Raw genomic sequence first — 117986 nt, 5'->3', positions numbered from 1 at the left:
ACCTTTCCAAGGAATTTTTGCTTTTCCTCCTGCTGGCGATTTCTGGCACCTGGGCAGTGCTCAGCAAATCTGTTGAGTGACAGAATGAAATATCTGTTCAGCCAGGTGACGGATGCAGAAAAAACAGTTCAGCCATTTCTTTCTTTTTTTTTATTATTTTTAATTGTTCTTACTTTCAGGGATCAAACCCAAGGCCTTGTGCATGCTGGGCAAGTGCTCTACCACTGAGCTCCACCCCAGCCCCCACCATCATAATCACTGATTACACACCTGCCAGATTGGACCACATGGAGCGCCACTTTAGAGGTCAAAATAGTCCAACAGAGAAGATTTCATATGGTTCCACCTAATATTTGACATTCATTATCTCCTAATTTGCGAGACAAAGCTGTGAAGTTATTGACCAATTTTATAGACACGGACAATGGGACTCAGGGAAGGGGGTCGAACAGCCCAAAATAATGGAACCAGGATTGACGCTTAGGGTCTGGGCCCAGAGCCCAGTGCCTGAGCCCTACCCACGTCTAACAAGTGGGCTTTGTTCCATTCACAAAGGTCACCCCCACACCAGCCCTTTCTTAGCATGCTGGGTGTCCTGTTGGAATCTCACCAACAAGAAAACCCCGTTACCTGTAAGCAAAATGTCGGAGACTGTAGGATTCCTCTACCTGGCCTAGCAGTGCTGTCTCTGGCCTTCCACTCAGAGCAAGATGTCCTCTCTGCTGAGTGCGGTGGCGCATACCTGTAATCCCAGTGGCTCAGGAGGCTGAGGCAGGAGGATCGTGAGTTCAAAGCCAGCCTCAGCAAGAGCAGGCACCCAGCAACTCAGTGAGACCCTGTCTCTAAATAACATACAGAATAGGGCTGGGGATGGGGCTCCATGGCTGAGCACCCCTGAGTTCAATCCCTAGTACCCCCTCCAAAATGGCATCTCTGGGTCATGAAAAGCAGACGACCCATATCCACCCACCCAACCATTTCTTTTAACATCTGCTAAGCAGCTATTAGGTGTAAAACTAGAGCAATCCTCTAATTTTTCACCTAAACCAGGACATTTCTGAGAGCAAAAGGAGCCCCACAAATAATTCCACCAGGACAACAGTTGAAATCGGAACTGTGCTGGGCACACAGGATGGGAAACCCCACAGAGGGGGTGACGTCTCACCCTCAAGGAGCTGATGGCCTGGTCAGCTAGACAGACAGGACAGCAGACAGGCTGACGGAGGAGGGGCCCCGATACACTTTCGCTGAATGGAAAAATGAATGTGGCACAGAAAGCTGTGGAATCACACATGCACGAGCGCGCGCACACACACACACACACACACACACAATTCCTTCTTCCTGCTGGGAGAGTGACCAAGGGTGTTCCTTCCAACTGGGATCAGAGTCAGTTGAATCAATGGGAGAATGAATGGTTGGGCAGAGGGAGGGGCCGTCCCCGCTGCAAAGAAAGGACTGTGAGCTTGTGACACAACGGGAAATGGTGACCACACAGAGTGGCTAAGATCTTGTCGGGGCTCAGAGAACAATATCCCCAAACAAGGCATACCTTGGCATGCTGAGCAGTGTGATCAGAAGGAACTAAGGGATTTTAGAGCAGGCTCAGAATCCAGGTCCCCTAGGCCTGTCTAAGAAGAAGCAGTGACTTCCGGCCCCCTCCCTGGGCTTTGTGGGAAGACTGAAGTCGGCCAACACACTGGACAGACTTTTGGTCCACACCACCATCCTCTATTTCATAGAGAATCTTTACAAACCACTCTATCCTGGGGGCCCAATGGACTTTGTCCCGAGTCATTTTTGAGTGTTCTCCAAACCCACTGAATCCCCCTAAAAATTACCTGCACTCCCTATTCCCCACTTCCCCTATGGAAAAGGGGTGTATGAACTTCCAAATCCTGTTGGGCTGGTGGGTGATGACACCCGGTGATTGCCTCTTTGCACGTAATAAATGTGTGCCTTTTCTCCAGTCTGTCTGTCAGTGTATTTCAGAGGACAGCGGGGAACTCTCCCTTTGCACTTACAATACATCGTATGTCATGCTGGGAGCATTAGGGCTTGAGCACTGGGAGTCCCCTGGAGGTTGGGGTAGCTGCAGTTGCATGATCCATGCTGCATTTTAGAAAGCAAGCAGTGACCTATGTTTCTTTCTTTCTGTTTTTCCCCCCTTTTGGTGGTGCTGGGGTTTGAACCCGTGCATGCAAGGCAAGCACTCTACCAACTGAGCTATATCCTCAGCCTGAGTGACCTAGGTTTCTTTATCACAATTAAACTTATAGGAAAAATCCTTTTTAAGAGACTGCCCGAGGAATGATCAAACCACAGCACCTTCTTACATTTAAATATTTTACAGCACAAAAAATGAAATAGGTCCGTGGGCACTGACATCAGAAGACCTCCATGACATCGCACTGGATGGAGAGGTGACAGGTTGCCTCGTGTAATGGGGAGGAAGAGCAGCACTCAAAGCCACGGATTCCTGCAGAAACGCACGGACCTGCAACAGAAAGATCTGGAAGCAGGGCCACAAAACTGACACTAGCAGTCACCTCCGGGAAGGAAGGCTGACAGAGGGGACTTAAACTTTATATTGCTTGAGTGTTTTACATAGTGAGAATTTAATTACATATGTATTTTTAAACAAATTTTAAGCTGCCTGAAATCCTTGACGTCTTATATAGGCTGGAGTCTTTCCACCCTGATTAATATACTCTGTTCCCCCAAAGATGCACAATGCACGGTTCTCTTTGACCTCCTTCCTTCCCGCCCGCTGGGTTTCCCATCACCAGTTTCAGATTGATAGCCCCTGACAGCTACTCACTCATTTAATCCTCCTCCCCACGCACGAGGTGACTGACTCCCCCACCCCATATAGTCTCCAGTAGGAAACTAATGCAGAGAGAGGTTAAGTAACTTAAACAAGGTCACGGAGTAACTGGCAGATTTAACAGAGTTTGAACCCCAAAGACCTGCACACTTAACCATTCTACCTCTCTGTCTCCCTAAAAGGTGGAGTCGCCTTTAATATTCTGCATCTCTGTTTTTCTCAGTCAGCTGACATCTGGCCACTACAAATGAATATTCATCACCTCAATTCTTTCTTGTATGGTTCTATCTCATTTTTTTTTAAGGATGGTCAAATTACAGATTCAGTTGGAAAGGGAGTTTCATTGTGGGTGATACACTGTGTCTACAATCTGCATACCACACAAGCCCACAGAACCAAAATTAACTGCTAATTTGAGAGTATGCAGTGCTGTGTGCTGCAGCAGGTGGGTATGAGGCAGAGGTTGGCAGGCAGTGACCTCTGAATGCGTGCGTGTGTGTGTGTGTGTGTGTGTGTGTGTGTGTGTACGCAGTGCTTCAGGGCTCAGCGGCAGAACGGTCCCCAGAAGACTCTGGGCCACCTGCTAAGTCCCAGCAGCTGAGATGACTTCAGCTGTGTGAAATGCAGTCCCAGCTGGAGTGGGGGTGGCTGGTGACTTTTCCCTCCGGGAGTTCCATAGAGACTGCTCATGAAATCCGAGAAGATGTAGCATATGATTGCCTCTATCCCACTCAAAGAGAATATTTTGAGAACTCTAATTATATGGTGAGGTTTGCATGGGATGAAGAAAGAGGGTTTGGATAAGCCCTTCCTGAGAGCAGGTTGGCAAGGGTCGCTAGGGAGCCCTGGGCAGTGCTGTGGGGCAGGGGCACCCCCTGCAGGTGAACCAGAGTGGCTGCAACACTGCGTTCCCTCCACCGGGTGCTTGCCCACTGCCCAACCCTCGACCTAGAGAAGATGTTGACCTACTGGCTGTGTGACCTGGGGTGAGTTGTCAACCCTCTCAGAGGCTCAGTTGCCCCTATTATAAATGAAGGGCCCTAATCCCTACCTCCTGGGCTGTTGTAATGATTAGAGACACCAAAGATACGCAAAGGATTCTGTTAGGCTCTGATACACAGTAAGCCCTCCAAATTTGGCTGCCATCAGTAGCTGCAGCTGCAGCCCCATTGTCTCCAATGCCAGCATCATGAACAGCACTGAAGATATCACCCCAAGACCTAGCAGAAGGGGACTTCTCTGAGAACGAGGCCAGGCAGGGTCGGGGTGGGGAGAGAAGAGATCTGAACCAGGTGGCCAGTTGACATTACATTTGCCAACTCAGTCTATTCCAATTCTGGGAGACGGGGGTTTTTGTTTGTTTGTTTGTTTGTTTTAATATGTTTTAGTTGTAGATGGACACGATACCTACCTACCTTTCTTTCTTTCTTTCTTTCTTTGCTGCTGAGAATCAATCCCAAGACCTCACATGTGCTAGGCAAGTGCTCTACCACTGAGCCATAACCCCAGCCCTGGGAGGGGGTTTTCACCTCCTCTCTAGAGCCCCCACAGTGTCTAACCACACTGCAACCTAGAAGAAAAATATCCCAGAGAGCTGGGATGGACTTGGAAGAGCCTAGATGTTTGCAAATCTCACTGTAGTGCCAGCCCTGCCTGCAATGACCCACAGAAGGGACTCACTCTGCAGCTAAGGGAGGAGAAGGAAGCTCTGCTATCACACCCTCCGTGGGGTCTCCAGCTTGCCCTGCCTGCAGGTCAGAGGACCAGGCCTGGTGGAGGCCTGGGCTGGGGGAAGAGTCGATCGATCCACCCATCCCCGGCTTTCTCCTCCATCCCTGTCCACCAGGCTTCCTCCTCCCTTCTTCTCTGGTCCCTGAAAATGCACCCAACCCCCTTGAGGTACCCAGAAAGCACTTTAGTACTGATGCCTTCGAGAAAACAAACAGGGGTTCAAAAAACAGTCAAAGTAAGAGTCGTCTGTGGTCGGCACCAGTGAAAAGGAACTCCCAGTCTCCGTGCTGGCTAAGTCCTCTTGCTTTGCTTGGAGAATACTGGTTGTTCTTTGCAGTATTGGAGATTGGACCCACGGGCGCTTTAGCACTGATCTACAGCCCCAGCCCCTTTGACCTTTATTTATTTATTTATTTGTTTGTTTGTTTGTTTGTTTAGTTGTCAATGGACCTTTATTTTATTTATTTTTATATGTGGTGCTGAGAATCAAACCCAGTGCTCACACATGCTACCACTCAGCCACAACCCCAGACCCGACCTTTTTATTTTGAGACAGGGTTTTGCTAAGTTACTGAGTTAACCTTGAACTTGCAATCCTTCTGCCTCTGCCTCCTGAATCCTGAATCCCTGAAATTACAGGTGTGTACTAGCATGCCCAGCCAGGAACACCATCTTTACTTAAAATGTTGCTATTGTAGTCTTCATGAGTTTTTTTGCATTTTGTTTTTTAAAATATTGTATTAAGGGCTGAGGATATAGCTCACATGCACAGGGCCCTGGGTTCAATCCCCAGCACAATAAATAAATAAATAGATGTTGTGTTGAAATATTATCTGTCTCGATTACCAAGTTTGGGGGGGCCTCTTAAATTTGATGCCGCTGGTGAATGCCTCCCTCAATTCACCCAAGTCCTGACCCTGAGCACTGGAGCTGCCTGAGTCTTCACTTCTCTGCTAACCTGTCCCCAGTCTCTCCTTTCACCTCCTACAAGAAACAGGGTCGGCTCATCTTCTGTGTTACTCCTTCATTCAACCAACCAACATCGACTGCATACCTACTCTGTGCCAGGTCCCAAGTCAGGCATTTTAGAAACAAAAATGAATTGTTCATGTATTAAGTATTTATTGGCCACCTACTGTGTGCCAATCACTGAGTCAGGCTCCAGGACACTCCAGTCAGGCTTGATTCTCAGCACCACATATAAATAAATGCATAAAATAAAGGTTCAATATACATGTATATAAATTCAGAACAAGCCGGGCACAGTGGCACAAGGCCTGTGATCCCAGTGGTTCATGAGGCTGAAGCAGGAGGATCATGAGTTCAAAGCCAGCCTCAGCAACAGTGAGGCACTAAGCAATTCAGTGAGACCCTGTCTCTAAATAAAATACAAAATAGGGCTGGGGATGTGTCTCAGTGGTTGAGTGCCCTGAGTTCTGAGTTCAATCCCTGGTACCCCCCCCCCAAAAAAAATTTCAAAACAGCCCGCACAGTGGCGCACACCTGTAATTCCAGGTACGTGGGAGGCTGAGGCAGGAGGATTGAACGTTCAAGACCAGCCTGAGCAACTCAGCAAAACCTTGCCTCAAAATAAAAATAAAAAGAGTTTAGGAACATAACTCAGTGGTGCAAGGCCCTGGATTCAATCCCCAGCACCAGAAGAAAAAAAAAATTCAGCAAGAAGTGGTGATGCGGGGTAAAAATGGGAGTTCATAACCCACTTGAATCAAAGTGTGAGATATGATATATCAAGAACTATGTAATGTTTTGAACAACCAACAATAAAAAATTTAAAAAAATAAGTAAATAAAAAAAAAAGAAGTGGTGATGCACACCTGTGACCCCAGCAACTCCAGAGACTGAGGCAGAAGAATCCAAAGTTCAAAGCCAGCCTGAGCAACTTAACCAGGCCCTAAGCAACTTAGTGAGACCCTGTCTGGATAAAAACAAAACAGGGGGGCTGGGGTTGTGGCTCCGCGGTGGAACGCTGGCCTAGCATGTGCAAGGCACTGGGTTCAATCCTCAGCACCACGTAAAAGTAAATAAATAAAATAAAGGTCTTGTGTCCAACTACACAAGTTCAATTCCCCTGTACAAAAAAAAAAAAAAAAAAATTCAAACAGACTTACAGATAGCCATAAATTCAAAGAAAATAAAGTAGTGGGGATGGGCCAAGCCCTCAAACTGCCCCCCGGAGGGGAGAAAGACACGTGGGAAGGGGAGTTGTTCAACAGTACAAGCTACGCTGATGGCTGCTGCAGAGCTATTTTGTTAGGGCTAGCCCAGGAGTGATCTTCTAAGGGAGGAGAAAATTGGAGCTGAATCTTCAAAGATGACAATCCACCAAGTGAAGGGGGACAGGAGACTCCTGATGCCAGACCCCGGGGTGTACAGGGCACAGAGGTGAGGAGCGAGGAGGGGGTGCCTGGGGGCCTTGGAGCACACAGTGGCAGTTGGTGGTGGGTGGATGTGGAGAGAGAGAGGAATCCAGATGACGCTGGGCTTCTAGCTTGGAGAGTGGGCGGGTGACAGTACTGAGAAGAGCAGAAGTGTGAACCCTGCAGGTGGTCCGTACACTGGGGACAGGTTGAGTGTGAAGGGCCATGGGACACCCAGCTAGAGATGCCCCGGGGACAGCCGAGTCAAAGGAGAGGATCAGCCCGAGAGACGGAAGAGGGCAGTGGCTGGGGTACTCAAGGCAAACGACATCCTACATTATGGATGAGAAGGCTCCACAGTCCCACCACAAGGAGTAAGTATGGATTTGGAGTGAAGCAGGTTTGTCTCAGAGGCAAATAAATCTTCCAGATAATAAAATCATCTGATATTTCCCCCTAAATTTAACTCTCCTTAGCCCTCCAGCTGGAGAAAAATCCTTTAGGTTGCCGTAAATTACAAGAAACTAGAATAGGTTGATGATACAAAAGACAATTGATACAACATGATACTTTTCGGTTTTGATTTTTAATTCTGAACTTGATTCCCAGCCCTGAGGGAAGAAAGAACTCCTAAAGCATAATTCTCACCCAAAATTGCTCAGCTTTCCTCCTATAAGAGAGTCTGTAAGCTGGGCACAATGGTGAATGCCTGTAATCCCAGCAGCTAGGGAGGCTGAGACAGGAGGTTCAGAAGTTCAAAGCCAGCCTCAACAACTGGCAAGGCCCAAAGCAACTCAGTAAGACCCCATTTCTAGATAAAATATAAAAAAGGGCCAGGGATGTGGCCCAGTGGTTAAGAACCCCTGGGTTCAATCCCCAGTGCCAAAAATAAAAAAGTGTAAAATGAAGACACTTATTCCAACCCGATAGTTGCTGTGAGGACCAGATGAGACAGCCCATGTCAACATATTTGTAAGAAATGAGGTTCAGTATAACATAAAGCATCTGGCATGGTGTCTAGTGAAATGCAGTCAGTCAGTCTCAGGATGAATGGAAACAAAAAATCTGGGGTCATATCCCAAGGACACCCTGGGAAGATAGTCAGGGGCAGACCATGAAAACCTCTAAGTCCTTCAGCAGCTGGACCTTTATGGAATCCCAAAGTTCAGGCGGAGGTGCAGCCACCCAGGAATTTATTATCTAACTTTAAGCTTCCCAAATCCCCATGAAGCTCAGGAATGATGTGACCGCAGGGTGCTCGGGCCCATTGGCACGAAGTGCCCCTCCATAAATCAAGGTCTCACTTCTGCTGGCCCAGAATGTTTTGCCAAGGTGACCTGCACAAAGCAAAAGAGTAGTTTATCTAGGGGGTGGCCTCTGCCTTCAGATGAAAAAGCCCTGATCCTGCCTCGAGGATGAAATCTCTAGAAATATATCCCACGCACATTCTTCCTTCACCTCGCAAGGAGCAGAGGGAGGTGACAGTCTTCCAGGATTTCAGCCAATCTGGGCGCCCATTGCAGCCCCATGGAGCAAACTGGAGAAGCCTGTTCCACTGCTGGGCCCGTCCTTCAGAAAGGTCAGGATGACCTCTACCTCATCACCAGTTACCCCCAAAGCAGCCATTCATCACAGAATCTTAAATCACTTGGCCAACACCCTAATGATTCAGGTAAGGAAAGATGGGGAGGGACTTGTCCAAGGTCACAAAGCCTTGAGGGGAAGACTCAGGGTGAGCTGGGGGTCCATGTCTCACTGCACCCCCCCCCCTTTAATAAAGTCACATGGGCAGAATAGCCTGGTTCCAGTCCGGGACTCCAAAAACTTAACCCCATGCCAACAATTCTTCTGGCCATCTTAATTTCTCCAGTGGAGAAATGAGCTGTGAGCATGGAAGCCAAAGACTCTAAGATGGTGCCTTGTCTTTAGCAAATAACGTGGATAAAGAGGGAAAGACACCACCCCTGGGAAACACCAGGACCTAGAAAGGCATCAACCCACACAGATGCTTGGGACGACACCAAGTGACGCCCACCCCAGCACCGAGGCCACGCCCACTCCAGCTAATCAAGTCCCCAAATCAGACTCTGAGAAGATGCAGGAAGGGCGCTGGAAGAAGCAGCTCCCTTGACTAAATGGCAACTTAAAAAACGAAACAAACAAACAAAAAAAAACTCAGTTATAGGATTGTTGTGGGGATTGAGAGGATGGATCATGTTTGTTTTTTTAATATTTATTTTTTTAGGTGTAGATGGACACAACACAATGCCTTTATTTGTATGTGGTGCTGAGGATCGAACCCGGTCCCGCCCGTGCTAGGCGGGTGCTCTACCGCTGAGCCACAATCCCAGCCCCAATGGATCATGTTTGCCGCATGATTGAAATCATTCTGGCGCGCCAAGGACAGGGCGCCCTGCCCTGAGCGCACCCCTACTTTAGAGAGCAGAGCGCAGTGTACTCTGTCCCGTCACTTGTCCATCTCCGCCAGTGGAGAGGGAATTTAGTAAGTGGCTTGCTCACTCGCTGTAGCATCCCAGAGCGCCTGGCGCAGGCCACATAGCAGGGGCTTCATGCATACTTATGAATGAACGAACGGCACCTTTGCCAGTCGTCTTTGTAATCATTCATTAACTGTCCCAATTTGCCAGGGACCGAGGGGTTCTCTAGTCTCAGTACTAAAATCTGAACAGTCAGAGATGAGTGGCAATTTTAACAAATTCTCAGGAAGAAAGGAGTTTAATCAAGGCCAGAATTCAAATTGGATGGCTCCGCCCCTTCTGGGCCTAAGCCCCACCCCCTTTGTGCCGCCCTCCCTCTGACTCCTCCCCCTCCCTCCGGGAAGGTCACCTTAGGAGCCGGAGGCCAAATGAGCATGCGCCTTGCTGGCCGCTACTGAGCACGCTTGCTTTGCCTTGCTCCGCCTTCCCTCCTCCCGCCGGGATCCGAAACCGCCTCCGACTCGGTGGCTCCCGCGCGGCTAGCGGGTCCACGGGGGACGCCGGCTCAGCGCCGCGGTGTTCGACGGGACGTCGGCAGAGAGCGACCTCGGGGTTAAGGGGTGGGGCTGACGTCAGGAGCCAAGATGGCGGCGGTGGTCGCGGTCTCCTTGAGGCGCCGGTTCCCGGCCACCGCGCTCGGTGGAGCGTGCCTGCAGGTGAGCCTGGGTCCCGCGGGAGTGGAGAGGCGGGAGAGTTGCCGAGGATGCCCGGAGTTGAGGGGGCCGCGGGGAGGTGGAGGCGGCCAGGGCAGGACCTCCGCCCACCTGCGCGGGTTTTGATTTCGGCTGGGCGCGTCGCTGCCCGCTACGCTGCGCCTCCCGACAGCTGGTGTCAGGGCGGAGTTGACTTTTTAGAGCTATGGAAGGAAAAAAGTTCAAAGAAGGGACTTGAATTGCTCAAGGTCACATGGCAGGCGAGCAACCGTTGGAACCAGAATTTAATTCAAATATTTGGACTCCAAACCCTTTTACTGCTACCAAACTACAGCCTCCGTGGGAAAGATCGACCTGCGGAGAGTCGGGGGTGGGAACTGGGAAGCCGCTCAGGGTAGAAGGTGCTTGACGACGTGTGAAGAGAGACCAGACCGGGATTGTGGGGAGAGGTCGGGTGGACGGTGGAGGGAAATGCACCGCCAGCCGGGGGACGGAAACCGGGGCTCCCTCCCCTTTATTGAACTGAGTTCCTTAAAGCAGTGGCACCCAGGTGTTTATTTGCCTGCCCCGCAGGATTGGCATGAGATAACGGCGGTGAAGAGCTTAGTGGTGTTCTCGTTTATGTGTGCAGCGATAGGTTTTCCCACACCCCTGTATCGTCATGGAACTGCACACTTCTGATCTGCATTCCGAATGGGAGAAGGGGAAGGGAAATCGCCCCTAGGTATTACATAAGGAGCTAAGGGTTTACAGATCACAAGTCTGCATCCTCTTCTGGGCTCCTCAACACCTCAGTACTGCAGGTGTGGTGGCACATCTGTACTCCTAGCAACTCAGGAGGCTGAGGCTAGACGACCGAAGTTTCCAGGCCAGCCTGGGCAGCTTAGTGAGACCCTGTCTCAAAATAAAAATAAAAAGGACAGGGAATGTGGCTCAGTGGTTAAGCACCCCTGGGTTCAATCCCTAGTACAACAACCACGACAAAAAAGTTATGCAACAAGATCTATTAACTCCTTTTTAAAGACTAGAAAACTTTTTAAAGATTTGAGGGCTGAGGCTGTGGCTCAGTGATCTGAGGCTGTGGTTCAGTTGTAGAGTGCTTGCCTAACATGCATGAAGCACTGGGTTCCATCCTCAACACCACATAAAAGTAAAATAAAGATATTGTGTCCACCCAAAACTAAAAAATAAATATTAAAAGAAAATATTTGAGAGCCCAGTTTGTTTGTGTGTTTTGTTTTGGGTGGTGTTGGGGATTGAACCCAGGGCCTTGTACATGCAAGGCAAGCAAGCACTCTACCAACTGAGCTGTATCCCCAGCCTGAGGCTCCAGTTTTATTTGCCAAAAATATGACTGCCAAGAACTTGTAAATCCAGGCCAGTTGGTTAACATAATACCTGAAAAACTCCTTAGCATAGATCATGGCTCATAGTGTACAAGAAATGATAGTTTTTTTCCCCCTCTTGCATTTGTGTGACAATCTCTCTCAAGTGCCTGCGGTGGCTGCGTAGGTAGTACATGTTGCCTGTGTTCTATGTGAACTTGGGCAAGTCATTCACTCTTCACATCTTCTTTCTGAAAAGGAGGGTTAGGGAAAAAGGATGCCTACCAGAGCCTCGGGCCTATGTCTTCTGAGCCTTTAATTGATGATTCAGAATGATCTTGTTTACTATGTTCCTTTTATAGTTGCTGAGGAAGCAATTAAGTTTTGAGAGCCCTGCCAATGAGAGTGAGTTCAAAAGCTCAGGCTCTTCTTCCGCCCAGGGACTGTAGAAAAGGCTGGTTTCATAGGTCAGTGTTGTGATTCAGGTGACACCTTTGCACTGCCCCCTCAACAGAAATAGAATAGGTCTCTCCCCTTGTAGAAGTGCACATTTATACTTACAAAAGCCACCTCAGAAGAATCCAGTAATGAGCTTGATATGTTTCTGTGGGTCACAGGTTTAGGTCTGAATCTCATTTATGCGTAGTATGTACCACTGAACCACAACTCTGCCTGTGTTGAACTGTAATATATTAACTGTTGTTAGTGTTGCCTTATTTCTTCATCTAGACTATGAACTCCTGTAGGGCAGGAACCACCTGTGCATCTCATTGTTCCTAGAACTGGCAGGGCTTAGGATACTTATCTGCCAGTCAGAATAATGCAAAGTCTGAAAATGTTGTCAATATTGAATAGCAGAAATTATTTTCTAGGCTGTGCTAGGAGCTTGACCCCCCCCACACACTTATTTTATGTGGATATTAATACTACCCTCCTCTTTATAGAGGAGGAGCTAGAATCAGAGAAGTTAATTTGCTGGAAAACACAAAGCTAGCAGGTGGTAAAGCTTGGATTTGATCCAGTGCCACTCACATTTCAGAAATAAGCCTGCACCTTGTGTACCTTATCTACATTCAGACCTCCTTGCCTTCCTCCTCTCCATTTCCCAGCCGCCTTCTTCTGCTTCCACATCATTATCTGTTCTGCCCACATCTCCAGGCCTGCTCCCTGAGGAAGCTTTCCTAGAGGAACAGCAACCAGCCTTCAGTGTGATCCAGAATTCATCCTCCTCCACAGTCCGTTTCAGTCCAGTTGTTGATTACCTTGCTTAAATTGTAAACTATGAAGTTAATCTCACCCAAGATTCTCTAGAAATGTACTCTCTGCCTTAAATAGTCACTGGTCTTTCAGGTGAAGGTAGAAATGGTTTCGGTCTTCTCCCATTGTGGGTTTGTAGTAGAAATTGCTGGGAAGGTAACCTCACACTCTGGCCCACTTCCCTGCCTCTGCCCACATATGCCCTTTCCTCCTCTCACCGTGGCAGAACTAGCAGCACTCCTCTGGCCAGCCCCTCACACCTTCCTAGACCCTGTCCTTTCTCATTTATTAAGAGGTGCCCCTCTAGTAATTCTCCCCTTTCCTGCATGATCAGTTTGTCCTCTGTCAGAACATTAGCCGTGTGTGTGTGTGTGTGTGTGTGTGTGTGTGTGTGTGTCTCTACCTACCAGCCTGGAGTAACTGTTGGGACCAGAATTCAAATTCAAATATTTTTGGATTCCAAGCTTTTTTTTTTTTTTTTTTAATATTTTTTAGTTGTGACACAACTACAACTTTATTTTATTTGTTTATTTTTAATGTGATCCTGAGGATCGAACCCAGGTCCTTGCACATGCTAAATGAGTGTTCTGCCACTGAGCCACAAGCCCTTTTTCTGCGACCAAACTGTAACCTCTGTGGAAAAGAGAGCTCTGCAGAGAATTTCTCAAAAGAGATGTTTAAACTCACTGTCCAAGATTCATCTCCTCCCATTTTTTTTTCAAACCAATAGTAGTCATGACTTCACTGAAATTATCTGCATTTAGTTCACATAACCTCCCCGTGTTAAATCCTGTCATTAGATCTTAGTTCTCATATTTTATCTAAAGCATTTGTCACTGTCATTCCCACCTCCTCAAAACACTTTTGCAGACTGGGGTTGTGACTGAGTGGTAGAGCGCTTGCCTAGAGTGTGTGAGGCCCTGGGTTCGATTCTCAACACCACATATAAATAAATAAATAAATAAACAAGTAAAGGTCCTTTGACAACTAAAAACAAATTTAAAAAAACAAAACACTTTTGCACCTGGCTCCCGGTCTCTGGGTTTTGTTTGTTGTGTGTTTGCATTCTTTCTTCTTTCCTTCTTGTGGTATTGGGGATGGAACTCAGGGCCACTGAGAAAACCCTCCACTACCCCGCCCCCTTTTTTTTTTTTTTTGATACTGAGTCTCACTAAATTGCTGAGGCTGGCCTCAAGCTTGTGATCCTCATATCTTCGCCTACTAAGTAGCTGGGATTACAGGTTGCACCACCTCGCCCAGTTTGGCTGTCTTTCTGTCCCCTTTTGCTGATTTCCCGTCATCACCCAACCTCTGACCATAGAGCTCACCCTTTAGGCCTCTTCTCTATAGATCCTTTCTTGGGCTTTATAGATACAACCTGCCTATATTTGGCAATAACTCCCAAATTTATGTCTCCAGCCCTGACCTGGGCCCAGATCTCCAATTGCAGGTGGCCACTGGGTTATGTTCTTGAACCTCCACATGTACATCTAATAGTACATCTGGAACTTCCTCTCCCAGTCTTGCTCTCTTCCTACCACACACATCTGCCTGCTCCTCGAATCTCAGCTGGTATGCAGCTCAGTTCTTCTGCTTAAACCCATAACTATTCCTCACCCCCAGTCTGTGAACAAATTCAAGTCAGCTCTGTCCTAAACTGATCACTTCTCAAACACCCTACAGCTGCTGGCCTGGTTTTTGCCACCATGGTCTCTTGGCTGAATTTTACATCTTCTCCCTATCTTACTTCCATCTTTGCTCCTCTATGGTTAATTTTCAAAATAGTAGCCAAAATGATCTTTCCAAAATTTAGGTCTGATAGTGTCATCTCTCTGCTCAGAACTTTCTAATAGCTTCTTATCTTACTCATGATAGAAGCCAGCATCCCTACAGGCCCCCCATTAACTGCCTGATCTTGTCTGTATTTGTCCCTGTCACTCACCCCGTTTGCCCTACTGTCGAGTTCCCAGTGACTTAAACACTCAAACCTGCCCACCCAGGGACGCCACCTGCCGTGTTGCACAGGACTAAAACACTCAGGGGTCACTTCAGGGGAACTGGGCTGCGCTAAATAACAAAAGACAGAAATACCTTTTTCTTTGGGGAGGCTGTGACGGCTCCTCTGACTTTAAGGGTCCACAGAAAGAGAGAAAGAGTGCACGCACGCGCGCGCGCGCACACACACAAACACACACACACACACACACACACACGCTGACCCCTTTTATTAAGGAGAAGCCATTCAAATGAGGCCAGAGGTCAGTTTTCAAGGGGCTGAGTCTAGTCTCATGACATCTGCTGTCAGCAGGTTGACTGACATCTAGGGAGGCCACACCCAAGGGCAGAGTATTAGAAGGGGACACACAAAGGGCGTTTCCATGGAACATTCTATCCCAAACAGGGCAAGGGGTTAATATCACAAAGGAACAGGCGAGCATAGCTCAACCCATGGGGCTGCAGGAAGGCATATCTGGTTGCATGATTTCTACCCTCAAGATCGGGGCTACCGTCTTTTCGGCTACTTAAGAGTAGCCAGATCATGGGGTGGTGGTGGGGGGGGATGACCGACAGCACCTCAACCAATCAGGAAAGGAAAAACACTGGTTACATGACATGGCGGCCTCCCACACCCTACACTAGCCTGTTGCTCCTCCAACCTGTTTCTACCTTGGACTTTGTACTCAATGTCCCCTGTGCCTGATTTGCTCATCCCCTAGATGTGTCTTTGTTTAGCCTCTTCACCTTCAGGTTTAAATTGTCACCTTTTTTTTTTTTTTTTAACTGCCACCTTTTAAGATACATCTTTTAGGTGAAGTCTTTCCTGGCCACCTTATTTAGAATTGTAGCCTCACAGCCAGGACCCCGTACCCCTTCCTGTTTTCCTCCTCTGTGCTCTTGTCGCTGCCTGATGTACTGTAGATTTTGTGGATCCCTCCCCTAGTCACTGTGTAAACTCTGTGAAGTTGGAATGTGCGTCTGTTTTGTACTTCATTCCCAACAACCAGAATAGTCCCTGGAACATAGTAGATACTTAATAATTACATCATGAACAAATAAATGAATAAAAGTGTGGGGCTGGGGCTGTCACTACAGTGGTAGAGCACTTGCCTAGATGTGTGAGGCACTGGGTTTGATCCTCACACCACATATGAATAAATAAATAAATAGACAAACAAATAAAATAAAGGTATTGTGTCCATCTACAAGTAAAAAGTATATTTTTAAAAAATGGCTGGGCACAGTGACACACATCTGTAATTCCAGCAGCTTGGAAGGCTGAGGCAGGAGGATCGGGAGTTCAAAGCAAGCCTCAACAAAAGCAAGGCACCAAGCAACTCAGTGAGACCCTGTCTCTTAATAAATACAAAATAGGGCTGGGGATGTGCCTCAGTGGTCAAGCGTCCCTGAGATCAATCCCTGGTATCAAAAAAAGAATGAAAGTGCCTGAGCCAGGTACTGCTTAGCATCTTACTGACTGGGTGATGGCAGCACGTGAAAGGCCCTGGGTTTAATCTCTATGGGGGTTTCATGGTACTGAGGATCAACTCAGGACCTCCCACATGCTAGGCAGGTGCTCTTCTGAGCCATATCCCAGTGCTTTTATATATATATATATATATATATATATATATATATATTGTTTATTGTTATCAAGGATTGAATCCAGGGATGCTTAACCACTGAGCCACATTCCCAGCCCTTTTTATTTTTTATTTTGAGACAGGGTCTCCCTAAGTTACCTAGGGCCTCGCTAAGTTGCTGAAGCTTTGAACATGCAGTCCTCCTGCCTCAGCCTCCTGCGTCACTGGGTTTACAGGTGTGCACCACTGTGCTCTACAATTTGGTAGTTATATTACTTTGTCAAAACCCATCAAATTGTACACTCAAAATTGGTAAATTTTATAAGAATGAATTATGCCTTAGTAAATCTAACCAAAGCAAAAGGCTAAGGGCAATTAAGCAAGCAGAGTTGGCTTGGGGGGCTGGGATACAGCCAGTGGAAGCGCCTTGCCTAGCATATGTAAGGCCCTGGTTCAATCCCCGTACCACAGGGAAAGAAAATAAGGTTGGCTGGAGCTATTCTTTTCCGTTCTTTCCTCTTTTTACTTCCTGTTAAATACCACAAGGTGGCATCAGTCAAATACTCATGTCTTATTAAATGGGATTCCTAGTGAAAAATGTACCTTTCTTTCTGTTTTTTTTTTTTTTAATTGTTGGTTGTTCAAAACATTACATAGTTCTTGATAAAAAAAAAAATGTACCTTTCTAGACACAACTTTCCTTTTGTTAGTGAATTAACCAGTTTTGTGATAAGGTAAAACCTAGCTTTCATTTTCACTTTTTCTTCATACTTTTTCTTCTTTCATACTGAAAGCTGAAATTCATGTTTTCAAATTAACTTTAGTTAATTGGAGGCTTTACCAGCAAATAGCAAATATCTTTTTTATTTTTTGTAATAAGTCAACCTTTGGAATTTCTACTTTTTTTTTTTTTTTTTGACAGTTTATGAAAGAATTAGCTGGCCTGAAGTATAATCTGCATTTTTTAAAAAACAAATTGAGGATTCAATTTATAATTGATAGTGGGACTGACAAGATCCTCCCCTCCCCTCCCTATCCCTGTAGCATAAACTCAGCAAAACTTAATGTGGCCTCTGCTTAAATGGGAGAGTTTCAAGCACTGCAGATTGGGGACAGCTTAGCTACTGAGTTTTAAAACTCCAGCATCTTGTCTTGATAACTGCAGTAGCTTTCTCACTAGCTTCTCCAGGTCTAACCGGACAAATTCTACTTTCAGAATTTTGTGATATCTTTAAAAAAAAAAAGAAAAAAAGTTGATTATGTCACTGCCTTGATTAAAAAGTTTTGCTGGCTTCTCATTGCTCTTAGGATAAAATGAAAATTCAGCTTAAGGCTGGGCATAGTGGCCCATGCCTGTAATCCCAGCAGCTGGGGAGGCTGAGGCAGGAGGATCATAAGTTCAAGGCCAACCTCAGCAACTTTGCGAGACCCTATCTCAAAAAGGGCTGGAGATGTGGCTCAATGATTTAGTGCCATTGGATTCAGTCTCTGGTATTTACAAGAAAAAATTTTATTTCCTCACATCTGCCACTCCCCATCCTTCCCCAGGCCACCGGCCTTCTGCTCCTCATACTGCACCATACTCCCCACTGCAGGCCTTTAGGTGTGCCATTCCCTCAGCCAGAGCACCCCTTTCTCCTAATCCCATCTGTGCTTAAACATCATTTGATGAGGCTTTTCTGATCTGTTACACTGGTTTAAGTCCCTCCTGTATCCCCAGGGCTCCCAGTAGGATCACACTTTACACTTTCCTGTGAATATTTCATTTCACACTTGTTCACTACAAAGCCAAAGTTGAATGAAGATGAAGGTGTTTGGGTTTTGTTTGTTTGGGGTTTTTTTTTTTTGGAAGTACTAGCGGTTGAACCCAGGAGCATTCTGCCTCAGAGTGATGTCCTCAGCCCTTATGTTAAAAATTTTATTTTAAGACAGGGTCTCACTCTCAAGTTGCTCCTGCCTCTGTCTCCCAAGTAGATGGGATCGCAGGTGTGCATCACTACGCCCAGTAGCTTTCTCTGTTTTAACAAGTGCTCTGTCCCCAGCCCCTAGTACCATGCCTGGTATATCATAGGTGCTTGGGATGTTGGATAACTGTGCCTTTCTAAAGAAGGCTGTGTATGAGTGATATGTGGATTTAGATTCAGTGCTGTAGTTTATTGTGACAGCTAAATTGAATTATCTTGCTTTTTCTTTCCCGCTTCCTGTGAACATTTTAAATTTGAGGCCTGCCGAGGGGCCCAGACAGCTGCAGCCACAGTTCCTCGAATTAAGAAATTTGCCATCTATCGATGGGACCCTGATAAGACCGGAGATAAACCTCACATGCAGACTTATGAAATTGATCTGAACAAGTGAGTATCTCTATGCTTGCTAGGTATTTGATGGAGGAAAGGGATTGGTTTTGTTTTTGTTTTTAGTAGGGCTGGATACTAAACCCAGGAGCTCATGTGTGCTAAGTACACACTTCTGATCTGTACCATCAGCCCAAAAGAGAGCTCTTGATTTGGTTCAGGAACATGTTTTTCACACCTTGAGGACTTAAAATTTTGATATCAGACACCTCCAAAATCTGTCATCTATTTGTAAAACAAGAATTGAGGAGGCAGCATGTTATGGCGCAGTGGTAGAGCACTTGCCCGCATGCATGAGACCCTAGATTTCAGTTCTAGCACAACAACAACAAAACAGTAAAAACCAAGAATGAGGTAAGTACCTGATTCAAAAAGATAAATAGCAAGAAACCTAACCTTTGCAAAAACTTTTCTTCCCCCAAATTAAAATGTTAACCACTTTCTAGAAATACTGGTACAATTGACTTTTTGCATAGTGTTTGAATTAGCATATTACCAATTTTAAAATATTAAATGTGCTAGTTATAATTCATCTTTCTGGGCTTGTGTAGTCTATAGTAATGATAAACTTGAGAAATTGGTAATATAAGTCCAGCTGGAATTGTAGTAGGTGTGGTTAGAATATTAACAATGATATGGTCTAGGCACAGTGGCGCATGCCTGTAATCCCAACAGCTCAGAAGGCTAAGGCAAGAGGGGACTGCAGGTTCAAAGCTAGCATCAGTAACTTAGCAACGCTCTTTTTTAATAATTATTTTTAAGTTGTAGATGGACACAATACCTTTATTTTATTTTATTTGTTATTTTTATATGATGCCGAGGATCAAACCCAGTGCTTCACACATGCTAGGCAAGCGCTTCACCACTGAGCCACAACCCGGGCCCCAGCAACACTCTGTCTTAAAATAAAAATAAAAAGGGCTTGGGATGTGGTTCAGTGGTTGAATGCCCGTGGGTTCAACCCCCCCGATACCAAAAAAAAAAAAAATCTGGACCTGTGTGGTTTTCTATGGCTATTGGAGACTGCAGCACCAAACTCAGTGGCTTTAAACAACATAAATATGTTATCTTACAGTTTTATAGGTCAAAAGACAGGTATGGGTCTCATCAGACTAAAATCAAAGTGTCACAATTTATAGGAGCCATATTGTGGAACCAGCCTAGGTGTTCATAGTGGATGAACAGATTAAGAAAATGTGGTATATATACATAATGGAGTTTTATTCAGCCATAAAGAAGAATGGAATTATGTCATTTGCAGGAAAATGGATGGAACTTAAAAACATTAGGTTAAACAAAATAAGCCAAACTCAGAAAAGTTCAGGGTTATGTGTTTTCTCTCATGTCGAAGCTACAGGAAAAAAGGAGACCAGTAGACTAGAGGAGGGGACCAGGAGGAGGAAGGAGGGAAAGAAAACATCCTGGAACAAAACTGACCAAATTACATTGTTCTATTATGTCCGTTATAAGTATGTAACCAAGACAGTACAGTGAACCGGACACGACTTTCCTGTGTTCCTATGTGAATACAGGACCAGTGTACTCCATCATTACAACCACAAGAATGGGAAGTTAGACTCCATGTGTATTTTGACATATCAGACACATCCACTATGAACACCTAGGCTGGTTCCACAATATGGCTCCTATAAATTGTGACACTTTGATTTTAGTCTGATGAGACCCATACCTGTCTTTTGACCTATAAAACTGTAAGATAACATATTTATGTTGTTTAAAGCCACTGCGTTTGGTGTTGTAGTCTCCAATAGCCATAGAAAACCACACAGGTCCAGATTTTTTTTTTTATTTTGGTAGCGGGGGGGTTGAACCCACAGTCAGTTGAACCACTGAACCACATCCCAAGCCCTTTTTATTTTTATTTTAAGACAGAATGTTTCTGGGTCCGGGGTTGTGGCTCAGTGGTGAAGCGCTTGCCTAGCATGTGTGAAGCACTGGGTTTGATCCTCAGCATCATATAAAAATAACAAATAAAATAAAATAAAGGTATTGTGTCCATCTTACTATTTAGGAGATTTTTATTTTTTTCTTTTACTTATTTGAATAGAAACGATTTGCATGCTAATTGTAGCAATTTAAAAATATTGACGTGTCTGAAGTAAAATTAAGTTTTCATTTCTAAAAATAAAACATGAAGTGAAGGTGTGGCCCTCATGGACAGTGCAGCCAGAGTGGCCCCAGCTCTGCGCAGCCTCCCAGGCTCTTCTCCTTCCTTCTGGATGTGGGGGTCCCACCGTGGAGCCTGGGGCCGCAGTGAACCAGTGGGCCCCTGGAAGTGCCCTCCAAGGCCCAGGGACAGCACCAGGCAGGAGAGGGAGAGCTGAGTGTGGGGAGTGGACCTGGCCTGGAGACCTTTTGGAGCCGAAAGGAAGCCAGACTTGAGGCTTCTTGTGGCTTGAAAATACCAAGTAAGGAATCCATGTACAGGACGCTGGGGAAATTCGCAAAGGTGAACTGCTTGAGACTGAAAGGCACGGAACAGGTGTACTTTCCTAGTTCTCATCAAGAAGATGGCTTCAAGGCAATGATGTGACAAGAATACCAGTGGAAATCTCCATAGGAGGGGGCCATAGAAAAGGTACACTTCAGAAGAGAGTTGGAAGGAAAGTGTGTCCAAGGATACCCTCAGAGTAGAAGGAGTTTATTCATGTGCATCAGACTACTCGAATAGATAGCAGGTGTGCCAGTGCCTGGATCATGAAACTTGTGTGAAACGGAGCTTCTGTGTGTAAGATACCTACGCTGGGAAGGAACCTTCCTCCAGAGCTCAGCACTTGTTTCCCACCAGAGGATCCACAGCATGAGAAACCTTATAAATGCAGCAGATGTGAGAAGAGCTCTGTATATATGACGTTTGTGGCCGGAATTTTGGTCAGAGCTCTGCTTCTCCACTAGTGAAGTCGCGCAGGGAGAACCTATATCTGCGTAGCGAGTGTTATAAATGCTTTAGTCCAGATACTCACTTCCTAAGGCACTGATGCTCTCACATCATGAGAAACCACTTAAGTGTCTGGATTGTGACAGGCTTTTAGTGGGAAATCAGATCTTCTTAACCACCAGAGAACTCGTCCTGCTGAAAGGCCCTGAAAGTGTAATAAGAGTGAGGAAAGTTCCCAACATTGTTAAGCCTTCATCATTACATAAAAGAATTTGTACTAGGAGAAGCCCTATGTGTGTGGTGCCTATGAGAAAGGCTTTGGCCAGAAATCAGACCTTACTGTGCACCAGGGTCCACACAGATGAGAAGCCCTGTAGATGCTTGGAGTGCATGAGGAGTGCCAGCCTCATTAGGTACTAGGCAACCCACACTCATGCTTCTAAGTATTTCAGTATGAGAAGTTTAGCTGTAGCTCAGACCTTACTGTACATCAGAAAATTCACATAGTAGAGAGAAACCACTTCAGTGGCTCATGTGAAAGTGGCTTCCTAGGTGTGTGTGAACTTTGTTGCCGGACAGAAAATGAGAACTCTGGAGCCACTTGTAAATACAGCGTATGTGATAAAAGGTTCACCAGAGCTCAGCCACTGGTGAAAAAACATGTAGCTGTAATGTGGGTGAGAAAGCCCTTGAGTTCAGCCCTCCCCTGCATCAGAAGCCTCACAGGTGTCTTGACCAGACAAATTAATTCTACTAAAAAATGTATTTATAGCTGGGCATGGTGGTGCACACCTGTAATCCCAGCAACTTGGGATGCTAAGGCAGGAGGATCACAAGTTCAAGGCTGGCCTTAGCAACTTGGTGAGACCCTGTCTCAAAACAAAAAATTAAAAAGACTTGGGGATGTGACTCAGTGGTAAAGCACCGCTGGATTCAGTCCCCAGTAACCTGCCCCTACCCAAAGAAGAATATTTACACATCAGAGACTTCATTAAGATGAAGAAGCCTAGATAAATCTCAGACTTTTTTTTTTTTTTTTAAAGAGAGAGAGAGAGAGAGAATTTTAATATTTATTTTTTTAGTTATCGGCAGACACAACATCTTTGTTTGTATGTGGTGCTGAGGATCGAACCCGGGCCGCACGCATGCCAGGCGAGCGCGCTACAGCTTGAGCCACATCCCCAGCCCCTAAATCTCAGACTTTGATGAGAGCTCAGACTTCAGAGGGGAACAGAGAGCCTGTAGCTATAGGAAGCATAAGAATGCTTTACCCAGAAAGCTGCCCTAACAGCCACTCCAAAGGAGAAACCACAGATGCCCTGAAGTTTGGAAAACCCTTAATCTGAGCTCAAACTTGATCACCCACAGGAGTGATATAAGTAGGAAACCTTGCACATGCATTGAGTATGGGAGAACTTTCTAGCACTGTTCAGTCCTCATTGCAAGAGAATTGACACCAGAGGACAACTTTTTAAATGCCTTCAGTGTCATCAGAGCTTCAGACTGTTTGTTCATCTCATTGGACACCGGAAAACCCACCTGGAGAGAAACCCAGCAAGTGTGGAAAGAAGCTTCTAACAAAACTCTGACTTTCTTACCCATCAGAGAAGCCATACTAGTGAAAAACTGTATATTTGTCTTGAGTGTGGCAAAAGATTTACCACTGAGCCACATCCCGGCCCTTTTTATTTTTTATGTTGAGTCAAATTGTGATCCTCCTGCCTCAGGCTCCCAAGTTGCTAGGATTACAGGCGTACACAACCATGCCTTGCCAAAGTATATTTTTGACTGTCAATACATAAATTCATTAAGAGGTAGAATTGGTAGCACTCTTCTTAAATAGACAAAAGTTGTCAAATATGTAACAACTAAAAATCCTTAGCAAAATTCAAAGAAATGGAAATTGTGCAAGCCACATTTTCTGACCATAATACAATAAAATTAAGAATTCATATTTAAAAACAAAATCCCAACTGCCTAGAATTTACAACATATTCTTTCAAGTAACTATTTGAGGGAAAAAAATTAAAATGTTTCCAAGTACGTAGAAAATAAAAACATTGCAAATCAAATCTTATAGTATGTGGCTACAACTAGAAAAAAAAATTAAATGATTGGGTTCACTTCCAATTATAGGATAGTAGCTCTCATCACACTAACTCCAAATAACAACTATGTGCTGCACAAAATAGCAGAAACAACTACCAGGAGGACTGGAAAGTGACCAGCAGTGGGCACTCAAAGGTAGGGAGCTGACCATTGGAAGAATGCAGTGGCATTAGGTGAGTCACATGCTTTTTGCCCAAGAGTAGGCCCAAGAGTGGGGAGTGTGAGGACTAAAGCTAGAACGGAAAACAAATTCAGTAGCTTGACAACCAGAGGCCCTTTCACCACAACTGGAGAATGGAGAAATCCTAAAAAGAGGAGAACCATGGAGAAGGAGCCCCAAATTTTGTTCATGAACTCTGCCCAGATCTTGATTCGGTCATATTAATTATCTGTTAAAACAATAAAATATATATGTGTGTGTGTGTGTGTGTGTGCGCGAGCGCATATCAGGAAAACAATACATATCTCTTATAGCTGTTTTTCACAAGATATAGCACATAATTCAGAATTGCTAACTGTACAAAGAAACAGTGAAACATGACTCATATTTAAGAAAAAGATAATGGGTGGTGACTGGGGGACTGAATGTTTGTCTCCCAAAATCACATACTGGGACTGGGGACATAGCTCAGTTGGTAGGGTGCTTGCCTCTCATGCACAAGGCCCTGGGTTTGATCCCCAGCACCAAAAAAAGAAAAAAAAATCGCATACTAAAGCCCTGCACCCCAATGTGATTGTGATTGGAGATGAACTATTTGAGAGGTGACTAGGGCTTGATGAGGCTGTAAAGATGGAGCCCTTAAGATTGGCGCCCTTGTAAGAAGAGATGTAAGAGAGAGATTTCTTATCTCTCCAAGCACACACTGAGGAAAGGCCATCTGCAAGCCAGGAAGATGTCCTTATGAGAAGCTGACTGTGGCATACCTTGATCTCAGACTTCAGCCCCCAAAACTACAAAAAAGAAGTTTTTGTTGCTTAAGCCACCCAGTCTAGGGACTTGGTTATGATAGGTGGAGACCAGCCAGGAAGCAACCCAGTTGTTGAACTTAGCAAACAAGAATTGTATAATTAGGCTAAAAAAAAAAAGCTCATAATGAGATGGGAAATCTCAGCAGAGAAATGGAACTATTGAAAAGGCCAAATAGAAAATCCAGAACTAAAACAATACAGTACCTGAAGTAGAAAATTCTCTGGTTGGCATTAGTAGCAGATTGTAAATCTCAGTAGGGAGATTTACTGAACTTGCAAATAAATAGAAAGAAATTATTCAATCCTAAGAGGAAGAAAGACTTAAAAAAGAAAAGCACCTCAGCGGTCTATAGAACAGTGTTAAAGAGTCACAAACATGTAACTGGAGTTCCAGAAATAATAGAGAAGAATGGGCAATTGATAGCTAGAACTTCCCAAGCTTACAAAAGACACAATTTATATATTAAGAAGCTTAGTTAATCCCAAACAGGGTAAATAGAAAACTGCACCCAGATCCATGATATCCAAATTGCTGAAGACCAAAACTTAAGAGAAAATCTTGAAAGAACGAGAGAAAAATATCACATTGCATTCAGGGAAATAAGATTAACAGTTGCTGACTTCTTATCAGATTCTCTAGAAGCCAAAAGACAGTGACGTGGCATCTCCCAAGTGCTAAAAGAGAAATAGCCAGAAATTTGTCTTCAATGGGAGTAGGAATGATAGTAGAATGAATCAGACATTATTACCATATGTGCGTATATAATTACATGACCTGTGTAACTCTACATCATGTGCCACCAAAAGAATGAGTAGCTGTACTCTACTTATGTATGATGTGTTAAAATTCATTCTACTGTCATGTATAACTAATTAGAATAAATTTTTTAAAAAAGATCCTTCAAGGGGCTGGGGATGTGGCTCAAGCGGTAGCGAGCTCGCCTGGCATGCGTGCGGCCCTGGGTTCGATCCTCAGCACCACATACAAACAAAGATGTTGTGTCCACCAGGGGAAAAAAAAAAAAAAAAAAAGATCCTTCAAAATGAAAAAATGAAGACAGTTTCAAATAAACAAAAAGTGAAAGATTTCAGAACCAGAAGACCTACCCTCCATAAAACATAGGAGGAGGGCTGGGGTTGTGGCTCAGTGGTAGGGCACTCACCTAGCATGTGTGAGACCCTGGGATCTATTCTCAGCACCTTGTAAAAATAAATAAAATAAAGGTATTGTGTCCATCTACAACTAAAAAATATATTTTAAAAAAACATAGGAGGAGATTTATTCAAACTGAAGAAAAATAATACAGGTAGAAATTCAAGTATGAAGAACACCAAATGTAATAAATATATAGATAAACACAATGGATTTTATTAAAATTGATGGTGACTAAAAATAAAATTATAACATATAACAGATATAATGCATATGACATAGTTTAAGGGCTGGAAACAGGAAGTAAATTGAGCCTATAAAGTAGAAGAGTTCTTAACATTATATGGAGTGGTACAGTATTATAAATACACTGAAAAGTAAGGAAATTAAAGTTCATTTCTAAAAATATTTAATCTAAAAATATTTCCTTAAAAGAAGGCAGAAGGGGTGCTGGGATTGTAGCTCAGTGATACCTCGCATGTGTGAGGTTTGATCCTCAGCACCACATAAAAATAAATAAATAGATAGATAGAAAAAAGAGAAGAAGAAGAAAGCAGAAGGCTGGGTGCAGTGGCGCACCCCTATTACCCCAGGTACTTGGAAGGCTGAGGCAGGAGCATCACAAGTTCAAGGCCAACCTGGGCATCCTGTCTCAAAGTAAAATACAAAAAGGGTCTGGGCTATAGCTGGGGTACAGCACCTCTGGGTTTGATCCAAAAAAAAAAATTGAAAGATAAAATTATGAAAATATTTTTGTCTGATCTGAGAAGGTCAAATGAATGATAAATATATCCAAGTATCTCAGATCATGTTATGACCAGGTAGGGAGTTTTGAACTTTCATAAGTACAACTGAGGTTTTTCTATTGTCAGATGTGGTCCCATGGTATTGGATGCTTTAATCAAGATTAAGAATGAAATCGATTCTACCTTGACCTTCCGAAGGTCATGCAGAGAAGGTAAGCATTTAATTCCCGTTAGGCCCCGACATTTATGTTCTGGCTCTCCCGAGAGGTTTGGGCCGACATGAAGCATTGGAGACATCCCGGAAACAGTTGCTGCTCTGCCGTATGACCTTGCTGCATGTCACCTTTCCTTTTCTCGTGTAACTGAATTGAAATTTAGACCCTGGGGCAGGTTCCAGTTCCTGAGTTCGCTTTCCCTCAGGAACTTTCTGTCGCATGGTCTCTGTTAGCTGCACACGCCTCAGGGATGAGGGGGCATGTGCTACTGGCCACACGCACTGCCGAGCTCACTGCTGCTTAGGGAGTGGTGGCGGGCTTCCTGCTGACGCCTGTGCACACCTGCGCTTGTCTCCCAGGGTGATGCACGTCCTCTTGGCTGCCATCATTGTGTGTGCACAGTAGGCATGTGTGGGAGGCCAACCTTACATGTGACTGAGTTACACTCCCCCGCTGGGTGCTGAGGCTCTCAGTTGCAGAAATGTGGCACCCTTCTTGGGTGCGAGGGTCGGTGTCTTGCTACAGCCCCATGGGTGAAGCTACGCTCACCTGTTCCTTTGTAATATAACCCCTTGCCATGTTTAGGATAGAATCTTCCATGGAAGTGCCTTGTATATGTCCCCTTCTCTTACTGTGCCCTTGGGTGTGGCCTACCCAGGTGTCAGTCAACCTGCTGACAGTGGACATCATGAAGATACTCAGCCCCCTGAAACGTGACCCCTTGCCTCATTTGAATAGCTTCTCCTCGATAAAAGGGGTCAGCAGTGCTCTCGCTCTCTCTCTTTCTGCGGACCCTTAAGGTCAGAAGAGCCGTCACAGTGACCCCAAAGAAAAAGGTATTTGTGTCTCTTGGTGGTTATTTCGTGCAGCCCAGTTAGCCCAGTTTGACTGGAGTGACCCCTGAGCATTTTAGTCACGAGAATAGAAGCCCGGCAGGCATGCTCTAGATTGTTGGGGCAGCGTCTCCCTTGGTCTGGTGACTTGTACTGCTGATGCCATGGGAGCTATTGAGACAGTGGGAACACCAGCATTTCCTACTTTAAAATGGCTATATGTTTATTTTATATATTACAAAAATATAATTACTAGTGATAGTATAATAGGCATACAAATGTGGATTTTTTTTAAAGTAAAACTTGAAATGACTCAAAGAGAACTAAAAGGGTTCTCAGATGTGACCAGAATTACACACGGTGCTGTGAAGACTGGCCCTGGTGAACACGGGCCAGGCTGTGAGCCAGCTGTTCTGTGCACTTTAGGTGACACAAAGAGAGAGTGTTGCTGTTTACCCTGACAGACAGATGAGGGGAAGGGACTTCTCTGAGGATACACAGGAGTCAGCCAAGGCCATCAGACCCCAGTCTGCACTCGGGTGCTCACTGGGTACATTAGTCAGTTTTTGTTGCTGTAATGAAGTATTTGAGAAAATCAGCTTAAAGGAAAAAGGATGAAATCCTTGTTGGCTTACGTTTTCAGTCCGTGTCATCTTGCTCCGCTGTTTCTGAGCCTGTGGCGAGGCCGACATCACAGTGGAAGGTAGTGGCAGAGGAAATCACCCACCTCGTGGCGGTGGGAAGTGAGAGACAGCGGCTAGAGCCCTTGTGCCCCACAGTCCCCGGAGCCCCACCTCTGAACACTTCTTCCCTGGAGACCAGACCTCCAACACGTGGGCCTTGGGGGTGCGTTCCAGATCCCAAATCCGGGCTTGGAAAGCGGGAGGCAGCTAGTTCCCAGCACTTGCCACCACTGTGCTGCTTGTCGTGTGGCCGTGAGGGTGAGCCTTCACCTTGAGATGACCAGGACGGTGTTGATCAGCTTCATGGACTCAAGGGCCTGAGCTAGCTCTCTTCCTAACATGACCTTCCCAAGAGAAAAGGCCCGTATCAGTGTCACAGGAAATAAGTCCAGGCTAAGAGACCTCACTTGTCAAGGTCCTTGGTTGGCATGTGATTTTGTGTGTGGTGGGGACGGGGGGTTGAACCCAGGGACCCTCCATCACTGAGCCATATCCCCAGACCTTTTATTTTTTATTTTGAGACAGGGTCTCGCTAAGTTGCCCAGGCTGGCCTCGAACTTGTCTCCTGCCTCAGCCTCCTGAGTAGCTGGGATTGTGGGCGTGCACCTCCGGGCCTGGCTCGGCATCTTATTTTGCTTTGCTTTGCTTTGCTTTGCTTTGCTTCAGCTCGTTCTGCTTCTCCTTGAAAAGTGAGTGTTCAGTCAGTACGCGGGGTAGAGCTCAGAGCCACCACTGTGCTGCCTGTTGTGGCACAGAGAGTGGGCGCGCGCGCTCGGTGATCTGTGGCGAGGCCTCAGCTTTGAGATGACCAAGACCGTGTCGATGAGCTTTGGGCACTGCATCTCTTAGAATTTAAGTTTGGGCCTTAAAAAAAAAAAAAAAAAGAAAAGAAGGCGGCCAGTTTTTCTCTGAAGATACATGACTCTTGGGCTGGATTGTCGCTCAGTGATAGAGCATTTGCCTGGCACAGAGCCCCGGGGCTCAGTAAGGGGGGCACGACTAGCATGGAGCTGAGGTTGATATGGGAACTGCACGGGGCCAGGAGCACCCCGGGCCCCTCTGACCCTCTGCAGAGCCGTCCTCACTGTGTGGCTTCTAACCTCAAGGTTGCCACAAAATGGTTTTGGGAGCTTCAGCCATGAAATCCACCTTCTAGACAGGAAGGAGGAGGAAAGAGGAAAGGCAAGAGATGTCCCATGTCGGTGCTGCTCCCAGTGGTAGAGCAGTGACGGCCCAGGAGAAAGGAGCTGGCGCGGGCCTGAGTCTGGGTCTTCCCCTCAGGTATCTGTGGCTCCTGTGCCATGAACATCAACGGAGGCAACACGCTCGCCTGCACCCACAGGATTGACACCGACCTCAACAAGGTCTCAAAAATCTACCCCCTCCCGCACATGTACGTGATCAAGGACCTCGTTCCCGTGAGTGGCCGCAGCTCCTTCCTGGGTTTGCAGGGGTGGTGTCGATGTGAGTGGTGCAATCACTTGTTCAGAGCAGCTGTTTTCCAGTTTTTATAGCTACTTTCCAATCAGTCCAGGTAGAGCTGGGTGGGGCTGTATTCCTGTTATGGCAGGAAGACCACCATGTCCCCAAGAGCATTGGGAAACCTCCCAGGTCTGACACAGTGTGGCCTGTTCAAGTTTAATTAATGAATTTAAATGGCAAAAGATAAATACCTAGAAAATCCTCTAGCAGCTCATTTGGTAAGGATTGTTTGGGAATAATAGGGCATAGGTCCCAGAAATGCAGGATTTGGCCATAACTACAAAGAATTTGGGTGGGAAATGCCAGCTGGGAAAGCAACAGTTGTTTGAATTTTACTCCTGCTCCCACCCTCCCGCCCACCCATTTGGCCTTTGGGCCTTTGCTGGCTGTTTGCAAGGGCAGACAGGGAAGGAAAGGACCTTGGCAAATCCTCAGAAAGGCAAGGGACAGATTTTCTAACTGTGCTTACACTGTGACACTGTTAGTTTGCTTTTTGTCACTGAACCAAGTACCTGAAAAAAACAATTTAAAGGAAGAAAGGTCTATCTTGCTCACTCGGTCACTCTGTGGCTGGCCTGATGTGAGGCAGAACATCATAGCAAAAGCCCATGGTAACGCTGGCGCGGTAGCGCACACCTGTCGTCCAGCGGCTCTCGAGGCCGAGGCAGGAAGATCAGCAAAAGTGAGGCACTAAGCAACTCAGTGGGACCCTGTCTCTAAATAAAATACAGAATAGGCCTGGGGAAGGGGCTCAGTGGTCGAGTGCCCCTGAGTTCAATCCCTGGTTACACCCCCACCCCCCACCGCCAAAATAGCATGATAGAGCAGAGCTGCTCAGCTCAGGGTAGCTAGGAAGCAGAGAGAGCAGTTAGAGCTCTCATGATCCAGTCACTTCCTAAGACCCCACCTCTCAACATTGCTGTGCTGGGACCAAGCTTTCAACATGACTCTTTGAGGGACTCTTCATAGCCAGACCGTAATAGTGACCATTTCTCCTTTTGTGACCTTTGTATATGTTGGTGTCCAGGAAGAGCCTGACTTCTGCTGTCTATTACAGAAAAATAAGTGGTGTCCAAGAAGCACAGCGAGGGGGAAACTGAGAAGTGAGGTGTCATCTGATCCTTTTCTTCTTCCTCCCCCTTAACCTCAGGATTTGAGCAACTTCTATGCACAGTACAAGTCCATCGAGCCCTACTTGAAGAAGAAGGATGAGTCCCAGGAGGGCAAGCAGCAGTACCTGCAGTCCATAGAAGATCGTGAGAAACTGGTCATTGGTTCCTGCTAATTGTCTTGATTCAGGGGGTTCATTGCAGAGATGTTTGTGTGACTTGGGGGAGTAACAGGGGACGATGCAAACCATTTAGCCTATTGTGGAAAGAAAATTTAAGGGCATCTGGCCCAAGTGTTGAAAGTCCTTCTCTAAGGGCCCATGTGAGCCTGTGAAGGCCCAGAGTGAATTGAAGAGCTGTCAGGCCCATGCCCTGCCCCTAGGGTAGGTGGCCAGACATTTGTCTTTTTTCAGCCAATATATTAAGTGGCTTGAGCCAGACATGGTGACACACCTTTGTAATCTCAGTGACTTGGAAGCTGAGACAGAAGGATCACAAGTTCAAGGCCAGGCTCACCAACTTAGTGAGGTCGGAAGCAACTTGGCAAGACCCTATCTCAAAACAAAAAATAAAAAGGAATGACGATGTGTCTCAGTGGTAGAGTGCCCCTGGGTTCATTCCCCAGTACCCCCCCCCAAAAAAAAAAAAAAGTGCCTGGTGTTTATAAGTTAATACCTGAAGCAGGGCTGAGGTCTCACTGTGAGGAAATATATCCCATATGCCTGGTTGCAGTCTTACTGTCACCACCAACTTACAGGTGCAGCTAAACGTTAAGGGCAGAAGTGGAATTAGCGCCCTCGGTTCTTTCCTAACCCCGACTCGGGTGGTGGGCTGTGGGCTCTGGCTACTGTTCCTACAGACAGCCTAAAAATTTTAAACAGGAGAAGCTTTCAGTCTCTTCTTCTGTGCTTTTGCCCCTGTCAGAATTCTTCTGATTTGCACGTTCACTGCCTGCATCTTAGTGGAGAGGTGGGGTGGGAAGGGGACAGATAGAAACAGCCCCAGCTGCAGGGGACTGAGGCCACAGACTGCCTCACAGTCGCTGCTCTGAACAATCCTCCCATTTCCCTAGGAGAATGACGTACGTGCCTCTGTTTAGCAGAGCAACACATCTCAAGAACAGGGCCTTATTCCTTTCTGGGTCTCTAGACCCTGGTGCACAGTGTTTTATTAATGAGTATTAGTTGTATAAGCCAGGCATGGTGGTAGCACAGCCTGTAAGCCCAGCTACTCAGGAAGCTGAGGCAGGAGGATCACAAGTTCAAGGCCAGCCAGCCTCAGCAACTTAGCAAAGCTGTTTCAAAATAAAAAAGGCTAGGGCTTGGGGACACAGCTCCGTTGGTAGAGGGCTTGCCTTGCATGCACAAGGCCCTGGGTTTAGTCCCCAGCACCACAAAAAAATAAACTAAAATAAAAAAGGGCTGGTGTTGTAGCTTAGTGGCAGAGCACTCCTGGGTTCAATCCTTAGTACCACCAAAAAAAAAAGGCAAAAAGCTGGGTGGAGGGACACACGCCTGTAATACCAGCCACTCTGGAAGCTGAGGCGAAGGATCAGAAGTCCAAGCCTGGGCAACTAGGGAGACCTTGTCTCAAAACAAAAGAGGGCTGGGATTGTGACGCAGTCACAGAGTACTTGTCCAGCAAGCACAAGGTCCTCAGTTCCATCCCCAGGACCACAGTGGGGTAAAAATTGTTCTAGGAATGAATAAATGAATTTCACCTTTCATGTCCACTCCTGAGAGTGCCTTGTTACTGGGGCACAGCTCTGTCCACTGCCACTTCTAACTGCCAGAGAGCCTTGCACTTCCCCCAGCCCCTCTCTCCCAACTAGTCATTTCATGTTCCCAGTTACATCAGCTCTGCTGAGGGTTTCACCAAATTATTGAGGCTGGCCTCAAATTTGCAGTCCTTCTGTCTCAGCTTCCCAAGTCATTAGAATTACAGAGCCTGACACATACTAGGCAAGTGCATTACCACTAAGCTACATCCCCAGTCCTTTCTTAATTTCCTTTGAGTCTTGCTAAGTTACCCAGGCTGACCTTGAACTTTTTATCCTCCTGCCTCAGCCTCTAGATTACATAGAATTGCAGGTTCATACTATTGTGCCAGACTCACCTATGTTCTTAAAAAATTCCTTATTGTGGACTGGGGTTGTAGCTCAGTTGGTGGAGCACTCGCCTAGCACGCATGAGACACTGGGTTCAATCCTTAGCACCACATAAAAAATAAAATAAAGGTATATGTCCATCTACTATAAAAAATATTTTTAAAAAAATCCTCGTCAGGGACTGAGGTTGTGGCTCAGTGGTAGAGCGCTTGCCTAGCATGTGTAAGGCACTGGGTTCAATCCTCAGCAAAATAAATAAATAAATAATAAATTAAATATCCATCAACAACTAAAACCAAAAAAAATTTTTTTTTTAATTCTTGTCGGCATTAATCCAACAGTTTTGTGCTACTCTAGGAGTAGGTACCTTTTGCTCTTCAGCCGTCCACCTCTGTTGAATGGTGAGATTGCTTCTAAACTTTTATTATAAATAAGGCTAGATTAATATCTTTATCCTTCAAAGTCTGCCCCAGATTTTCAGTAAATTCTTTTTACAGAGTTTTGCTTGGGTGGGTTCAAGAGTCTGACCCCGCCTGAGCTTAGCCTCTCTGACCTTAGCTTTCTGGAGCCCGGGGGCCAGCCTGCACCCATGCACCCTCCTGAGTCAGACATGACCACCACTGTCTCCCCTCCTGTCCGCTCTCACCTCAGTGTCAGTGTGTCCCTTTTGTTTTGCTGCTTTTAATCTATTTTGTTTCTAAAATTAGAAAGTGGCCTTTTAGAATTTCTTGGGCATCTTGAGCCTGTGTGGCAGCTGATGCCACAAGAGAGCAGGGATGCCAGGGACAGAGCTCTGGGTTGCTCCTGGCTCTGCTGTGTGTGCCTGGCCGCAGGCCCCAGCTGCCTCGCCCAGCCTGGTTCTTACCTGTGAGTGGGAGTCCGCAGTCCCCGCCTCACAGGCGCGCTGTGCTCCTCAGCTGGGCCCCAGGTAAAGCATGGAGCCCGTCAGTGTTGGCTGGAACTGAGGACGAGGTTGGTGCTCCCCTAGGATGCCCGTGGTCTCTGCCAGGCCAAGGGCAGAAGCGCGGCACTGTTTTAACTTCTGCACTTTCAACTTGATGCTAGCTAGGTGGTAAGTTTATTCAGGTCTTTGTTGATTTTTTATATCAGTGAAGGATTCTCGTTTAATAAAGGCTCAGTGTGCTCATACTTGAGATCCCTGGGCTCTAATCAAGCGGATGTTTGTATCTAATTACAAGGCCTTTTTATTTTAACCTGACAAATCTCTGCACACACTCCTTAGGTTTGCCAAGAACATTCACACCCCTTTGTTCATGCCCTGACCCCAACATCACACTTCATCACTAAAGACACAACGTCTTCTGCCACCAGGCTCTGACTGCCCTTTCTTCTCGTCACAGGACGGGCTCTATGAGTGCATCCTCTGTGCCTGCTGCAGCACCAGCTGCCCCAGCTACTGGTGGAATGGAGACAAGTACTTGGGGCCCGCAGTTCTTATGCAGGTGAGTACCCCTCCCCTGCCATAGGAGAGAGCGAAAGTCAGACTTCTGGACACAGAAGAGGACAGGAGATTGTTGCGAGGCCACCATTCTGAGGGGTAGGATGGTGTCCATGGGCAGTCAGCACACAGGGTGATTGGCTTCGTGGGTCACTGGCTTTCAGTGACTCTTGGCCTCACGTTGACACGCCTTTACACTGAGCCACACTCATCGCCCGTTTTATAAAAGTTTTGAGACAGGGTCTCCCTAAATTGCCCAGTCTGGCCTTGAATTTGCAATCCTCCTGCCTCAGCCTCCTGAGTCACTGGGATTACAGGTGGGCACCACTGTGCCCAGCTCACAGACTCTTAACTCAAAAGATAATTTCATTTGCCCAGTGTGGTGGCACATACCTGTGATCCCAGCAACTCCAGAGGCTAAGGCAAAAGATCACAAGTTTGAGGGCAGCCTAAGCAAATTAGCAGGGCCCTAAGCAACTTAGTGAGCCCTGTCTCAGAAAAGGGCTGGGGATGTAGTTCAATGGTAAAGCACCTCTGGGTCAAATCCCCAGTATCATTCCTAGATCAAATAAGGTAGGTGAGGTTAGATTAGCTAAGTGGGTGAATGGGGCTGGGGATGCAGCTTAATGGTGGGCCACCCCTGGGTTCAATCCCAAGTAACTGAAGGGGGAAAAAAGACAAGTTCACATTTTTTATTTTCCTGCATAAAGAGCCATGCGTGGCTGCAAGAGCAGCATTGCCGCGGGGCCTGGGAAGCTCGTGTGGGCCGCTCGCACAAGAGCACCTGAGCTGCCGGGGACCTCGGAGCTCTCGGTGGTGCCACTGGAGCAGCCCAGGCTGATCAGAAAGGTAAAATTGGCTGATCCAATTTTACCTTTCTGATCTCTGGTTGCTGGGGTGGATATAGGAATTGAGAGAATCAACAAATGGGACAAATATTGTCTCTAGACAGGTCTGTTAAGTCATGGGTTTACTCAGTGACAGAGTCTGGCACAGCTGGGTGCTGTGAAGACAGATTAAAAGCATGTGCCACAGTCCCCACCCTCAGTAATTACGATCTGGGTGGGACACTGTTGAGCAGCATGAAAAATAACGAGAAGAGCTGACGCCCAATAGCGTATAATTACCAGGGATGAAAGGCTCCTGGGGATCACCCAGCAAGGTGGGAAGAACTTGGGAGCCTTTCTTGAAAGATGGCAGGAATTAAAGAGTGCAGGGTCAAAGCATCTGGGCCCAGAGGAGCCCCTTCTTCTGCATGCCAAGGCCCTTGGGCCACCAGAGCGCTGCTCTGGCTTCTAAGGTGACAACTCCGCTGATCTTCCCCTGGCTTCCCAGGCCTATCGCTGGATGATCGACTCCAGAGATGACTTCACAGAGGAGCGCCTGGCCAAGCTGCAAGACCCCTTCTCCCTGTACCGCTGCCACACCATCATGAACTGCACAAGGACCTGTCCCAAGGTATGCGGCCGGTGCCTCTCAGCCCCCCTCAGGAGTAGCTGTGCGCATGCGCAGGCCATGGGCAGAGAGCAGACCTGGTCACTGGAGATGGAGAGGCTCCAGAGTGTCTGTGGCCTCAGCCAGAGAGTCCCTCGGGCACTTCCAGGAATAGGCTTTACTTATAGAGGACAAGGACCTTGGGGGAGCCGAGTGCTGTAGGAGTCCACAGGCAGGCACCTGCAGTCAGCTGACTTCAAGGATCCAGAGGTGGAAGCCATCAGAACAGGCAGCTGTGGGCACCAGTCCCTCCCCACCTCCCCTCCGGCTCCAGCCGGTTCCCCTCTACCCCGCAGAGCTCTCTGGCTCAGAGCTGCGGTTCTCTGGGCCTCGCCCCCTCTTCCTGCTGCCTTCGGCTCTCCCTAGCCTGGACTCCACCTCACCACGCACGCTTGGCCTCAGCCACCGCCTGTCCTCTCAGAGTTTCTGAAAGGGCTTCGCGTGGCCCAGCTTGGCTTCATGCAGCCCACATCAGACAGGGCAGCAGCTGTGATGGGCTGCCCTGTGATCCGCTGCCAGTGCTGGTCCTGTGGTTCCCAACACAGCTGCCCTAGAGCCAAGCCCGAGGGAAGAGCAGTTTCCCTCACAGTCACAGTGAGCCCAGAGACAGCCGCGGGGACACTCCAGGGCAGCCAGGGAGGGAGCTGTTAAAAGACTGCAGCCTGCCCCCCCACACGTCCAGTTGGGCAATTTCCTTGTTTCTTGCCTGGAAACCACTGTGTTCCCAGCAGCCCCACCCGTGCCTCAGGCCTCTCTGAGCAAACATCAGGACAGCTGTGGGGCTGCAGCGAGGACAGGGCTCCAGCCTTTGCCATGTCGCTTCCTTTCTTGTCACACTCACCTGAGGCGTTGGGGATTATTCCCTCTCCGTGTACAAAGTGTCTTTCTTCTTTTTCTCTTAAAATCTCCTTTCTTTTAAAATCTCCCCCCACCCACCCACCTTCCTTTCTTCTTGCAACACTTTAATTTCAGGGTTAGAGTTAACCTAAATGAGAGGGCTCACCGGGCACGGAGGTCAGCCTGCGTCCCAGCAACTCGGGAGGCTGAGACAGAGGCTCACAAGTTTGAGGCCAGCCTCAGCAATTTAGTAAGGTCCTGTCTCAAAAAGGCGGGGAGCCAATTTCAACAGTGACGTGCCCCTGGGTTCAGTCCCCAGTGCCAACAAAATAAAAATGAGGAGGCCCTCCCCACCCCGGCAGGCCCTTGTCTAGTTTTCCACGTGCTTGCTATGTCCTTCCAACGTCTGCGAAGCTGGCCTTGGGGCGGGGGGGGGGTTGTGCCTCCTGCAGAACAGAGGTCACAGCTGCAGGGCCGCACTTGAGGCAGGACCCTGGTGTTGGAGGTGTGTGGCTCAGGAGGTGTGTGAGGGTTAACGGCGCCTCCTGGGCTGTCACGTGCTCCGCCTGCTGCTGCTGCTGCTGCTGGTTCACTAACAATGGAAAGGACCTGAAAAGTTGTCTGGCTAATATTGACACTGGCCTGTGGTCTGAGAAGGGACACTGCCCTGGTGTCTTTGGGCTCTCAGTGAGCATGACTGTGCCCTGTTGGCCCACTGGAGGGGCCTCCTGGGAGGACTCGGAGGAGCTTAGCCCAGAACGGGGCTTCTGGGAATCAGGCACTGGCCTTCCCTGACTCTGGGCCCACCAGGGAGGCGCCACCAGGGTCTCCAGGGTCCTCCCATCCTCCTCACCGACTTTGTTACTGATTTTCCTTCCTTTTTAAGGGTCTGAATCCAGGGAAGGCTATTGCTGAAATCAAGAAGATGATGGCGACCTACAAAGAGAAGAAAGCTGCGGTTTAGCCGTATCCCTGCTGAGCGCGGCTTCTGACCAGCTCAGAGCTGAACGTGGCTCATATCTAACTTGATTTCCTTTGAAGGTCTTGATTTTCCATGAATACGGCATGTATAATAAAAGTTATAAGAAATCAGTCCTGGTCTGCTTCATTAACGAAGATCCTGCTCCATTTAGGGGCCTTGGCCTGCTCCCCGCTCCAGAACTGAGCCAAGGGCCCCGTGGAGCGGTGGACGCTGCATCCGCAGCCGAAGCTCTGCCCCAGCTCTGCCCTCCCTGGGACGAGTCCTCTGCCTCCTTGCCCCTCTGTCTCCCCCCTGCGAGGGTGAAAGGGAGTCGAGTGGCCTGCCTGGCCTTCTGGCATGAGAGGCCTGGCACTCTTGCGAGTGCCCGATGCCTGTCAGGAGGCACAGTGAGGTGGCGGAGCACAGCAGCCCCCGCCTGCAGCGTTCAGTATGAAGAGTATTGAAAACCAAATCCTGGTCAGCCTCTGGCGTTGGAAGGGAGGTTTGAGATTCCTCCAGAGCCAAGCAGTGACCACCCGAGCTGTGACGCGGTTAGTGCCACAGATGACCTCAAGGGAATGCCCACTGCAAACATCAGTTCCCCACACCGCTGCCAAGGCTCTGCGCTTAGACACCAGTCAGAGTGGGCATGGGAAACACTGCAAAGAGAAGGGAAAAGAAGCCCTTCCAGACTCCTGAGTCCCATGTCCCCTTTGACAGTTGATATTTCCTTCCAGGTTTTGTGTTGTTCAAATTTGTGGCAGATATAACACTCTCCCTTCAAAGGTAGAATGTGGGGGCCAGGCATGGTGGCACACACCTGTCATCCAGCAACTCGGGAGGCTGAGGCAGGAGGATGGCAAGCTCAAAGCCAGCCTCAGCAACTTAGTGAGACCCTGTCTCAAAAGGACTGGGGATGTAGTTCAGTGGTAGAGCACCCCTAAATTCAATCCCCAGGACCAAAAAGTTATTTTTTAAAGATCTGCAGGTGTAGCTCGGTGGTAGGGTGCCTGCCTAGCATATTAAGGCCCTGGGTTTCATCCTTAGCACCTCAAAAATTAAATCTAACACTGGTCCACTTTTATGCTTGAATATAGCCCTCGCTTCTCTAAAACTGACATGTTTTGCCAGGCATAGTGGTACACACTTGTAATCCCAGTAGCTCCGGAGGCTGAGGCAGGAGGATCCGGAGTTCAAGGCTAGCTTCAGCAACTTAGCAAGGCCCTAAACAACTCAGTGGCCCTCGCCCCATCTATTTGGTTTTTTTGGTTTGTTTCCAATTTCTTAAGCCCATTTCTGTCTACAAAACTAACATCTGCTGAGCTCTTAGAACACTTTATTTTATAGAATGAAGTGTTGCTGATTCCAGGGCCAGAAAAGCCAATTAAGATTCCTGAGCCAGGGCTGGGGGGTAGGTCAGTGGTAGAGCGCTTGCCTAGCATACATGGAAGCCATGGGTTCCATCCCCAGGATTAAAAACAGGGATTGAAATGAACTTGGTTTTCTGCTTCACCAATTTCTTCCTGGGTTCTTGTCTAGCAAATTTGAAAAGTAAAAGGGCTGGGGTCGGGGCTCAGCAGTAGAGCACTTGCCTAGCACGTGTGAGGCCCTGAGTTCGATCCTCAGCACCACATAAAAAATAAATAAAACAAAGGTATTGTGTCCAACTACAACTGAAAAAAAAAATTTTTAGATGCACGAACAATAACAGAAGGCAAGAGTGAACAAATTTATTAGTTTTTTTGTTTTGTTTTGTTTTTTGTTTTTTCCAGTGTAGAAGAAGAGACCCAATTCCCTCAAAGCAAGGGAGGAACTGATAAGTTTTCCACCTAAATGTACTAACCTTGGGACACTGGGCTAATCATCCATCTTTCAGGTAGAGGTACCGACCAAAATCCAAGCAAAACAGGTATTAGAAAAGTGTTAAGGCTATTGGCTGGGTCCCTGACCCTGCAATTGACCTTTAAGCCCTTGGGTTTGAATTTTACCGTAATTTCTATAGATCTACCCCAACTTCCGTTTTCCCACTACTCCAGGACAAAGTTGGCTGGAATGTTTCTTCAGGTAAACCCCATAGAGTGATTTGGAAAAAAAAATATATAAAAAAATTGAGGCCCATTACGTTCCTTGCCTGACCATTAACTATTCCTACTCAGTGCCCCAAGAAAAGAAAAGACTTTGACACTTACTAATGGATATTCGGATAGTTCCTATTTTCCCTTTTCCAAATAACTCAAGGCTTATGGAGGGATGAGGCAGGAGGATCCTAAGTTCGAGGGCAGCTTCAGTAACTTAGCAAGGATCTATCAAAATAAAAATTAAAGAGAAGGAAGGGCAAAGGGGTAAAAAAGATGGGGGAATGAGATGGACATTACCCTAGGTACATGGATGGCACCAATGGTGTGGCACTACTTCATGTACAACCAGAGAAGGGAAAAATTCTGCTCCGTTTGTGTTCAATGAGTCGAAGAGCTTCCCACTGTCATGTATAACTGTTAAGAACTAATAAAAAGAAAAAGGGAATTAAAAAATTAAAATAAAAATTAAAAAGGGCTGGGAATGTGGCTGAGTGGTAAAACAAAACACCCCTGGGTTTGATCCCCAACACACAAAATAAATAAAACAATGAGTAACCCAGGGCTACTTTACTTTTTAAGCTGTAGCAGGAAGCCCAGGTCATGCCAGAAACATCATGAGCCTGAGCCCGGTGACTTAGAAAATGTCTGACTCATGGAGAATGAATCTGAAAGCATTTCTGGCTTTAAGAGCACTAGTTGCAGGCATTGAAGAAGGTAAGGTCTAGGGGTAAAGACACACAGAGTTGTTTCCCCGCCAACTAGAAGCCAAGGTCATAAATTAGAAAGGAGCATTGATATTTAAGTAGGACTGGGGGTGTGGCTCAGGGGTGGAGCCCATGCTCGGAAAGAACAAGGCCCTGGGGTCCATTCCCAGCTCCACAAGAAAAAAAAAAAAAAAATCAGAGATCTGGGTCTTTACAGACCCTCCACTGCAGCATCTCAGAATTCTTGACACTCTAAGACCACACAGAACACAAGCAGGTGTTCCAACTTAACACCCCAGGGAGAGGACAAAAACCTCTCAGGCAGCCCTACTGCAAGCCCTTGTAGGGTCACCGGGACAAACCCACCAGCCATGCCCCTGGATCCCCCAGTGCAGACCTCATGGATTTCCGTCAGCCCAGGCAGGTCACATTCCTTGGATTCCTGGATAACTTGACTCTGCTCCTAACCTCTAGATTTGTAGGGAAAGATGGAGTTTTCTCATGAGTGCCTTAAAGGCAGGCAAGACCCCAGCTATGATGAGCTAACTGGCTGTGGCTTGGGATAGATGACCCTCATCAGTCATGTCGGCCCCCCAGGTCTCTCTCACTCCATTTGAATTTGAGCTAAACTGGAATGTTATCAATGGATAGTTTAATTTGTTGCTTATTAAATCTTTCATCAAATTGGAGGCAACTGTTGGATTTTAACAGCCACAAGACTTTTTTTTTGTACTGAGGATTAAACCCAGGGGCACTTAACCACTGAGCCACATCCCCAGCCCTTTCTATATTTTAGAGACAGGGTCTCCCTGAGCTGCTTAGGGTCTCACTAAATTACTGAGGCTGGCTTTGAATTTATGATCCTTCTGCCTCAGCCTCCTGAGCCACTGCGATTGGATTACAGGCACCCTCTGGGACTGAATTTGGTAAATTTCCAACAAGACCAGCCAGGTCAGAAGATGGTTTTTCTGCACAAGGCCCCTGTCTCCTCTGTTTCTGCTCAATGCAGCAGAGACCTCCCATCACTCAGATTCTCTTCAGGTCCTTCCCTTCCTTGCCCTCGGATGACTACGAGACAAATGGCTGCTGGGTGCAGTGGCACGCGCTACCTGTAGTCCCAGAGATTGCTAAGGTCCAAGTATGAGGATCTCAAGTCCGAAAGCTGGCAATTGAAGGGGAACCTCGGCAACTTAGCAAGACTCTGACTCAAAATTTAAAAAGAGGGCAGGGGATGTAGCTCAATAGTAAAGTGCTTCTGGGTTCAACCCCTGTAACCAAAAAAAAAAAAAAAAAGATACAGCTGCAACTGCCTTTTGCTGTGCGTTAAATAGCCGTAATCTTAGTACCGGGTTTGTCACCAGCTGAGAAAATCCCCTTTGGTTGCAAAAATCTAGTGAAACTGGAGAAATCAAGAAGTGAGACACGCACTGGAATGAACTGACCCACATTAGTGATTTCTCAATCTTTTGCATTTTGGAGCAAGTGGCCTGTGAGGGCTGGGCTCAGGCCCCCAAGGGGGCAGCAGTCAGGAAGGAAGATATTCGGTCAGTCCTGGCCCACATGTGACTGGAAATTTCAGCTATGGTTATCTGGGAGGAGAGCCGGGCCCACAGACCACCTGGACGACCACACAGCGAGAGCCACTTCCCCAAAGGTAACCCCGGCAGATGGCAGGACCTCCCACATCCTCTGTGGTTGGAAGGGAACTTCCCTGGCCTCCTGCCCCATCCAGGAGACCGACCCAGCTGCAGATGGCTCGGGATGGAGCTTCTTGAATGTCAACAGTGTCTACAGCAGAGAGAATGTGCGGAGAGACCTTGCGGTGCCCCACGCCCACGCCCCTGCTTCTGTGAAGCTTCAAACCCATCTCCAGCACGGAGAGAAAGCACTGCGCTCTGAGCACCGGACATCTCATTTCATGCCCTCAACGGCTTCCATTTCACAGCGGGGGAGGCTCAGACAGGGAAAGTGACTTTTTTGAGAAAGCAACCAATGCACCCAGGTCTTTCTGATGCCTGGCCCCAGCCCCTTGCCACTGTGCCACACTGCCTCTGGGCAAGGCCACCTCAAGCTAGCCATTTCCAACCCCAGCCCTCCTGCTGCCCTGGAGGTCTGAGTTCCTGGTTAAAGTGCCTGATGCAGGAGGCCACGGGGACCCTGAGTGGTTAAGCACCCTGTCCCCACTGGAAATGTCACATGCTGGTGAAAAGAGTTTATGTCCTGGTTTAGGGAAGACAGCACCATGCCCCAAGGGGTCAACAGAAATGGCCCCTCCAAACTGCTCCACCAGCAGCCTGCTCCAGCTCAGAAAATGACTCTACTGTCCCCAGATGCTCAGGCCAAAATTTCGGGGTAAATTTTGTTTTGCCTTGTTTTGGTACAGGGGATCGAATCCAGGAATACATAATCACCAAGTCACATCTCCAGGCCCCTTTTTTTATTTATTTTGAGACAGGGTCTCACTAAATGGCTTAGGGCTTCCCTGTGTTGCCTAGGCTGGCCTCCAACTTGCCATTCTCCTGCCTCAGCCTCCTGAGTTGCTGGGATTACAACATGCGCCACCTCACCAGGGGCACAACTTTGACTCTGCATTTCTGCCCCTCCAATCCCATCCTATCCACCTTCAAGTCCTGCCAGTGAGTATTCCAACACCCAGTGTTCATGGAGCTCTTGCTATGACAGGAGCAGCCAAGGACTCCTTGCTGTCCCCTCTGGAAACTGTCCCCCACCATCTCAAACCATCACAGCTCTGCATCCTTCTAGTACTTTCCACAATAGGTTATTGTTGGAGTTTGGCTTTGCTTGCCTTGGGCTGCTTCCCAGTGCGCACTAGACACCACAGGGACAGAGCTGTGTCTGTTGGCTCACCTGACATTCCCAGCCCCTAAAACTGTGCATGACACTCGGTAAATTCATATTGGACAAGTGGCGGATGGATCTAGCACAGAGGCCACTGACCCTGGAGTCTGAGGAATACTGTCACTCTGGGGCAGTGTGCTCAATGCTGCGTTCAGGCATGACATCTCTCTAGTGCTTTTCAGGTCTCCCTGCCTGCCACCGGCGCAGGTGTGTCCACAGGTCACGCCTCCAGGACCTTAGGCTCGGGGTCTGCCTCCGCCATCTCGCTGATGTATCCTCACAGCCTCTGCCAGCACCTAGGGGCATTTTCCCGGGTCGTATCTGCCCATGGGAGTCCGGCAGGTGTGTGTCCCTTCCTTCCTTGACATTTACCCGGCAGTGCCACATTGTTCTAAGTGCATGTTCTTGTCTGATCCTCACAATACCCAAGCATGGCTGACGTCACTGTCATCCTACAGGTTAGGGACTGAGGCCCAGAGGGGTGAGGTGACTCGCCCGTGGCCGTGCACCCTGGGAGAGACGGAGGCAGCCGGAACCAGCGCGCAGCGTGCGTCACCACCGCGGCGTGCAGCTGGGGCTGTGCGTCGGGGCTGAGGAGACCCCGGCGTGCGCCCCAGGCGGCGGGCTGGGACTACAAGTCCCGGCAGCCCGGGCGCGGCGCGGACGTGGGCCGCAGCCGGGGCGGGGCTTGGCGGCTGCACACAGACTGCGGCAGCTCGGAGCCGCGCCGCCGCCGCCGCGAACGCAGGTGCCCGCCGCGTCCCGCGCCCAGCCCGCGCCCAGCCCGCGCCGAGCCCGCGCCGCCAGGACCGCGCCCCGCCGGGGCCTTGCGCACGCCGGGCCGGCGATGAGCGCGAGGAGCCGACATGAGCGCAGGTGGGTGCCCAGCCCCGCGCGCCCGGCCCGCCCCGCGCAGCATCTCCGGGGGCGGCGGAGGCGACACCCCCACCGTGGGTTGGCGACTCGGGGAGCGGCCCCGGGGCGGAGATCTTGGGCCCCCTCCTCCTTAAGGACACCCGTCCCCAGGCCTTGCCCCAGAGGCCAGAGCCTGGGATGGCGCCGCGACGGCCGGCTCCCTCCCTCACTCCTACACCGTGGCGGGGCTGCCCTGTCGTGAGGGGCCGCGGAGGCGCCCCCTCCCACCAACTGGGATCCAGCCTGAGTGACAGTGTCCAGGTGGGGAAAGTGGTGCACCACCCTGGGCCCTCGGGGCCTCTGGGCAGATAGTCCCCCGGACTGAATGAATGGGGTTGGGGAAGCCAGGGCTCCTCAGTGACTGGCTAAGTGTCGGGGGCACAAACCGCTCCAGATCCCCTACCTCGGGCCTCCAGAGGAAGCCTGTCAGCACCAGACCCGAGGACCACACCCTCCAAGGTCCCCATCACGGGCATCAGAGCCTAATTCCACCAGCTGGGAATGAGGCCCATAGAGCTCTCCTACCCAGATGGGCCGCAGCTGCAGCCCTCTCAGTCTGCCTCTCCACACCTCCTCTGCAGCCCCCAGCCCGAGTGCATCCACCTGAGGAAGGGGAAGGAGAGGCGGGGTGCTGCTCAGTGGTGGAGCTCTCCCCTAGCACGCACAGGGTTCTGTCCCAGCATTGCAAGAGGAAAGGACGAAAGAGGAAAGATGGCCCCCAAACTCCAGATCCAGATATCATGCAGAGTCACCAGGCTAGCCTGGTGACGACAGGGGCTCCAGGCCCCAGGGACCACAGTGAGGTGGGAGGCAGTCGCCCTGGGCCGTTGCCAGGTCATCAGCAGGAAGCGGGGGCTTCCGCAGGAAACAAGAGGTTCCCAGATGGTTTTGACTCTGGCCTTTCTGCTCTACACAGCTGGTGCCACGGCCCCAGGCCTGTGAGCTCAGACCATGTCCAGTCTTGGCCACTCATACCTGTATGACTGCACATGTGAATCAACACCTTTGGGTCTCTTTCTCTTTTTCTCCCTCTCTCCCCCCCCACACCCCTCTCTCTCTGTAGTATTTTTAGTTGCAGATGGACAATACCTTTATTTTATTTATTTATTTTTACATGGTGCTGAGGATCAAACCCAGTGCTTCACACATGTAAGGCAAGCACTGCACCACTGAGCTACAACCCCAGCTCCTCATTTAATTTTTTTTTAAATTTATTTTTATTTTTTTTTTATTGGTTGTTCAAAACATTACAAAGCTCTTGACATATTCTCATTTAATTTTTTGCAGTGCTGAGTGTTAAACCTGGGCCTTGGGCATGCTAGGCAAGTGCTCCATTGCTGAGCTACCCTCCCAGCCCTCAGGCCTTATTTTAAATGAGGTTTTTTTTTTTTTTTTTTTGGTGGTACTGGGGATTAAACCCAGGATCACCGAGCCACACCCCCAGCCCTTTAGAGACAGGGTCTCACTAAGTTGCTGAGGCTGGCTTTGAACTTGGATCCTCCTTCCTCAGCCCCCTGAGCTGCTGGGATTACAGGCATGCGCCACCGCATTTAAAGGAAGTTCTGATCTATATTTCCCATGTGAAGATGGACTAAAAGAGGAGTGTACTTTCAGACCCACATTCCCAGCTTTCCCTGTCATGTTATGTGACCCTGGGCAGGGAGCCCCATTCCTCAGTTTCCCCAACTAGTCTGTCCTCCTTGTTGAAGCGTGTAAAGACAGTGAGCCAGGGCACAAAAGCCTCACAAGTTCTCGCGATGTGGCGGCGGTTGCTCAGGACAGCAGGAGCAGGCATCTCTGGGACAGTTCTCACCCCACCCAGGCTGCAGGAGCCTGCTCTGGGCTGGCAAGAGCTCAGATGCCTCCCGTGAGCCTCCGAGCTGCCAAGCTGTGAATAGAGATGAACAGCCCACTCCAGTGTTTTGACAGGTGTCCTGCAGGACAGTGTGCCCTGGGCTTGGCCCTTGCCAGGACTCGCAGATGTGACTTCCTCCTCCTGCAATTTCCTCTCTCCCCCCACTTCCCAAGGTTGACTGGGAAGTGTCCTAGTGAAATGGCGAGTATGGTGATAGACTGAAGGAAGAACTTCCCAGAGGGAAGGAACATAAAAGCCCTTTAGGAAGAGGTTGGAGCCTGTGTGCCTCACAGGGCTGGGTGGTGTGGCTCTTGGGCACCATGTGTGGCCTCATGTTCCACCATGTCTGTGGGGTGCATTCTTCATTCACTCAAAGTTTACCAACCCTGGCATGCAGCGGACACCGTGAGCAGGACCTGGGAGAGCCCATGCAAGGCCGTGGGCCCGGCTGGCAGCAGTGGATATGGTGGGCAGTGTGGGCTTCCCATCTTCAGGGGCTGGTGAAGGATGAGATCAGGCCAGCACAGCCCGCTTCCTTCCCGGGCCCAAGATCGCTGCAGCTCTTGGCTGGAGGAGCTGTGGAACAGGCCTGGGGCAGGGGCACAGCGCTGGGTTTCAGCCTAGATGATGGGAAGGGAAGGATCTGTCTGGGAAGTGGGCCAGAGAAGCCACACCCCTGGGCAGGGCGCCGCCACCTGTCAGGCCTGTAGAACCTCCGACACCTGCCGTGGCAGCTGCTCCAGCTTCCTCTGCACCAGCTGCACACAGGGTCCCTGGGGTCACCACCCTAGAGATGGGCAGCGGAAGGCCAGAGACACCCAGGCCCCTGCCTGTGAAAGCCAGCTTGCCTGGTGGAGCCAGGAGCGTGACTAAACGTTGACTCAGGCTCTGGGGTGGCGCTTACCCCGGAGCCACATCTCCAGCCCTTTCTATTTTTCACTTTGACACAGGGTCTCACTAAGTTGCTTTTGGGTCTAAATTTCCCAGGCTGACCTTGAACTTTGCTGTCCTCCTGCCTCAGCCTCCTGTGTTGCTGGGATTACGGGCATGGGCCACCGCACCTGGCCCAGGCGCACAGTCTATGACGAAGATGTGGCGGTGACGTGAGGCTCTGCCCTGCACCTCCAGCTCCCAGACTGTGAACCAGGGACAGAAGTAGCTCCGCTTCACAGGCCGGGGGCGGTGTGCCCTGGTGACCCTGAGGTGCCCTTTCCCTGACGCCATAGAGATGCCCAGGCCCAGCCATGGAGGGCAAGAGACTGCCCACCTGTGCCTCTCGGGAGCCGGTCTCAGGGGGATCAAGGGCTTTGGCAAAGCCCAGGTGGGACTCCAGGGCCAACCGTCCCAAAAGAGGCAAGAAAAGGCTGTGGCCTTCTGGTGGCCAAGGACCTGCAAACCTGGCACTGCAGACACGTGTTCTGAATGCCCTCCGCCCCCACCAGGCGCCCGCCCCCAGGCCCTGGAGGAGAGCAGAGGCCGCAGCTGTCCCCTTCTGCAGATGAGGGAGGGGAGGAAAGGAGACTCTGCCCCGGCCAGCGGGCCCCCACCTCATGTGAGTGTGAATGTGTGTGTGAGAGTCTGTGTGTGTCTCTGTGAGAGTGTGTGTGTGTCTAAGTGTGTGTCTCTGTGAGAGTGTGTGTGTGTCTAAGTGTGTGTGTGTCTGTGTCTCTGTGAGAGTGTGTGTGTGTAAGAGTCTGTGTATGTGTCTGTGTGTGAGTGTGTCTAAGTGTGTGTGTCTCTGTGAGTGAGAGTGTGTGTCTGTGTGTGTCTAATTGTGAGAGTCTGTGTATGTGTCTGTGTGTGAGTGTGTCTGTGTGTGTGTGTCTGTGTGTGAGTGTGTCTAAGTGTGTCTGTGTGTCTCTGAGTGTGTGTGTGAGTGTGTGTGCACTGGCTCCCTGGTGACCAGCCTCTCTGGAGCTAGCCCTGCTGCCATTGCTCTGAGTCAGCCTGCGCTGGGAGGCCCTGGGCGCCACAGGTGGGGCCTTGGTCCACTTGGTTTCTGAGTCATCCTTTGACAGAGGCCGCAGGGGGCTTGGGCTGGGTCCTGTTGTCTAAAGGTGTCCCCGTGAGCCTGCAGCCCAGGATGGGCACTGACCCCTGGCTGCTCCCTTACTGGTGGCCTTTGTGCCGAGTCTCCACCCTGAGCCCACCCCAGGGTCTCGCCAGGAGAGTGAGATGAGACGATTCCTGGAGGCTCAGAGCTGCCCCTGTCACCTGCACAGCGCTCAGACGCTGTCAGCTGGCCTTTCTGTTCTCAGTACCACGGTGGGTGGTTGTGACCGCCCTCATTCCAGGAGGGCTGGCAGGAGGGCCTGATGGGGAGATGCCCCACGCCCGGGGGAGCCCAGGGGCCCGCAGTGCCGCGCGAGTCTCGCAGCACCAGTCTGGGGAGGGGACTCTCAAGCAGCCCTCATGGGCACACTCGGCCGTTGTGTCCTGAAGGAAGGAAGTGCTTTTTATCTCCTCTTGCCTCCACCCACGGCTTCTCAGGGGTCTGGCTCTCTGTGGGGTGAGCAGGGTGCCGGTTTTGACCTGAACCTCAGCCGACAGGGAGAGGTGAGCCGCCACCTCAGGGTGGACCAGACCCCGAAGGCGCTGGCTGGAGGCCCACCCCTGCCCTCGCCCACCTGCTCCTTTGCCACCCCCTTCTGGCAATGAGCCAGGTGAGATATGGCCCCCCCAGCTTGTGAGCGCAGGTCTGCAGCTGTAGCCGTGGTCAGGGAGGACAGCAGCAGGACAAGGAAGGAGCCCAGTTCCCTCCAGGTGCTGGCACTATTGTTACCCACACCCCGGATTCTCTTTCTATCAGACAAATAAACCCCTTGTTTAATTAAAAAACAAACAGAGAAACCCAGCTGGGGAGTCAGCCTGCCTGGGCCTGTGACCTGGAACTACCATGTACCTGTTGAGTGATCTTGTGACAAGTTACTGAACCTCTCTGAGCCTCTACTTTTGTACAAAATGGGAATGATGATCATGGTTCCCTAGCAGGGCTATTGTGTTAACCAAAAGGACCAGGAGCAGAGCCCATATCTGATGAGTCCTTGGGGAATGCTGGCAGGCATGGGGTGTGTGTGTGTGTGTGTGTGTACACACGTGTGCGCTCGCTGACAGGGATCAAGGGTCTCAGGCATGCTCGGCGAGTGCTCTACCTCTAGCCCCCGCCTCAGCCCGACTGTTCGGACAGTTGGCTGGGCTCAGGAAGCTGCAGGAGCCCGAGGGTGGGAAACAGCAGTCGAGGCTGGGCAGGTGGGACCCCAGCAGCTGTTTGGGACTCTGGCTTGTTACGAAGAAACTTAGAAGGGCTCAGATTGGGGGAGTGCGGGTTGAGGGGAACCCAGAAAAACAGCCTGCCCCACACCTGCCTGGTTTTCTGGGCCCCTTAAGGAACTTTCCAGAAGCCCCTGTGAAGTGTGGGCAGCTGTCCAGCGCCGCCCCGCCCCTGCTGAGGAACTGATTCTGCAGGTCTAGGGAGGGGCCCAGCACCCACGTGTGGTGTTGCAGGTCCTTCAAGGTCAGAGAAGCCCAGGCGGTGTCTGACCAGCACAAGGGCAGAGAGGCCCAGCCCCTTGGGCTCCACAAGACCCTCGGCCCTCTTGCTCTGAGAGCCCAGCTCTGCAGCAGGGGAGGCTTGGGAGGACGAAATCCGGCAGCAGCCTCAGTTGGCCGTCTGGAGGGACAGCCAGCAGGCCAGACGATAATCAGTCCAGACTCCTCAGTGTCTCCTCACTCCAGGCCTGGGCTGGGCACCAGGACCGAGCGAGGACAAGTGGCCCTGACCCCACCTTTGGGGTAGGGCAAGTGAGGATAGAAAGAGGGACACTGAGTCCCAACAGCTGACATACCCCTTGGAGATGGCCGACACGCGGGCACTCTCCAGAGCGCTCCACAGGAGGAAGTAAGACACTAGTTAGGAACCAACTGAAGGAGCTGGGGATACAGCCCAGTGGGTAGAGTGCTCGCCTCTCATGCACAGGGCCCTGGGTTCAATCCCCAGCACCACCAAAAAATAAACAATAAAAACGACAACAGAAGCTGGGCCCAGTGGCACATGCCTATAATCCCAGCAGCTCAGGAGCTGAGGAAGGAGGGCCCAAGTTCAAAGCCAGCCTCAGCAACTCAGCAAGACCCTGTCTCTAAATAAAATATAAACAAAATATAAACACGGGTTGGGGATGTGGCTCAGTGGCTAAGCACCCCTGAGTTCAATCCCGGGTACCAAAAAACAGAACCAGTGGAACAGGCCCGGGAAGACCTGAGCTGAGGGGCTGTGGGATTTGTCTGGCAGAGCTGGTGGGGGCTGGGGTGCGGCTCTAGCACGGCAGAGAAAAGGAGCCCCCAAAATGACCCTTCTCCTTTCTGCCTACAGACAGCAGCCCCCTCGTGGGCAGCACGCCCACCGGCTATGGGACCCTGACGATAGAGACATCAATAGATCCCCCCAGCTCCTCAGCTTCATCCGTGGTACGTGGCCCAGGGCGCAGGGGACAGGGGACAGGGGGCGGCAACGCCCAGCCTGCCCCGCACGGCTTTCCCGTCCAGCGCCGCCCTCTGCCCACAGAGGCTCAGCGGCTACTGTGGCAGTCCATGGAGAGTCATCGGCTATCACGCCGTGGTCTGGATGCTGGCCGGGATCCCTTTGCTGCTCTTCCGCTGGAAGCCCTTGTGGGGGGTGCGCCTGCGCTTCCAGCCCTGCAACCTGGCCCGCGCCGAAACACTCGTCATCGAAATAAGAGACAAAGAGGTGAGTGCCCGCCAGCTGGCGCTGGGGCGGGCAGTGGCCAGGCCGTGGTGCCGGATGCTCGGGTTCCGTGGGGCACCAGGCCGGTGGTCCTCTCCTTGGGCAGAGGGGCTGGCTGGGCTGGGCGCACCTCCAGTCTCCCCTTCTGCCTTCTCGGGCGGGGCCACCTGGCTGGGGGCGGGGTCGGAGCGGGGCCTCCTCCAGGGCTGAGTCGGCACCTCTGTTCCAGGATAGCTCGCAGCAGCTCTTCACTGTCCAGGTGCAGACTGAGGCCATCCGGGAGGGCAGGTGAGGCAGCCCCGTCGCCCCTTCTAGAAGCCCCCACTCCCGCTGCCCCTCCCACAAAGGCTCTGGTGCCTCCATCCCAGCAAGGGATGCTGGTTCTGTGGTTTGGGGAGCTCTGGGGACAGCCCCAAGCTGCAGAGTAACCCCCAGCTCCTCCCCAGCCTGGAGCTGCCCCCACAGGCCCAGGCAGAGGATGGCCGGAGCCAGGTGGCTGTGGGGGCAGCCCCAGACGGCATGTGGAAGGACACCGCCCCGCTCCACAGGCGGCAAGAAGCGGTGAGTGGACTCGCTGGGTTCTGGACAAGTCCTCGTCCCTCTGGGCCTCACTTTCACCATCTGTCCAGTGGGAGGGTTGGGCTCCATGTTCTCCATGCACCTCCCGATTCTGTCTTCCCAAAGGAGTGGGTGCCATCTCCTGTCCCGCCTCTCCTTCCTGTGACGCTGGTCCCCCTGCCCGCCCTCCCTCCCTCCCTCCCTCGCCCACCACTCACGGCCCCTCACGGGACCAGGGCTCCCTCCTACCCTGCCTCTCCCCTGCCAGACGCAGGTGCTGCGGTACTACGTGTTCCAGGGCCAGCGCTACGTCTGGATGGAGACCCAGCAAGCCTTCTACCAAGTCAGGTAGGAGCCAGGCCAGTGCAGCCCATGTCCTTCCCCAGAGCAGGGCTGGCCCAGGGGCGTGCAGCAGCCTGGCTGGTCCAGGCACCCTCTCGGCCCCAAGGAAACCTTGGGAAGGTTACTGAGCTGCTCTGGGCCCTGGGGCCTCTGCCTGTAAACTGGGAGGAGGTCACCCTGGCCTCCTGGGGTCATTTTGAAGGGGTAGTGTAGGTGAAGCCCCACACCGCATCTGGCCAGGGTGCTTGCCCTGCTGTGAGCCTGCCTAGGACTCTGGGCTCACCAACTGCTTGGGGTTCTGACCCACCTGCCAACAGGTCCTAATCTGAGTCTCAGAAGCAGAGCCCGAGATGAGGTTCGGGACAGGGAACAGTCTGGAAGGTGATCCTGGTGGCGCTGGGGAAGGGGCACCAGGAGGGGATGTTGTTGGGCTGTGGACTCTCGAGCACCTCTGGGGATTTCTTGGGATCAGTGTAGAGCACGCACCTCGGGGTGCTGTCCCCCAAGGAGGGAGGGCGCTCCTGACCATTTTGGAGCTCACTGCCACACTCGGTCACCTGGGCCACGTGTGCTTGGGAAGCCAGGAAGGTCCTCAAGTGAAGACAGGTGTGTGCCACTCTGCAGGGACAGGAGCAGGGCTGGGGCATGGGTGTTGCGGGAGCGCGGGCACTCTCCAGAGCGCTCTGTTCACGCTGTCATGTAACCCGCCCATGGCCCTGTGAGGTGGGTACCGTCACTGTCCCCGTTCTGCAGATGAGGCTCAGGGGTTTGGTGACTTGCACAAGGTATCAGCGTAGATGATGTTCGTCACTGAGTAATGGCTACCCTGTCACCATTAACACTACCACCATCTCTCGCTGTGCTTCCTTGGTGAGATGGCAGAGGAACGAGGGTGCGCTGAGCCCAGAGTTCCTGACGGAGCTCCTTCCTGGCGCTCAGCAAGGGCCTGGAGTCCCGAGTCCCCAGCCTGTTGGGGACGGGGGGATGCAGAGCTCAGGCCCTGTCACCTACATGAAGCTCCTCTCCCCCATCCAGCCTGCTGGACCGTGGCCGCACCTGTGACGACATTCACTGCTCCCACTCTGGCCTCAGCCCCCAGGAGCAGACCATGAGGTGGGTGCTGCCCGGGCCAGTGCCCCAGAGCTGGGACCTACCTTGCCCACCTTCCATCCAGCTGCCTTCTTTGGGGAGCTGTGTGACCCTGGGAGGGTCCTGCAGCCGCAGCCCCTCGTGACAGCCTGGCCGCCTCCTCTTATAGGAAGACCATGTACGGCCCCAATGTGATCAGCATACCCGTCAAGTCCTACCCACAGCTGCTGGTGGAGGAGGTAGGGCTGCCTGGTGCCCCTGCTCTGGCGCAGACTTGCTACATGTCCTTGACCCAGGGCTTGCCTCCGCTGGGCCACTGGACAGAGGCAGACCAGACCAGTTGTCCCCTTCTTGGTAGCGAGTCCCCTCAGACCCCAGTCAGCTCAGCTGGCAGGAAACCAGGTCAAGGACTTGGAAGTTCTCTCAAGGCTTGGGGCAGCCATGGGAGGCAGCCCACAGGGAGGACGGGAGGCAGGTCCCCAAGGTCAAGCAGCTGCCCCTGGAGCCTGGTGCCCTCCTGTGTGTGGTCGCAGCATGTGAGTGAGACCAGACTGCTGCTCTGTGTTCACAGGAGGAACCCGAGCTCAGAGCAGGGATGGGACGTAGCCAGGGTTATTCAGAGACAAGGGAGGTCAGGGACCTGGACACATCTAGAGTAAAGCCCTCTGACCCTTGGGCAGACACCATGAAAGAGGGCGGCCTGCGGTCAGGCTGATAGAAACTGCAGCCTTCACCCCGCCCGCCTGTGCCTCCAGAAGGCCTGGCTTTGTCCTGTGGCCCAGCTGCCCTGTCCCAGGCCCTCACGCTGCCTCCTGTGCCTCCCGCCAGGCGCTGAACCCCTACTACGGGTTCCAGGCCTTCAGCATCGCGCTGTGGCTGGCTGACCACTACTACTGGTACGCGCTGTGCATCTTCCTCGTGTCCACCGTGTCCATCTGCCTGTCCCTGTATAAAACCAGGAAGGTGAGCGGCGTGAGGCAGGCAGGGGTGCGGGTGGTCCCCGCAGGGCCGCCACCCACCCACCTCCTCTTGTCCCTATGCCTACAGCAAAGCCAGACCCTGAGGGACATGGTCAAGCTGTCCGTGCGGGTGCGCGTGTGTCGGCCTGGAGGAGGTAAGGGGCCAGGGCCGGGCGGGAGGCTGGTGGTGGCCCGGGCAGCAGCCCTGCTGAGCCTCTGCCTGCCTGCAGAGGAGGAGTGGGTGGACTCCAGCCAGCTGGTGCCCGGAGACTGCCTGATGCTGCCCCCCGAGGGCGGGCTGGTGCCCTGTGACGCCGCCCTGGTCGCCGGCGAGTGCGTGGTCAACGAGAGCTCCCTGACAGGTGAGCCCCGCTGCCCACAGCCTCGTCCTCCTTCCCGTTGCAGTGGCTTTTCCTCCTCCTTTCGGGTAACGATCCTGGCTTCAGCCCTGGCTGACCCCACGCCACTGAGCTGGTGGCTTGACCTTCTGTTTCTTCTCCTGTGAAAGGGGAGTCGTCGCCCCTGGACAGGAGGGGCTCCCAGTGTATGTGAAGAAACACCCACATTCAGGGCTTGAGGACCCCGAGGCACCTCGGAGGACATGGCGCACAGACAGGGGTGGGGGTCCTGTTCACACCCCTCCCAGAGTGGCCACAGTGAAGGCTTCCGGGGGTCCTTCCAGAACTGTCTCTGCGTTGACGTAACCTGCATGCAGGGATGCGCTCACTTCCTTTGGTTGTAGTGTGAGATCACACTCTGTGCTCTGTGCTCCCGGGTGACACACGTCCTGGGCACTCGTGCACACACACACTTGGCCCCCTGGAGGCCGCAGTGTGGGCGGATCCTGACCAGCTCACCTGGGCCACGGCGACGAGTGTTGGATCATGGGTTTGCAGCCGTGGAGATGGTGTCCCCATGAGTGGCCTTGTCGTTTCTCTCCGTGAGCCCGGGCTCTTCCTCCGCAGTGTGCAGGATCTTGGGTGGCGCTGGATAGAGCTGGCTAAAAACCTCGGTGTGGTGATGTTTTCTAAGCAGCGGTCCTGGCTGGAGTGGTGTGTCATGCTGATGATTGGTGTGATGTGGTCGCGCTCTCTGTTTGGCCTTCATGACTGTCCACACCTGTCTCATCCACCTGCCTCTTAGGGGACAGAGCCAGAGCTTGGGTTGTCCCCAGGTCCCTCCCAGAAATGTGCACAGAGCAGGTGCCCACAGGCGTCCCGTGAGGGATTGCTGCTGTACCAGGCAGCCTCCCAGGGCCCTGTGTGAATGACCTTTCTGACTGGAATTAAGACTAATACGTGCTTGTGATGAAGAGTTCCAGCAGGGGCTGGGGCTGCGGCTCGGCCGTGAGCGCTCGCCTAGCAAGCGCCAGGCCCTGGGTTCGACCCTCAGCACCACATATAAACAAATAAAATAAAGGTATGGTGTCCAACTGCAACTGAAAAATAAATATTTAAAAAGTTCCAACAGAAGGAGAGAGGCGCGCCTACCCCTCGGCACCCCACCCCTGCTCAGCACTCCCCAGAGTGGGACCAGGCAGCTCTGCGTCTTCCCATCAGCCTCAGCGTCCTCCTCTATAAATGGGACAGTGATTTCACACCTGGTTACAGTTACCTGAGACCCAGGGCTGGTGGAACGATCCCGGGCATGGTGCCTGGTTTTTGGGCAGTAGGGGATGGACCTAAGGCCCCTCTCTGCGCCTCACACGACGTCCTTCCCAGGGGAGAGCGTGCCAGTGCTGAAAACAGCCCTGCCCGAGGGACCCAGGCCCTACTGCCCGGAGGTGCATCGGCGGCACACACTCTTCTGTGGGACCCTCGTCTTGCAGGCCCGGGCCTACGTGGGACCCCAGGTCCTGGCGGTGGTGACCCGGACAGGTACGTATCGGGAGGTGGGGGAGAATGCTGGCTCAGCACCAAGACACAGGCAGAGCAGGGCCCGGAGCCCCGCCCCCATCCAGCTCTGCCCCTGCTCCGCTGTGTCGGGCAAGTCCCACCTCACTGGGCCCTGGGAGTCCCCGTCTTAGCAGAAGTTGGGCCAGACTGTGACCAAGTGCTGCAGTGTCCCCAGGAGCCAGCAGGGAGATTATAAGTGCTGGAGGGGGAGGCACATGGCAAGCAGGAAAGAGTCCAGAGTGCCCCCCCACTCCCAGCGACTCTAAGGCTGGGCAGGAGGATCCTAGTTCAAGGCCAACCTGGGGAACTTAGTGAGACCCTGCCTCAAAATAAAAAAATATGAAGGGCTGGGGGTGTGGCTCAGTGTTAGAGCGTCCCTGGGTTCAATCTTAAATTCCCTGAAAAAGCAACCCATGGGAGGCCAGGCTGGGCCCATGAGCATCACATCTCAGCACCCCAAGGTGACACAGGTGCGTGGGGGGTCGGGAGACCTGCCCCAGCCCACGGTTCTCCAGCCATGGCTTCCCCGCCTCTTCCCCAGGGTTCTGCACGGCTAAAGGGGGCCTGGTGAGCTCCATCTTGCACCCGCGGCCCATCAACTTCAAGTTCTATAAGCACAGCATGAAGTTTGTGACTGCCCTCTCTGTCCTGGGTGAGTGTGCCCCTGCATCCCACTCTGCTGGTGGCCCCAGCCTGGGTCCAAGTCCCACTTACTACAGAGTACGGTGGCGCATGCCTGTAATCCAGTCAGTTGGGAGGCTGAGGCAGGAGGATCATGAGTTCACAGCCAGCCTCAGCAACTTAGCGAGGCGCTAAGCAACTCAGTGAGACCCTGTCTCTAAATAAAACACAAATAGGGCTGGGGATGGGGCTCATGGGGATGGTCATGTGCCCCTGAGTTCAATCCCTGGTACCTCCCCCACAAAAAAGGGCTAAAGGGCTGGGGATGTGGCTAGGGTAGGGCACCTGGATTCCATCCCCAGCACCCCAAACCTGACCCTCTCCCCGCAGCTCTGCTCGGCACCGCCTACAGCATCTTCATCCTCCACCGCAACCGGGTAAGCCCTGGGCCGGGCGGCGGCGGCAGCCAGATCTGACCACGCCTGCCCTCAGCGCTCACAGAGCTTCCTGCAGGTGCCTGTGAGCGAGATTGTGATCCGAGCCCTGGACCTGGTGACGGTGGTAGTGCCACCCGCCCTGCCAGCCGCCATGACCGTGTGCACACTCTATGCCCAGAGCCGGCTGCGGGCACAGGGCATCTTCTGCATCCACCCGCTGCGCATCAACCTGGGGGGCAAGCTGCAGCTGGTGTGCTTCGACAAGGTGGGCTGCAGGCGGGGCTGAGGCTGTGGGGACAGCCACGGGCCCCACAGAGCTTCCGCCAGGCCTCCTCACCTGGGCCCAGCAGCCTCGGGAAGGCCTGGCTCATGCCGGGTCCCCCTGGGGTGGACGTGCTCAGAGGCCCCAGGCCACCCGCTCCCACCTCACCCACTCACGGTCTGGTAGATGAAATGCCCAGGGTCATCTGTTCACTTGTTCAAGATCCATTGAGGACCTACTGTGTGCCTGGGTCCAGCAGTGACCAGCACAGACGTCCTCACAGACAGATACCTGTGTGTCCCCACCAGAATAAGCAAAGCAGGACCCTCCGAGAGCTTAAGGAGGGAGCGTGTGGGCACTTGATGGGGGGCACGGGGGCCAGCTCTAGGGAAGGCGGTGGAGGAAGGGTCCTCCCAGCAGCAGGGGACAGTGAGCAGTGGGTGAGACCAGGTGGGCAGCACCCTGAGCAGCAGAGCCGCAGGCTGGACATTATCCCGAGGGTGTCAGGGGCCAAAAGCTGCGCGAGGGGCACGGTCAGGTTCACACAGGCCCCAGGCTGGTGCAGGAGCAGGTGTGTGGCTGGGCAGGTGGAGGCCCGCATGGCGAGGGCGGCACTCGCCCCATGGTCAGTCACCCAACAACGGGCAGACTGGCGTGCTGCCCAAAGCCAGCCGCTCCCCCGGGACTTGGGAGCAGACGCTGGGGAAGCAGGGAAGCCACGTGCGGGCACCCAAAGCCAGATCCACCTGGAGACAGGGAGGGCGGCTTCTGGGAGGAAACGCAGTGGGGCCGGTGGCCCAGCAGGAGCCACACAGGCGAGACCAGGGAGAGGGGGGCTCCTCTGGCTCCAGCTCTGGCTCCCGGGTCCCCCTGGCAGTGCCAGGCTGGGGTGGGGTGCCACCAGCAGGGCACAGCTCATCCCAGGACTCGCCACTGTCCCCGCAGACAGGCACCCTCACCGAAGACGGCCTGGACGTGATGGGGGTGGTGCCCCTGAAGGAGCGGGCCTTCCTGCCGCTGGTGCCCGAGCCCCGCCGCCTGCCCGTGGGGCCCCTGCTCCGGGCACTGGCCACCTGCCACGCCCTCAGCCAAGTCCAGGGCACCCCCGTGGGTGACCCCATGGACCTCAAGATGGTGGAGTCTACCGGCTGGGTGAGGAGGCACGCCTTGGGGCAGTTGGGCCTGACGACCCACCTCACGCTCACTCCGGGTCTCCTGGGGCAGCCTGGGTTCCAGCCTTCTCTGCTTGCCTCCCAGGTTCTGGAGGGGGGGCCGACAGCAGACTCGGCACCTGGGACTCAGGTCCTGGCAGTGATGAGACCCCCACCTCGGGATTCCCAGCTGCAGGGACCGGTGAGCTGGGGGGGTGCCTGTGCAGTGGGGCCTGGGGAGGGCTCCAGAGCCAGGACCTCAGCTGTCCCCCCGCCTACAGGAGGAGCCTGCGGTGCCAGTGAGCATCCTCTGCCGCTTCCCCTTCTCCTCTGCTCTGCAGCGCATGGACGTGGTGGTGGCCTGGCCCGGGGCCACTCAGCCCGAGGCCTATGTCAAAGGCTCCCCAGAGCTAGTGGCAGGCCTCTGCAGCCCTGAGACGGGTAAAGGGGACGGGTTGGGCACTGGCACAGAGTGAGCCGGGTTTCCAGCCTCTGCCTGTCCCCCGCTCTGTCCCAGTGACACCCCTCTCCCTGCAGTGCCCTCTGACTTCACCCAGATGCTGCAGAGCTACACAGCTGCTGGCTACCGCGTTGTGGCCCTGGCCAGCAAGCCACTGCCCATCGCACCCCGCCTGGAGGCCGCCCAGCAGCTGACGAGGTGACCCGTGCGGTGGGCAGCCCAAGCCAGGGAAGATGACTCTGCCCAGTGCCCGGGAAAGGGGAGTGGGCCACCAAGTAACCTCTGACCTGTCCTCCCAACCTCCAGGGACACTGTGGAGCAGGAGTTGAGTCTCTTGGGGCTGCTGGTCATGAGGAACCTGCTGAAGCCACAGACGACACCGGTTATCCAGGCTCTGCGGAGGACGCAGATCCGCACCGTCATGGTGACAGGTACTGTTGGCCGCAGGGCTTGGCTTGGGAGGGTGGAATCGGCTCAGTCCTTGGCAGAGGGAAGAGGTGCCCCGTGCCCCCTCCTGGGGCATCTTTCGGGGGCCAGGCCATTTTCAAACCTTCTGTGGATCTCCACGTATCAGGCCCAAATGTCACTGCCACCCCCACTTCGCAGATGAGGAAACCGAGGCTCAGTGGAGTGACCTCCTGTGAGCCTAGATGTGGAGTCCGTGCGGGTTGCAGCCCAGCCACTGACCCGCCCGGTGACCTCTGAATCCCAGTTTCCGCCTCTGAGAAGTGGGGGTGATGGTGTTGCCCCAAAGGCTGTGATGCTCTCGGGGAGCAGAAGAGAGTCTGAGCAGAGGAAGGCGGCGGCAGCTCATCAGCCATGTCCCTGGAACCCCAGCTGTCACCACGCACGTGCACACACACACATACACACACACTCACACTCACACACACACTCTCAGGCACGCTGTTCCATGAGCTAGGAAGCACCCAGTGTCTGAGGAACCCGAGCCCAGTCCTGTCTCCCCAGGGCCCCCCCAGTGCCCAGCTCTACTAGGGAGGAGGCAGGTCCAGAGGCGTCTGACCTGCTGACATATGAGGGTCAGGGTGAGGATGGCCCTGGACAGCATTAGACTTTGACCTTCCCTGCTCCTGCCAGGGGACAACCTGCAGACGGCAGTCACTGTGGCCCGGAGCTGTGGCATGGTGGGCCCCCAGGAGCACCTGGTCATCATCCACGCCACCCACCCTGAGCGGGGACAGCCGGCCTCCCTCCAGTTCCTGCCCGTGGAGTCCTCGGCAGCCATGAACGGGGCTACGGTGAGACTGGCCCCTGGTTCCGAGTCCACCACCTCACCAGTGACCCAGCCCTGCGTCCCCTGACCCTCTCCCAGCTCTCCAGGGTGGGCAGGGGGGCTGAGCTGGGCTCCCTGGGCCCCCAGGATCCTGTCCAGGCTACGAGCTGCACCGTGGAGCCAGAGCCCCGGCGCAGCCACCTGGCCCTCGGCGGGTCCACCTTTGGCGTCCTCAGGAAGCACTTCCCGGAGCTGCTGCCCAAGGTAAGGGCTTCCCCGAGTCCCCGGCCCCCACACTCACCACCCCGCCTGGCTGGCGGCTGCCTCAGCCCTGCCCCTCGCTGTGCCCAGGTCCTGGTGCAGGGCACCGTCTTTGCCCGCATGGCCCCCGAGCAGAAGACGGAGCTGGTGTGCGAGCTGCAGAGGCTTCAGTGAGTGCCCGGGCGGGCTGGGCACGGCCCGCAGTCCCCGCACCCCTCAGGCCCTGGAGAGTGCCACCCTCGAAGCACCCGCAGCCCTCCTGGGTCTGTTGTGTCAGAAGCCACCATGGCACTGCTCAGTCCTCGGCAGAGAAAGAGGTGCCCACACCTGCGCACCCTCTCTGTCAGGTACCGCGTGGGCATGTGCGGAGACGGTGCCAATGACTGTGGGGCGCTGAAGGCAGCCGACGTGGGCATCTCACTGTCCCAGGCCGAGGCCTCGGTAGTGTCGCCCTTCACCTCGAGTGTGGCCAGTATCGAGTGTGTGCCCATGGTCATCAGGTGAGCCAAGGGGCTGGTGGCGAGGGTGGGGCACACCCTTGGAGCCAGCCTGGCCCCTCATGCCCGGCCCCTGCTACCTAGGGAAGGCCGCTGTTCCCTGGACACTTCGTTCAGCGTCTTCAAGTACATGGCCCTGTACAGCCTGACGCAGTTCATCTCGGTCCTGATCCTCTACACGGTGAGCACCAGCAGCGCCAGGTCCACAGCAGGTCCACAGTGGTGCCGCTGGGAGCCTGGCAGATTCTATGTGGCCTCGAGCCTTGGCTCTGCCACTCTCACCAAATCAGGCAGTGGGACTGACACAAGGTGGAAGCACTGGGCACGGGGCCTGGCGCACAGTAGGTCCTCATGTGCTAACAACTTGCCCCTGATTCTGGGAGCTCCCAGTCTGCAGGGGAGACGGAGGCAGAGCCCAGGCAGGGGACAACCTGCAGACGGGGCAGGGGTCCGGACTGCCCCAGATAGCAGCTGTGCCACACCCTTTTGAGCAGGGGCCACTCGCCCGGGGCTGAGCATGTCCCGTGTCCCTGAGGAGTGAGGGTATGTGGGGCAGTGCAGATCTCGTACCTGTGTCTGTCCCCACGTCCACCTTACAGCTGGGGGCAACAAGGCAGAGCCCAAGCCCCCCTGTCAGGCTGGGGGTCCCCCACCCTCAGGTTTAGGCAGACTGAGGGCCGGACAGTGCTCCCCACATTGGATTGGGGGCTCATCCTACAGTAGGGGCTGTGTCTCCCCGAGTCCTGGCCCCTCAGATGGGAGGGCAGGGTGCCTTTGCTGTCACTCTGTCGCTGGGGGCGGCTCTGGGGCTGGGCTGGGCCAGGTCTCAGTGGCCCCTCTGTCTCCCTCACCTGCCACAGATCAACACCAACCTGGGTGACGTGCAGTTCCTGGCCATCGACCTGGTCATCACCACCACCATCGCGGTGCTCATGAGCCGCACGGGGCCGGCGCTGACGCTGGGCCGGGTGCGGCCGCCAGGGGCGCTGCTCAGCGTGCCCGTGCTGAGCAGCCTGCTGCTGCAGGTGGCCCTGGTGGCTGGTGTGCAGCTGGGGGGCTACTTCCTGGCCGTGGCCCAGCCTTGGTGAGTGGGGGGCGGAGGGGCTTCCCCCATCTGGCCCCTGCCCGCTCCACTGCACACTGACCCGGACCCCGACTCCCAGGTTCGTGCCTCTGAACAGGACGTTGCCCGCGCCCGACAACCTGCCCAACTATGAGAACACCGTGGTCTTCTCCCTGTCCGGCTTCCAGTACCTCATTCTGGCCGCGGCCGTGTCCAAGGGGGCGCCCTTCCGCCGGCCGCTCTACACCAACGGTGCTGCTGCGGGGTGGGGTGGGGGGGCCGGCCGGGAAGGCAGATGGGGGGCCTGTGAGTGGAGCGTGGGTGTGCGTGGGTGTGCGAGTGTTCCAGGGCATGGCTCCCTCGCTGACCGACTCCCCCACCCCCAGTGCCCTTCCTGGTGGCCCTGGCGTTCTTGGGCTCTGTCCTGGTGGGCCTCATCCTGGTCCCCGGCCTCCTGCAGGGGCCACTAGGACTGAGGAACATCGAGGACACCTGCTTCAAGCTGCTGCTGTTGGGTCTGGTCGCCTGCAACCTCGTGGGGGCCTTCATGCTGGAGGTGGGCGGCCTGGGCCCGGGAGGGGGATGGGGGGCTCGGCTGGCAGCCCCTTCACACCCTGCCCCCCGCAGAGCGTGCTAGACCAGTGCCTCCCACCCTGTCTGCGGCGGCTCCGACCCAAACGGGCCTCCAGGAAGCGCTTCAAGCAGCTGGAGCGGGAGCTGGCTGAGCAGCCCTGGCCGCCACGGGCCGCTGGCGCCGTGAGGTAGTGCAGGCTGTGGGCGCGCTGGACACTGGACACTGGACTTCCCTGCCTCTGAGCCACCGACTGGACCCGTCTCTAGAGATGCCATCGCCATTGCCTCCCACAGCCCTGAGGCTGGCCGTTTCCACACTCCTGTCCCAGACAGCCTGGCCCACCTCCTGCCCCTCCCCGGAAGTGCTGACTGTTGTCCCCCACTTCTGACCGTGCAGCCACCAACTCCATCTGGACCTGCTGTCAGTTTAGCCAATAAAGTCATGATATTTTCCTGGCTCGGCCATGCCTGGCTCTACTTGAGCACTGTGGACCTTCCTGCTGCCCAGATCACGCTGGACAGTCCCCGCTGGGCCTCCTGTCATCCTCTGTGTGGAGCCGGGGCTTGTACACTGTTGAGCATTTACACACATTGCCCTCTAATCCTGCACTGCAGGTACTGTCCCCACTTTGCAGATGAGGGACCCGCGGCTTGGAGGTCAGGAGTGGGGCCAGAGCCCTGGGCTCCAGCCAAGCTCTTGGCTCCCATGACCCCCTTTGGGGGAAGAGGAGAAAGGGCAGCTGCCATCCCTCCCCCTCCCCCACCTGCCACCCCCACCTCCCTGGTGGTGTCTGGTCCAGTCCCTCCCTCAGATAAAATCAGGCTTCAAGCCCAGTCCCCCAGCCAGAAACACGCACTGTCCCCCCGGGAAGGGTGGGTGTGTCGACCTCATCCCACCAGCGGGCCGTTGGCCAAGCCCCTCTGCTTTGGAGATGCAGCTCTGCCTGGCTCCTGGGCAGCAGAGAACAGGAAAGAAGGCCGCTTCCTGCCTTCCAGAGGCCCCTGCCAAGCCCATTACTGGAACCCCTGGTGCAGTCCCAGGCCTGCCCTGGTAGGAGCTCAGTAGATGTTGAGTCCAGAAGGAGGGTGGGTGTGAGAGGTAACCTATGCCAGGCCTTCCGCACTCTGAGCTGAGTCCCCAGCCAGCCACAGTTCAGGGCGAAAGACTTTTTTTTTTGTAGTTGTGTATGGACAGAACGCCTTTATTTAATTTGTTTATTTTTTCCTTTATTTTGTTTGTTTATATGTGGTGCTGAGAATGGAACCCAGTGCCTCACACATGCTAAGCAACGCTCTCCCACTGAGCCACAGCCCCAGCCCTTTGTTTTTTGATAACAGGCATTGAACCCAGGGGTATTTAATCACTGAGCCACGGCCCCTGCCCTTGGAGGGTCTTGCTAAGTTGATGAGGGCCTAAGTGGTTGAGGTTGGCTTTGAACTTGAGACCCTCCTGCCTCAGTGTCTCGAGTTGCTGGGATTACAGGTGTGCGTCACTGCACCCAGCTAGAAGATGGTGCTTAAGGAGCCGTGGGCAGACTTGGAGAGACCTAGTCAAATTCCTCCCCTTCCCTCAGCAGCTACCCGGCAGGGGCCAGGCCCAAGGCTAAAGCGGGGAGCAAATAAAACAGTCCCAACCTAGGGGGCCTCGGTTTCCCCCTCTCCTACCTCAGAGGGATTGGGGTTGAGGTAGGGAAGGCCAAGGGAAGCCAGGGAGGGCTGGGGACCTCTGCTGTCCAGGTGATAAAGGCCCTCCCTCAGGTGGGGGCAGGTACAGATATCCACCTTCGTTCATTTGACAAAGGAGCACTGGGAACAGAAGTCCCTGCCTAACAGGAACTGAGGGGAAGGAGGTGGGAGCAGGGCACAAGTGGATAAGATGGGCAGTCAGGGCCCCTATCAGGGTGTTTCCGCTCGCCTCCCAGCCTACACCCCAACTGTCACCCCTGCCTCAGGCCTAGGCTCTCGGGGACAGGCAGGGCAGGGCTGAAGACTGCCCCAGAGGCAGGGGACCTATGACCCCCACCCCCACTACCCAGCCCTCTCTCCTGGGAGGCTGGGTACAGGCTCACTCTTCAGTGGGAACTGACCTGCTGCTCCCAGCCTGGCCCTGTGCCCGGTGAGCAAAGCCTGAAGATGAGCAGGGACAGAGCTCATCTGTGCCTCCATGGGACCCAGGAGGGCTCATGGGGAAGGGGACAAGACACAGGGCAACCAGACATGGGTAAGCAGCACAGCAGTGAAGTTGGAGAACCTGTCCTGAGGAGAAAGGGGAGGCTCCTCTGGGGGAGGGGAGAGGCTGGACCTGGTGGAGAAGCAGTGGGGAACAAACAGCCTGAGCAAAGGCCCAGGGGCAGGAGCGGGAGGGGCTAGCCACAGGAGGCAAAGCCAGACCATAATGAAGGGCAGAGTCCTGGGAGGCCACAGGGGAGTTTAGCCTCCATCTTGGGTACCATGGGAAGCTGGAGAAAGTACAAGGGGGCCGCGGCCAAGGTGGGAGAAAGACACAGATGAGATTGGCTCTCCAGGCAAGAGGTGCCAGTGAGAGACAGTGGACAGGGCTGCCAAGGATAGGTAAGAGGGGCAATTGGCTGGGCACTGGATTGGAAGCCAGGCTGAGGGCAGAGGAAGAAGTCTGGTTAATGGGAAGACAGATGGGATCCCCTAGGGACTAGGAATGCCTTCCAGGGACATGTCTGGGAGAGGTTTGGGTGTTTGTTGGATCAGAGGTGCTTTGAGGACATTCCCGGGGCCTGGCCCAATAGCCAGTGGTTCACCAGAACCTGGTCAGGGCTGAGGACACGCCATTTACGAGAGCCTGCCCGGGGCCGGGAGACCGGCTGCTGCGCAGGAGGCGGCCGGGGAGACTGGGCGGCCGCTGGGGAGCAGGGAGCGGGGGAGGGATGCCAGGCCCGAGGGCGTCCTGGGAGCCAGCGGGAACCCGGCTGCGCTCCAGCAGCCTGGCCTTCGGTCACTCCTCGCGGAGGCTTGGTTTCCTCCTGAGAAATGGGGTGACACCCGCGGGGCCCAGCGCCCGGCGAGGAGCCGTGACGACGGGGCAGAGGCGCTCTGCGCGGCTTGCGGCGTTGGCCCGACGTGAGCCGCTCACGGGCGCCTCCGCCCCCGGGGCCTCCCCGAGAAGGGGGCCGAAGCCCCAAGGGCGCTGCGTGGCGGCGGGCGGCACCGCTCGCGTTAGGACCCAGCGGCTCCGGGGCTGGAGGCGGGCGCCGGCCGTCGGGGCGGGCGCGGGGCGCGGGCGGGCGCACTCGGAGCGCGGCGGGCGCGGTGGCCGGGACAGGTAGGCGCGCGCGGGCGGGCGCGCGGGGACCGCGGCGGGCGCGGGCGCGGGCGGGCCGGGGTGCGGGCTGCGGGGCCGCGAGCCGGGGGCGGCGGCCCGGGACCCTGAGCCCCGGGCCTCCTGGGCGGGTCTCGGGGCACCTGAAAGTTTGGGGTCGCCGCGGGTGAGGACGCGACCTGGGGAGGGCCGGGGGCCCGAGCTCGGGGGAGGAGGAGTGGGGGCGTCGGGACCCCCGGTCTCGTTCCCGGGAGGGCCGAACGTGGCGGGCGGGGGTCGCGGGAGCGGCCGAGACAGAGCCGCGGAGACAAAGAGCAGAGACAGCGGGGAGCGCGGCGCCCGCGGCTGATTGTTCCCAGCTGTGCGGCGGCGTCCGGTTTCCGCGGGACCCCAGCCCGGCCCGGCCTCCGCAGCGGGCAGGGCCCTCCCTGGGCCGCGGCCAGCCCGGGGGCCGCTGGTCCCCGCAGCCTGCACGGCGCGGGCGGGGGGAGGCGGCGGCAGCCGGTGGGGGGCAGTTCTGCGCCCCCAGCCCCCAAGACCATGGTCCGGACGCTTGGAGACGTGGTCCCCTGCGAGGGATCCGCTACTCCCCTTCGACGGCCCTTCCCTAGCCCGCCGGCTCCCCGCCCTCGCCCTCGATAAGCCTGGGCCTGGCGCCGTCGTGCTGGACTCCATGCAGGGGCCTCCCCCAGCCTCTTGAGGCCTCCTCATGCCCCCACTCAGGAACTCCTCCTGAGAGGTGACAGCTCCAGCTGGCCTGGCTGCCGCCACCATGGGTGAGGGATGGTGGTCCCCCTGCGATGAGGAAGCCAAGGGTTTCTAGAACTGGGATGTGTGAGTCCTGCTTCTGGCCCCCAAGCCACCCCACATTGAATGCTTGGGATGGGAATGGGGTCCGAGAAGCCTCAGTTTGGGAGAAATTGGGCCCAGAGACCCTGTTTCTAACCCCTTCTCTGCCTTTTCCAGGGGGAGGGGGGGATATCCAGCTAAGTTTGGGTTTCCAGTTAGCTGTCTGAAGAACTTCCTGTGCTGGGCGGGGAGGGGGCCCTGCTGGATGGAGGAGACTGTGTCTTCACAGATCTCCCTGCAGTAGGCTGACAGTCTTGAGGTCACCCTCCACTGAGCTGGAGCAGGACAGGGGGACCTGGAGGCTCCACCAAGCCCTCTTTGTAACCAAGACTGGAGGCTGGACTCCAGGCGTTTCTAAATGGCATGAACCCAGTGAGAGCCCTGGGCCAATGCTCTCGCCTCCCCCCCCATCACACACTTGTCATACTCATCAGGGGATGCAGGACCCCTGGGCTGGGTGACATCACCACCCCTAGTGCCACAAAGCCAGGGCCCACAGAGCCTCCTCAGGCTCCTCCTAAGTGCTTCCTGCTGCAGACAAATAAACCTCAGTCTCGTGAGTCTGGGGTAAAGACAGCCAGGTCTGGGGGGGCCTGAATCCTGGCAGGAGAGTTCTGGGGGCTGGGAGCCCTGCCCAGCCCTGGCTGCTCTGGGGCCCCTCAGGCCCACATGCACGTGGTTTCCTGCTGAGCAGCATACGCAGGGCCCAGGGGCTAATTGGGAACAGGTGGCAGACCTGGCAAAATGCTTAGTGGGGGCTGTGGGGCTGGCTGCAGGGCTGGTGCCCCTTGGACGCGCCTGGGATCCAGGCACCCACGGAGGGGCTGGACCTAGCGGGGGTGCAGCCAGGGAGAGAACAGCCAGGCTGTGTGGGGTGGGGGTGGGGGGCGGCTGTAGAAATGTCCCTTTAGTGCACAGGGCAAGGTGGGGTCTGTTCATTTGTCAGGATCAGCCCTGGAGCCAGGTCGGAAGCCCCTCCTGCCCTGCCACACAGGCTCCTCCAAAGCAGCCCCACCCCAGCCCTGTCCTCCAGTGCCTGGCTTCTGTTAAAGTGCCTTCTCCAGGCTGAATTCTGGGACCGAGGTGGCTCTGTGGCCCTGGGTTATCAAGCTTGGGTGCAGCTTTCTGCTCCTGTCCCCCTAGCTGTCCTCTGAAACCACCCCAACCTCCTTACTCCGAGGCCATGAGAGCTGCCTACCTCTTCCTGCTGTGCCTGCCTGGTGAGTGACCACTGGAGTAGCGGTGGCTGCCTGGTGGAGTGCAGTGGGGGGTTTGGTTGGTTTCTTGTTGATCTTGGTTTTTTGGCACTGGGGATTCAACCCGGGGTGCTCTACCACTGACTCACATCCCAGCCCTTTTTATTTTTTACTTTACAACCGAGTCTAAGTTTCTCAGGTTGACCTTGAACATGGTGATCCTTACTGGGGGTGGGAGTTGTCAAGGGAGCTCACAGGGAGTGTTTGTCATGCCTTGAGGCCAGGATTCTGTCCCCCAACCTTCCACAGCATCAGGCAGGCAGGGTTCTGGAGGATGGGCTCACTCGAGGCCCCAGGATCCAGGCTCGTCTTCTTATCACTATCGGAGCCAGTGTGCAGGAGTGGGGCATGCAGAGGCAGGGGGTCCGGAAACCTGGGTTCTAGATGCATTTGGGGGCCCTTCCGCCCTATATAGCGGTGACCTATTGGTTAGATGGGGACTGCAAAGGCCTTGCAAGGTCTTAACAGTCATTCATTCACTCAATAAACATGTTCATTTCTTACTATGTGCAGGCTCTGGGTTAGGCCCCGGGGACACAGCAATGGACTTGGCAGACAGATCCCTGCCCTTATCAGGCTGCTAAGCTAGGGAAGAGAGGCCGGCTGTAGCTACGTAGATGGGATGAACTCCAGGGTGTGTTCAGTGCTGTGGTGGAATAAGCAGGAGGGTGGGGGGCCAGGGGTGCCCCTCAGCAGAGCTGACAGTTCAGGTGAGTCCTGAGGGAGGCAAAGGACCTGAGGCAGCAGGAGGCAGTGAGGGGAGGGGCCCGGTGAGGTCAGGGGGGTGACGCAAGACCAAGGAGCTGTGGGCCTGTGCGGGAGAGGAAGGGGTTTGAAGCCTTGAGTCCAGGAGTGCCCTGTGACCTCCATCTGCCTTCCCAGAAATGTCCTGGGCCCCTTGTCGTCCTTTGCGGGCACCCATATGCTGTGCTTCCTCAGCAGGCCTGCTGGCTCAGGGCCAATATGACCTGGACCCTCTGCCCCCATTTCCGGACCATGTCCAGTACGCCCACTACAATGACCAGATCGGTAAGGGCTGTGCCTCCCCGAGGTGTCCCCCAGCCCTGCCATGTCAAAACCAAGCCCCAGAAATGCATGGCTCAGCTGGGGGTCGGTGGGGTAGGACCACTTGAATCCTTTGGTCTGGCTTGTGGCTCCTTGGCAACCTCCTGGGGGCAGGGGACCAGCCTGACCTGCACCAATTGCACCTTCCTTTTCGCTTTCAGACCAGCCAGACTACTACGATTACCAAGGTATAGGGCTGGGGCAGGCAGCTGGGGTGGGGGAGCCCTTGGGGACCCAGGAAGGGAAGGGGAAGCAGACACCCTGATCATCCCAATGCAGAGGTGAGTTCTCGGTCCCCTGAGGAGCAGTTCCAGTCCCAGCAGCAAGTCCAACAGGAGGTCATCCCAGCCCCCACCCCAGGTAGGCCACAAGCTCCTCCCACTTGAGCTCCCTGTCAACCCTGGGAGTAGGTCTGTGCCCCGGGCTGAGGGGCTGAGAGGTGACCCCCTGCTCTGAATAGACCCCACCCAGTGACTCCTGCCTGCCTCTTTCTACACCAGAACCTGGAAATGTGGAGACGGAGCCCACGGAGCCAGGGCCTCTTGGTAAGAGCTTTCTAGAAGCTGGAGAAATGGAGGCATGCTCTGCTCCCTGGCCGTGGTGCTGGCAGGACTGCTGTTTGGGGCCCTGTGGGCTGCGGGTACTAATGTGGGGGGGTGGGGCAAGCCGGCAGCCCCCCACCCTCCAGTCTATCTCCAGCGCCCACCCCCAGCTCTGGGAGACTCCCACCACCTGCCATGGGCCTGGCCAGAGGCCCTCTCCTCAGACACTGGGAGGGGCAGGGGGTGTGCAAGAGGGGGCTTCCTGCCAGAAGAGAGACCGGGTGTGCCTGTGGCCAGGCAGAGAAGGTCCCAGGCTGGCTGAGCAGTGTCCAGCCAAGAGCCTGAGAGTTGGCATGAGACTCGGTAGCCTCATTTGAGTTGCTGAGTGCAGGTTCCTCCGAGCACTTGCGTGTCTGCTTTTGAGTGGGTGTGGACTTGTGAGGCCACAGGGTGGGTGTGAAGATGTGTTTGAACTTGTGTTGGAGTATGAGCTTCTGAAATTATTAGGATGTTACATGAAATCGAGCAGCCCGGAAGGTCCAGCAAAGCCATGAGCACTGGGCATGCGTGGGTATCTGGCTGGGCCTGGGGGCGTGGGGCACCTAGAGACTTGAGAGTGCTTGTCTTGTCAGGTAGGCAAGGTTGGGGCTACCCTCCAGCTGAGCCTCAAGCGTGGTCCCGTCTGTCCCCCAGACTGCCGTGAGGAACAGTACCCGTGCACCCGCCTCTACTCCATCCATAAGCCCTGCAAACAGTGTCTCAACGAGGTCTGCTTCTACAGGTGGGCACCGGCGGGCACACCCCGGGACAGTGCGGAGGGCACGTGGAGGCAGCAGCAGGGGCAGGGAACGGCTCTGGGTAGCCAAGGTGGGAGTTTGGGGACCATGAATCCTAAAAAGGAGCTCAACTCTGAGGGTGGGCCTGGGCCCAGTGGGGACAGGTAAAAGTGGGGCTGACACCTCTCCCGACCTGTCCCCTCAGCCTCCGCCGTGTGTACGTGGTCAACAAGGAGATCTGTGTCCGCACAGTGTGTGCCCATGAGGAGCTCCTCCGAGGTAAGAGCCCATCTCCCCTCCCTGCACCCCCTTCATTTTCCAGCAGCTGCTGGCCCCAGTGGGTCCATTCAGGAGGCCACGTGCTGGGCTCGCTTGAAGGGCACCAGGAGCGCCCCTCCCTGCCACTTCATCCTCAGAACCCCCAAGAGACCTGGGGGACAGCAGTTCCCATCACACCCCCCACCCTCACCCACTTCCTTCCTGTCCCCCCAACAGCTGACCTATGTCGGGACAAGTTCTCCAAATGTGGTGTGATGGCCAGCAGTGGCCTGTGCCAGTCTGTGGCAGCCTCGTGTGCCAGGAGCTGCGGGGGCTGCTAGGGTGGAGCTGGTGCCCAGAGCCCTGAACCCTGCTCGGCTCTTGGAGCCTCGGGCCCTGCCTGACCTGGTGCTCTTCTTCCCGTCCCAACTCCCCTTTTATTCTGTCAAGTTAGTGGACTGCAGCCCTGGGGATCCCGAGCTGTGCTGCCTCAGGCCCTGCCCCCAGCCTGTGGCCACTCCCAGGGCACAGTGGGGGCCCCTGCTGCCCAGCCTCCACCCCCTGGGTGGGGCATCCAGGCCTCTAAGTGGGCCCTGGGTCCTGATGTGCCTTGTCAGTCCCTCTGAGGACAGTCCCCCCTTGACAGTCCCCAGAGGTAGGCTGTGCCCCTCGCCCTAGCGGTCTGCTTGGATTTCCTGCAGCCCCCAGGCGTGGACCACCTTCGTTTTATACAAAATTAAAACAAGTTTTTACAAAAGTTCCAGAGTCGCTTTTTCAGTCCAGGCAAGAGGGGAGAGCCTGTTGCCTCCAGCGCCACCTGTCCCCACAGAGAAGCCTCCTAGCCCCTGGAGAGAAGGGGACGTTTGGGTGACAGGTAGCCTTGCTTCCAGTCCCAGCCCTGCCTCCTTGCCCACCAGCTTCAGGTCAAGGTAGGTAGACCTGAGACCCAGGGGAGGCCGATGACATTGCGAGGACAGAAATGGGCGAGCACGATGAATCCCCCACCTCGGCCCCAAGGCTGCTCCTGAGCCCTCCCAACAGCCCTCTGTGCCAGGCGCAGTCACTAGCCTAAACTGCAGAGGTAACTGCCCACAGGCACCAAGTGGCCGTCCAGCGCTCTGAGGCAGAGGCAGAGCAGGATCTGGCTACTGGGCTCTGGAGGATGGGGAGGGGGAGGGGGAGGGGAGTATGTCCTTGAGACACCCCAGCAGCAGCACTGCACCCCCCAGGCCCCTTCAGCAGGCTCCCGTCTGACACACGAACACACTGAGGCTGAGGCACGAAGGAGCTCTGCCCAGCGTCACCCCCAGGGCGAGACCCTGCATTCACTCCCAAGTCCGCCCTTGCTCATCACGCCACCCAGGAGGCCTGCCACTGTCCAGCAGTGGGCCCTGTCCCAAGGAGGGCTGCAGAAAGGCACAAGAGAGGTTGGGCTGGAGAGACCCGGCCGGCCCCGAGCCCCCACAGCCTCATCTGTGAAGTGGGCTGGGTTAGTCTCCTCATCTGCTCGATTCCTTACCCCCACAGGGGTAAGGAAGAGCTGTGCCTCCCAGCTCTCCCCAGAGTGCCCCATCCCTCCTGCCCAGACCCCCCCCAGGCACTGGAGGCACACAGAGATAGTACTAAAAAGGGGTACCTCAGCTGGGGTTGGAGGCAAATCCCTTTACCCCAGCGGCTGGGGAGGCTGAGGCAGGAGGATCACCAGTTCAAAGCCAGCCTCAGCAATTTATCGAGGCCCTAAACAACTCAGGGAGACCCTGCCTCAAAATAAAAATGAAATAGGGGGCTGGGCTGTGGCTCAGCAGTAGAGCGCTCACCTCGCATGTGCGAGACCCTGGGTTCGATCCTCAGCACCACATAAAAATAAACAAGTGAAATAAAGGTGTTGTGTCCAACTACAACTAAAAAATTAAAAAAAAAAAAACAAATGAAATAGGTTGGGGATGTGGCTCAGTGGTTGAGTGCTCCTGGGTTCAATCCCTGATACACAAAAACAGAAAAAGGGCACTTCTGTATAAACCGTCGTAGAAAATGGAGTCTTGTCACAAAACAACACAACAGTTCTCAATAGTAACATTATATAAAAAGGTACAAAAATACAAGGACTCTGCGCTCTCTGAGGAATTCCTGACACTCTCGGAACTAAGGCTGAGACCCCTGGGAAGCCAGTCAGGGCTGGGGCTCTGACCCTGCCTCCTCCCTACGAACCCCTGCTCCAGAGACCAGGGCTTTCCCTGACCCCTGGCTTTGGCTCGGCCGCTCTCCCGAGGATGCTGTGATCTAGAGTGGCTGTCCCTAAGAAGGGGGCTGGGGTGAAGCCACTGCTACGTGTGGCCTAGAGTGGGCACCCTGCCCTCGGCACTGCCACCTGCCTCCACCCCACCCCACCCTCGCCCAGGCCCTGGGTGGGTTGTGCTGCAGAGGCCCCTCTCCTGGCCCAGGCCGCTCTTGGGGAAGGCTCACTTCTCTGGAGGGCCGCAGGGTGGGGAGAAGCATGCTGGGCCCCTCCACAGCTCCTGCTGCAGCTGCCCCTTCAGTGTAGACACCTGGGGAGGAACAGGAAGGTCAGGGCAGCCCCTGGCCCAGCCTGGTTTCAGAGGAAGGGAGAAAACGGGCAGAGGGGCTCTCAGGCACACTGGGCCCCAATGCGGCGTGCTGCAGAAGAGGCCTGCCTGCTGTCCTCAGAGCCAGACATGTGCTTCCTCGCATTCTGTCCCTTGCAGCAGAGTCAGGTGTTTAACTCTCTGCCATCTTTAGGGGCTCCATCCTTATCCCCATTGTCATTTGGGTGGGCCTGGTTTTAGCTCAGACTTGAGGTTGGACACGTAACCAGACTGGACCTATCAGAGCAGCTGGGCCTACAGACACCACTGCATCAGACATGGTCAGCAAGGGCCATGTGGTCTAAGCTGACCAGTGAGGACCAGCCCTGGACTTCTGCTGGTGCTCGCAGCAAGAAGCCTCCTTTCTCCTGGGATCCCAAGTTGTTGAGGGGAAATTGAGGCTGGAGCTGCTAAGGCCACCTGTGCCACCCAGGGAGGGGACCTGCCTGGGCCTGAGCTAGAGCGCTCCTGGCAGGGAGGAACTGAGTCCCAGTGGCTTCACTGGCCCCTGGCCAACCATGGCCCATACCAGCACTGACCCACCCCAGCTCTTTTCAGGTTCCAGAAGGCATCAGTGGTGACTGCCAGGTTGTGACCAGCCCTCTCCCTGAGCCATGTACGTCCCTCCCGGCCCATCTTCCCGGGGAGGCCTGTGTACCTGCTCCTCCAGCCCTCGCACCTGCTGGCGATGGGCCCGCTCCCGGGCCTCCAGCGTGCGCTCAGTCTGCACCCGGGCACTGCGCAGGCGCTCCAACTCCTGCTGCAGCTCCAGCCGTTGCTGTCCATCTGCCTCTGGCTGAGCCTGGCCCTGGTTCTGCTCCAGGGCCACCACCTGGGCCTGTGGGGAGGAACCACTACTCAGGGTTCTAGCCCAGCCTGTGTGCTGTCAGGTGTCCAGCTCCGCCCTGAGGCACAGCCCGTGCAGGTGGGAGACACAGGGAAATCCTGGCTTGCCCCCACCTCAATGGCCCGCAGCCTGCAAATCCTGGGTCAGGACCCAGTGGCCCCACTCAGGCACATACAGACAGTCAAACATGGAGGCAGGCCCGTGTGCACAGCAACAAAAGCAAGCATGTAAATACCTATCCACACAGATGCAGGTGTATAAGCAAAAACTCCAAATTCTTACACACACCGACATACGTGAAAACATCACACAAACACACGTAGGCCACACACTACATCCGTGCATGAGATTCATGTTACACGCACAAGAAAACCTCTACGGACACTCACATCTCCCCACCTGTTCACAGCACACCTGAACGCACAGGCTCCCGTGCTAACAGGCCTTCAGTGTCATTTCCTTCCTCCTGGGGGCAGACTTCCCTCCAGGACAGCTGGGGCACCTCCCTGAGCCTAGGGACTGAGAGCCCTGGGCTGGCTGACCATCAGCTCCACCTGGGACAGGAGCTACCTCGGGCGGGGGAGGGGCTGGAGGGGAGAAGGTTGTGCTGGGTGGGCAGGGCCAGACCTCCAGCTGCTGGATCTGCCTCTGGGCCTCCGCCAGCTCCAGCTCAGCCCCAGAGAGTGTGCGGTCCAAGCGGCCCTTCTCTGCACTCAGCCGCACTGTGTCCTCGTGACTGCGAAGCTTCTCCCGCTCCACCTGGGGGGCCAGCACAGGGAGAGGGCTCAGGGGGCCCCCAGGTCCCAGACCTCAGCGGGATAGCCTAGCCACAAGGCCGCAGACTATGGGACGTAAAGCCAAGACCACCACGGCCAGACGCCATGGGCAGTGAGGGGAGCCTGGAGCAGCCCACCTTGTCCAGTGTCCTCCTGAGGGCCACACGGTCCTTCTCCAGCCGCAGGGCTGAGCGCTCCACCTCCCGCTTCTCCACTTCCAGCTGGGCCAGGGCTCGCTGCAGGCTGCCCAGGCGCTCCTGCAGCAGCCGCCGCTCCTCCTGCAGCTTCTGGGCCGCACGCAGAGCCGCGGCCTCGCTCTCCTGCCGCTGCCGCAGCACCTGCAGCACACGCCAGGCAGGACCCTCAACCTCGGGCCTGTGCAGCCACCTGAAGCTTGCAGATAGCAATGCTGGTCCACCATGCCCACTCAGGTGGCAGCCACTGTGGGGCCCATCTGGGAGACTGTCACTGAGTGCAGACGGAGACGTCCCTTATGAACCAAGCTTCCTCAGAGGAGGCTGGCCGGGTTGGGGATGAGGCTGAGCTGACTGGAAGGTCCCTATGCCATCCCAAGGGCCTCACAGTCCTGGGGACAGAGGCGGCCCAGCCGGCCCTCACCTCCTGCAGCTGCTGCAGCTGGCCCTCGGCCTCCGCCCGCTGCAGCTCCAGGTCTGCCAGCTCACCCCGCATGGTCTGCACCTGCTCGCCCAGGCTGCCGCTCTGCTTGCGTGCTTCAGACAACGCCTGCCGGGCAGCGTCCAGTCGTTCCTGGGGGACAGGGACTGATGGTGCCAGGCCAGCCAAAGAGCCCTAGGGCAAAGGGCTCCCCTCTGCTCTGTACCTCTGGGAAGGTTCACAGCCCATACAACAGTCTTTGTGTGTGAATCCTGGGGATCGAACCCAGGGCACTCTACCACTGAGCTACATCCCAGCCCTTTTTATTTATCGTTTCTCACTAGGTTGCTTAGGATCTTGCTAAGTTGTGGAGGCTGGCCTTGAACCTACAATCCTCCTGCCTCAGCCTCCTGAGGCACTGGGATTATAGGCATGAGCCATGTGTCCAGCAACAGGTAGTCATTTGCCTGGAGGATGAGCCTGTCCACTGACCTGTACAGGGTGCAGCCATCACATCCCAATTCCCTCCATGAATGTGGCACCTGGGTTCCCCCAAGCCTACACTAGCAGGCATGCACCCACAGCCTACTCTGAATGGCTGTGTTCCATTGACCCCGACCCCCCTCAGAGCTCTCTCTCATGGCCTGGCTCCTGAGCACTCCCTGCTGACAGCTCCCCCGGCTGGCCCTCTCCCAGGCCTGGTGGTCTTCTATCACACCCGGCTCCCGCCAGCCTCCCCCGCAGACCCCGGCGTACCTGGAGCACCAGGCGGTCATGCTCACAGGCAGTCAGGGCTTTCTGCAGCTGCAGATTCTTGTCCTGGGTGCTGCTGAGGCTGGCGCTGCTCTGGGACAGGGCTTCTGTCAGGCACTGCACCTTCTCTCTCAGGACACCCTCACTCTCCTCCACCTTGGCCAGGGCCCCATTCAGCCGGTCCACCGTCAGCTGCAAGGTCCCCGCCTTCACCTCGCTGTCTGCCACCTGGCAGGACACATGGGTTGGTTCAGGGGCTCGGCTCCCACTCTGACCTCCATCAGGCCTGCCCCACCCCAGTTCTCCCACCTCCCAGGGGTACACATGTCCCAGACACATGCAACCCCCCGAATATGACTAAGGTGGCTCTTCACAGACACACGAGGCCCCTGGGCACCACTCCTCACTGACACCCACTGTTCCCATGCAATCCTGTTGGCCCTGTCCACTGCAACCTGGGCCCCACCCCACCGCTGGGGAACTACCAGTGTTGAGAGTCCATTATCTCCTCCCTGTCCTCAATCCCTTCTCCTCCCCTACTATGGGAGAAAGGAATAACCATAAACCTAAAGTTTTCTGGTTTTGACTTTGGTGGATGTCCATGTAGAAATGTTGAGTAACTGAACATTCCAGTTAGAGTGAGCTCCCTAGCAGCCAAGACAAAAAGGGAAAAGAAAGAAATCCACATTTCTGACTTGTCCCATGTTTCCTGGGTACACATTCTGTCATCAGTCCTGAATTCTAATACTGGCTCTTTCATTAGCTGTGATGGACAAGGACATCCCCTTTCTGACCTCCACTTGTCCATCTGTGAAGTGGGGGTGCTAATAACACTTGCCCCACAGCACTGCCGGAGAATCGACCTGCTTGGCACAGGGCGTGCAGATGGTCTGGAGGAGAGGGACACACCTGTCTCTGCAGGGAGTCCACCCGATCCTGGAGGACCTGGGCCTGAGCCTCGCGGTCACTCAGGCCCAGGCGGCTGCGCTGCAGTTCCCCCTCGAGGGCGCGCCGCTGCAGCTCGAGCTTGATGGCGCGGCTCTCGGAGGCGTCCAGCACCTCCTTCAGGCGCCGCTTGTCACTCTCCAGCTTTGCGCCGTCGCCCCTCAGCTTGCTGATCTTCTCCTGCAGGTGCGCAGGCTCAGGCCGGGTGCGTCACCCCCACCCCGCCCCACACCCCTCGCACCCCGTGGCCCCCTGGGGGCCTCAGTCTCCCCGCGCGCTCACAGGACGAGCGGACGTGAGGACTCCGGAGCACCTTCAGCTTGGGCTCAGTCCAGCAGGTGCTGTGACCTGGGGCTCCCCCACTCTCTGGCCCCGCTTCACACGTGTGTAGGGAAGAGACTAAACTGGTCCAGGGGTAAAACTGGGTGCCCCAAGAAGCCCTGGGGTGGGCCTACAAATGCAGACTCGAGGCCTTCTGCTCATGGACGCCTCTCAGAGGTGGGCTCTGAGCTGCGTGTGCAGGGCCGTGCCGTGTGAACCCACCGTTTGGGTCGCAGGCTGACCCTCTACCCTCCCCTGCTTGGGGGCCAGGTAGTAAAGAGGGCTCGGGGACTGGGGGTAGCACTGGAAGACAGGCCAGAGGTCCTTAGTCCACATAACCACCCTGGAGCCAGGGGGTCTCAGGGGTGCTACTACAGCCTCCCCACACTCTGCCCCATGCCTGGCCCCTCTCCTGCCTGCTCAGGGCCCCAATCCTGCCCTGCCTGGCTCAAGGCCCCACTCTGGCTCCCGACCAGCTTTGTTCCTGGCCTCCTCCCGGGCCCCTGTGGCTGCGGGCCCCAGGCCAGAGCCGAAGCCGCAGACACAACAATCCAGCTCCACCTTGGCCCCCAGCCAGAGGCAGCGAGTGGGCTGCAGGGCCGCAATGGAGGGCTGGGAGAGGGCAGAGAACAGGGTAGCTTTGGCTGTAAGAGACTCAAGGCTTCAGCAGCCTGGATTAGTACCCCAGGGCCTGCTTGTCTTGCCCCAGCACCAGACACACACATGCCCAAGGGTACACATGTCCCAGACACATGCAACCCCCGGAATATGACTAAGGTGACTCTTCACAGACACACGAGGTCCCTGGGCACCATCGGTGGGTCAGGGGCTATGTGCATCATCCCTGCGGGACGATTCCCACTCTCCCTTCCTACTCATGAGGAGACTGAGGGTCAGAGCTGACTGCCAGTGGCTGAACTTGAGCCCTTGTAGAAAGAGGCAAAGATTGGCACTGCCCGGGGCTGCACAGACTCAGGACGGCCGGGTGCAGTTGTGGCAGCACTCGATTACCCACCCAGGCGCACAGGACCCCTCCTGCTGGACCCAGGGCCTGCCCACCTGGCTTGCCCGGAGCTCACTCTCCGCGGCCTGCAGGCTCCTCTCCAGGGCAGCCACCTGGTCCAGCGTGGCTCCGCGCTCCCGCTCGCTGCGCCGCACACTCTCCTCCTGCAGTGCCAGCTCAGCCTGGACCCTGCTCAGCTGCCCGTCCACGGTGCGCCGAGCTGTGGTCACCACCCAGCCCATTAGCATGGAGGCATGCCCCGAGGCCTTTCCGGGCCACTGGACAGTGGCCCTCACCTCACCCACCACAGGTCCGCCTGTCTGCACCCCAGAGGGTCTGCGGGTCTGGACACAGGTGGGCTGAGCAGGGAGGGCAACCTGGAGGAGACAGCCTGCACCAGGTTATAGGGCAGGGGGGGCTCAAGAGCCACTCGGGTGAATCCCCAGCCTCCCACCTCTCTGCTCCGAGCACAACAGAACAAAGTGGGACCCCGAGGGTCAAGCTCACCCTCTTCTCTCTCGGCCATCACCTTCTGCAGCTGCCTGGCCCGGGAGGCCGCACTGTCTCTCTCAGCCTCCGTCTCAGCCAGCTGTCGACTCAGGGTACTCGTCTGGGCCCGAAGTTCATCCTACAGCCCCGATGGGGGACAAAGGGGAGACTCCTGCTCTACAACCGGTGGCCCATCAGGGGCCCTGGCTTCCCTGCCCAGCCGCTCCTAGCCAGCCTCACCCGCTCCTTCTGAGAGCTCCGTAGCTCCTGCAGGAAGTCCCGGAGGGCCCCCCGCACTGCCTCTGGGTCAAGGTCTGGAGGGACTGGGGAGGTGGCAGGTCCTGGGGAAGGGGGCTGGGACCCTGGGCTGCGTTCCAAGGGGCTGGGGCTATTAAGTGCCTCCCCGCTTCCTAGAAGAGAAGACACGCTCAGGTCTGCAGCAGCCACCGCACGGTTCACACCCATCCCTTCCCTGTTGCCCACAAAGCACGCCTGGGTCACCTACCCTCTTGCTCAAGGACCTTTACTAGACCCCCCGGCCCTCAGATTCTAGCCCAATTTCTTTCTCATGGCTTAGAAACTGCGCCTACCCAGGGTTATCCTCCCCCCCCATACAGGCTGGCCACTCTGCATCACCCTCACTTCTATGTTCCAGAACATTCCCCACTCCAGTCCTGGGGCCTTGGCACACGCTATCCCTTCTCAGGGCTTCCCTATGCCCGGCCCATTCTTTATGGTGCTTCTTCAGAGGCTCCCTGAGTTGACCCACCCTCAGGATCCTGGTACCCCTCCCCACCTAGACCTTGCATACCATGAGGGCTGTGTCCCCAGTGTCCCGGTCACAGGGGATTCTTCTTCACCTCAACATCTCCCTGGGCTGAGCACTTGCTGTATGCCTGGCACTGACCAGTGTCTTCCCTGTGTCGTACTCTCCTTCCCCATAAAAACCCCGACAGGCAAGGACCAGCTCACCCCTGTTGCTGGCAAGTGGGGCTCAGAACAGGGAAGCCATTGCTCAATCTCAAAGCTGAGAAATTTCAGAGCCAGATTTCAACCTAAGCAGCTGGTGCCCACGGAAAGCCTGAACTCAGCTTGGAAGATCGGGCCACAGGGAGGGGGCAAGGAGCAGGGCAAAGGGAGGACAGTGCTGAAGGTCAATGTCGGAACTGCAGGATGCGAGGACCGGCCTTTAGCACCCCCTGCCTAGGCCAAGCAACACCTAAACCGCCCAGCAGACACATCACCATCCAAAGGTTCCCACAGGAGGGCAGTGCCTGTCCCCAGGGGCCTCCACCACTGGAAGATCCCACTCACAGGGTAAAGGCCAGTACCCTCTGGTGGCCTGCAAGGACTATGGGGCAGGCCTTGTCCCTACACCCTCACCTCTTTGCTAGCCGCATTGCTCTCTGCAGCCCCACTGGTCACCTTGGGGACTTCCACACAGGACCTTCTACACATCTCTTCCCCAGGGGTGCCCTCAACACCCCCATCCTTCCCTTCCCCATCGCCTCCTGAGCAAGGTGCCATCTCCTACATCAGGCCTACCCCTCCCCTACCTTTTTCTTTTTGTGCGTGACAAAATATATGTAACTTGAAATGTGCCATTTTGACCATTCTTAGGGTGTGGCCCGGTGGTATGGACTGTACTCACACTGTGCCACCATCACTGCCACCTGCTCCCAAATCTTTCCATCACCACGGTGATGAACAGCAGCTGCCCAAGCTGCCTATGTTGCAGTTCTAAGCCCACAACCTCAGAATGCGACCCAATTTGGGAAAAGGATCATTACGGTTAAGATGAGGTCGTACAGGAATGGGGTGGCCCTAATCCTACGTGATTTTCATTTACATCACATTTAGTGTTATAAGTAATCTAGAGAGGATTTAAAGTATGCAGAAGGTGTGTGCAGGTTATATATAAATACCATGCTATTTTATACGTGATCACGTGGGGAGGGGTGCTGGGGGTAGAACCCAGGAGCGTTTCACCATTGAGCTGCATCACCAGCCCGTTTTATTATTTTCAGACAGGGTCTTGTTAAGATGCCCAGACTGGCCTCAAATTTTCGATCCTCCTGCTTTAGCCTCCCGAGCCACTGGGATTACAAGCACGTATCACTGAACCCAGCTTATATAAGCTCTGAAACATCCTCAGATCTCGGCACCCACAGTGGGGAAGAGGCTGGGACGAATCCTTCATGGACACCGGGACTGACATTACATTGCTACATCAGCCTTGGCATCTGAGACAATCCCAAACAGAAACCCTACAGTTTCTAACAAGGACTCCCAGAACCTTCCTCCCGCCTTCACAATCTCATCTGCTTTCGGATTCTATGAATTTGTTCTCGACATTTCCCGTAAGTAGACTCTTTATCTGTCCTTTTATTTATGATTTTTTTTTTTTGCAGTGCTAGTAATTTAACCGAGGGTCTGGCACATGATAGACAAACGCTCTACCACTGAACTACACTCCAGATCCTTTTTATTATTTATTTAACTTGGTACTGGGAATTGAACCCAAGGGCACTTAACCACTAAGCCACATCCCCAATCCTATTTATTTACTTATTTTTAGCGGTGCTGGGGATTGAACCCAGGGCCTTATGCATGAGAGGCAAGCACTCTACCCACTGAGCTGTATCCCCAGGCCTCCCTTTTTATTTACTTTGAGATAAGGTCTCACTAAGTTGCTGAGACTGGCTTTGAACTTGCCATCTTCCAGCCTCAGCCTCCCAAGTTGCTGGGATTACAGGTGTGCACCACCATGCCCCAGGATCCTTTTTATTTGTTCCTTTGTGACTAACTTATTTTAATTAGTGTAACATTGTTGAGGTGTATCTGTGTGGTGCCACATACCAGAATGTCATTCCTTAAGGCAGAACAGTATTCTGTTGGATGAATATACCACATTTTTTAAAAGTATTTGTTGATGAACAATTGGAATATCCCCACCTTCTGGGGACAACGCCGTAACGAAGTTCAGTGTCCAAGTAACTGTTCAGGTCCCTGTTTTCAATTCTTTTGGGTGCACACCTAGGAGTCCTCAAAGTATTGAGTCTTATGGTAATTCTAATTTCAGCTTTCTGAGGATCTGCAGAGCTATTTTCCAGTGTCTGCTCCAATAGGCAATGTCTCCTGTTTCATTTTTGCCTATTTCCAGCCCTGACCACCAGGAATACATTCTACGTTTCGTCTATCATGCTTACTGCTGCTGTCCCTGCCTAGACTATAAGCTCCCTAAGGGCAGACACACCGGTGGGTTTTGCTTCCTGCAGAATCCCTAGTGCTTTTAATGTATTTGGCACATACTAGGTGCTTAAGTCACATACTAGGTGCTTAAGTGGAGTGACTAAAAGAATGAAAGAGATCCTGGAAGGGGGTCAGGTCTGGCTGTGCCAACCTGATTTCGGAGTCACAGGCTCCTGTGGAGTGTGGAGCTGAGATGCGAGGCTGAAGGCGATGGAGAAGGGGCACAGACCGTTAAGAGGATGGCGCTCAAAGACCGGAAAAGGAGTTGGGGCGTTCAGAACCTTTTCCTCCTGGAGAGGGGCGTGCCCGGTGGAGGGCGGGCTCTTAGGACTGCACACGTGGGTGGGGCAACGGGGAGGAGCCTAGTCCCCAAAGGCTGGGCACTCACCTCCCGGTGGTGGCGCGTCGCGGGCCGGGGAGCCTGCAGCTGGCCGCTGGCCGGGGCTCGGGCTGGGGCTCGGGGTGCGGCCGCGGCCGAGGCCCAGGCCCCGGCGCAGGGCGGAGCGCAGACCCCCTAGCTGGGCCTCTGCAGCGCGCCGCTGCGCCTCCACACGGGACAGCTCGGCCTCCAGGCCTTGCGCCCGGCCCTCGGCCGCACTCAGACGAAGCCCCAGCTCTGCGGCCTCAGCCCGCGCCGCCTCCAGCTTCATCTCCAGGCCTCGGGCGAGGTCCTGCTGCTTCTTCTCTGCGCTGCGCGCCTCCTCCAGGGAGCCCTGCAGGCCGCGCTCGCGGGCTCGGAACTCGCCCTCCTGCTCCCGCAGCCTCCGCTGGGATCCCTGGAGCTGGGATGGCCAGGGAGTGAGGGGGATGTCGCAAGGCCTCCCCCAGCCCGGTGCCCAGCACCCCAAGCGACCACACTCTCCCTTTAGTATTTCCGACCCAAGCAGGCAAGTGCAGGGGCATCCATGGGTGTAGGACGAAATGGATTCTCTCTTCCTTCTGGGTATAGGCCCCGTGGTGTTCACGGCTCATTAGTAGGAAGGACTAACATATTAGTAGGAAGGATTAACATACAGGTAGGATTCACCAGTGCTAAGCATGAAGTGCTTTCCCCAAAACCAAAAATAAAATAAATTAAAAAAAAGTTTATTGTTTATTAGTAATCCTCATTTAATAGAGAATGAAATTGAAGCACAAAGAAGCTAATTACTTGTCCCAGGCCGCACAGCCAGTGTTCTGCAGGCTGGGATTCAAAGCTAGGCCCTCCAGCTGCAGAGCCCCACCCCCAGCCCTTTTTATTTTTTATTTTGAGATAAGCTCTAAGTTGCTTAGGTTGGCCTCAAACTTGGGATCCTCCTGCCTCAGCCTCCCAAGTAAATGGGATTACAAGGCATGATCCACCCACTCTACCAAAGACTGTTCTCTTAGTCACTAGACTACACTGTGTCTCAGTGCACACAATTTATCAATAAATCTGCACACCACGGCAGGGAATGTCCTAGAAAATTTAGTTACTGATGGTGCACGATCACACAGGCACAAGCCACCCTCTGGTTTAGAGACTGAGTCAGCCTGAGGGATGTCCTAAGGCCTCCCCTCTCATAGTTGTCACTTTCACTGGAAACCCCCCTACCGAGTGCTACTTGGATGCCAGAGCCTGTGGTAGAGCCCCTCTAGCATCCTCTAGCACAGAGAGATCAGATGATTCAGTCAAGATCACACAGTAGACCCAGGGCAGGAGACTGGCAGTGGATACAACCAGGAAAGGCAGAGTGGGAAGAGCGCTGGCTTCAGAGTCAGGCCTAGGTGGCTGTGTGATCTTGGGTGGATCCCCTGACCTGTCTGAGCCTTAATGTCTCTGTGAAATGGTGCTAGCAGTCCCTACCCGATGCGGCTGTGGGAGAATCAAGGTTCTATATCCAGAGTCCCTGCCCAGAGTACCTTTCAGTGCCCGCATATGTTCGGCCCACAGCTATTTTGGTTGTTGTTATTATAACTCAAAAACTAGAATCAGGGACAAGCCCTGGGGAGTGGTCACCTGGGACTCCGGCATTGGAGTGCCCACCTGTTTCCCACTGGAGTGGCACAGGGCAGGCCCCCTACCTCCCAAACCATCCCCACCAAGGCAGCCCGGGGATCTGCCTACTCACCTCCTGCCGCATGGCCTCTAGGCTGGCCTCGCCCTTTAGCATTCTCTGTCGCAGGCCCAGGGTCTCCCTCCGGCTCTCCTTCTCTGCTCGCTCACCCAGGGCCAGGCGGCCCTGCAGCTCGGCCAGCTCCCGGGCCAGCCTGGTGTTCTCACTGTCCAGCACCTTCATCTATGAGAGAGCAGAGCCGCAGGAGGCTCAGCTGGGACTGTCCCGTGCCCTGCCTGGTCCTGGCCAGGCACACTGGCCTACGGACACAAACGGAGCACAAGCCCCTGCCCTGGACAGCCTCACTGTGCTCCGCCACATCAGACAGGGCACTCACGGCCAGCTCACCATGTAGTCCCTGGCCTCCCAACTACCTCTCTTGGGTACCAGAGGGGAGGGAAGGTTGAGCCCCCATCAAACCAGGAGTGCCAGAGGGCAGGGCCCACAGCTCCCCTGGTCACAGTCCTCTCAGTCACAATGAGCAGCTCCTTTGGAGGGCTTGCACGTCCAGCCCTGTTCCAAGCACTTCACCCTAACTGCTTCATCTACTCCTTACACTGCCCTGCGGGGCGGGTGCCAAAGTATCCCTCTCAATGGGCGAGAGCGCTTAGGCAGGCTGAAGAGACTTGCCCAAGGTCACACAGCCCGCAGGTAGCAGACCCGGGCTCCACTCAGACAAGCGGAGTGTGTAAGTGTGTTCTTTTTTTTTTTTTTTTGGTAAGTGTGTTCTAAGCCTGCTTCCCCATGGGGCAGGTGGGGGCGATGCCTGCCCACCCCACAGTGCCACCAGGAGGGTAACAGGGTGCTGTAGCCCACAAACACCCAGCATGAGCCTGGCGTGCAAATGCCAGCTCCCTTCAGGGGCTCCTGTGGCTACTTAGGAGGGGCCGAGGCGGAGGGCTGCACTGGGCAGAGAGGATGAGACTCTCAGCATGGTTCCCACCTCTGGATTCTGCATGTATTTGGGGACTGTGGGCTCTCTCTGGAGGGGTGCTTAGGAGCCGAATGAGGCTTTTTCAGGCTCCTAGAGCAAAAGAGTCTGAGCCCTTGAAGCTACAGTGCAAAGGCAGCGCCTAGTACACAGTAGGTGCCTGTGCAGTGCTTGCCGCTGCTGATGAGTAGGGAGATGGTCAATTCAGGGTTAGCAAGCTCCACAGGTCAAAATCAGATGCCTCCTGTTCTGCACAGGTGTGAGCAAGGACCGATGCTGTTTTTAAATAGCTAAAAAAGGTTCGTTGGTCAGTAAAAGCCAAAAGAAAAACAGCTCTTAACACATGAAAATTACATAAAATTTCAGTGTCCATTCACAAAGTTCGACTGACACGCATGCCAACCTGTCCACACTCTCTCCAGGGCCACTTCTCTCTCCTCTTGTCCTTGGAACTGGGAATGGAACCCAAGGGGCTCATTTCTGAGCTGCACTCACCTCAGCAGAGGGCGTTAAGCATGCTGACAGAGCCCGTGTGGCCAGGTAAGTGGGGAATGTAGGAATAAATAAATGCATATTCCCCCGCCCCTGTACGGGGGACGGGATGGAACCCAGGGGTGCCCCCACTGAGCCCCATCTCCAGCACTTTTTTTTTTGTTTTGAGTCACAGCCTCACTAAGGTGCCCAGGCCGGCTGTGAACTTGCCGTCCTCCAGCCTTCAGAGTTGCTGGGGTTGCAAGCACAAGCACGTGCCCGTGCGCAGGGTGAGGAGTCCTCAAAGCTTGTCCATTAATACCAAGGTCAGGTAAAAGCCTTGTAGTTCAAGCCTCCGCTTTAACATCCATCCAGAGAAGAAAGGGGTGCTGCCACACGGCAAGAGACAGGGAGCGGTGGGGTACCTGCCGCCGGAGCTCCTGCAGCTCCCTCCGCGCCTCCAGCCGGGAACGCTCCACCTCCTGCAGCCCGGAACGAAGCTCCCCGGCCTCCTTGGCCACTGCTGCCCGAGCCTCCTCCAGGAGTGCCAGCTTCTGCTCCTTGTCATCGCTGGCAAGCTTCAGGCTAGAGAAGGCAGAGGGCAGAGCTGCCTGGGTGCTGGGAGGGGTGCATTCTGCAGCTCTACGCAAACACCCTCCCCATAATTCCTGGGGTGGATCTGGCTGACCCTGGTGCAGAGCGTCCCAAGCGCTGCCTGCCCATGTGGCCCCTCCTGAGCCTCCAGGGCTGGGCCAGGCCCTCGGCTAGAAGTACATCAGCAACTCCTTGATGACAGCAGGTGGGGTCTGGACCCAACCCTGCCTGCCGTCTCCACCTGTCCCTCATCTGAGATAGAAAAGCCACCAAAAATGACTCGTGCCAGTCTGTGGTTAGGGCCAAAGAACCCCCACCTGTGCGTGGCCATGGGTGAAGTTAGGTTCCAAGGACAAGATTCAGTAAGAGGACAGGGCTTGGAAGGACTCAGAGCTGGTCCCCCCCGACACCCACCTGATGCGCTCACTCTCAGCCTTCTTCACTGCAGCCCGCAGCTCCTCGTTGGAGCGCCGCAGGGCCTCGCGCTCCTTAGCACCCTCACTCAGGCTGCGCCGCAGCTCCCCGGCCTCCTGGCGCTGGGCCTCGCGGCCCTCCTGGGCATCCCGCACCCTGCGCTGCGCCTCCAACACCTCCCGCCGCAGCCCATCGCGGGCATCCTCCAGCAGCCGCAGCTGAGTCCGAAGCTCCTCTGCCTGTGAGCCCAGGGCAAGGGTCAGGGCCCCTCGAGCTGGCCCACACCCATGTCCTTAGCCAGGGGCACCTGCCCAGTCCTCAGGCTGTGCGTTATGATTTAGGGCCAGGCATGCTGTAGTCAGCGGTGTTTGGGGCTGAAATAATCACTAGTCAGGACCGTCCTGTGGATGAGACCAAAGGACAGGGACCCCACTCATCTCTCTCAGTCCCCAAGCTGCACCAGCACAAAACAGGGGCTTAACAGATGCTTGCTGTCCATCTGTCTTCAAATGCAGGCAAGCATCTAATGCCTTTTGGCCCTGCAGGACCAGGCACCCAGCAGGCACATGGTGGCATTTAGGGGGCGGGAGACCCACCTCCCGCTGGCAGGACTCCCGCTGCCTGCCCAGGTCATGGGCTTGCTCCTGCAGCCTCTTCACCTCCTGGGCGTGAGCAGCAGTGGCCTCATCAAGCTGGGCCCGGAGGTCCCTCAGTTCAGACGTCAGGGCATTCATGGTGCTCTAGGACGGAAGGGCTTGGTCCCGCAGTGTCCCCTCATCCTGCCCCGTGCGACGCCCAGTCTACTGGCTGAACTGTCCACTTTCAACTCCAAACAGCCCCTCCTGCTGGCCTTCCAGACCCCTGCTCACCCCACCACTACCTATTAAGTGCTGTTGGCACAGCTGGTCTCTCCCCTGAACAAGGGGACTCAGCAGGGCAGAGCTGTGTGTCCATCCCTCACACAAGGATTCCCAAAGGAAGGGCTGAACCTCCACAGCCTGGAAGCTCCACAAGGAGGCCAAGCCTCCCCTCTAGAGGGCCTCCTCCGGTGGAGCTGTGCCTCCCTATTCAGAAGGTGCCACTGCTTGACCGCCCTACCCGGTCCTGCTCCTGCCGGCTCCGCGCATCTCGCTTCTGCCGCTCCATCTCCAGGGAGACGGCGGCCAGGCTGTGCTGGGTGCCCATCAGCTTCTCTGACAGTGCTGTTTTCTCGGACTCCTTCAGAGACAAGGCCTGGGCAGAGGCAAGGAACACAGAGTTGGGGGACTGGCTGGTCCTCGGGGCATCTGGGGACCTTCCCCCACTCTGCCTGGGTGATGTGCCCACTGGGGCTCGTGGCCTAAGTCCTGTGTGCTTGTTCACCCCTCTGCAGCCCTGCAACAGGGCTCAACATCAGCAGAACCCTGGACATGAACCTGATCCACGGACCTCACTCACCCACCGCTCCGAGGCAAAGTCTTTCATTGTTCCCATTTTTATAGGTGAGCAAACTGAGGCTCAAAGAGGTAAACAGACTGACCCCGGCAAAGAGGAGAGATGGGTACAGTCTGCCCTGTGTCTTACATTATGGGAAAGTCAGGAATTCGTTCTTTGGGAGAGGGTCAGCTGCTGCCATGGGCATTGTGGGGACTGACCAGAAGGCAGTCATGAAGACACCCGCCCAGCCTGGGTAGGGGGACGGATGGGAGAATGAGGAACAGCTTTCCAGGGGTCATGACCTGCTCCCAGGCATGGGGTTCAGCGATGCTTCACACACACCCCTCACCTCCCCAACCTGCAGGTGAAGAAACTGAGGCCCAGAGAGGGAAGCAGCCTGCCCCGGCCTCCTGACTGCGAGGTGGCCACGTGGGACCAGCTGTGGAACTGGGCCTGGGGAGCCGTGCAGGCCACACCAGAACTCACGCACCTGCTGCTTCTCGCTCTCGGCCAGGAGCAAGCCCTCGTCGCGCTCCTGCTGCAGGGTAGCTATCTCCTCGCTCAGCTCCTCCTTCTCGGCCTCCAGCCGGGCCAGCAGCTCCTCCCGCTCCCGCTGCAGCTGGCCCTGCAGCTGGGCCCGCTCCGCCTGCAGCTCGCGCCATGCGGCCTCCTGGGGAGCCGGGCCGGCACATGAGACCCACCGAAGGGGCCCAAGCAGCCCCTCATTCACATCAAGGCAAAAAAGGCCATCTGTTCCCAAAGCTGGGACAGGGCAGGTGGCCTTTTCACCAAGACAGGCAATAAGAGAAATGAAGGCACAGGCCAGGGCTGTGAGAGCCGCAGGGAGCAGGAGCGGCCCCAGATGTGTCAGAGAACATTCTCCGGAGGAGGGCGGAAGAGCAGCCAGCCAGGCAAAGAGAAAAGAGCAAGCCCAGGAACACAGCCACCAAGGCCCGGGACAGAGCAAGCAGGACGTGCTGGGAACCAAGGGGCCCCGGTGGGCAAGGGGGCCAGAGCCACGCTTCCCACCCAGCAGCCAGGCTGGGCCAGGCCAGGGGGGTTGCAGGGAATTTGAGGACAGTGGGGGCAAAGCAAGGGGTGGGGCATAAGGGGATCGTAGGAGTCTGGCCCCCCAGGGAAGGGGTGGGGGGCCAGGAAGAGCTCATAGGTGAAGGACAGCCCATTTCAGGGTGCCGAGGGCAGGTGCCTGGCCCCAGCACTGGCCCCTGGATGCTCAGAGAAGCAGGACAGGGGCCTTCTTCAAGTGTTATGCTGCTACCCGCTGGGAGGGTGCTGATATCCACCCAAATCCACTGAGACCCAGGGTGACCCTCACAGCAGCAGCCTGACACTGTCAGAATCAGACATCCAGGCTGGGTGGCTCAGGGCATCTGTCTTGACAGCTGCTCTGAAGAGTATCCCAATATCAGTAATAATAATTTGTAAAGCATTGATTAAGTGCCAGTCACTATCCTAATCCCTCTATATGGATCACCTCACCTCCTCCTCCTAGTACCTCATACTTCTATCTCCATTTCCACAGAGACCTTAGCATCACCAGTGTGTGACCACGATCAGATTCAAACTCAGGAACTCCTCATTCTGCCCCCTTCCCTTTCTTATATGTTCAGGTGCCAGTGATCCTTCATATGCAAATAGTGTATCACAAATGAAAAGTACTTTTCTGCTATATATATCATGTTGGCCTTTTGGGACACTGGAGATTGAACCCAGGGGTACTTAACCACTAGCCACATCCCCAACCCTTTTTTTGATTTTATTTAGAAACAGGATCTTGCTGCGTTGCTTAGGGCCTCCTTAAGATGCCAACACTGGCTTTGAATACGAGATCCTCCTGCCTCAGCCTCCTGAACTGCTGGGATTACACGCCCCGCAATGTTGGCCTTTCTTCAATGTGATCATGGACCCCCTGCATCAGAATCACCAGGGTGGTAACTAAATCTGGGGTCTGGGAATCTGCATATTGATAAGGACACCCCTACCCCCATGGATCTTCCCAACTAGCTGCCCCTAGGGCTTCCACAGTAGAAATGAAGTCCTGTTCCTCAGATGTGGACATGGAGGCAGAGCAAGAAAGAGGACTCTGTGGGTACAGAGGAGACAATGGCTCAGAGCCCTAACCGCCCCTACAAGGTGCTCATACCTTCTCACGCTGGAGTCGCTGCAAGTCCTCCTCATGGGCTGCCCGTTCCTCCCGCAAAGAGGCCTGGGCCTCCCGCTCCGCCTGCACCAGCTTCTGGGCCATTAGCTCCTTGTCCAGAGCTGCTTTCTCTTCTGCAGTTATCATCTGCTGCCTCAGGCCTGCCAGCTCACCTGCACAAGAGGGAGGGTGGATGAAGACAAGGTTAGGGCAAAACCTTCCCTCAAGCCAGCAAACTGCAGCCAGGTGAGCCAGATGGTAGAACCCGGAGGGGAGAGGATTCATCTGGCATCTGGGCTGGTTCCCTTGGAGAAGTGGCTCATTCTCTCTCTGGACCTCAGTTTTCCCATCTGCTGCATGGGCCCACTGGCTCTGTCTGCCTAGAATATCACAAAGGGGGGGCCCCCACAAACGGGAAGGATGTCAAATATAACCACTCCCGTTTGGGCTGCATGTATGGTTATTGGCGATAAAACCCGTAGCTTCCTGCATGCTAAGCCCACACTCCCAGCCCGTTTCGTTTTTATTTTGGGTCTCAATAAGTTGCCCAGGTTGGCCTTGAACTTGCTATCCTCTTGCCTCAGCCTCCCAAGTTGCTGGGATTGCAGGCACAGCCACAGCACCTGGCTATACCACCCTGTTATTGACTGAGCACACCACAATCAGGCACCTGGGTTATATCCCACAATTTCAATTCACCTACATAACATGCCTAGTTTATTTTTATTTTTATCCTCATTCACAGATGAGGAAACAGAGAGATCAGTAATTTCTCAATGCTGTCCAGCTCCACACAAAGCATCCCCTTTACTGATTAATGATATAAGCATTCTTAGTCAAGTGTCAACTATCAGCACTCACACAGGTGACAATGCGATGGTGTGTCCTTCTGTGGACCACCCAAACACCATCTCCCGGTGGGAAACCCACCAGCATTTCCCTTCCTGGTTCTGTCTGCTTAGGTGGATGTAAACAGGAAGTCAATTTCCATAACCCAGGTAAGTGCCGTGTTGATGTTTAGAGCGCAGGAAGAGCCATGCACCAGGGAAAGTGGGGTCACACAGGAAGTGTCGAGTGTCCTGGGAAAAGCACCCTGCTGGCTCTGCAGGAGAACTCAGAAGTCTCTTGCCGCCCAGAGGACAGCAAAGCCACAGCAGCTCCTGCGGAGTCAGGCCACCTGTGCCTCTCATCCTGGCAAGGGTTTAGCCAGAGCAAGAATCTGGGGTCCAGAGAGGGAGGGGCTGCTCCAGGGAAGCTGAAACCTCTTAGGTCAATGCTGCCTGCCTGGGGGAATCCCAGAACCTGGTGTCCCTGGCCCTGGCCCCTCGTACCAGTCAGGGTTTCCTTGGCCAGCAGCAGGGCCTGTCCATCCGCTTCTAGCTGCCCCCGGCGCGCCTCGAGCTGGGCCAGCTGCGTCTGCACCTCGAACAGGCTGCTCTCCAGGGCTGCCTTCTCCACGCTGCAGTACACAAGCCCCTGAGGCCACGAGCCTCGGCCTCAACAGCCCAGGTAACTGGCTCTCAGGGCGTGCCCAGCCCCGGGCCCAGTGCCAGCCTCCCTGCCTAGCTGGGCCACGCTCCCCTGGGGAAGGCTGAGCCACAGCAAGGGCATGTTGGCAAGCCATGCTCCTAAGTAACGGCCCCTGTGGGCCAACGCCAGGCCCTGGGGGTGCTGGGCAGAGCCCAAGACCTTACCGCAGGCGAGTGGCCTCCTCTGACAGGGCCTGGCAATCGCGCTCCGCTGCCGCCAGCTGCACAGCCAGGCCGGCCCGCTCCTTGGCCAGTGCCTCCTTCTCCCGGGCCACTCGCTCCAGTGCCTCCACCTGCCGTTGGGACTCCCGCCGGGCCTGCTCCAGCTCCTGCTCCCGCCCGCTCAGCTGCCGGGAGAGCTGGCCACCACCAGGGACTGTGAGCACCACTTCCAGAACCCCTGACCCGTTCATCACACAGCACCTCAACTCGGGGTCTGACCCAGCTCCCGCCGGCGGACAGGAGACCCAGGGTTGAGCCCAGGCTCTGCCCTGCTGTGTGGTCCGCACTGGGCACTCCAGCCTTTTCTAGACGCACAGCACCCATGTGTGCAAAAACAAGGCCCTCACTCAGCTATGGGAGTGGGGGGCGACAACCCTTCCTCACCTCAAAACTTGCAGAGCGGCTGAATATATAAAACCGACCAGGGGAGCTGCTCTGCTGGCTGGAGTGGAGGGTGGAAGCTGCTTCCGGCTCCCCTTTCGCCCTCCTCCAGATGCCCCTCCAGGAACCGGACTCACTCCAAGACATTAAGTTCCTAGGTCCCTGAAGCCCTAGGGTCCCTTGCAGCTGTGACATTCCAAAATGTCTGATTCTGATCCCTGGAGCCTCTCCACACCACCATGTGCTGCACCCGTGCCAAGAGCTGACAGCAGGCCCCTGTGCTGGGCTCCCAGTTTCCTCACCTATCGTTCATGACACTCTTGACAAGAACTCTCAGCCCCGAGTTACTGATGGGTGACTGAGGCACAGGGAAGTGGGACAGCTCACTCAGAAGCAGGTTCCTAGGCTGGGCCCTCCCCCTCTGCTCGGCCCACCTGAGCCAGCTGTTCCTGCAGCCCGCTACGTTCGCTGCGCAGCTCAGGCAGCTGCTGCTCCAGGGCCTCCCGGGCCTGCTCCGCGGCGTGTAGGGCGCCCTCCAGGCCCTGCCGCTCCACCTCCTGCTCCAGCCGCAGCTGCTCCAGCCTCTGCTGCTCCTCCAGAGCCAAGGTGCCCTCCTGCTCTGCCTGACGCTGCCGGCCCAGCAAGGCCACCTTTTCCTCCTCCAGCTGCAGGGGTGAGTGTGGTGGGACGGTAAGCAAGGCTTCCTCCCAGGACAGGGATGCTCCTCCACTCACCCACTGATCAGCCCAGGAGAGGGCCTGGGGAAAGGGGCAGGGTGTGTGGACACTGACGAGGGAGAATGAAGAAGGACCCCTCCTGTGAGACCAGGAGAGAGAAGACAGAGTGCAGACAGACGACGACAGAGACAGGAGCGGCAAAGACCAAAACAGACGGGTGCAGGGTGTGGGGGTCTGGGACACCTCAGTGGGGTCTCCCCGATGGGGAGGACAGGTGGACCAGGCCTCTGGGCCCACGACACAATATACCTGGGCGACAAGGCGGTTCAGCCCCAGCTTGTCCTGGGCGAGGCTCTCGTTGAGAGCACTTAGCTTGGACAAGGAGTCCCGCAGAGAAGCCTCCTCTGCCCTCAGCCTGGTCATGGACAGCTCGAGCTCCATGCGGCCAGCCTCAGCCTGCAGGGAGGGGACCATGTGTCAGAGCCAGTCAGGTGGAGAGAGACGGCTGGTGGGAAGAGACAGGGACAGGCGCAGAGACGGACCTCGGGATGGTGGAGGGAGATAAGTCAGGAAATTCCCTGCTCAGGGAGGAGGCTGCAGCCTGTGAGGACATTAAGAAGCTGCACGCTGCAGAGCTGGAGGGAAAGAGAACCCAGGCGATGCCGCAGCAGGGCCAAGGCTCAGGGCTTTCCCTGAGTGAGGCCTAAGGATGGTACCTCTCAGGGTCCAGGGTGAGGGGAATGGGGCAGGTTCCCACTGAAAACTTTCTGGACCACGGCCCCACCTCCCACAGACACAGGACCTCGGTCTAGATACTGCCCGGGAACATCTGGAAAAGCAGGAATATGGCCACTAAGAAAAGTCAGCCTGGTCTAAGGGAGGGGTCAGTCTGTGACCAGGCTCCGATGTCAGCCAAGGATCAGTCTGTGGCCAGACTGGGAAGACCTGGGTCAGAGGTAGGTGTGTAGTTGTGTGATAAATGGGGACCCACCTTGGTCAGCGCCTCGGCCACCTCTGCCTTCTCGGCCTGCAGCATGTCCCGCTGCAGCGTGGCGCAGCTCAGTGCCTCCCTCACCTCCACCAGCTCCTTCACCAGCCCTGAGCGCTTCACTTCCAGCTGCTCTAGCTGTCTATGGCTGTGGGACAGAAGATAGGCAGGTGCCTCATGTCACTTCTCTGTCCTGGCCACCTGCAACCAGCAGGATGCTGGGCAAGAGCCTTACCCACAAGGACAGCCAACCCCCTGCCTGTTAACTTCCTGACTCTGAGCATCAGTTTCCACATCTGCAAAATGGGGTGTCACCTGCTTTAAGAAGTCGTTATAAGAATATGTGTATTACTCTACAGGAAATGCTTAAAATACTGCTTGACACATCTTCCCAAGCAAGAACAACATCCACCACTACAGTGCACTAAATGTCGTCACAACCTGTGTCTTACAGACCCACACAGTGCAGACTCAAATCCCAACTCTTTCACCATGTACCCTGGGACAAGTTTCATGACCTCTCTGACTCAGTTTCAACATCCACAAAATGGAGATAACACCTTCTACATCACAGACTTATAATGAGAGTTAAACAAGAGAACCTTGGTGCATTGGCATTTCTTTTTTTTTTAAGTTGTAGATGGACACAATACCTTTGTTTTTGTTTTTATGTGGTGCCGGGATCAAACCCAGTGCCTCACGCATGCTAAGCAAGCGCTCTACTACTGAACCACAACCCCAGCCCTTAAATTTTTTAATAAGAATATTATTAATAGTTATTTTAATTTTAATTGTTATAGTTCTTATAATTCAAACTCTGCCTCCTACCAGTTCTCTGATGCTAGGTAAGTGACTCACCTCCCTGAGTCTCTTTCCCCAAGTGGGGCTGGTTAGCCGGGCTCAAGGGAACAGACCTGTTGTCCAGCTACTTGGGAGGCTGAGGCAGGAGGACTGCTTGAGCCCAGGAGGGCCAGGCTCTATGCACTATGCCCATCAAGTATCCACACTAAGTTTGTCATCAAAATGGTGACCTCCCAGCAGCAAGAAGCCACCTGGCCTCCTAAGGAGGGGTCCATTGGCCCAGGTAGAAGTGGGGTAGAAGACAAGGCACCAGTGCAACGCCAGAGGCCTCCTCCAGGTGGCAGGAGGCTCAGGACGGAGGAGGTGCCCAGAGAGAGCTGGGAGGTGCAGTGAGAGCCGGGAGGCTCCCTGGGAGGCCTCTGGGAGCTGGCGGCGAGGTGAGGAGCTGCCCACCTGCGCTCAAGCTCCCTTTGTGCCCTGGCGCCGTCCTGAACCGCATCCTCCTGCTCTTCCTCCAGCCGGTCCCGCTGGCGCCGCAGCTCCTCCTGGGCAGCCTGCAGTTTCTCCAGTTCCTGCCGCAGTCCCTCGGCCTGCTCTTGGGCCGCCTGCAGGTTGTGGGCCAAGCTGCCCTTCTCCCTGCAGGACAAGGGATAGTGGAGCAGCAGGCGCTGTTATGGCTGCTCTCCCCGCAAAGAAGCCAGGCTGTGCCACTGCCCAGGAGCTGCGTCCTCTGTCCTCCCAGGCCTCTCACTCCAGGAAGCCTGTTCTGATGCTCCCGTGGCTGATTCAGCTCACCCACACCTCCCAGCAGGAGCCTGGCTTTCTTCCCCCAGCCTGCCCACTTGAAGGCCTAGTGGGATGGAAGAAGGTGCTGCGTTACCTGTGAGTCCCCCCACCAAGTGCAAAAGGCCAGGAGTAGGCTCCTGGGACACACCGGCAATTTGGCAGCCAGTTCTGCTAAGCCACACAGACACAAAAGGCCCCCAAGATACCCCTCTGCAATCCTAGCAAGCCCAACAGAGCTGCACCTGTCCAGATCAGCTTCCCGCTGCACAGAACAGCAGTACCTGGCAGCCACAGCAGGGGGGCGTGTGACTGCCACTGGGAATCCCAAAAGCTTGCAGGGAGCTGCCATTTTCCACAACTCTAATAGTCACAAGTAGGGGCAGGGGCTGATTGTAACACCTTCTTTCAAGCCAGCTGGGGTTTCTGGCTCAGGCTTAGGGCTTCCCTCTCTTGCCTCGAAGTTGCAGTCCCCAAATATGCTAGATACTAATGTTGGCAGTGGGTGGGGAAAAGCTTATGACATGACATTAAGTAAAAATAGCAGAATGCAAAATGGGCTGCTCGCTGATCAGCACTACTTAAAAAGCCATCTCCTTCCCAGGCAGGGAAATCATGGGTGGCCACCCAATGGGCTTGAATTCTAATTCTACCCTGCCCACGCGGCCACACCTGCTTTGTGAGATTGGGCAAGTCATCTCCATACAGTGAGTTCCAAACTGCAGGAGTCTGACAGAAAGACTGAGATGATACACATGAAGCACTTGCAAACATGGTGGGTGTACAAGTGCCCCTACTCTGCCACCTCACTGCCAGGAAACACAATAGAAACAAAGCCAATACCCTACTAGGGGTTCAGAGGGGCAGGTGAGACTGTGAGGGGCCCCCCCTTTTGATTTCCCCTCATCCTTCACATTTTTTGTTAAACACTTCTAATTAGGAAGATAAAACAAAAATAACCATGTAGCTGAGAGGTAGATAATTTCTTTTCTTAAAAATCTCTAGGAACAGGCTGGGGTTGTGGCTCAGTGGCAGAGAGGTTGCCTAGCATGTGTGAGGCACTGGGTTTGATCCTTAGCACTGCATATAAATAAACACATAAAATAAAGGCACGCTGTCCATCTACAACTACCAAAAAAAGAGGGGGGGCCAGGTTGTGGCTCAGTGGTAGAGCACTTGCCTAGCATGCGTGAGGCACTGGGTTCGATCCCCGGCACCATATAAAAATAAACAAATAAAGATATTGTGTCCATCTTAAAAAACAACAACAACAACAACTCTAGGACACTGGGTGCAGTGGCACACGCATGCATGTGGTCCCAGCAATTCGGGAGGCAGGCAGGAGGATTGCCAAGTTCAAAGCCAGTCTCAGCAATTCAGCAAAGCCCTAAGTAACTGAGCAAGACCTTAGTCACAAAAATAAAGCCAGGCACCGTGGTGCAGGCCTATAATCCCAGTGTTCAAAGCCATCCTCAGCAATGGTGAGGTGCTGACCAACTTGGGAAGACCCTGTCTCTAAATAAAATACAAAATAGGGCTCGGAATGTGGCTCAGTGGTTTTGTGCCTCTGGGTTCAATCCCCAGTACCAAAAAAGCAAATCTCCAGGAAGCCAAGTATGGTAGCACATGCCTGTAATCCCAGTGACTAGGGAGGCTGAGGCAGGAGGATCACAAGTTCGAGGGCAATTTAGCAAGGCCCTAAGCAACTTAGTGAGAATCTGTCTCAAAATCAAAAATAAGGGCTGATGTTGTGGCTCAGAGGTACAGCACTTGCCTAGCATGTGTGAGACACTGAGTTCGATCCTCAGCACCATATAAAGTAAAATAAAGACTCTGTGTCCACCTATACCTAAAAAATATTTTTTAAAAATAAAATAAAATAAAAAGGTGCAGTCAGATTCAATCTACAGTACAAAAAAAAAAAAGCCCTCTAGGAAACAGTCTCAAAACAACATTGTCAAAATTTCCCTGAGAAGCTGGGCACACTGGTGCACACCTGTAATCCTAAGTTTGTAGTCAGCCTCAGCAACTTAGTGAGACCCTCGGCAACTTAATGAAATTGTCTCAGAGTAGAAAATAAAAGGAGCTAATGGTTGGGGCTGGGGTTGTGTTCAGCAGTAGAGTGCTCACCAAGCACACATGAGGCGCTGGGTTTGATCCTCAGCACCTCATAAAAAATAAATAAATAAAGTTATTGTGTCCAACTACAACTAAAAATATTTTTTAAAGTGGGGGGGGGCTGGGGTTATGGCTCAGTGGTAGAGTGCTCGCCTCATATGTGCGAGGCCCTGGGTTCGATCCTCAGCACCACATAAAAATTAATAAATAAAAAAATTAAGGTATTGTGTCCAACTACAACTAAAAAATAAATATATTTTTGAAAAGATCATTTAAAAGTGGGGGGGGCCTAGTGGTAAATTATCCTGAGTTCAGTCCCTAATACCAAAAAAAAAAAAAGAATTTTCTGAGAAGAGGGAGATGTTCTACAGCCATGTGTAGATCTAGAGCACTTGAAATGTGGCTGATGCAACTGAGAAATGAATTTTAACTTTCGTGTGTGCGTGCAGTGCTGGGAACTGAACTCAGGTCCTGAAGCAGCAGCTCTACCACTGAGCTACATCCCCAGCCCATTTGGTAAAACTTTAATTGATCTAAAATTGAATAGACACATGTGGCCAGTAGTGACCTATTGGTGCAGAACCACCCATTTAAAGATTAGGGCTGGCCTTAGGCTCAGACACTGATTTATCCTTTATCCTCCTCCACCTCAGACATCCCAGGCACCTGCTCAGGAGTTCATTGGTGCTCCGCAGACGCTGGGCCTCACGCTGGGCATCCTCTTGGGCCTGAGCAGCCCCATCCATCTTATCCCGCAGGCGCTGCAGCTGCTCCTCTAGGGCACGCCGCTCACCCTCGCTGTCACTAAGCTGCTTCCGTAGGGTGCACATCAGGTCCTGGCTCGCCTCATAGCGACCACGCATGTCCTGGGGCATGGGGGTCACTGAGTCTGGGGAGCCTACTTACTCTGCTGGTTCCGGGGAAGCACACCAGGCTACAGAGGGACTGGGACTAGGCCGGGGCCTGGCCTGCAGCAGGAGAGGGGGCCTCAGCCCCAAGGACTAGGATTCCACTCCCCTCCTCTGTGGCCTCACCATTCTAAGTCCTCACCTCCCCGGAGTCCCAAGCAACTCCAATCTAGGTCCCCATGAAGTTGACAACGCCTAGACCACTCTTTCCTCTGCTAGTTTCAGACTCCACCCGCAAGACTTCTCCCTCTGGCCCCCTGGTTCCACCCTCGGAACCTCTCGCTTCCAAGCTCGTCCCTCCCAGCAGACTCCTTCTCCCAGGGTCCTGGCTCCCCCAGGACTCTGGCTCTGCCCCACCTCCTCCCTTCCCAGGTTTCACCCCACTTCATCCCACTGTGGGCTCCAATTCTGCCCCAGAGCTCTCAGACATCTCCTTGACACCTGGACTTCCAGGTCTGCTTACTGGCCCCGCCCCCAGGCCTACGGTCCCGCCCCAGGCTGTGGCCCCGCCCCCTGGGCGCCCAAGCCCCTCCCCCAGGAGCTTGGCTGGGTCCCTGGCTGTGGCTAGGGATGCTCAGGCCCCTTCCTACCTGAACCTGCAGCTGCCTCTTGTGCAAGGCCGAATGGATCAAAGCAAGCGTGGAGGAGTCAGAGCAGGCCGGGGACGGGTCTCGGCGAGGGGAACGGCCGCGGCTGGGCGAGGAACGCCGCGGCGGGGACGGGGTCCGCTGGCCCGAAAGACCCCGCAGGCTGCCGTCCAAGGTGTCTGCTGTGCGCTCCGAGCCACTTAGCTGGACACCGCTCTCTGTGTCTGACAGGACGGCCTGGGGTGGGGAAGGTGGGAGTAGGAGCCCAGGGGTTGGCCAGGCCAGGCCCAGGCCCAGGCCAGGCAGCCTCACGAAGTCCCTACGGGAAGCCTTGGGGTCCACCTCCCCCACGGGCGCTCAGCCCACAGCTCTCCAGCAAGGCTCATTTACTGCAAAGACACCATTCATCGGTTCTCACAGATGGCCTGGAAAGTGCCAAGCTTCCTCTCTGAGACTGGGGCTCCCAGCGCAGGGGCGAGGTGAGCTAACAGGGGTACCCAGGGCCATCACTCGCTTTAGTTCAGCCAAAGGCCACCAGAGGGTGCGGCCAGAGGCCCAGGCCTGCTTGGCCAGACCTTCCCAGAGCTTCCTTCATGCACCTGTGCCAGGTCCCTCAGGGTCTGCTGGAGCCCTTCTGTGTCCTCCATCTCCAGGGTCGCCTGCTCCTGTAGCCGCAGAGACTCCTGGAGTGAGATAAAGAGCGGTCAGGGGCTGTGCCCTAGTGTGAAACTCTACCTTCTCCTCCCTCCCTGGACCTCCACCTATCAGGTGGCCTCTATGGCTATCCATAGATCAGCTAGCAGAACCCACTGCCCCCAGAGGCCCGGAGAGGCAATGTCCTGTCCCAGTCACTGGAGAAGAGCCAGGCTCAGCCCCACACAGAAGGTGACCAATGCAAGCAGTGCCCTAGGGAGGATCCCTCTGGTAGGAGGCAACCATGCTCCTCTGGGAGCTCAGGCAGGAGGTGGAGTCCTACTCCCCTGCTTACTGGGTTGGAGCACACTCTGTGCAGTGGGGATCATGAGGGAGGGCCGCTGGGAGTGTGGAAAGGATACAGGAAGTGACTGTTCTTACCCTGATCCTGGCACATGATGTGGGGGTGAGTAGCATGTCTGAGTAGCCCAGCCCTAAGCCTGGGTCCATGGATCTGGTCGGGCCCTCATCTACCCACCATAACTCACCAGGGCCTCTAGCTTCTCAGTGAGGGCCTTGTTGACCTGATCCTTCTCCAGATTCTGGTTCTGAAGGCGCTCCATGGCCAGGGCCAACTCTGTCACTCTTAAGGTAGGGAAGCAACAGAGGTAAATGGGGGACCTGCCCCAGTTTCTCCTCAAACCCACTGGCTTCTGGGTCTTTTGTGTTTCCCCAAACCTGAGCAGAGCCACTAAAATCCACTTCCCTAGCTGTGTGACCCTGGGCAGGTCACTCTTCCTTCTGGGCTTCAGACTTTGCACCAATAAAATGGGACTGAGGTCACCACTGTCGTGTCTCTTTGGAAAGCACCCTGGGCATTGTCCAGGAGGCAGAAGTTAGGGCCATGGGTCCCATCCTCACAGGTCGAACTGCTCATGATGTGCCCTGGGAAAGAGCCCTCTGAGTCCCACACAGGGACCTGGGAAGCCTGGCTGAGCCCAAGCAGAAATAGGGTCTGATGCGTGGAACAGACAGTCCCCCTCCCAGAGTCTCTAGGTGCCCCTCTGTGGGGAAGCTGAACTTGAACAGTGTCACCACCACCCACCTAGCACTGAGTTCAGCCTTGTCCAGGTCGCTCTGCACCTGCAGCTGGGACAGGTCCTTCTCTCGGAGCACCTTGGCCTGCAGCTGCTCCTCCAGCTGGGCCTGCAGCAGCACCTGCTTCTCCTGGGCTGCCTGGGCCCGGCTCTCCGCCAGCTTCAGGCCAGCACTCAGCCCCAGGCCCACCTCTTGGACAGCCCGAGATGTCCGGGCCAGCTCCCCTCCCAGCTGCCGCAGGTCCCTGAGGAGAGCACAGGATGGGGATGGGATGCAGGGGACTACCAAATGCAAATTAAAACCACTCTGAGATGTCACTTGTCACTATCAGATTGACTGAAAAAAAAAAAAAATGTTACATAATGCCCAGTGTGGGTGAGGCTGCGGGGAACCAGGCCCTCCTCCAAACGGCTGGTAGGAGGGTAAATGGGTATAACTACAATGGAGACCAACTAGGAGAGCTCAGAAAATCATGAATATATAAGCACTTTGCCCTCCAGCTCCACTAGGAATGCACCCTGCACACCCAGACACCCACCACGAGGGGTGACCCATGTGCACTGTGTGCTGTACTGCCTGCCCCTGTAAAACTCCCGCCAGGCACAGTGGTGCACACCTGTAATCCCAGTGACTCGGGAGGCTAAGGCAAGAAGATCAAGTTCAAGACCAGTCTCTGCAACTTAGCAAGACCCTATCTCAAAATAAAAAATAAAAAAGGACTAGGGATGTAGCTCAGTAGTAAAGTACCCCTGGATTTAATCCCCAGTACCAAAAAAAAAAAGTACCGGTGACAATCTAAGTATCCATCAAAAGAGGAGTGCTGGGCTGGGGTTGTGGCTCAGAGGCAGAGCAACTGCCTAGCACATGTGAGGCCCTGGGTTCAATCCTCTGCACCACATAAAAATAAATAAATAAAATAAAGGTATCGTGTCCAACTACAACTAAAAAAATATAAATATTAAAAAAAAGGAGTGTTATTAAACAGATGGTGGTATATCCATTCAGTGGCCTACTTTGCAGCCAAGGAAAACCAATGGGGAACCTCTTCCTAGACTGATATGGAGCCATCTCCCAGTAGTAACTAGTAGGTGAAGAAAGTATCTTCAAGAACTGCAAAGATGGGGCTGGGGTTGTGGCTCAGTGGTAGAGCACTCGCCTTGCATGTGTGAAGCCCTGGGTTTGGTCCCCAGCACCACATAAAAATATACAAATTAAATAAAGGTATTGTGTCCACCTACAACTAAAAAAAATTTATGAAAAAAAAAGGAACTGACTGAAAGAATAGCGTTACGTTAGATTACGTAGAGGGAAGTGAAAGGAGGGGAAGGCAGGGGATGTGAGGATAAGAAAGATAGTAGAATGAAACAGACATCATTACTTTATGTATGTATGTGACTGTATGACCAATGTAATTCTATAATATATATAATCAGAAAAATGAGAAATTATATCCCATCTAAGTATGATACATCAAAGTATGTAAGTGTTTTCTACTGTCATGTATAACTAATTAAAACAAATAAAAAATTTAAAAAAAGAACTGCAAAGATGAAACTCTACCCATATACCCATAGTATTTACCCAAAAGGGGGGGGGACCAGGAGGAAAGAGAGAGATGGGACTGAGAGACTTGCTATATTTGCTTGTATAGAAGAACCTTGAAAGGTCACATAGGAATTTTTTTTTTTTTTTTGACAGAATCTTTCTATGTTGCCCAGGTTGGTCTTGAACTCTTGGGCTCAAGAGATTCCCCCCGACCCCACATCAGCCTCAGGAGTGCCGGTACTACAGGCATATGTCACTGCACCTGGTTAAGGAAGGTCACTTAGGAAACTGGTGACACTGCTTGACTTGAGGAGGGGAGGTAAGTGTCTGGGATCAGGTAGGAGATTTCCTACTCTGTACCCTTGTGAAATGGGAACCTTGAGAATGCTGATTAAAACTAAAGTCTATTTCATATCCATATGTAGGTTAAATCTAGTCCTCTCTTGAGTGAACTGTAAGGCTGGGTATCCAACAGTGAAGATAGGAAGTGCCTCATTGGCATCCAGTTACTGTACAAAGGCGAATACTGCAGCTGTCTATTCTCGGTGAACGTCTAGAGCACCAAGAGCATCACAAAGAGAGGCACACAGGCCAGGGCCTTCTGATGGAGAACACCTTCCATCCCGCAGCCTTGCCAGAAAAACAAAATGCCAATCTGCATCTGATCTAGCCTTAGATCCAATGTGCAATTCACAGGAAATACAAGGAACAGAGGAACATGTTAAATGATACCTCAGGGACACAACCAGCAAAATCCAGACTATGGGAATCTCTGGGACAACTGACCCAGTTTCCCTAACAAATAATTTAAAGGAGACTTAAAAGGTCAAAAGAATAAAAAAAAAAAGTCACATTGTGTTAATTTTCATAGTTCCTGATCCAAACAAACTATGAAGATCAAAAATGGAAATCAGACCCTGACTATTTCAAGATATAGGAAAAGATTAATTAAAAAATTTTCATGTGGGCTGGGGTTGTGGCTCAGCAGTGGAGTGCTCGCCTGGCACGTGCGAGGCCCTGGGTTGATCCTCAGCACCATATAACAATAAATAAGTGAAATAAGGGTATTGTATCCAACTACAACTAAAAATAAATATTTTTTAAAAATTTTTTTCATGTGAAAAAGGAAACATGGGGCTGGGGGGTCATGGCTCAGTGGTGGAGCGCTTGCCTAGCATGTGTGAGGCCCTGGGCTCGATTCTTAGTACTACATATAAATAAAGGTCCATCAACAACTAAAATATATATATATTTTTTTTAAAAAGTAAACACATCAGTTTCCCGGCTGGAGGTGCAGCCCACAGCCTGATCAACTGCGTCTAGCTGACAATCCATGCTGACAAGGATACAGCCTCTGCTCAGGACAGGCAGGGCCAGGCTCCCTGCCCAGTGAGGCTCTCCTTTCATTCCTGCTGTTCCTCCAACCCCACCAGCAGCCACTCTCTCCCATCCTAGAGACTTTGCTCATGCTGTTCCCTCTGCCTGAAGCACCTGGCTCTGCTACTTCCAACCCTACCCACTCCTCAGGGCTCCCTGCAACTCCCACTTCCTTTTGGCTTCTCCACCCTTTCATCCTTCTGAGCTTCCAGAACATTCCCTTTGTCTGAGCACTTGCTTCTTTGATCTAGAATTTTTGCAGGGGGGGGGGGGGTCACAGTAGCCCAACCATTAGATGTTGCAAGGGTTTTGGTAGAATTGAGTATTCTGGTGGATTTAAAGCAGGAGCTTCAAATCTTAATTGACACAGCTGTTTGGCCTTGGGAAGGTCACTCAACCTCTCTGGGCCTTAAAGTCCTCATCTGTACACTGGGAAATACTATAGTTTCTACCTTAAAAGGACACTGTAAATATCAGGTAAAATAACAAGTGCAGAGAGCCTAGCTCTTGGTAATCCCTAGTTAACCGTTGACTGCCGTTACCCCAGTTGCTCTACATCTCCACAGAGCCCAGCACACAGTAGGTGTGCTGAGTTGAGTCTCACTTAGGAGGCCGCTGGCAGGGCCTTACCTCTCAGTGCCCATCTTCACCTCGCTGACCAGCCGTCGGAACCCCACGACTTTCCTCCAGAGGAGGAGCAGGCGGTTATGTTCGTTGCTGCAGTAGGCATTGAAGGACTGGAGGGAAGACGTGCTGCGTGAGGGGCGGGGCGGGGCGCTGGCTCCTCCCCCCTATCGTGGGAGGAAGCAGGCAGAACCTTTCTTTAAGTAAGGATGGTGGCAGTCACTACGCCGTTATTATGAGGCGTAAAAGAAAAGGCACACGTCCTGTGTAATCAATGTAAACTCCCGTAATCCCAGCAGCTCCGGAGGCCGAGGCAGGAGGATCAAAATTTCAAAGCCAGCCTCAGCAATTTTGTGACGCCCTAAGCAACTTTGCTAGGCCCGGTCTCTAAAATATAAAAAGGGCTGGGATGTGGCTAGTGCTCAAACGCCCCTGGGTTCGATCCCTGGTACCAAACACAAAGCTAAACAAACGACTTTGCTATGACCACCATGACCTCTGCTCACCTGCGCCAGGCGCATTTCTGCTCCCATTCCCGAGGGCCCCCCATTCCAGCGCTCCTCAAGGGCCCTGCACCCGCCAGGCTGCCCACACGCACCTCCTCCTCGCGCCTCCACGCCGCCTCCCGCTGCTCCAGCTCCTTACAGCTGCGTGTCCAGTCGCTGGTTACCTTGCGAATGTCCTCGCTCAGAGCCTGATTGGCGGAGCCTGCCTGGTCCAGCTGTTCTCGCAGCATAGCGTTCACCTGGGCCAGGCTAGCACTCCTGGGCAGGGCACAAGGGGCCAGTGGGCACTCACCCACCCAGGGCAGCACCACCAGCCCTGCGCCCTCCTTACCGCAACCTCACCTCTGCTGCTCCTCCTCCAGGCGGAGAAGGGCACTCTCCAGGTCTTGGCTGTGCTCTGTGTCCTAGGTGGGAGGGGGCAGCCTCAGACAGGACAGGCGGAGGGAAGGGCCTGCGCCCACCCCACCCTGATACCCACCCTCAGCCGCTGCTGCTCCAGCTCTGTGGACCTCTCTAGCAGCTGCTGCTCCAGCTCGGAGCACCTCTTCTTGTACTGGAGAATCTGGGGATGGAGGGAAGCAACGGTGTTCCAGGAGCAGGGGCAAGGCAGAGGAAAGTGAGGGCAAGAGCGGGGGTGGGTGGCCCTGACCTTGGCCTGAAGCCGCTGCACTAGCTGGGCCTGCCTCTGCTGGCCCTCCTGGTAGGCCTGCAGCTTGCGTCGGTAGGAGGCCTGCTCCTCCTGCAGCTGCCTCCGCAGCTCCACACTCTGGCGGACCAGCCCCGGGGGCTCCTGTGGCTCCAGCTCCCCAGATTCCAGCCGCATAGCCTGCTCCAGCTGCAGGGAAGGGCCCTGGGTGAGAGGCCTGGGCCCCTAGGGAAGGCAGGCACAGGCCTCTGCAGGGGCTGCCAGGATGGGCCCGGACCACAATGCCTTGTAAGTCCATAGCCTTGCGCCCCAGGGAGCAGGCACATGTGGGCAAGCCCAAATGCAGTGCATGTATGCACAGGCTAATGCAGCTGTGCATGGACAGACAAGGCATGCACAGACACACAGACAGGGCACACACAGGCACATACAAGTTAGCCACCCACAACCAGGTGCATGCAACACAGATGCAGGGTGTGTGGGGGGGTCACAGTAGCCCAGCCTCTCCAGAACGCTTCACCCCTGCTGTGCTGATTAGATTGGCCTCACCCCCACTGGACCTGAAGGTAAACTCAGGAAAACCTGGATGTTTGTTCCCCATTGTATCTTTTCTTTTCTTAATTTTTTTTTGTTCCCATTGGTGTTGGAGTGGCATGAATGGCACCAACACATGTGAATCCACCCAAGGGGTAGGCACAGTCCCACACTGCAGACCCCAGGCTTACAGACATGTAACCCACACAGGCATTCTCAGATGTCCCCAGGGTGACACAGTGAGCCCCCCAATACACATGGTGCTCTGTGACATCATCCTATCTAGAGCCTGCTTCTCTCCCTTTCATGCCACCTTACAGGGGGCCTCTGCTGCTGCTGCCCTGCACCCCCTGAGGGCAGTGCAGGATGCCCTCCAGCTCTGGCCACCACACTACCATGGGACCCTCTCAACACCCTAAGGCACTGGCCTTTAGAAGGAAGGAGGGAGCTGAGGGGAATGGACTCTGCAGGGTGGTGAGCACACAGGGGGCCTGAGGACAACAATGGGGACAAGCCCAGCTGACTGAAGCCACCCCACACTCACCACCCACTTCCCCTGCACCTGGTCTGCTACAGCCCAGCAGGGCACTGATGCCCATGCAGGTGGAGCCACACTGGTCACAAGGAAGCCAGCAGGAGGGCTCTGTGCGCCACCCACAAAGCCAAGGACAACTACATCTCACCCACTCCACCCCAGGGATGCTGGGGGAAGGCTGGAGAGGGAGGAATGCTGGCTAAGGGGGCTGAGGGGTGGCAGTGGGGGCTCTACCTGGACAGGGGCTGCAGACCTGTGGCAAGTGTCTGTGTGGAGTCTGCCCAAGTCGGGCGCTGTGCAGGTGTCCCCAGCTGTACATGACAGAGGTAGCCCCAAAAGGCGTGAACATTCTGTGTCAAGCTCACACCCTCGCTGGCTGGGAGTGGGATGGATTTAGCCCCAGGGGGCTTCACGTGTGCTGGGGACATGTTGATACTCTGGTGTGTCCGGGCCTTCACACGCACCTGGGCGAGGTGGCCTCCATGGTCTATGCCGTGGCGCGGGCCCCGTGTCTAAGTGTATTGGGCGTGAGTTTACAGACAGTCATCTGGGTGTCGGGGGGCCTGGGCATGGCTCTCAGCAGGGGCCTGGGAGGGTCTGAGCGCTACGTGTCTCTGCAGTCTGTGTGTGCCTTCGTGGGGCTAACTGGCAGGTGGCTGTTTTGTGTCCCATGCTTTTTGTGTTTTGTGCATCTGTGAGATGTGAGATGTGTGCTGTGCCACCTGCATTATGGACACATGACAGTGGTGACACTGTCTGTTGGGATGACTCTCCTGTGGGCAGGTGTGAGGCCTAGCTGTGGCAGTGGCAATGGCTGTTGGTTACGCCACGTGCACCGTGAACCTGAATGTGTCCGTCTCTGTGGGGTCTGACTTTGTGCTCTGCACCCGCCTGCCCCCAGTGCCATTCGCTTCTGTGATCTGGAGGGTTCCATAGTGCCTGGAGCTGCCCACTTCCCCAGTGCTCACAGCCAGGCCACTCCTGGTCACACCTCCACCCTCTCCATGAACTCTGCCCCTCACAAAACAGCCTTTCAATTTTACTTGCAATTCAGAAAGGAAGGTGGCTGCCACCAGGCCAGGGATCAAAGAAGTTTACTGTGTCCCCTAGCAACTGGGGCCCTAATGCCACCATTCAATTCACTCTGTCCAGGTTGCCATGGACACTAGGAGAGATGGGGGGGTTATGCTCTGGAGCCAAGGGGCAAGGCCACCTCCCTCCTTCCACTACACCTGCTCCTTAGGGACTGTGAGGTCCTCTCTCTGACCTAGGAAGTAGCCTCTGGGAAGCCACTACCTAACATGCAGTTCATAGGATATGAACCCCCTCACTCCCCATCCCAGGACCGTCATGGAATGAAGGATCAGAACAACCTTCCTGATGGCCCCCAACCCGGTTATGGCATGCGCTGCCACCCATCGGCACAAGGACAAGTGAGCTTCAGGGGAAGGCTACCCATGACCAAGGGACTCCTACCCTGGGCCCACCACGCCCCCTCCAGGCCTCAGTTTCCCCCTTTGTAACAGGTGACTGCCGGCAAATGCTCTCTGAGGACCCCCGTTAGGAAAAGCCTAGAAAGGGGCTGGGGATGTGGCTCAAGCGGTAGCGCGCTCGCCTGGCATGCGTGCGGCCCGGGTTCGATCCTCAGCACCACATACAAACAAAGATGTTGTGTCCGCCGAAAACTAAAAAAGAAATATTAATAAATCCTCTCTCTTAAAAAAAAAATGTTGCAGCTGCTTCAGTAATTTGGGATCCTCCTGCTATCTCTGAAAGCGAATTAATAAAGCTGTTCCTGCATGTTTAAAAAAAAAAAAGGAAAGGCCTCGAAAATCCTTCTACCCCAGTCCCAGGCCCCAGATGGGCCTCAAACTGCCTCACACACCGGAGAGTCACAATGCCAGGCTCCCACTGCAGGCTGTTCAGAAACACCCACACAGGACGCGTGAGGGAACTGTCTAGACTACCTCAGGCCCCCACCTGGTGCCGCAGCCCCAGTCTCAGCAGCTGTGTCCCAGCAGGGAAGGAACCTGCCAACTTGCACCTCGACATTCTTCTGCCAGCCAGGGAAAGGGCTGGCTTCACTGTCATTTGGAAGTTGGCATTTAGAAGGCAGCCCCTGGGGGCTTGGCCTTGTGCCAGGAGCTGTCACCATTGACAATGTGGGATCCAGCCAGCCTGCCCTCCACACACCCTGCAGACCCTGGGAAAATGTGTTCTGTGCTGTCCCCAAAACTAGGGGCCACTTTGGCCCCCCACGCTGCTTCTCAGCAAGTCCCAACAAGTTGGGGGCTTGTCTAGGCGGGCAGCTACCAGGACACAGGATCACCCCCTGACTACACACAGAAACGCACACACCTCTCCAGCACGGCATGCAGACCTCTGTACAGACAGGCCCAGCCTAGGGGTCCCGGGCCAACCCTGGCCCTTCTGCTAACAAACAGGGAGTCCTGCCCCTCTGGGTTCCTTCCACCTTCTTCATCCCTAGGATCCCTGGCAGGCAGCTGGCAGGGGGGAGACCCGCTTCTTGTCTTAACTGGCTGTGCAGCCCTTGTATGGTGCTTTCCCTCTGAGCCTCCATCTTCTCTTCTGTTAAACGGGCAGCATGATTCTGACAGTAATGCATTAAACGTAAGTACTTTGCAAGTTACTGGCACACAGTAGGCACTCAATAAACGGGAGCTACTGTTACAGCTGTGACTACTGCCCACAACCTCCCACCTCCATTCCTCCGTCCACACACACTTCATCCCTCATGCAACGCTCACCAACCTTCTGTCACCACCAACTCCCCAGGACCGCCTGCCATGAGCCTGGGGGTTCACCCTGCCCCTGGCCCTCACCTACCTCCCCCAGCCCCTCACAAGCCACAACACAGGTACCTGGTGATGGACATGCAGACAGGCCTGGCTTCCTCCTTCCCTGCCCAGGCCTCAACCCCGGGGGACAGTGGTAAATCTTGTGGCTGTCCCCAACCAGCCCACAGAATTTTGTGGGTGCCTGTGCCACCTGACCCAGCAGCCAGCCACTGCCTCAACCCCGGTGCCATGGAGCGGGAGACTGGGGAGATGTCCAGAGTCTTGAGGGGCTGAAGGGCCCCTAGGGGTCTCGTTCTCTGTGCCTGACACTCAACAGGCCTAGGACAGATGGGACTGAAACACCCCTCGTTCCATGTCCCCACGGGTCCTGCACAGCAGCTCCATCACCCTCCCACCCCCACAATAAACAGGGAGAGTGGAGCCACTGCTCAGGGCCATTCCAGCCGCAGAGCCACAATCTGCTCCCAGGCTGGCTTGATCCAGGGCCCACCTGCTCCCAAGTGTGGCCTGGCCTGGCCTCTCCCTGCTCCGGCCTTCCCCAGGCAGCACCCACCCTCTCGCTGGCCGCGCTGTATTTGATGGCAAGCTCGTCGCGCTCAGCGCAGCTCTGGGCCAGGAGGTCCTCCACGCGGGACAGCTCCTGCTGCAGCAGCTGGTTCTCCTCCTGCAGGGACAGCAGTGACGCCATCTCTGGGGCCGGCGGCAGGGCTGGAAGGGACCGAGGGCATGTGGTTGGCTCTGCCTGGTCTAGTAGGACAGATGCCCCACCTATCCACAGGGGCAAGGGGGACAACCAGGCCCTAGGGAGGACCCTGGGTGGGGGTGGCTACAGCTCCAGGCCTGAAGACCAGGCAGGCGGAGGACCAGGACAGGGGCTAAAGCTAGACTCACCCTCAGCTAGGTGTGGTCCTCAAGACCCAGGAAGGGCAGGAGCCGGGCTCAGTCTGGGATTGAAGGGAGTCCTCGCTGAGTGAAGCCCCAAGGTGATCTTTTGTTTGTTTCGCAGCACAGGGGCACTTTACCAGAGCTCCACCCCCAACTCTTTTTATTTTCTCATTTTGAGACTGGATCCTGTTACGTTGGTAAGGCTGGCCTTGAATAGGTGATCCTCCTGCCTCAGCCTCCCAAATTGCCGGGATTACAGGCCTGTGCCACAAACCCAGCAAAGCCTCGAGTTCTTTTTTTGACTACTGGAATTGAACCCAGGCACTTTTTAACACTGAGCTACATCCACAACCCTTTTTTATTTTGAGACAGGGGCTCACTAAGTTGCTCAGGTCTGCACTAAATAGTTGAGGCAAGCCTCAAATTTGTGATCCTCTTGCCTCAGCCTCCTGAGTCACTGGGATTATAGGTGTGGGCCACCATGCCCAGCTTCTGAGTTCTTGATTCCTTCTCCAATTACTATTCTTCTCAGGGTGTCACTTGCTCATCCATAAAGTGGGTGGGAGAGTACCAGGCCATGCCAGGAAAACAGAAAAGCCTCACTCAAGGGCAGGGGTTCACATAACTTCCAAGGCTCAAGCTAGTGTAGGTCAGGTTGGGAGGAGGAGGAGGAAGAGTGTGGAGGAAAAGAAAGGTGTTGGGGGGGCAGGATTGTCCTCCTCTTATGGGCTGCCCTTTGACCCTGGGCCTCAAACAGCTGTTCCTCCAGCTTGGGGCTCCAGGGTCCCCACATCCCTGGTCCTCCCAAGGAGAGGTCCTGTCCCCAACCTGGCAGCTGAACAGGAACCATGGCAGGAGGACCCCAAACACCCCCAGCACAGCTGCCAACTCATAGCTGCCCCATGTGTGTCATTCCTAGTCGCTCAGGCCGCATAAAAGGTCCCTGCATGCTGCCCACTAGAAAGAGCAGGTGCCCATCAGCCTTCCCAACCCACCATCAGACCTCTGCAAAGCCTGGGTGGGGCTGAGGGGTGGCCCCTGTAATCTCAGGTTCCGCCAGCTCACACCTTCCCTGGGAGGGAATGCAATGTTGGGGTGGAGTCTTCACAGCAGCTTGGGGAAGGGATGCGTGGCCCTTCTCTTCTAGATGCATCCAATGGGGACTACATAAGCCTACTTAGGCAAATCACACCTCCCAGGCTCCATTTCCTCCTCTGTGAAATGGGCCCTTCCCTCAAAGTCTTGCACTTCCCTCAGAGTGAGTGTTGGAGAAATGGATGCTATGATCCTGACTGCAGAGGAGGGGTGGGAGAACAGGTGACCTGTGGGCAGGGTCCCTGGCGGGCCATGGTACCTGGGCTCTCAGGCTGGGAGAGGTTGCGGGTGACAATCTCCCTGATGCAGGCAGGCAGGCTGGTGTGCTGAGAGTCCTGGGCAGGATCCTGCACGCTCGGGCTCTTCTCCTGCCTGGGTCCCAGGACACTTCTCTCCAGTGTCTGTGGGGAAAGAGAGAGGGTCTTCAGGGACCTGGGATCCCGCACTTCCTGGCCTGAGGGGAGAGGATAACAAAGTCCTGTGGTCCAAGAGATAGGTGTCCAGGAAACCAGAGCAAAGCCTAGGAGTCAGAAAGGTGGTCGTGTGGCCTGGCCCTGAAGGGAGGCCCCTGCCCAAGGGTGGGAGAAGAGAACAAATCGCACAGTGAGGACACAGCCCAAACGAGGCATCAGCATGAGGAGCTCAATCCAGCTGACCCTGGATGGGTGAAGGTCCTTCTGTGTCAGTCACCCAGATCCTAAAATCTAGGAGTAGGGATCCCCTTCCTCCTGCCACCTGGGTGCCCTTAAATCCTCAGTCTTGCCAGGATCTGTGAGCTGGGGCTGTGTACCCACCATTACCACCACACCTCTTCCTCCCTTTGGCCCCCAGGATGCACCCACCTCTTACCACACATAGGCCCTGCTCCCCTCCCTGCACAGGGTGGGCACAGCCCTCAGCACCCACCTGGATAACCGTCTCCAGTGCCAGCTGGGCCTCCAGCGACCCCACCAGCCCCAAGCTCATGGGGGAAGAGGCTCTGGGCACGTTCCCGTCCCCTTCTCCAGGGCCCCAAGACTAACTTAGCTGCCCACCCCCGGACCCACCCCTAGCCCAGGCCGCTGAGCTGAGCATCAGGCAGATTAAGCTTAAATCCGGCGGCGCCCCCACGTGACCGGGCAGTGGGAGGAGCGGGGAGGAGCGGGGAGGAGCCAGTGGGGAGCAGAGGATGGGAAAGGAGAGGAGGGAGAGCTGCAGCTGCCGAGGAGGACTGGGAAGTGGGGACAGCTGGGTGCAGAGCTGGAGGGAGGAGAGAGGGGAGAGAGGAGGACCGAAGGGGCGCTGTAGAGGGAAGGAGGGGAGGGCAGGACCTGGAGGTAAGAACCCTCCACCTTCCCCAGGCTGCCGGGTCCTAGAGCCCTCCAAGCCCAGGAGGTGGGGATAGCAGCCTGAAGGCGGGAAAGGCCAGAGTCCCGATCCTCGTTGCTGACCCAGAACAGAGCTCGCGCGGCTTGCGACAAATGTATCCACGGGGCTCTGGAATGATGTTTCTTCAAAACAGGTGCGGGGCAAAGAACACTGTGGGCCCAGGCAGGGACTGAGTCCTTCACCCCCGCTGCACTGTGTGCCCCAGAGCAAACTTCTTTGTCTCTCTGAGCCTCAGTGTCCTCAAGTGTAAAATGCAGAGAATGGTGGTATGGAGGAATCACCTGGGGATTAAACATAACGCTCTCTGGGCGTCAGCAGCACACAACACCAGGTTCACTTAGCGACAAACACTGAATTCAGTCACTTGAAAATCCTGGATGTACAGTCCAGGGAGGACAGGGGGGCAGGACATGACGGTTGTGGAGCCCAGGAGTCCACCCATCGCCTCCCTCTGCACCTCCCTGCAGCAAGAAGGCCATATGGCACAGTGGTTAGGCCCACTGCTCTGGAGCCAGAATCTGTCCTGGGGACACATCTGACACCTGTCTCTGACAGTATGACAGTTGACAGTATGACCATGGAAAAGTTTCCTCTCCAAGCCTCACTCTTCTCATCTCTAAAATGGGAACAACAGAACCGACCACATAAGATAATCGTGAGAATTGAGTTGAAGGGTATAAGAAGCACACCTGGCAGGTAGTGAATGGTTATAAATGGCAGCCACAGTTCCTATCTTCCTTAGTGTCCTGTGTCTGGGCTTCTGCTACCTCTTGGTGTCCTTTGTTCGAGGGGATAAATTATCTTATTTAGTCCTCACCTCAACCCATTTCCATATGAGGAAACTGACCTCATATAGGTGGGTTCTCACCTATTCAAGGTAACTCGCTGCAGGGGAGTAGGAAGCCCACAGCTCAGCCCCCTGAGGCCAAGCAGTTCCCAATGGGTACCTAGAGGGCAAGGCCAGGGCACCTGCTTTTCAAGGCTCTATCACCTCTATGACAGATCCAGGAAGACAGCAGGTGCTACATAAATGCGTATGGATCCAGACTGGACCCCTCATGCCCAACTATGGATTCCGTCCTGCAAGAGGACAACTAGGAACCAGGGCGGCCCAATCGGGCCAAGGTAAGTGCCATAGACGTGCTATGCCAAGCAGGCCAGATGTGGGGGGAAGGGAACAAGATGCCAGGGGCTGGGTACTGGGTGGCATCAACCCGGGGCTCCACTGTAAGAGCCCTTCTGGGTTCTGGGATCCCAAGAAATCATAGCTAAACCGTGTGGGGACCTGCGCCTCCCTGACTTCCACAGCTGTATCTTATTCTCCAATAAATGACTAAATTCATGGAAATCTGAATGTTACTGCTCCAGTGTCTGTTGTGGTTCCGATGTGACTTGTCCCCTCCAAAACTCACACTGAACTTTGGTCCCCAGTTCAAGTGTTGAGAGGTGGGGGAGAACTTTAAGAGGGGATTAGGTCAAAAGGGATTAATGTCTCTCAGGGTAGTGGGCTGTTGTGAAGCAGCCTGGTCCTCCTCCCTCTCCTCTGCACCTGCCCTTCCTCCATGTCATGACACAGAACAAGGTCATTGCCAGATGTGGCTGCCCAGTGCTGGACTTCCAGCCTCCAGAACGTGAGCTAAATAAACTCCTTTCCTTTGTAAATTTCCCAGGCTCAGATATTTTGTTATAGCAACAGAAATGGACTAAGACGGCATCTGAACACCTTGACTACCATGTTGGCTTTGTCTCCTCATCAGCTGCATGACCCTGAACCCAGTGACTTCATTTCTCTGAGCCTTAGTTTCCTCATCTGAAAAATTGGATAATTAGTGCCTGATGGAAACATTATGAGAATTAAATAAGACGTGCTAGGCTTAGTTGTGTGCTTGGATATGCTTTGGCAGAAACTTCTATGGGTTACTAGAATTCATTTCCAACTCTCTTGGAATATGGCTTGCAGATGTTTCTTGGACTCCCTTACAGTCAGATCTGGCCATGTGGTCAGGTTCTGGCAAATAAAGACAGTAAGAATGTGTGTCGCTTTAGACTCAGCCGGTAAGAGTATCCCCAGAGGAGTCATTTCTCTCCTTCCTTGTCCACCAACTGGAAGGAAATGATTTCAAGGTCAGAGGGGACACTGGGACAACAAGATAGACAGGATCTGGTCCCTAGCTCACCACATAGAAAGGCACCAGCCAAACACCCAACAGGATTTTTCATGATCGAGAAATAAGTTTCTATTGTGTTAAGCCTCTGCACTCTCAGGGTCACACCATCATATCACCGGGTGTCCCCTTAATACTATGTGCACCTAAACCAGGGTTAGCATTGGCTATTGTCGCGTTATCATTACTGTTCACTAGAATTACTGGTTGTACTACTGGTGGTGCCCGGTCAATACCCTTGTGCCTGCTCTAGACTCTCAGCCACAGTCTGGTGAGTACAAAGGGGACACACTTTGCCTCATTCCTGGCCCCCTCCAAACCTGACATTTTCCAGGTCCTACTGCAGGAGCTGGCCAAAAAGTCTTTTGCTGTCACTCCTGAGCTGCAAACATACTGGCTGCTCTTACCACTCACCCCTTCTCTATTTTCCAGTTGTTAAATTATTAAAAAAAAAAAAAATGCTGAACCAACTATGAGCCAGGCCAGCTTCTTCAACATTAACACGATGGCTACACTAAGGCTCAGTGGAGTCATTTGCTCAGACTCACCAGCCATGAAGAGTTGAAGCCACAGCTGAGACCCAGTTCTGACTGGTTCCAAAGTTTTAAACAATAACAGCAATGACTACTATTATGCAACTCTTACTGCACACCATAAATGAATTTTGTGTTTAGACTTAAGTCCTATCCCAAAGATATCTTATTAGGTATTTGCAAATATTCCAAAATCTGGAAAAAAGTCCAAAATCATAAATATTTCTTCTCCCAAGCATTTTGGATAAAGGATACTTAACCTGAAGAGGAAAAATTATATAGAAAAAATAGAAAAGGAAACAATCCCCCTTGGCTTTGGCTGAGATCAATGGGACAAGATTCCACCAAGCATGGTGACGGGCAGCCTGGGGTCACAGACAGGCACCAAAGAACACACATCTAGCACCTGCCCCATCCCAGGAGTTCAGGTTAAAAACCAGGCAATGGCCTGGGGCGGTGGCGCACGCATGGAATCCCAGGGCCTGGCTGAAAGGAATGTGTGGGGTCGGCTGCGGGGGTCCCACCCTTTGCCCCTGCTCTGCTCCTCCCTTGGAGCTATTTATCAGGCACCTGCAGCAAGCTCAGTCAGGAAAAACAGGAAATCTCAGCTGTAAACAGATGGTCTCCTCCGGCCGCTACCCCGCCCCGCTCCAATCCTCCAGACAAGTCCAGTTCCCAGGGAGGGGACTGTGGAGATGTGGTCACCAGGGGAAAGGCATCCGCTCAGACTTGGGTTTGCAAAAAACAAAACAAAACAAAAAAAAGAGGGAGCCAGTTCAAAATGCCAGCTTCAAAGACACGGACGGGCGCAGGGGGCCTGGGGGCCGTTCTCAGAAACCCAGGGGGATGGGGGAGCAGGCTCCTGCAGCCTCGCATCGTGCCCAGCCCCGGGCCTCAACTGTTGGTCCCCACACGAAGGCACTTTCGACTTGGCAGGCTGCAACGACGAGCAGGACCCCACGCGGAGGGCAAGGCCGCGGTGCGCAGCTCGGGACGTCGTCGGAGAGGGCCTCGCGGCAGCCACCGAGGGGCGCAGGCGGGGCCTGCAGGCCGCGGGGCCCGGGCAGATCCCGGCCGGCGCGCGAGAATCCGCGAGGGGAGAGCGCAGCCCCGGGCGGCCCTTCCCCTGCCCGGGCCGAGGGGCCGCAGGGCGAGCCCTCGGTGCCCACAGGACCCCGGTGCGCGGGCGGCGGCTCCAGCCCGCCCCCTGGCGCCACCCCGGCCCCGCGCACGGCCTTCTCCTCCCGGCGCGCGCCCGCCCCGTCCTCGCGCGCGCGCACGCGCACGCGTTCACAGCCGGCCCCTACCTGCGCGCGCCGCCGCCGCCGAGGCCGACCGGGCCGGGCCGGGGGCGGGGCGTAGGGCGGGGCAGGGCGCAGGGCGGGAAGGGCTTGTGGGCGGGGCGAAGGGCGGGGCGGATTCGTGGGCGGCCTGGGGCTCCGAGCTCGGAGCGCCTATCCTGCTCGCGCTGAGTTGGTGGCTTTCATAGCGACTGCCCTTCGTCACCGGCACACCCATCACTACCGCCTTCCGCCCAACGGCAAATCCGAGGGGCTGCGCGTCGCCCGAGGCTTCGCCGTCAGACCAGCTGAAGAACTCCGCTGCGGTCTGGCTCGGTCCTTCCTATCTGTTGTAGTGGACACGAGGCCTTTACTTTATTTACTTATATGCGGTGCCGAGGATCCAACCAGGGCCTCACACGCTAGGCAAGTGCTCTACCGCTGAGCCACGGCTCCAGCCCCAGTTCGGTCTTGAAGGCGTCAAACCCCAAAGCTTCGACCAAGATAAGCGACCCCATCGTCCAACCAGACGGAGGGGGCACCCCCTGCCAGCCCGTCAGGGCCGCCCGAGCGTCACCGAGGCTTCAGTGATCTGACCCGTGGGGCAGAATCCTGTTCTGATTGTCGTGCTCTCCCAGTAAGGCGCTCTGGCTGCAATTGGTCCACCCGTGAAATGGGTATATCCCATCCCTGTGCCCAAATGGGATGGGGGCAAAAATCACAGAAGAAATGTGCTTTTCAAACTAAACACAGGTGTGCCCATCTCAAGTTCATCTCTACAGAATCAGTCCCTTCCTTCCATCCCCTTCCCAAGACTCATCTCCCTCTGTATCAAGTCACTCATTTCCAAAATGGGGAAGGAAGCAGGTCTGACTCTGAAGGACTGAGAGGAGGCTCACTTGCATTAAGAAAGCACGTTTAGCTTTGATTTTGTATTTGGGAAACAGTAAAGACCCAGAAAGAAAAACCAGCCGGCCATGGCTGATAGTTCTGCATGTCAGGTGGAGGGGAGGAGTGGAAATTTAATCTCTATCAAAAAGGAACCTGGGCTGGGGTTGTAGCTCAATGGAAGAGCACTTGCCTGGCATGTGTAAAGCACTGGGTTCAATTCTCAACACCACATATAATAAATAAAATAAAGATCCATCAACAACTAAAAAATATTAAAAGAAAAGAAAAGGAACCTGCTTTTAACATCTGAAAAAATGCACTAGAGGCCACCGCCACTGTGCAGCCGGGTGCAGGCAAAGCTGTGGCCTGGGCCAAGGTAAGAGCTACTGGTCAGGGAAGATTTGGGTCAATCCCTGAGGTTTCAGGGTCAGGGGGTACCTAGTTGGAGGGCAAGGCCCAGCTAGAGAAGGACTGACTGAACTCTGCCAGTAAGCACAGTTGATCACTAGGTACCCCAGGTCTGACATCCTGTCTGGAGTCCCC

At 54.4% G+C, this 117986-nt stretch overlaps 4 protein-coding genes across 12 annotated transcripts; 3 read left to right on the top strand and 1 right to left on the bottom strand.

Moving 5' to 3' along the window:
- Positions 1 to 9870: 9870 nt before the first annotated feature.
- On the top strand, positions 9871 to 37788 carry Sdhb (succinate dehydrogenase complex iron sulfur subunit B). The gene is made up of 8 exons (XM_027951924.2): positions 9871 to 10090; positions 18474 to 18601; positions 26604 to 26689; positions 29490 to 29626; positions 30841 to 30957; positions 34268 to 34369; positions 35701 to 35823; positions 37583 to 37788. The coding sequence occupies exons 1-8, from the start codon at positions 10019 to 10021 to the stop codon at positions 37658 to 37660; spliced, it is 843 nt and encodes a 280-aa protein (XP_027807725.1). The 5' UTR covers positions 9871 to 10018; the 3' UTR covers positions 37661 to 37788.
- A 6293-nt stretch (positions 37789 to 44081) lies between these two features.
- On the top strand, positions 44082 to 62669 carry Atp13a2 (ATPase cation transporting 13A2). 2 transcript variants are annotated; one of them, XM_027951904.2, is made up of 29 exons: positions 44082 to 44174; positions 50438 to 50532; positions 50630 to 50812; positions 51039 to 51097; positions 51256 to 51370; positions 51636 to 51715; positions 52745 to 52822; positions 52968 to 53037; positions 53627 to 53761; positions 53846 to 53912; positions 53988 to 54119; positions 55479 to 55634; positions 56194 to 56304; positions 56664 to 56710; positions 56787 to 56975; positions 57918 to 58124; positions 58230 to 58325; positions 58405 to 58564; positions 58661 to 58781; positions 58890 to 59014; positions 59682 to 59842; positions 59965 to 60081; positions 60169 to 60248; positions 60426 to 60578; positions 60660 to 60756; positions 61436 to 61659; positions 61739 to 61890; positions 62099 to 62194; positions 62266 to 62669. In XM_027951904.2, the coding sequence occupies exons 1-29, from the start codon at positions 44165 to 44167 to the stop codon at positions 62361 to 62363; spliced, it is 3414 nt and encodes a 1137-aa protein (XP_027807705.2). In that variant the 5' UTR covers positions 44082 to 44164; the 3' UTR covers positions 62364 to 62669. The 2 variants fall into 2 exon arrangements, with proteins under 2 accessions (XP_027807705.2, XP_027807704.2); XM_027951903.2 differs by having other exon boundaries at positions 62025 to 62194.
- A 2814-nt stretch (positions 62670 to 65483) lies between these two features.
- Mfap2 (microfibril associated protein 2) lies at positions 65484 to 70918 on the top strand. Of its 2 annotated transcripts, none has more exons than XM_071618688.1 (9): positions 65484 to 65506; positions 67496 to 67572; positions 68551 to 68637; positions 68835 to 68861; positions 68953 to 69033; positions 69174 to 69218; positions 69909 to 69996; positions 70197 to 70270; positions 70487 to 70918. In XM_071618688.1, exons 2-9 carry the CDS (start codon positions 67536 to 67538, stop codon positions 70588 to 70590), a joined length of 543 nt encoding a protein of 180 aa, XP_071474789.1. In that variant the 5' UTR covers positions 65484 to 65506; positions 67496 to 67535; the 3' UTR covers positions 70591 to 70918. The 2 variants fall into 2 exon arrangements, with proteins under 2 accessions (XP_071474789.1, XP_071474788.1); XM_071618687.1 differs by having other exon boundaries at positions 68548 to 68637.
- A 1387-nt stretch (positions 70919 to 72305) lies between these two features.
- Positions 72306 to 116617, bottom strand: Crocc (ciliary rootlet coiled-coil, rootletin). Of its 7 annotated transcripts, none has more exons than XM_027951935.2 (37): positions 116580 to 116617; positions 111466 to 111607; positions 109780 to 109934; positions 105342 to 105527; positions 105171 to 105254; positions 105035 to 105096; positions 104785 to 104950; positions 104193 to 104299; positions 100648 to 100884; positions 100091 to 100187; positions 99509 to 99592; positions 98913 to 99146; positions 98081 to 98280; positions 94967 to 95149; positions 93716 to 93860; positions 93034 to 93180; positions 92482 to 92712; positions 91610 to 91803; positions 91247 to 91374; positions 89919 to 90088; positions 88245 to 88424; positions 87437 to 87571; positions 86935 to 87078; positions 86339 to 86577; positions 85756 to 85915; positions 83944 to 84111; positions 82242 to 82635; positions 78842 to 79011; positions 78620 to 78740; positions 78169 to 78332; positions 76753 to 76968; positions 75847 to 76071; positions 75094 to 75243; positions 74613 to 74813; positions 74327 to 74458; positions 73511 to 73690; positions 72306 to 72795 (listed from the first exon to the last, which is right to left on the bottom strand). In XM_027951935.2, exons 3-37 carry the CDS (start codon positions 109912 to 109914, stop codon positions 72709 to 72711), a joined length of 5856 nt encoding a protein of 1951 aa, XP_027807736.2. In that variant the 5' UTR covers positions 109915 to 109934; positions 111466 to 111607; positions 116580 to 116617; the 3' UTR covers positions 72306 to 72708. The 7 variants fall into 7 exon arrangements, with proteins under 7 accessions (XP_027807736.2, XP_071473497.1, XP_071473498.1 ...); XM_071617396.1 differs by lacking the exon at positions 116580 to 116617 and adding an exon at positions 112113 to 112181; XM_071617397.1 differs by lacking the exon at positions 116580 to 116617 and adding an exon at positions 112113 to 112181 and having other exon boundaries at positions 73532 to 73690.
- Positions 116618 to 117986: the final 1369 nt, after the last annotated feature.

The sequence above is a fragment of the Marmota flaviventris genome, chromosome 10 (assembly GCF_047511675.1).
Source record: "Marmota flaviventris isolate mMarFla1 chromosome 10, mMarFla1.hap1, whole genome shotgun sequence".
In the NCBI taxonomy this organism is placed as follows: Eukaryota; Metazoa; Chordata; class Mammalia; order Rodentia; family Sciuridae; genus Marmota; species Marmota flaviventris.
Note: the sequence above shows the minus strand (reverse complement) of the source record. Positions and strands in the feature narration are given on the sequence as shown.

What these genes read in the sequence shown, in the direction of transcription:
- Atp13a2 (XM_027951903.2), top strand. An exon ending in AGCTGGTGTGCTTCGACAAG is followed by an intron (nt 56,976 to 57,917) that starts GTGGGCTGCAGG and finishes CTGTCCCCGCAG; the next exon opens with ACAGGCACCCTCACCGAAGA. An exon ending in CCGGCCGCTCTACACCAACG is followed by an intron (nt 61,891 to 62,024) that starts GTGCTGCTGCGG and finishes CCCCACCCCCAG; the next exon opens with TGCCCTTCCTGGTGGCCCTG.
- Crocc (XM_071617396.1), bottom strand. Translation starts at nt 112,172, where the DNA reads ATGAGCTTGGGGCTGGTGGGGTCGCTGGAGGCCCAGCTGGCACTGGAG. An exon ending in TGGAGCAGCAGCGGCTGAGG is followed by an intron (nt 105,097 to 105,170) that starts GTGGGTATCAGG and finishes CCTCCCACCTAG; the next exon opens with GACACAGAGCACAGCCAAGA. An exon ending in TGCAGGAGCTCCGGCGGCAG is followed by an intron (nt 84,112 to 85,755) that starts GTACCCCACCGC and finishes GCTCTCTCATAG; the next exon opens with ATGAAGGTGCTGGACAGTGA.
- Mfap2 (XM_071618687.1), top strand. Translation starts at nt 67,536, where the DNA reads ATGAGAGCTGCCTACCTCTTCCTGCTGTGCCTGCCTG. An exon ending in CATCCCAGCCCCCACCCCAG is followed by an intron (nt 69,034 to 69,173) that starts GTAGGCCACAAG and finishes TTTCTACACCAG; the next exon opens with AACCTGGAAATGTGGAGACG. An exon ending in AACGAGGTCTGCTTCTACAG is followed by an intron (nt 69,997 to 70,196) that starts GTGGGCACCGGC and finishes CTGTCCCCTCAG; the next exon opens with CCTCCGCCGTGTGTACGTGG.
- Sdhb (XM_027951924.2), top strand. Translation starts at nt 10,019, where the DNA reads ATGGCGGCGGTGGTCGCGGTCTCCTTGAGGCGCCGGTTCCCGGCCACC. An exon ending in TATGAAATTGATCTGAACAA is followed by an intron (nt 18,602 to 26,603) that starts GTGAGTATCTCT and finishes TTCTATTGTCAG; the next exon opens with ATGTGGTCCCATGGTATTGG. An exon ending in TAGAAGATCGTGAGAAACTG is followed by an intron (nt 30,958 to 34,267) that starts GTCATTGGTTCC and finishes TTCTCGTCACAG; the next exon opens with GACGGGCTCTATGAGTGCAT.